The sequence below is a fragment of the Falco rusticolus genome, chromosome 6 (genome assembly GCF_015220075.1).
Source record: "Falco rusticolus isolate bFalRus1 chromosome 6, bFalRus1.pri, whole genome shotgun sequence".
In the NCBI taxonomy this organism is placed as follows: Eukaryota; Metazoa; Chordata; class Aves; order Falconiformes; family Falconidae; genus Falco; species Falco rusticolus.
The window spans coordinates 6,102,867-6,236,541 of record NC_051192.1 but is presented as its reverse complement, the minus strand read 5'-3'; the positions used below and the strand labels follow the sequence as shown (position 1 = coordinate 6,236,541).

Here is a 133,675-nt window from a genome sequence, read left to right as displayed (position 1 = left end):
CTTATTGTTCACGAGCCAAAATGATGAGTACAACAGAGTGTTTGATACAATACAACCTTGACAAAGAGCACCCTAGCTGAGTTGTATGGAAGAACAAGCAGATATCTGCACAAGAAACCAAAATCGTGATCTGTATGATTTCGACATGCAATATTATTCATTATCCTGACTGTCCTAATTTAACATTCCTCTGATTTTGTTCCATTAGCTTAACCAGTGAATAGATGTCTCACATCCTCAAGAAGCGGGACCCATGGGTCTCTTCAAGCTCCTACCCACACTGATGGCATTCTTCACCCTCTAGTTTGTACAGAGCAGGATTTGTTTTTTCTGTACTGTAAGTCAGCATTTGAGATCTTCAACAAGAAAGGAAGCAGTTAGCCTGTTAATTAAAATTAGAGAAATTCACCATTCCCTTTGTGGTCTAACTTCTTTCTTAATATGGTCAGACTAATCACTGGGTCAAGAATCCCCTATACAAATAAATGCAACACATGGGGGGCGGGGGGTGGGGAGTAGGGGGTGCGGAGAGCAGAGAGGAGAAGGAGAAAGGAGGAGAGGAGAAAAGGGTTGTGAAAAAGGCCAGTTTTGAAGCAATTAGTAATTTAGCTTACTTGTGGTATGCCTTGTCTTTGAAATAGATGCCTTCTGTGTGCTCAGACTAACAGGCACGTGCCTCAGGCTTCTGCCTACGTGGGTGTTCAGCTCTGCCACCTCCACCAAAGGACTTGCTCCTTAGTTTGTTGATGCCATGTTAGCTCAGGTCCTGACCACACAGCTGTCAGTGAGGGAGGTGCAGGAGAGGGATCGCAGGGCAGCAGGAGAGCACCTGCAGAGCAGCACAAAGGAATTCCAGCCACCCCAGCCACTGTCAGCTTCATTGGGGGCCCAACTTAAATGCCTCTATGCAAACACACATAGCGTGGGGAACAAACAAGAGGAGTTAGAGACATGCGCACACCTGCGGGGCCATGATCTTGTAGGCACCAGGAAGGCACAGTGGGACGGCTCCTGTGACTGGAGTGTTGGGATGGAAGGATACCAGCTCTTTAGGAAGGACAGGCAGGGGAGACAAGCAGGGGATGTTGCCCTCTATGTCAGTGACCAGCTGGAGCGCATGGAGCTCCATCTGGGGATGGATGAGGAGCTGACTGAGAGCTTATGTGTCAGGATTAAAGAAAGGGCAGGGACAAGTGACATTATAGTGAGGGTCTGCTACAGGCCAGCTCCCAGGAATACAAAGCGGATAAGGCCTTCTCTAGAGATAGAAACAGCCTCACATTCAGAAGCTCTGGTCCTCATGGGGGTCTTCAACCACCCTGATATTTGTAGGAGGGACAACATAGCAGGGCATAGGCAATCCAGGAGGTTCCTGGAATGCATTAACAATAACTTCCTTCTCCAAGTAATAGAGAGGCCAGCAAGGAGAGGTGCTATGCTGGACTTTATTATCACCACCAAGGAAGGACTGGTGGGAAATGTGAAGCTCAAGGGAAGCCTTGGCTGCAGTGACCGTGAAATGGTGGAGTTCAGGATCCTTAGGGCAGCATGGAAGGCGCACATCAAAATCACTGCCCTGGTCTTCAGGAGACCTGACTTTGGCCTCTTCAGGGATCTGCTTGGTAGAGTACCACGGGATAAAGCCCTGGAGGGAAGAGGGGCCCAAGAAAGCTGGTTAATATTCAAGGATCACCTCCCCCAAGCTCAGGAGCAATGCACCCCAACAAAGGCGAGGTCGGGCAAAAATACTGGGAGGCCTGCATGGATGAACAAGGAGCTCCCGGACAAGTTCAAACACAAAAAGAAAAATTACAGAGGGTGGAAGCAAGGACAAGTAACGTGGGAGGAATACAGAGAAATTGTCTGAGCAGCCAGGGATCAGGTTAGGAAGGTTAAAGCCCTGATAGAATTCAGTCTGGCCAGGGACATCGAGGGCAACAAGAAAAGCTTCTATAGGTACACTGGTGAAACAAGGAAGACTAGGGAAAATGTGGGCCCTATCTGGATGGAAACAAGAGACCTGGTTACCCGGGACATGGAGAATGCTGAGGTACTCAACGACTTTTTTGCCTTGGTCTTCACTGGCAAGTGCTCCAGTCACACCACCCAAGTCACAGAAGGCAAAGGCAGGGACTGGCAGAATGAATAACCACTTGGTGTAGGAAAAGATCAGGTTCAAAAACATCTAAGGAACCTGAAGGTGCACAAGTCCATGGGACCTGATGAGATGCATCTGCGGGTCCTGAGGGAACTGGCCGATGAAGTGGCTAAGCCACTATCCACCACATGTGAGAAGCTGTGGCAGCCCAGTAAAGCTCCCACTGACTGGAAAAGGAGAAATGTAATTCCCATTTTTAAAACTGGAGTTAAGGAAGACCCTGGAAGCTACAAGCCAGTCAGTCTCACCTCTGTGCCCAGCAAGATCATGGAGCAGATCCTCCTGGAAACTATGCTGAGGCACATGGAAAATAAGAAGGTGATTGGTGACAGCCAGCATGGCTTCACTAAGGACAAATTATGCTTGACAGATGCGATGGCCTTCTGTGACAGGGTTACATCATTGGTGGATGAGGGAAGAGCAACTGACATCATCTACCTGGACTTGTGCAAAGCATTTGACACTGTCCCGCACAACATCCTTGTCTCTAAACTGGAAAGATGTGGATTTGATGGGTGCACCACTCCGTGGATAAGGAATCAGCTGGATGGTTACACTCAAAGAGTTGCATTCAATGGCCTGATGTCCAAGTGGAGACCAGTGACAAGTAGCATTTCTCAGGGTTCTATGCTGGGACTGGCAGTGTTTTACGTCTTTGTCAGCCATATGGACATTGGGCTTGAGTGTATCCTCAGCAGGTTCGCTGATGACACCAACCTGTGTGGTGCAGTTGACACGCTGGACAGAAGGGATGCCATCCAGAGGGACATTGACAGGCTTGAGAGGTCAGCCCATGCAAACCTCATGAAGTTCAACAAGGCTAAGTGCAAGGTTCTGCACCTAGGTCAGGGCAATCCCAAGCACAAACACAGGCTGGGTGGAGAATGGGTTGAGAGCAAACCTAAGGAGAAGGACTTGGGGGTGTTGGCAGCTGAGAAGCTCAACGTGGCCTGACAATATGCACTGGCATCCCAGAAAGCCAACCATATCCTGGGCTGCATCAAAAGAAGTGTGACCAGTAGGTCGAGGGATGTGATTGTCCCCCTCTACCCCAGTTTCATGAGACCCCCACCTGGAGTACTGCATTAAGCTCTAGGGTCCCAAACATAAGAAGGACACGGACCTGTTGGAGCGAGTCCAGAGGAGGGCCACAAAGATGATCAGAGGGCTCGAGGACCTCTCCTAGGAAGACAGGCTGAGAGAGTTGGGGTGTTCGTTCTGGAGAAGGCTGCAGGAGACCTTATAGCAGCCTTCCAGTACCTACAGGGCCTGACAAGAAAGCTTGGAGAAGGACTTTTTACAAGGGCAGGTAGTGACAGGACAAGGGGGGATGGCTTTAAACTGAAAGAGGGTAGATTTAGATTAGATATTAGGAAGAAATTCTTCACTATGAGAGTGGTGAGGCACTGGGACACATTTCCCAGAGAAGCTGTGGGTGCCCCATCCCTGGAAGTGTTCATGGTTGGGCTGGATGGGGCTTGGAGCAACCCGGTCTAGTGGAAGGTGTCCCTGCCCATGGCAGGGGGGGTTGGAGCTTGAGGATCTTTACGGTCCCTTCCAAACCAAACCATTCTATGATCTCCCTCAAATGATTCTATGATATCCTAAGAGCTTTTAGGAGTTTAATGTGGTTTTGGTCTAAAGAACACATGTATGCTCTCAGAAGCAACAAGCATTTTCCAAAACATGAATTCTTATGTAAAATACCTAATATAGTACAGTAACTCAACAGATACGACTCCTTAATTAAGGCTTATGCTGTACTCCAGCAGTTTTCCTTTGCTTTCTGTGTGCATGTCTGTGTTTGTTCGTTCTGCACATACACACATATTCAGATGTACATACTCACTGATATTTACCATCCGATTTGAAACTGAGCCATACCAAAGCCTAAAGAAATTTTAATAGTATGGCTATCCAGATCAGTGCACACTAGAGTATTTTATGGACTATTCTGAGCCCTCAGCATAGAAATACTCCTTCAGTATGCTGTTAGCATCACATTTGCTAATCAAATTGAGGATTTTGTGAATGATACGCAGGTAACATGCCGCTAGAAGGTATTTAATATTATGTGGCTTCACAATTAATAAACTCTTAGTACAACCTGACTACAATATGCAGCTGATCACAATACAGCAAAAATCAAAGATTTCTGCAAAACTAGACATTTTCATCTCCTGTTGGGAATATGATTATGCCTTTTCAATATGCTAATCTGACTCACACAAAGTTAATCTTGCCAAAGGCTTTTAACAAGCTTCTTTAGTCATTTAGAAATATGCCTTTGCTAGTTCTGCTTAGGTTATGCAAAAACAACCAGTACAGGTTCATTAAAGCTTTTACTTGAAAGGTATTTGTTGCCAACTTTTTTAAACAATTTGCTAAAACTGCAACAGTATTGGAAGTATTATCTACCACCTGAAGAAAAGTTTGGGACAAAATCTTGCTTAACCTTATGCATTCCCTAACTGTTCATACCTCTGTCTGCTATTTTCTATCATAAATATGCCAATCTGTGTGAGAATTTTCACTTGAAAATCACATTGCTTCAATTTTTTTCTCATGTCCTCTATTGTGTTGATGGTCTCCTGCCATTGAATGTTCTGTTCTGTTTTTATCTCTTTCCCTGCCTTTCTGCAGCCAGTTCTCCCTTTCCCCATTATCATTTACTATTACGGATATATAGATTTGCTACGCAGCACCAGAATTAGTTATGAGGTGGGAAAAGCAGGGTTCATATGGAAGGGAAGTTGGAAGGCAGGGAGATCTGCTTTTATTGTCTCTTTTCCTTTTCTCTCCCAATTTTACTCAAAAAAAATGGTGCCAGAAAACTCCCAATAACAGATCAGTCTATTGAAAAAGAGGTTTGCCAGTCAGCCTGCACAATCATTTGTTAGTTGTCAAGATGGAAAATGCATCTTCAGAGGATCTGAGTGACGTCTTCCAGCAGTGACCCAGCACTGAAGGGAGTCTGATCCTTCTCCTTCTTTGAAATCCAGAAGTGGTATCATTAAAGTGTTTGCCATACTTTTTTTAATTTCTTTTTCTCTCATCCTCTGATTCTCTAGCTTTCACACTTGCCTTTTTCTCTGACCTCTGCTTCTCTCCTTTGATCGTTATCCTCAAACCAATCTTTCCCAAGACCCTTTCATTCTTCAGTGCCTACTGAAGCAAATTCCCTTTCTCCTTACTGCCTGCTGAAAGTAATTTTCCCACTTTCCCACTAAGCTTTGTCTATGCCAGGGCACGGTGCTGTAGATATAAAGCCCAGAGGATGTCTCTATTGGAGCAACAAGAGTCACCTGCTGAGAAACAGATTTCTTAATGGCTCTACTGGAGATGTGACCGGTCTCTCTGCAGCAAGTCTTCATGCTGGTGATGTCTCCAGGATGCACAAACAAGGCCATGGCCTTCTGTAAAACCAATAAGGAAGTTTGGGATCAGACACTCTGATTTTAAAAGGGAACCTTTTGATATTATATACAAAAAGCACGCATCCCACTGAGGAAAACATGCAGCATGCCTGCCAGTGGCAGTGAGTAGAATTCCTGGTATTGCTAGATTTTGAAGGTTACATTTGAAGTTGTGTATTGCTTTCTCTTATTTCCTGTGAATTCCAAGTGGATGTGCATTACTGTGGAGGTTAGATCTATGGGGCAACCTCCATCGAAAACAAGCAGGAACAGCAGCTTGTATATATGTCACTCTCTTACCTGGCATTACAAGGACAAGTGTTTTTAATTTTACTGTGGTTATTTAGCACAGCATAGGTTACAAAATGTTTTTTTTAATCAAAGTGCTGCTATGAAACAAGCTTTCTGTTTCTAGAGTCCAACCCAGCTTTTCTTGATGTAATTATAAAGAGCAACAGAGGTCCCAAGTTAAGCACACAGTTCCTAACAGTTGTAACATTTTAATATAACAATGAACATTTCTTTTGTGCTGCAGGTTTATGGTGCTATCACTGATATACACTTCGGGGTACATTAATCTTAATTAAAAACATTCAAAAAAACAGTTTGGCTCAATGTCTGTCATTTCCCCATAACTGTCCCAGTGTACCAAACAGCTGTGGCCTTATAGAGCACTTACCTTAAACATAAGAAGGGATCAGCTCAACCAGTTGTACCCCATAATTATGGGTATACTACATACTTTTTTTTCCTGCAAAATGGAAAATGCACACTCCAGCCTGCTTTATTTATGCAATAATGCTCAGCAAAACCTTTGAAGACTGACTGAAGCAAGCCTGAGGAGCCACGCAGGAGATGAGTTTTTCATGGGTATTAGCCTGCAACCAGCTCCCACTGTGGGTGCAGAGAGGGTGTACCCACAAGCACTGAGTTATGCTGTGCTTGCCTGTGGCACGAACCAGAGCAAGCTGCCAGCTGCCAGATCAGGGCCCTTCAACTCCTTCCATGTCTGGGAGTCCCTCCAACCACTAAAGAGAAGCAGCATGTGTTTTAGGGCCATGTGCATCAATGATTAAAGTGGCCATGCCTGCACAGCTTGGCAGGGCACTGTGGGAGCTGTGGGGGCAACTGATGCAGGATCAGGAATGCTCTGAGCCTGGGGTTGAAAACCGTGCTTCCCAGTAATAGCTTTGACATAGATTTTTCTCTCCAGCTTTAGGCAAGAGAGCTGACCTTGCTGGATCAGTATCTGTGCTGGCCTCTTTCCAAGGCGATAATGAGAGTTAGCTCACTGTAAAGAACTTGAGAGACTTACAATGCCCCGTAAGTACTATGGCCTGAATTCCTGGTTACGTTCAGGCTCTTTTTCAATGCTTCAAGGTTCCTTTATCCAGCTGATGATGTAAAGATCCTTTTTCTAAGTAACAGCTGGCCCCCATATATCTAGGACACTCTGTTGTATCCCTGACACCTGTTATTGGAAAATGTCATTGAGGATTGGGCTTTCTTCTAACAAATGCAAGTATCCCTCAGCTCTCTGGTTGGTGTGGCCCAATTACCAAAGGTGGTCTCTTCCCATTGACATCTTTTCTGTGAGAAATATAGTAGTGCAATCCATCTTCAAAGTCAAAGCCTATTAAATGAAAATGCCTCAAGCTCCCAGTCGTGAGCTTGAAAACGTTCAGCTCAGAGTGTCCATTTCAACCTCCTACTGTAAAAGCAGCATCATTTTTTTTTCCCCAGTGACTACATTTGCTGCCATGGTTACAGCTTCACGCAGAGTAGGGTCACCTTCCCTTTCAAGAAAAATCAATGAAAGATTTCATTTTCACTAGCTCCATTATTCCCCATACCAGTCACTTTTTACACCAGTTTTTATCGCCTTAATGTTCCATTCTCCAAAATGAAGAAGTAAACATGATGTCAACAAACAGTGGGATGGAGACGAGGGAAGCAGCTGTCAGGCTGACAAATAGATACGAGCACTGATTTATTAATAAGCTCTGCATATTAATGAAACCTTCAAGCAACATTTCCTATTCTCCCCTTCCTTTCCCTTGCACTTGTAAGATTGCAGCTATTATGGAGTTTAGTATTTCCAAGAGGAGGAGCTTTTTTGATAATGAAACTGGAAGTTTTTATTTTAAGACAAACCTTTCAAAATCCGTCACTGAAATCTACCTCTCATGTCCTTGACAGCTCTGTGCCTCCCACCACACTTAAATTACAGAGGACAAACGTGCAAGCCCTAAACCTCTCTATCTTTTTCTAGCTCTTTTTACTGAAACACATTTTCCTAACACACCAGGATTGCCCACAACAGTGACCATAAAATCACTTTTTGTAGAACTTCTGTCTGACTCGATGGAAAGAAGAGGGCAAAGCGTGGAGGTGACAGAGAAGCCATGCTTTAAAGTGTGTTTGCAAATGCTATTAAGCTGAGGATGGCATTAGAGACTTCCAACACCATCAAGACTATACCAGCTTTTTTTTCACCTAAGAATTCATTACTGAAGTGGCATCATTTCACTACAGGTCTCAGGTGGGTTTATGTTATCTCAGCCACACAAAATGACAAAATTAGTAAGGACCTCATTGTGATAAGCTTAGTGACTCTATTCCCAAGGTGACATTTCTGAGTAAACCTTCGTATCATCAAGGCAGTCACCAATCATTGCATAAATACTGCAGAGGAGGTTGCTACCCTGGGACAGGCTGCAAAGTATTGGACATTTTGGGAAACCTGTCTATTTTTAAGTATGTCTCACATGGAAGGTGCCACACAGGCACTAACAGGTTCTTTCTGCAACAGTGAAGAGCGAGCAGGTCCCCCACATCAGCAGCACCATTCCGGATTGAGGTAAACAGGGATGTGGAGAATGGTAGAACTGCTTGTAGGCACTAAATTGCCTGTGAACCTGGTGCGTATTTTGTCCTGCAGAAGTCCTAGAAAGCCACCAAGGGCACGTACTACTTGCTGCCAAAGGGTAACATAGGCTGGGAGGTATTGAAGGGAGCAGGGGAAGGACAGGGAAAGGAGGAGGTGAAGGAAAAGAGAGAGAACCCAAGACACATCAGTTGCTGTTGACTCACTTCCTGATACCCAGCAGTGGCAGGAGAGGTAAAATGGTCTCTCCCTGCCCTTCCCCCTATCTCTGTCCCTTCTGCCACCTTCACTTCTCATGACATGAGCAGGTGTTGCTTACAATACCTCGTGCTTCGGATTTCAAAATTTGAGTTTAGCCATGCTGCTGAACAGCACCAAGTTAGCTCAGTGAGGAAAATTCACTCTGCAGGCCTCTGCAATTTGTGACACCTCTGATGCAGCTGACAGCAAAATCCTGCCCGTGAAGCCTTTATAACTTCTCTCCACTGACAGCTGCCAGCCCATTCGTCTTGGTTTAGCTGCCACATCTGCTTGACAGACAAGAGTTGAGGGAATACCACTCTACCACAGATTAAAAGCATTAAAAAGTGGAAAAAACACAGTTTCTTAATACCATAACCTCAAGTAAGGTAGCGCTTTCTCCCCAAAGGATAATTTCACAGTTGGGAGTGAAGAAACGGGTTAAACTTCCAGATGTTTTGTCACTGAAACTGAAGTGTGTTCCCTGAACTAAATGCTGGCATCTTCATTAGTCTTTTGTAGCTGAAGATGACCCTATAGAGCACAATGCAGAGTGACTGTAGGTTGATGTTGAGATGAAAAAGAACATTACATTCCCTCAGATTTGAAGAATCAGATTTTTTGATTGATCTTCCAGCAGACATTTTTTAAACACTAAGTTCAGCACTGGTATATCTTTAAAGAATGACATCAGGTAGGAGCCTGCCCCAATTTTTACCTCTGCAAAATCTGTATTCCACTTGGAAGAATATCTTCTTATATCTAACAAGCTGAACTCCCAGCATGAGCCCAGAGGCAAATCTGGCATTAAAGACAAGATGTTTCATTTATGGCTTTTGCAGGTTAGCAAGAGGCAATCAAGATTGCAAAAAGTTGTTTAAGTTTTCTAACTGAAGACACTCCTCAGTTATTATATTCCTTTTCAGGTTAAACCTTGCTTTGTCTCTGCCCAAGGTAACTATGATTTGAGAGTAAAGTCTTTCCTGACATTTTGCAGTTTGGGAAAGAAATCCAGGACAGCATACACTACCACTACTGCCAAAGAGATAGCATTGACACAGATATAAATGCAGACGGAATGGAGGTACTGGAAAGAGCTGGGAGCATTACACCAAGAAGCTAAAAACTCAACATGCATCTTTCCTAGTGTGTTACGAAGAGCACATGCCAGGAAAGTGCTCCCATTGCCAGTCACAAGCCACACACTTTACAGTGTGTTTGCAAAGCCTCACAACTGAGGACTGTCAGGCTTGCTCTGTCTGAACTTCTCTTGACCTGCTTGCAGCCTATTTTTCACTTGGTCAACTTGGATTTTTCCAATTACCAAGTCACTGGTTAATTTGGTTTACTTTTGCTTTTCTTTGCATGTCATAACCAAAGTTTTCATATTGATAATAGTTACAAGTAAAAAAGGAACATCTTATGTAGAATAAGATATTTATGAATCTAACATAATCATAGAATCATTTAGGTTGGAAAAGACCTTTGAGATCATCAAGTGCAACCATTAACCCAGGACTGCCAAGCCCACCACTAAACCATGCCCCTAAGCACCGCATCTATGCATTTTTGCATAGTTTTGTGAGGTGATTCCACCACCTCCCTGGGCAGCCTGTTCCAATGCTTGGCCACCCTTTCTGTGAAAAAATATTTTCTAATACCCAATGTAAACCTCCCCTGGCATAAATTGAGGCTGTTTCCTCTCGTCCTGTCGCTCGTTATCCGGGAGAAGAGACCGACCCCCGCTGCCTAGGCCCCTGTCAGGTGGCTGCGGAGAGCGATCAGGCCCCCCCTGAGCCCCCTCCTCTCCAGGCCAACCCCCCCAGGTCCCTCAGCCGCCCCTCACAAGGCTGGTGCCCCAGCCCCTGCCCCAGCCCCCTGCCCGGCTCTGGACACGCTCCAGCCCCTCCACGTCCCCCTGCAGTGAGGGGCCCAAAGCTGAACACAGGGGTCCAGGGGCGGCCTCACCGGTGCCCAGCGCAGGGGGACGGGCACTGCCCTGGTCCTGCTGGCCACGCCGTGTCTGCTGCAAGCCAGGATGCTGCTGGCCGCCTTGGCCACCTGGGCACACTGCTGGCTCCTGTTCAGCTGGCTCCTGACCAGCACCCCCAGGCCCTTTCCCACCAGGCAGTTCCCAGCCCCCTGCCCCAGCCTGTAGCGCTGTGTGGGGTTGTTGTGACCCACATGCAGGATCCAGCACTGAGCCTGGTTGACCCTCATGCAGTTGGCCTCCTTTCATCAGTCCAGCCTGCCCAGATCCCTCTGCAGAGCCTTCTGTTCTCAAGCAGATCATCACTCCTGCCCGACTTGGTGGTGTCTGCAAACTTACTGGGGTGCACTTGATCCTCTTGTCTAGATTGTTGATAAAGACATTAAACAGGTCTGGCCCCAGCACTGAGCCCTGGGGAACACCACTTGTGACTGGCCATCAGCGGGATGTAACTCCATTCACCACCACTCTTCGGGTTTGGCCATCCAGACAGCTTTTTGCCCAGTGTAGAGTACACCTGCCCAAGCCATGGGCAGCCAGTTTCTCCAGGAGATGCTGTGGGAGACGGTGTCTGTGGCTTTACTAAGGTCCAACAGACAACATCCACAGCCTTTCCCTCATCCACTAGGTAGGTTATCTTGTGCTAGAAGGGGATCAGGCTTTTCAAGCAGGACCTGCCTTTCATAGCCCCATGCTGGCTGGGCCTGATCTCCCGGTTGTCCTGCACATGCCACGTGAAGGCTCAGGCTGATCTGCTCCTGGCACCGAGGTCAGGCTGACAGGCCTGCAGTTCCCCAGCTCCTCCTTCCTGCCCTTCCTGTAGATGGGCATCACATTGGCTAACATCCATTCTTCTGGGACCTCTCCAGTTTGCCAGGCCTGCCAATAAACAATGGAGTGGTTTGTCCAGCTCCCTCAGTACCCTCAGTGGATCCCATCCAGTCCCACAGACTTCTGCATGTTTAAGTGGAGCAGCAGGTCACTAACAGTTTCCTCCTGGACTGTGGGGACTCCATTCTGCTCCTCCTCGTCCCTGGCTTCCAGCTGAGGGAGCTGAGTGCCCTGAGGGTAACGGGTCTTGCTATTAAAGAATGAGGCAAAGAAAGCGTTAAAGTACCTCGGCCTTTTCCTCATCCTTTGTGGCAATGTTCCCCACCACATCCAATAAAGGATGGAGGTTATTCTTGGGCTTCTGTTTGTTTCTAACGTGTCTGTAAAAACATTTTTTGTTATCTTTTACAGCAGTGGCCAGCCTGAGTTCTAGCTGGGCTTTCACCTCTCTAATCTTCACTCTGCATAACCTCGTGACATCCTTACAGTCCTCCAGAGTTGCCTGCCCCTTCTTCCAAAGCTGGTAAGCTCTCCTTTTTCCCTGAGTTCCAGCCAAAGCTCTCTGTTCAGCCAGGCCGGTCTTCTTCCCCACCAGCTCGTCTTTCAGCACATGGGGACAGCCTGCTCTTACACCCTTTTAAGACTACCTTCTTGAAGAATGTCCAGCCTTCCTGGACCCCTTGGCCCTCCAGGACAAACTCCCAAGGGACTCTGTCAACCAGGCTCTTAAACAGGCCAATGCTGGCCCTCTGGAAGTCCAAGGTAGCACTTCTGCTGACCCCCTCCTTACTTTTTTGGGTATAGAAAACTCTTATCATCTCATGATCACTATGCCCGAGACATCCGACGACGACCACCAGTCCTTTGCTGTTTGAAAACAGCAGGTCCAGCAGGACATCTCCCCTGGCTGGCTCACCGACGAGCTGTGCCAGGGAATTATCTTCCACACACTCCAGGAACCTCCCAGACTGTTTCCTCTCTGCTGTGTTGTGTTTCCAGCGGACATCTGGTAGGTTGAAGTCCCCCAGGAGGACAAAGGCTAGCAATCTTGAGACTTCTCCCAGCTGCTTGTAGAATGTTTCATCTTCTCTTCATCCAGGTTGGGTGGTCTATAATGGACTCCCACCAGGGTATCTGCCTTGTTGGCTCTCCCCCTGATTCCTACCCATCCACACTCAACCCTACTGTCACCATCATTAAGCTCTAGGCAGTCAAAACACTCCCTGACATACAGAGGTACTCCGGCATCACCTCCTTCCTTGCCTATCCCTTCTGAAGAGTTTGTTGCCATCCATTGCAGCACTCCAGTCATGTGAGTTATCCCACCATGTTTCCATTATGGTGATTATGTCATGGTCTTCCTGCTGCATGATGGCTTCCAGCTCCTCCTGTTTGTTGCCCATGCTTCGGGCATTGGCATAGATGCACTTTAGCTGTGCTATCGATCTCACCTCCAACCCTGGAATGCCTGCTTCAGGCTCACCTCTAACAAGCTTGGTTTTATTCCCTTCCCTCTTCGAATCTAGTTTAAAGCTCTCTCAGTGAGCCTTGCTAACTCCTGACCTAGGATCCTTTTCCCCTTTGAGACAGATGAACCCCATCTGTTGCCAGCATAATGATGTAGTATAGAGAAATATAGGTCCAATATGACAGGAGAGGGCTTGAGCGATGGTAACTCCAGATGCAGTGTAGAGGAGTGCAGGCACAGGATGAGAAGAGTCAGGACACAGGCCTGGAACTGGAGACCCTGCAGCTATGAGCAACTCATCTGTCTTCACTTAAAGAAATGCAGATCTTGAACTGGCCAAAATTTTGTTTAGGGATAGCAAAGAGATCTAAGATCCTCCAGATCTCAGATGCTGCAGGCTCAACTGTGCAAACATTTTACGTTGTTCACAGGCAACTCCATGGGCCCAATATGCCTGTGCAGAAAGCTGCTGGTTTCTTGATAGGAAAACAAACAAACAAACCAACAACTCAAGCTTTTCCAGGTTCATTACTGCCTAAGGACTGTGACCAGGAAAGGAAAGGAAAGGCCCATGTGCAGAGCCAGAAGCTAACGCAGAGCACTGGTAGCTTAGCTTTTCCTTGTCAGTGAATTACACACGTGCTAAGGATGCATAGAGACCCGGACAGATGGACACCTGTTGACACTTGCAGTTTTTCTTCTGTCTCCTGTGTCATCACTCTGGCACCGATTTAGCATTTCCAAGTGAGACTGTAGCATCAGGATTAGGCCTGGGGTTGCCCTGTGACCAGATCTGCTCAGCACTAGAGGGTACAGGAAAGGGCAACCCTGCTTAATGTTAATGCAAAATGATACCAGCTGGGGCCTGAGCTTGCTGTTACAGATGGCTTTGAGGAGTTTAATCTTATTTTAATTTGTTCTACTGAGAGGGTCACAGACAGCCCACAGTATTTCACATATTCTTATTGGGTTTAACTGCTGTTGTGTTTAAATCCTTAAAATACATGTATTCCTTTTCCTGTGCTGTAGTTTTTCTGCCCTTGAATTCCAGTGTTCTTTGTGATATCCAAGCATCTTTAAGCATTAATATGAAACACACACTAACTGCTTCTCAATGCTCATGCAAACCAAAGGCAGTAGGAGAAGTGAAGCTCTGATTCAGTGGCTTGATATACCATAAGGCCCTGATTTACTTCCCAATTACCACTAACAGAAAATGGCAGTTGCTAGGAATGAAAAGCCCGTGGACCTTGACAGCATATGCACAATGCTGTTTATAGACAACAGCTACGTAATAGCTGACCTTGAGGAACTCTGCTGGGTCTGTAGCTTAGCTTCTCTCCTAATGCTTCCTGTAAACAACAGCAGCTGACAAAACCAATGCAAAGAGAGAGAGGAGGAATGGTATAACTTCGTTTTTAAAAAATCCACAGACAGTCAAGGCAGTTTAATCTGTTAAACAATTGTGGTTAACTCTGAAGAGCTCTGCCTACACCCATCTCCCACTGACTTTAATCTCTTCTGTGGTGAGCAAGCACTGCTGATATCAACCAACTGATCTCTGAGATGTATTCTCTGACTCAGCAAACTCAAATGTAACAAATAATTTTCATTCAGCCCATGTTAAATAGAGTTTCTTATTTATTTTTGGTAGAGATTTCAGGGTTTTCTGAGTGACATCTCTGGCAAATCAGCAGCTAAAGCACAGCTTCTACATATCAACAACAATGGAGCTATGCTATCAGCAGCTATCCTATTTTCAGAAGAATAGCCTGAGGAAGGAGAAGACAGCTATTTCTATGGGGATCAGATTCCTGCCGGATTCTTTAAGCTTCCTCTGCTTTCAGCTCCTGTCCAGCTCTCTGTCACTGAACTGCCTCCCCAGTCCTTGGGTAGCACTTTTATTGCTGTGTCCCTTCTGCCCCACCATAGCTATGGCTCTGATGCTTCATAATTCATTAACCAGTAGCCTTGCCTGGGCCAAAACCGTTTCTACAGCTACTAACTGATTTTGCTCTCTCATCCTGTTTTCTGAGTGTTGCTTAATCCCAGTGCTTGCACCACATTTTTTCAAGCTACACTTATTTTTCTGCTTAACTACATGCTTGCTTACCCACCCTGCTTGGGCTGAAGCACTGCTATTATTATTAAATAGCATTGCCATTGTTGGGATGTGGAGAGGCCGTTTTGCCTCTCCTGCCACTGCTGGGCGACCAGGTGAGTCAACACCACACAAGGCATTCCACAATGGATTCATGTCTATGAAGATGATATGGTATTTTATTATCTGAGGTTAGTCTTAGGCCATCTGAACAGTCTCTGTGGAGATCTGTCTTACCCATTTGAAGCTATGACTCCACATGCCAAAATTTCCTTCAGCTAGATTTCTTGCATAATGAATGAGAGTGCCAATGTTTCTATCCATTTGAGACATCGTGGTTTGTAACGTAAGCTGTTAAATACCTAGGCTCAGTATTTACCAGGATGGGCACAATATGAAAACAAAACAAAAAGTTCATCCCCGAAGAACTTACATTTGTTCTCTTGCTAATAATTTTCCAAATCTTACTGCTGTTAGGGGCGCAGTATAATACCAAGATCCAAGTGTGAGAGTGACTGTAGGGAAATCTGACAGATGATGAAGTCTGACTAAGACAACAAGCTGGGAAGGCACTCAACCCCTGTGCTCTGTTTTCAGAAAATTAAGGGAATATCTGTCTCCAAGACAGACAAAGCTAGCTTTTATCTGTTCAGCATTTTAAAAGTTTGAACTTCTGGTAATGACTTACTTTGTGCTGCACTATGGAAAAAAGATAGCCACGATGTCTACCAGTGTCCCCTGAAACTTAAATCATTAGCTGATAAAAAGAAATATCTAGCATTGCTAGTACTGCTTACAACTGTATTTGAAAGGGATTCTTATATTAACCCAGTGTTGAGCAAGCCATGGAAAAATGTCTGCTAAATCATTATGTCTTGTGATCTTCATGTTTGCTAGGATAGTAGGAGTAAAAACATATTCTAGGATATTTAATCCATATTTTAGTCATAACTGTTGCTCATTGTAGCAACAGCCACTGAAAGGCAGTGACCTGAGAAATACATAGTTTGCATTTTGTGACCTTTATTTCAACAGCTTTTTAAAATGAAGATTTAAAAAATAATTAGACATTGGAATTAAACATAACTTTCAAATGTTCTTGAATCCCAAAACAGCTGCTAAGGAAAGCAGTGTTGAAGTCTGGGATTGCACATTATTTAATGAAAGACAATTACTTTCACCATCAGAAAAATCACCCCCTGTGGTCCTCTGTGCAGGAAATGCTTTCTTCTCTTTCCTTGTTAGCAGCAGTAAATATGTCTTCTTGTCTGGCAAGAAAAGTGGTTCAAATCTCTGTCGGAGGGGTTGTCTGTTCAAGAGGAGAGCTCACAGAGCACTAGACTACAGGCAAGCATTCCTACTGCTGCTACAGACTTTCCTATAGGGCTGGTCTTCAGCTTGGTTACTTGTATGAGATATAGTACTGTCCCACTGTAGAGAAATGGGAGGATAATTTGGGAGGATCAGGTAGTGAAGGAGAAGGCATATGGAGATGCCCACTGTTTCAGGATACAAAGTAGGTTCTACTGGAGAAGTTTTATGTCGGGGTCCTTTTTGCCTTGTATCTCATGCAGTTAGTTTCCCCACAATATTAAATGCATGTAAATCCCTGCAAACTTGATTTGGCAGCATTTTGCATCTCCTTTCCACTGGTTGCCAACAAACTGATAAAAACAAGTTGAAAACTATTTTAGATTCAGAACACTGCCACAAGTATGAAGGAACAAACAGCATTGGACTTGAAAGACTCTCATGAACATAAATTTGTCAGTTGATGGTGCTTCACTCTGTGGAAAAGTCAAAATTGTCTTTTTCAGGCTAATGATCTTTTCCCAAGGAAAGCTCTTTCGGTTAGAACATAGTTCTATTACTATAGAATAATATTCTCAACAGTTTCCCTCCATCACTTCTGCTGCTTTTAAAGTAGCATTAACTATCTCCGGTTGAAGCCCATAATACTTCAGCAGCTGCTCACTTTGAAATGACAAAAAACCCTACAGACTTGGGATGGCATAAACATGTTTGAAGACTTTTTATTTATAGAAAAGACAGAAAGACCTTTGTTTGTCTCATTCTTCCCAAGCACTGCTAGCGAAAAATCTTTCAATGCAATGCTTTTCAGTCAGAAAACACTATTCCAAGGAAATTACACCGTTCAGTGGAATTGCGTTCATTAGCGTCAAACTCATATGAGAAATTAGCAGTGATCATGATACACACACAGAGTATAGTCCAGACAACAGCTTGTCTCAAACTGCCAGCCACCTGACATAATTGTAAAAAAACTGGGCCAGATCATTCATCTGGATAAAGCATTATTACATCTGACAGCCTGGATGCTAGGTGGTTAGCTGCCAGGGAACTAAGCTGTTCAGGTAAAGTTCATCGTATTATGCTCCAGATGGAAAGAGAGGGACATGAAAGACAGAAAGAAAGAGAGGAGAAGGAAACAGGAGCCCTCAACTAATTTACGAAGTGAAGTGGCAGAGTCATGTTAAAAAGCCCAGAGGGGGAAGATTCAAGCCCACATTCAAACACGCCTATTTGGACATACAAAGTTTAGATGATTAGGTATGAACTAAATGCGTAGGTTTCCATGGTAGTCAGTGAAGATTTAAGTTTCCATACTTTTGCACCCATGTAGCTGCCTATTGCCCCTTGAGATGCCCTAGGGTATTCAAGATATCTACAGCTGGCTGATAAATTTGATATAGGACTAACAGGAGACTTGCACCCTTGCGGAGCAGCAACTCAAGGCCATGCAGTTGGGATGAGCAGGCATCACCGTCAATACAGTTTTCAGTCAATACAGGCAGTGGAATCCACAAAACTTGCCATTTAATCAAACACATGTATCTGCTTCAAGATAAGCTGAGTAACCCTCTAGATTCCAAAAACCATGAAGCATCCTCCTTAAGTTTGAAAAGGTCCGTGCACACACAGAGCTATCTGTTTACTGATAGCCAAGGCGGCCTCGGTGTCTGTTTGAAGAAGCATTCCTCTTTCAGGAATTTGCCACTCCCTTCACTCAGCATTATGCATGTCAGGCTGGAGGAATGGATGCCCATTTTAGCAAGGGTCTCATGCATCTCATCTTTTTCAGCACTCACCAGGCAGTAACTTCTCTGCCATGAGGCACAAGATCTGAGCACCCAGTCACCTGGAGATGTAAAAATGTTATCCTCTTTGGAGCAACGATGTCTTTGAGATATTTTGTCAAGATAGGCTCCCAAGCTATTCTCCATTTTTACATGATCTCATAGTTATGGTTCTCAATTTTGGTGAAGGAACTGAGAACAGGTAGGTCTATTTTCATTCTCTCACTTCAAAATGTTAGGAGATCCAAAGGACCTCTATAAACTCACGTGTAACCCCGTGGACACTGCTGTCTACAAAATAATCCAGACTTGTAACCATGGAGCTCCTGCGCACCAGCGTTCAAATGCATACTTTCAGCGACACTGAAGGGTAGGAAGATGTAATGATGCCTCCTCTAGCCTTGCTTTCTGGGAGCAGTTTCATATAACAGCACAAAGACGTGCTTCTTCCAGCTTACAGCTGATGATACTTATTCCAGACAGTCCATCCCTAGGGGTCAGTCAGATGCTGGTTTTTACACTCTCTGGCCAGTGTTGCAGGACCCAACTGCACTGACTACTCACAAAAGAGCAAGCTGTCCCCTTGGCTCCTTAGCCCTACTTAGCTTCACAAGCCCAGGTCTTAGTGACTCTTTTCCTTGCAACCCGCACTGAAGTTGCTTCATCTAGCCTGACTCTCCTTTGCCAAAGACCGGAGTCTATCTCATGCCTGCTGCATCTTCTCGATGCTGTTCTGCAGTGATTGTGGAGTGCTAGTTTGGTTGGGCATTACCTAACCAGCAGGCTGGTTCCTTCCAGTCATTCCCATGGGTTTTGCCTCATTTTACTCTGTCCACATTTTAGTGCAATGTTAAAATCATGACTTTAACTTTCTCAGACAGAAAAGAGGGTGAGCATTCATTCTGCAACTTTAATTGTCTTGCAGGTGATTGACTAAGGGCAGCTATGGAATAGCTTGGTAATCTCAGTGCAAATGTATTTTACATAAATACATACATATATATATATATACACACACACACATATGCACAAACTACAAAATCAAAAAACAAGGCAGAAAATAGTAGAGACCAACCAAAAGCAGTTCATCTTATCCTGCAGTACCCTCTGGTACAATAAGAAGATAACTAAGGAGAAAAACGTAGCATGAATGTTATCTACATACATACCCATTTGTCTGGAAGAGACCAGAGAAGAGTCTAGAGATCAGTGCAATACCTACACTGATCACTGCATTTTGGACAGTCACACTACGTGTATGATACTAACCCATCTTTCTCTAGTGTGTTGCAGAATGTGCCTTTGAACCCCACCTGTGACGGCCAGGGCCTATCCTGTAGAGAGGGTGACTGATTGACTTGGCAAAAGTCATGAGTTTCAGCTACTTCAGAAACAGCTCTGAAACCGATTACCAACCACAATCAGCAGGACCCTGGCTCTCTAGTCTTTGGTCATGCTGTACCACAGCACCATGTTTGCAATGGAGGGATCAGCAGTGCATTGCACTGATATTATGGTGGATATAAACGTGGAGAGGATTAGATTTGGGGGTTTGTTTTGTTTTCAAGAATGACATTGTAGAGACAAAGTGAGCCAATACTTCTGTTTAATAATACTGCTACTTTACAAGAATACTGTGTAGAAGTTCAATAATGGAGTCTTCAGGTGGGAACTAAGCATCACCAGAGCTTTGTTCTGCTCTTGCTGCCAGCCCCCTGGCTAACAATGAATTGAGTACAATCATTGCCTGTACTGCACAGATTTGCCTGAACAACAGCGTAACATCACTCAAATCAGGCAGTGTAACAGACTGTTTCTATCAATCTAGCAGATCTGTCAGGAAAATATTGCTGTTACTTTCAGGACTTCCACACATGCAGTGGAAAGGAGCATCATTATGGGCTCATGTGGAATCCCCCAAGAAAAGAAACTTAGCTGGCATGGCCCTATCTTTTCCAAGGCCATTCAGGGTAGCAATAAGATGACTGAGCTACAAAGACATATGTGGACTAGGAAAAACTAAAGCCAAAACCTAACAGAGGAACTAGCACAGAGTTTTACAGGAGTGTGAAATTGCTGTGAAAGACTCCCATGTTTACACAGCAAATTAAAGTACGGTCCAAGGAGCATGTACTGTATTGAATCCATTAGGGGTGTGGGGGAAAAAGTACCCTGCCTTTATGAATTATTAATTTTAACTGGGACAGCAAGTGACTCAGTGGAGAAGGGGAAGCAGGAAAAGTGTGTGCTTCACTCAGTGGGAAGGGAATAGGGAGAACAGTTTGCAGCACTGATATTGCTTCCTGGCCTCCTCATCCCACTAGTATTTTCTCCTTCCCCAGCATATTTTTCAGACCTTTGATGTATATTCTTCAGCTTGAGAAAACATTTACAATCTTTGTCCTTAATTATAAGCAAGTTAGATTTGGGAAAGCATCACTGGGAAAGATGTTATAAGCTAGTAAGTCTCATTATGAATTGACCAAAATTTAGCCACATTTGAGAACTTTGGACTGAAAATATAACCTGCTAGGGAAAAACTAACAGGTTTTAAAATTAAAGCATGCTCCTCTCTCCTTTAGAAGGAAAAAATGCGATAAGGAGGTAAGTCTCCAATATTATCTAAACTGAGGTGTAGAACAGCCAGAGGAGACCTATTTCAGAAAGGATAATGGCAACTTTAGGAGGACTGGGAAAGAAGAAGGGTAAGCCAGAAAATATAGGAAAATTATTTCTAAGCAACACAAATTTACAGTTGACTAAAGCAACTGATGTTTGGACCTGGGAAAGAACAGCAGCTCTCCTTGGACTCACACTGACACCAAGGCAGACACTGTGGGTCTCTCATTACACAGGAACCCCTGCAGATCACAGATACACCCTTGCTCATAGGAGCTAAATGGCCCCAAAATAAAGGGAAAAGTGCCACAAACACTATGGAAATGGACTGCATGGTTTGGTGAAAATTACTTTTTATGTTCTTCAGAGTTGTACTGTTCTGAAATGAGTGGAGTTCCCAATCTGGTAGCACATTTACTTATGAAGAAAGTAAAATACTTACCTTAATTGAACAGGGAATATCTGACAGTAAGAGGTAGGATGTTCACTCACAATGAATATGATACTGTAGCACAGAAGAACTTTTGAAGCTCTATTTTCAATTAGGAATCTCCTAGAATAGGTCTATGTCTTCCAGTTGAGTCCACATATAATACAAATGGAACAGCTTCAGCTTCCCAAGAGAAGCTGTCAGTTTGACATAATCACAATTCAGCATGTGTCTACTGCCAAAATCTGAGACAATGCCAGACACAGTCACCTCAGTAGACTGGGAAAGAACAATGAGGAGAGCATCTTTCCAGTTTTGGGGAAGTCTAGCAACAACAGTGGGGTACAGAAACAGCAACAAATAGAATCCTTTTAAGTAAAGAACAACACTTCTCTGTACATGTGTAAGCCTTTCCCATGCAAGTAGCTCACTTCTTTCCTCAGTCACAGCAGAATGCCGCTCCCATCTGCACAGAGCACTCTATACCCACATACAACGCTTGGACAGCTTGTACCCTTGTGAGATCTGCTGCATTTTATACAAATTAAGCATTGTCCTTGGTACTCTGAAACAGGATGGACTTTTTTTCCTATCTTGTTTCGTTTGTAAAGAAAGCACTAAGCATGTAATTGTCACCTCCAGGAAGGATAAACAGTTTAAGAGATGAGTCTCAGCGAAATGTTGCAGAGCCTGAAGAAAACTAAATCTGTAAGCATTCGTGCAAGCTCACTGTCAAAGAAAAGCAAAACAAACTAACAACGAAAACTGAAAACGCAACAAACTAAGAACACACACACAAAAAAGTCGAACTCCAGCAATAAAAACACAATAGTCATGTTTGGCTTGATAACCCGACAGCTCCCTCTGCAGGGTGACACCTACTTGGATAAAAAATGGTCTTGCTGCGCAAATGATGCACGTTTCAAGCCGTTTCCAACTGAAGGTGACATATTCTTAAGACCAATTAATTCCTTATGCTCAGATATAACCGTGTATTATGTGCAAAATATATGTATGGATTTATTAGCTTTAAAGTACATGCCAATGCTGCCTCACTTGACATCATTCTTTTTAAAATTTCTGTAGGTATCAGTTCAGTCCCTTTCCCCACTGCCAAGCTGATGCTGTCTTCACTAACCTCCTTGCAATAAGGTAGAGATCACAAGTTATGTTGTGCTTCTCTTTACTCACCAGAATCCGTACATTTGAGCCTTTCTGTTAGAAAAGAACACAATCTTGAAAGAATATGATAACTAGTTGAAAACCAGGGGGAAAAAAAGGAATGTGGAAGGGTCTTCACTCAGAAAAAGCAATGCTTTGTTCATCTAAAAATTCAATTTCAAAGAAGAATAAATGCTTAAAGAAAGGAAGACAGGGTTACCAAATTTTCCTATATATGATGTTTTAGGCGTAATTTCTGTTGTTCATTATCTTTCTGAGAAATACATGTTCATTTATACTCTTCTGTAGTGTTTCAAGGACCAGTTATTAGGAGGTGATGTTCAAAAGGTAAGGCTTGAGACATACTGTTCCTGGGAAATGTTCTGTCTGCTTCAGGCAGCATCATGTCCATTTGTAATCACTGATTTCTCATTTCACCTTGGAAATTGGCAGCATATGATCTCCCACATTTCTTTTAAAAGCTGAGTGTCTTTTACCACAATACTCTGATCTGGATGTATAAAACGTAGTTAGAGAAAACTCAAAGTAAATATGATTATTATTCTATCACACAGTTTTGCAGCAATAGGTACCAATAAGCCATTTCAATAGTTACCGAAGCAAATGCTCCCCACTGTCAGTACATTTCATAACAATTCTCTGGAAACCAGATGCACTATTAACTTTACTAGAAGTATCTTCAGGGCAGGAGAGAGACAACTATAGCTAAGCTTTTACTTAAAATTTTAAATACGTCTAATATCATTGAGTCAGGCTGTTTTGTGTAGCCATAGCTATGTTACTTGAACTACTTATTTACTGAGCATCTCTAGACACTGTTACATACTCTTAAACATCCTGAGTGTGTACTAGTCATATGGCTACCATCATCTCCTCACAGTAGAAGAAACATCAGGTATTGTTGTAGTGTTTTTGAAAATAAAATAATGTCTTCCTACACCTTCTTTTTTCCTCTTTTGTCCCGCTATCCCCCATTAAGAAGATTTCAGGCAACTTAAATACTGAAAACCATACATAGTTCTGTGATTTGTAAACTTTGTTTTTTCTGATGGGTTCGAAGAAAATGCTTATTTTACAGCTATCTCTACAAAGTCATGAGTCATGGCTAATAGGAGCTGTCATGGGAAATGGAGGTGTAGACTGGTATTGTGTGATGTATGTAGATGCTGTGCTAACACTACCTACCCAAAATCTCTTTTAAGCTCAGTGCTGAAAGAGGTTTGAGAAGTGGACAAAAATCCTTTTCGGTATTTTACCTCTAGGGGAATAATTAGAATTCATGTTAACAGCCCATCAAGCATAATTTTAAGTTCCAAGTGGCATACATGTTACTAAAAGAGTGCCAAAAAACCCATGTATTTGGCATAAGGAAAGAAAATACTGTCTGATTGTATAAGTGCCTCTTTCTGAAGGCTTTAGCATGCCTTAGAAAAGAGTAATTGCAGACGAAATTTGCACAGACACTATTCAGAATATCACTTCTGGCCCATCTCATGTACTTAATAGACACCTCACACAAGCACAGCAAACCACATGAAAAATACAGTATATTGAGGGTGTATTGATGCAAGTCAATTAGATAAACTATGAAGACAATAGGATACGTGAAGATGAAGAGTATTTTCTCATTGTTTCTATGATGGATGGATTCGAGACAGCAATATCCCATTACAGCTACACCTGGAAGCTCAGTAATGTAATAGAAATTCGGTTAATGCAAATAGAGGGTGGCAGCAAGCCTATTAAATACGTTTTAACAATTCTACACTATACCCTGACCTCGGTGTCAATCATTTGTCTATAGACTGGTGAAAACTAGCATGGCTAACCGGTATGTGTACACTTCCATCTCCCTCAGAGCAGACCTCAGGCTGCTTTGAAAAGTAACAGTACCTTCAATTGGAGAAAGTTTCAGCAAGGCAAAAAAAAAAAATTTAGAAGCACTTCAGTATGCTGCTCCAACACCATGCCTACACAATCTATATAACCAGCCTCCTAATCTGGCTGCGTTCTCTAGAAACATGCAAACACATAAACTCCTCAAATTATCACTGTGGCAGGCCAGATTTTTTATTATTTACAGATATCTATTTCCCATAATTTTTCAAAGACAGAAGTATATGACTATAAACAAAATATAATATACATGAAACAGTGAATCTTCGATATGCAGGGGGAAATATTATAATGAAACCAGGTTTTTAGGAGGCTGGGCTCATTCTCCTATCAGCAGGCTGAACAAGCCACAAGATGGAGCGCAAACACTGTGGAAAATGCAACAAAACAAGAGGCAGAAGAGCCAGGACCAGGCAGTATTTGATACAAAGTCTGTTGCTAATAACCTGCATTCTAATTTGTACTGAAAATCGATTTCATTTCCTCTTAAGTTTTAACGCACTACAAGTAATTATTCAACACTAATTTGGTAAGGGGGTGGGGCAGGGGAGGGGGCGTGCAGGGAAATTCAAAACATTCAGCTTGAGCTGGATAAATGAAATGCAGAGCCAGGTCAGAGCAGCAGGCAAAGTGGCCTTGGGTGTCAGACAACTGAGACTAAAAGGCTGCAGCACTTGCCTGCAGCAGAAGAAGGGGAGATCAGCTGTGCATTCCGTGCGTTTCTTTCTCCTGTTTGTTATCCTGCTTTTGCTGTCACTGAGGCAGGGACTGGGGCACGTGCAAGTACCAGTCCAACTCAAAAGGGGCAGCTACTGCCAACCTTTAACAGCAGCAGGAACAGGCATCCCCACCCTCTGGGACTGTTCCTGCCTCACCCCCTTGCTCCTCTTTTCTTTTATGCGAAACAAAAAAATAAGGTGCCTTAACTATGGTGAAATAGACGGACAACAGAAATACCTGACAACAGATATTTTCAATCTGAGGTGTTTATACGTGGGTCAAATATGAGTTTGTGATACTTTCCACCATCATAGTCAGATTTTTCTCAGCTCTTACCTCTGAATGTTATACAGTCAAATTTCATTCTTGAGCTGAGGGTTGTTTATATAAGCCAAGGATAAATGTATTCTTAAAGGCTGTTCTTTCTAGGCAGTTTAGCACAATATAGTGCTCAGGTATGCATTTCACTCTGCTGTTGCAGTATTTTAGCAGGAAACAGCAGCAGGAGACTGCTCTTACACAAAGGATAATGTTTGTGAATACTGATCTCCTGACTGATGCAAACACTGTGATGAAAGATAATGTTTTAGCAGTATAAGACCTCACTCTTCTGCACGAAGTCAGAAGCATCCAGCATAAATCTAGTTTATTCTGGGAGCTGAAAAAGGAGGAAGGTCAGAAGGCTGTGGAGCAGATCTGCACCACACATCAGTTTCTTGCCTTCATGAGAACCACGGCAACAGCAGAAGACCTTGCACTGCAGGTCCCTGGAGACAGCTTCAGGATTCATGACTACCTCAAAAATATGTGGTGAGAGGGGATCCTGTCCTCAGCATGAAAAGGATGTGGAACCTCCCAACAGTCTTGACACATCAGCTGCTGGGAAGCAATTTAACTGAGGCTCCTGCATTTGCAGGTTACAAACGTCATTCTAGCTAAATCACTGTATGTATTTTTCCACTAACATATGAGATCAATGAAACCTCATTAAGAGAATTCATTAGCTCTGAGGCTATCACGGTACTCACCACACCTGCCACTTCCCTTTCATGACAGGATCATGAAAGTTCTTGACAATTAGTTAATTTAAAATCTATATAAATAATGTACCCTGCTCATCTCTTCTTATCTTTTTGCCCTTCACACTTTCTCCTTCTCTTTCTTAGTCTGCATTTCTGTTACTTTAGGAAAAGCTAATGGCCCAGATGTTAATGCTAACCATCTTGCTCTTCCATTCCCTATAATGGGAGAGAAAGGTCCCACATAAGTTTCTGCATCTCCACTGTAATAAACTAGCCAGTTGTGACATCCTCAGAACAAAGACAGAATTGAAATTTTTAAAAAATATAACGAATCTGTATATAATGTGGTGATACTTAAAAGACTGACCACTAAAATACTTAAATTCTGCAGCAGGATGTGAATTTTGCATCAGTGCTGCGGTTATCCCCAGAAAATAGTTAAGTTTAAAAAGACGAGCAAATAGGACTGCAGTATGCTAACACTGGATGGCCGCACTTAAAAAACTAGTGACACTTCACAAGCTATACAAACAATTTAACTCAAACAGTTCACAAAAAAATATCATTTTAGGCCACCAATTTACACAAAGTAGCCATGATAACAAATTTACAACAGTTTTCAGTGTTTAGTTGCCATATACTGTTACATAATTGTTAGTGTGCTATGTATTGTGGTAAATACGTTGCTCATCAGTTATTTAAAAAGATACCGTTATTGTTAATTTACCTTAATAAATCTGAACAGTGGATAGTTTCTCTTTACAGACCCTAGACTTGTTCTTTACAAAGGTCAAGTGGAATCCTGAAATGCTATGGTTTTCTCAGGGCCTAATGCTACCCTTCAAGCTGTATCCAACAAGTGATAATGCCAAACCATCTCCCTCCCTCTCAGCGGGGAAAGAAATATTGAACCCAGAACACATTGATATAAATAAGGTGCATTTAATCACTCATTGAAGGCTCAATATACAGAAAATACTAAAATGCCAAATGTTTTGTTAAAAGGATAGACTCATTACATGGAATGCTAATTTACATCTTTCTCCTTTTGTAAATATAAACGTGCATAGATGTAGTAGTGATCACTGGCTGAAAACTTAGTTCTTGATGTTGTAATGAACATGCTTTAGTAAGGGCAGATCATTGACATGGTAAGACAACTTACCTATGCATTTGTAGCAAAACAAAAATAAAAAATATGAAAGAAACAACAACAAGTATTGTCTGTTTTCTCTGAGATTATATGATTTAATCTAGACACCAGAGCAGACTCCAGATGCACTTTTAAACACGACACACAGCCAGTTTACCAGTGCTAAAGCTCTAGAGGTGCACGTATAAGGAATTTGCCTCTTTAAAAATACAGGCACAAGGACAAAGTCAGTCACTTGTTCTGAGATGAGGTCACTCCCTACTCCTAGGGACTAGCTCAAAGTTTCTACATTTAGACCCTGTTTCTATTTACTTTTCAATTTTTAATCTTGACTGCAGGGCCAATGGCTACAGTGGCAACAGTTACATGTTCCTTTTATACCTCACAGAAGATTTGTCCCCAGTAGTTTCTTAATTGTTTTTCTTACAGCTTTCACAAAGATGGACAATCTGCATCTAGCAGATCCACACTGCCCATTTAGCAGACTGAGGCAGAGAAGTTAACACTGGTGCAATGGATGTGGTAGAGAACTACTATCCACAATTCAAAATCAGTTCTCTAACTTACTCACCAAATGCTGACAGCAAGCCATGTCTGGGGCACAATCCTGTTGCTATTTTGTACCAGCAAGGCTTACAAAGTGTGTGTGTGTGTGTGTTGGGGGATATAAAAATCTGTATCTGTTCTGTTTACTGAGCTGGAAGTAAGACAATCATTACTCACACTACAACTCGGGCAAAAGTTACCCTGCTCTTCTCTAATCACTACGTTCACCAGTGCCAGAGAAGGTTCAGGATTGTTATAGGAAGACACTCTTCATCCATGTAAAGAATAAATGGATGCCACATAAAGATGCAGAAAGCACATATAAAAAAAGAAAAATTCTGATTCTCCCTTTTCACTGACCTTTTTTCACTGGTGCTTTGATTTGCATGATTTTCTTCACTATGTAGCTCAGGGGTCCTACCAGGTAGCACCAAGAAAATGTTTTGCTGAGTACACAGGGACAGCTTTCTGGAGGCTTCTGGTTTAACCGTAACCCCAGTCATCATTTACATCACTTTTACCAGCCCTGACCCTGCAAAGTAGCAATTCAGACCAACTAAACTGCAGCCAACTTCAAACATTCCTCCTTCCCTGATAACTCTGAGAGCTGGGAATGTTGGCAGTTCAGGGATCACAGGATAACTGAAGCTGAAAGGAACCTCAGGAAATCTCTCATCTGACTTGTTCCACTGCTTGACTGTACTCAGGGTGAAAAAGCCTCTCCTTATATCCCATCCAAATCTCTCTTGTTTCAGTTCATACTCATTGCCCGTGATCCTTTCACTATGAATTGCCCTGAAGGGCCTGGCTGCATCTCATTGACAACCTCCCCATCTCTCACTGGGGTCCCAAAACTGCATGTAGTATCTAGATGTGGTCTACTGTGTGCTGAGCTGAGGGCATAATCCCTTCAGACCACTGGCTCTGATCCTGTCAGTACAGCCTGGAATGCTGGTGCCCTTCCTTACTGCCAGGGCACACTGCAGGCTCATGTCCTGCTCACTGAGCAACAGGACTCCACATCCTTTTCCACAGAGCTGTGTCCCAGGCAGCCAGGTCCAGCCTGCTGTGCTGCAGCATCATTCTTCCTTCCCAAGAATGGGACTTTGCACTTGCCCTTGCTGAACTTTATAACATTTCTGTCAACACATTCCTCCAGCCTGATCAAGTTCTCCTGAATGACAATCCTACAATATGCTTTAAGGAAATCCAAGGTAAAGACATCCACCAGCAATTTTGGCACGGATGCAGAGATTTCAGTACTGTGACCAAAACCAAACTACCTGCAGAGCTTCAGATGCAGAATCCCTTCAGTATTTCACAGCTTAAGAATGTGGTTTCCTTTGGCAGCCCACAGACACTGCCACTAAAACCAGTCTCTAACCTAAGCAGTCTACTGGCTGAAGTCCATCTCATTCTCACGTCTCTTTAGCTCAGCCCTATAGTGGCTTGACTTGGATGACATTTACTTTTGTTCCATTGTGTTTACTGTTGTCATCTATTTCCTGAGTGTCATCGCTGGTGATAATAAAAATGATAGAGGAAGAGCTGAAAGTCACTTTCTTCTTTGGCCTGTCCCCTGCTTTCTGAGACATAACTATTGGTCGTATTGGTTTGTCATTCCCTGTTGCTGGTGTCTCTTTCACGGTCTTCTGGAATCTCATCAAGCGAAAGCACAGGAGTTGCAAAAGGCATCGTCGAAACTGCAAGAGAAAATAAATAGAATGAATTTACAGCTTCCTAAGCATGCACTTCCTAAGCGTTCACTATCATGTACAACCCAGGGAAAACAACAGTACAGTAAATGACTCAACATAACAGATTTCTGTGTATCTTCACCATTCCGTTAGTTTCAGTGCTGTAACATGGTGGCTTTTTAGTGGGTACTTTTCTCTCTGTGCCAAAGAGCTGAATAGAATCACGTAGCCAGTAGAGGGCAATGAAATGCAATTTAATATTCTACCAGCAGCAACATCTGCAATTCACAATCTGCAAAGAACAAGAAGACTGAACTGTGCTATAGGTATTGTTCCCATATTAAAAAAAAAAAATCACACATTTGATCTAGCAGGGGAAGACTATTCTCAGAAACACTCCACAAAGGATGCAGAGGGAAGGAACAAGGGGATGAAGGGGATACAAAGTGATGTTTTCGTTCTCTTAAGTAATTGCAGGTTCTGGAATTTTAACAAAAGCATTGAATGTCACAGATGTAAAATGAAATTTAAGTGATTAGTAAATAGAACTAAAATGTTGCTATTCAATATGGAAGGAACAGAAGTCTTTCAGTTAATTAGAAGCCATTTATGATACAGTAAGTCTGTCCTGCCTTGTGATTGGATAATGCAAGGTATTCAGTGAAAGCTTGCATCAGTGTATAGAACAATAAACGCAGTAGTAGCACCGTTTAAAATGTTTCAGTTATGGTCTCCTCTTCACAAAGCAAAGCATTCAGGTATGTGGGTTAGAGGATGCACCATTCAGTAGTTCCATGTCCGCACACATCTGAAGCTCAAATATGTTCCTCTAGGGAAATTCTCTGGTTTTACAAGAAATAAGTGGGCAGCTCCCTCTTTTACTAAACCATAAGAAGACATGCCTGGAATGTATGAAGAGGATTTAAAAAAAACAAAAACAAACAAACAAACAAAAAACCCCAACAAAAAACCAAAAACACAACAACAAATGAGGGGTGGGGGGTGGAGGGGAACAACCACACACTGTTCTCTGTAAAGGGAGTAGACATCTTTCTCAACAACCTTCCATTTAGCTGTATTAAGGATTATTCTGTATTATCCTGCATGGCCAGTGACTGTTTTTCCAGCTATTATGCAAGAAGCTCTCTGACATGCCACTTTGGAAAAAGGTTTTGTTATAGGAAATTAATCCTACTCTGACAGAGGGGAAGCAATAAGTCCTGTTGGGAAGGGGACCTAGAAAGTTTTAAGATCATATAGAAAGATAATATGTAAGAGAATGATCATGTGAAGGTCTCGGAGATTTCAGAGATAATGTGGCACCTCTGAGTAGCACAGTAGAGTGAAGGCACAAGCAAGTTAGAACAAGTCAGACAGATGAAGAATACTATAGAGAAGACGTGGCTTTAGGATTCCTTCTGAGGGCAAAATAAACCTGAAGATAAGCACAAATATTATCGTTTTGGTCTTATTCTGGAATTAGAGGTGAGTAAGAAGTACTCCACAAGGGGTGTCAAATAAGCACATTCAACTGATTCATTCTTATCCTGGCTATGACTTCCCTGGCACTGTGCCTGGTACCAGTTTGATTTGCTTCTGGGTATCAGAACCTAGGAAATCTTTTTCAGATAAACTACTCAGCCTGTCATCTAGGGTACAGCATCAGTGCCACTGTATTAAAAAGTCACTCTATTGTAAAATACTCTTTCTGAACACGATTGTTGTTAGCTCCCCATATCCAGGACAGCTCTGATATTGTGCAGCTGCGGGGTCTTGGACCAGCTTGCCGTGAAAACTAGCTATGGGTGAAAAGCTGCAAGACACCACATTGGGGGCCTCCTTCCCTCACTCAGGAACAGCATTTAAGCTCGCCCTCGGTCCTGGCCTGAGTGGCACCACAGCCTTTGCCTGGCTGCCCACTTGGCTGATCCAACCCACTAACTTGGCTGCCTTGTGCTTACAGACTGCTGGCTGGCCCAGGCTGCTACCTGGCAACTGCAAACCAGTGTAGGAAATCACAGAAAATTCCATATCTGTAATGAGCTAAAAGGTAATTAAAACCCTGGGAAATCCTTCTAGGAATCATTCATGTTTTTTTACCTCTTCTCAAGTGATTCTATTACACTCCAGATATATTTAGATCTATACAAACTTGGTTTCAGAAGTTTACACTGTGCATGTTACACTTCCAGTTAGCATTCTGGGTTAAAGTGAAGCTATTTTAATGTCTAAATAAATTCACCAACACTGCTTAACTGCATCCAGCAGTTATCTTCACAGTACTGATGATTTACAGAAAGATGTATAGTTCTCTAGTTTCTACATATTTGACATGCCACTGATAACTCCAAATACTTCCATTCTCTCTTTGCTCTATAAAGCACTAAAATGAGCAGTTACCACCATTAAATCAGCAGTCTACTTTTCATAATGAAGACTACAAAAGCAGACAAAAATAAAAACTTGTTTCTCATCGATAAGTATGTCTTCTTAACATTATATAATTTGTCTCCAAAAAAACATTTCACTGTCATCCACATGCGATTTCGGCTTTGAATACAATGAAGCTCTGACAAATGTTACCAGAGTAACATTGGAAATACTATGCTGAGTTGTTCAATCCTTATATAGCCATAACAGAGAAGTCAAAGGCAAGTTTTTTCTTCCTAAAAACAAGACACCAGATATTCTGAATTTTCTCTGATGGAGTTCTGTTGTGGTAAGGCAGTGATTTAGATGAGGTTTTCTAGTTGTAATCCATTTCATGGGTAAACTGCCAAAACTAGACACTTAAATTTTGACACTCCCCCTCCCTTTCATGTGAGTGCTCACGTGTGAACTGAGACATTTAAAATCCAATTTCTGATAAGGTAGTACTTTAAGCAACATCAGGGATTTTAATTCTACTAGATCTTTACCATTTATCCTAGCTGTTCAAATTTTGTTGAAAATCTAAGCTTTAGAGATTAAAATAAATCAGATCTAAACTCCACATCTGTAGTACTGGCTACTAATTATTAAACAAAAGAAAAACTTTAATGTACCTACCTTTCTACTCATGAAGATATAGATGACTGGATTATAAGCAGTGCTTGATTTGGCAAAGAATGATGGAATGACAGCTACTGTTGGAGTTACAAGGTTGCTATAGCCATATGTTACCAGGAGGGAGACCACCGCATAGGGCATCCAACAAATAAGGAACGTGGAGATCATTAAGAAACACATTTTAGCCACCTTCTTTTCATATTTGAGAAGTTTGATCACTTGAACTGTCTGGAAATCTTCCACACAGCGAAGCTGTAGAAGAAGAAGATAAAATGGCAAAGTAAAATAGCTCTGCATTTTACTTGTAACTGAATAGTTCTACATTTATTCATAAATAACTAATTCGCTAATTTAGTTTTAGGCACAGATACTACATGCCATACCTTGTGAACTACAATTCTTCTGGAAGTTTACATCATGCTTCCCAGACTTTTATTGTGTAATTAAATGTAAAGATAGAATCTGAGGAAAAGCAGAATAGCAAATCCACTGGAAAACTGCAAATCCAGTGATGTTACAAAACATGCTGCACTGATTATAAATATTTTAGAAAACTGATTTGCTCTCATCCACTGGCATAAGCAAGTTCAGTTTACATTCAATGGTCCCTAGCCTGACTTTGTTAGACAATCCTGTAGATTTATGTGATTCGCAGTCTTTAGAGAGAAGAAAATATCACAAATAGAGTTTTCTGTACTGCTCTGCCACCTTGTAACCCTAAAATTATGAAACCTCTATTTAAAGCAGAACACTAAGCAGCAGGTTCCCAGTGTTATCTAAGTCAAAAAATAAGGAGAAGATGGGTCACATAGGTGAGCGTTCTCCATAACAGTTATCAGTTGTCCAATATCATTGACCACAAACCCGAACAGGTCCAAACTAATTACACACAGAATACGAAACATTAACACTTTCTGACACTAAAGATCTGGACTGAATTAAAATGCATTGCCTTAACATGGAAAATTGTTTTAACAAGGCTTAATCTCCACTTGGAAGAGTTTTACAGCATTATCTTCTCAAGAGTAGCAAGGAGGGGGAAAGAGTTGTTTAATCAGAACTGCAAACAGTTTTCTTTTTCCATTTTTTCCAAGGGAGGATCTGCTGTGGATTAGAAATCATGAGCACTTCCCTAACCTGCTTCCCAGTGAAACTATACAACAAGTAGACATTGGTAGCTCTAGGATGGTTCTCCTCCAACCCTACATCCTTTCTAGCGGTACCTGACGTGGATGAAAATTAAACGTTCAAAAGTTTGAATTGGAAGCAAGAGTGCAAATTTAGCCTCTGATCCAAGCTTAATATAGAGCATCAACATTTTTAACTGAAAATATTACATTAAAAGAAGTCTTATTTGAATTAACTTACCATTCTTACTGCATATAGAATATGGCCATAGCAATAGGCCATGATCCCAACAGGTGCTACTAGACAGCCAAGGAAAAAAAGGAGCACAAAGGAGGTATCATTGGGGTCTTTTGATTTCCAGTCCACCGAGCAGCCTAATCCATGAATTTCCAGTGTATATCTGTTCCAGCCCAAAAGAGGTGCTCCAGTCCAGGCTAATGAGTAGAGCCAGATGTATGTGATAGCCCGCCAAGACCAAGAGAAGTCAATCACTTTTGCATGGACTACTCGAATGTAGCGTTCATAGGCAAGAACAGTGAGAGTCATAATTGAAACAATTCCTGTAAGAAAAATAAAAAAGGTCAATTAAATCACTAGCCAACATTGCAAATTGGTCTGAAGTCCTTTTGATAAGTGTTACCTTTGCTAGCAGGTTAACTCAAAATTAGCTAGCTCATATTATGAATCTAACACCAATAAGCTTTTTAGGTGATGTCCCATTGCTCACCAGCTACTAACCCAAACTTAGTATCACTAACTTCAAAACTACTCAGAGTAGGGTGCTAGCATCTGACCCATGATGCCCAATGGCCAAGAAGTAGGGCAAGGGGAAAAAAAAAAGAAAGAGACCAAGCTAATACTTGTTCCTAAGCGTTACTTCATTAAGTGAGAGATCATACTCCAAAGGGTTTTTTTCTGTTGGCAATTGTTGTGGCATTTTTGTTGTTCTTGGGGTGAGGTTTTTTTGGGGGGTGGGGTTTTTTTCTGGTTTTGGTGGGTTTTTTTGTTTGGGTGGGGGTTTTTGTGTTTTGTGTTTTGGTTGTGGTGTTTTTTTTTTTCTAAAGGAGAAGCTGCCAAATAAAACTGATATAATCAGCGACAACAAAATCTGTTAAAAACCTAGGGAATTAAGAGTAGAGACTAATATGCACCTTTAACATGAACAAAATGACTAGCAGAATTCCAACTTCTTTTCGGATTTCCTGGAAGTCTTTGCATTGCAAAGAACAACCGGGAAAGCACAGGGTTGCACTGCTGAAGAAGTCCCATCTGGAAGACATTGGATTATTTTGAGTGTCCTTTCCTATCTTGCTGCTATCATAAAAATACCAGTCTGTTTCAATTAGTTGTGCGCTCTTTTCCTTTTCTGTCCACCTCAAACCCACTACAAACTTATTAACGTGTTATGACATGAATCACAGATTAATTTTCAGCATTCAGCACTACCCTATCCATACACTTTGATAATTTAGTGACGTCAAGGCAATTCTGTCTTGCTCAGGATATAATGATTTCTGTTTCAATGGTCTGTGAAATTTGATGATCAAAACCCAAACTGCCCATCAGGCATGTGTCAGTCACCTGAAATCTGTTAAATTCAGTCATTGAGCTTATATATACAACCTCTTTAACAACAAAAGGGTGTATTTTCACAGCAGTTTGTGAGGTTAGATAAGTATCTGTGTCTCAGTTGGTGTACATATGATCTAATATGAAGCGCAAGTATTTTGTCATGCATATACACAGCAGTTAATTTCAAGGACATTCATATTTGTCATAATGTGCATTTATATAGCTGTATGAAGGTTAAACATGCAGATTTCACTGTAAAAGAATAATCATTAGATCCAGCAGAAACCTTCAAAGGTTTTCACAGATATCTGATCTCACTTTAGAAAAAGGATAAGCATTTCAGGAAGACAAATTAACAATACCACTCTAAAGCACCAGCAACATTGATTTTAGGAAGGCAACTAAGAATAACAAAATCTAGAGCAACACAGCCTCTGTGTCAAGGCATTCAACAGCAAACCCATGATATTATTAACCAAATATCTCACAGTGGGATATGCTTTAAGATTTCTAAGAAAGTTTCTTTACCCTGCAAGTATTAGAGCATCCCTTTTTACAGGTGATGAATTTAGAAAGCTTTCTTGATTAACAGGAAGGATTTCCCACTCTAAAGGAAAACATGCCACATTCTTGTCATGGCTCTCTTCGAAGTGAAACAATGAATTTTTGTTTTTATTGTTAAGTACATTTTTTGCCAGTGTTATCTTTAAACTTTCATCACAAAGAGAAGCAAATATCACTGGGCATGCAGAATGCAAGGTATACTGTTTTCACAATTAGTTTTGTGTAGTTTTTTGGGGTTTTTTCTTGTATAAGTCATCACTATAGAATTTTGTTTTCATGGCTTGCAAGAGAAATTGAACTAGAAAATGTGGACCAGAGGGTTTCCAAAAGACATAAGGTTTGGTTGGTTGGTTGTTGGTTTTTTTAAATGAAGTTGATGAGAAGTCCTTCAGGCCATTTTTCAGGACCTAACATGCTGGAAATACATTGAAGGATGTGGATCTAATCAAGACCTTAGCAGGAATTAGAAAATAATTGCAGAACTACATAGGTACTGTTCTACTTCGATTAGCTCAGGTAGATGCTTAGTACAAACAAATGCAGTCTACTTCCTGAACACAAGGTAAAGCAAGAAGTTCCCCTCCCACTTCGCTGTGTCCAAACATTAGGAGATAGAAAATTTTACCGGACAGTTACTAAAATCATCCACAGACATGTTTATGGAGGAAAATTCATGTCAATCACCTTAGGCTCAGTTTGCTTATATAGTGCACAGAGGCTTTGTCTGTGATCAGCAAGTGGAAAGTGCAGCTTTTCAGGATGGTGAATCAGGATTCCCAAATTAACCGCTTGCTCTTCAACACCTTCCTTCTCCCTACAATGATATCCAATGACTAATGTCCCTGTGTACTCTTAGTATTTCCCCATTAATTTTTATATAAGAGTTTTGAATTCTGGCCATGACATAGTAATCAAAAGCACACATGCTTGGTTGAAAGAACAGGTGTTCAGAAGCAATAATTTATTGAGTCCTTGACATTCTCAAGGAAGCCATTGGAAGCTCAACATCTCTAAAAATTGGTACTTACACAGAGACCTTTGAGCAGGTTTAGATCAAGACCCTTTCAGTCTGAAACCAGTGCTCTTTACAGGAATACTTCAGTTTTCGACCTGAACCATCAAAAGGGATGTTGGTTAGCCCATTGGGCAGCATGTGCTAAAATGCAAATCCCCATTCTGTTGGTATTCAAGAAGTGTCTGGCAGCATGCAGGCATGAGGCAAGAAATGCAGGTCACAGCATATTACAGTAAATTCCTCTTTAATGCAGTAACAAGGTCATAGCTGTAAGAGTAGAGGTTGAAGCAGTTAACCATAAAAACAGAAACTGGAAACAAAACACCCTTGCAAGATAAGATAAAATGCAGGGAATTTTGTCCAGAAAAGCCCCTCATTTACTATGGAGCCAAAGCTGCTCGTTTCTTTGTGGTAGACGGCATGCAGAAACCTAAGAAAACAGGAATACTGAGATCTGCCCTAATATATCCGAGATCCACAAGAAGAATGGTTTTCATAGAGAGCAATCAGCCATTGGAATAATCTCCCCAAGTAAGTGAGGGATTCTCCTATATTGGACACTTAAGATTCAGCTGGACAAGGTGCTGGACCATCTTGTCCAGACCGTGATTTTGCAAAGAAAGGTTGGATCAGATGATCCCAGAGGTCCCTTCCAACTTGGTGTTCTATGTTTCTATTAATATCTTTATCAGTGTACTGTATGACTTGATGCCTTTTTCAAAAAAGAAATAAAGCTTGCAAAACTCTGTACAAGATAAAACTTATTTTGATTTTACTGTGTAAAATCTGTGCAACTTGAAGGTTAAGCTTGTGATTTCAAGGTTTCAAATGTTATTACCACTATTTGTTTAAGCCCGTAAAAAACAAGCAGCTGCACAACTCTTCGTTACACCACAAGAGCTCTTGCTTTTAATAGAAATAACAACTATAATTCTTGGCAAAAGTTTTCCAGCTTGTAAAAGTTTCAACTACTTATTTTATTCCTAACTCTAAAGTATATATAAAAAAAAAAATCCTTGAGAGGTAGAATCGTCAGAACTGTCAAAAATTACATAGGATCTTATGTTCCACTAAAAGTCAGTGAAGGTCCACTTTTGCACTGGGAGGCAGGGAAGGTCTTTTTTGTTATAACATGACTTCGGTACAGGCAAGGGCAAGACTAGAACAGAAAATAATTTAATATCTGTCCCCTCCCCCCACCAGTTACGCATCTTTTCCGTTCTGCATCAATATGCAACCAAAACACATTTGGTATTTCTAACAAAAACTTTGAGAAAGCAGCACCACCGGTTAGCTTGTGTAACTATAATAGCCTCATGGATAGACCAATAAAGTATGAACTGACTTTCATATCTGTGAATGATCTGCAGCAGCAACTTGAGACCTTGTATGTTACTTGAGTTTCCCAACTGTTGGGAATTTCAGCTATTCTATGTGTGCACTTTATAACAACAAATTCCATTATGAAGCTGCAAAGCCATAAAAGCAGAAAATGCCCAAGGGTCTCATACAACTCTAAGCAGCAAAAGCTGGAATATTTCTGCCACCTCCACACATAATGATACAAACTAGTAACACTCACAGTAGCACAAATCTTTAAAAAGTCTGTTCAAACTCAATGCGCTACCGTCAACATGAAACATGCATTTTGACATTCTATAGTTTCTCTCCATATGCTAATAGCACTGTCAAGTTTCAAGCAAATTTCTACACAGGACAAAATTAAAAAAATAGTATTTAACAAGTCACTTATAGATTATTTGAGTAATTACCTATACCTCTACCACACTGATCCCAAGGATGGAAAATGTGTTCTCAAACGAGGAAATTATAATTAAATGAGAAGGGGAGAAGGAAGAATTTATACATTTTGGTAGGGGAAACTAATTCAATTGGAGATTAGCTCTGGTGACAAGGATGGTTTCAAGCAGCATTCGCGATATAGTCAACATGCTAGAGAGCACTGCTGGGACTTTACAGCTCTTGGTTATGATTAACAAATGAAAGAGTTGCATTTCCTTTTGAGGTTATTTTAAGTTCATTACTTTTTTTTTTCCCCATGGCAATCCAGGATTCTATTAAATTTGCTCTATTACCCTATTAATGCCAACAAGAAGATAGCCAACAAATATGACATCTAAAGATACAGCTACAGAGCAATTGCTAAATCTACATATAAAGTCATAGCTTTCATGAAGCAAAGCAGAGCTTTTCACAAGACTTATCTAGTTGCATAGTTCAAAGGGTTCAGTAAAATTTGCTCATTTTAAAGTCACCCACAAATGGATATAATAAGGACTCATTTCTTAAAGGGCCCGCTTCTAACACATTTCTGCCCCTAGTAGACTTATTTGCAGCGGTCTAGAAGTCAGTCTTTAATCAGACTTTCCATCTTCAAAAAAAATAGTTTTTGAATCAATAATAACTATCAAATAAGATTTTAATATACATGCTTATCAGTTTGCCCTTGAAGCCAAAGCTGTTATATCAAAATAACTTCTATAAAAGCTAATCCTCTCGATTGACATGTTCTGCAAGATAACTAACAGAAGCGTAAAAGTGGTTTCAGACACAGTTAAAGCTTGAAACAAATAAATAAAAATTTACCTTTGCATCCTAGTTTTATTAGATGTAGTGTATATTTGCTTGCAGTCCAGGTTTTTCCCAGAAAACGTCAATAAAGCTACAGAGAAGGCTGAGTGAAGTTTATTATGGTTCACTGCAGAGTTCACAAGTGAATCCTGAAGCCTTCATTCAAGCAAAATTCATATTAAATGTTAATGAAGCCACTGTACACACAGACTTCATCCATTAGTCACTTTGGATTTTAACCCAAAGCTTTCAGAATTATTTCATTCTAGAGATCTACCTTTTGTATATTAGACTTCAACATCTTTCAATCAGCTTTCCACTGTTAGCGATCTCTTCTGTCAAAACATTATTTTATCATGAAGTTTCTCTTATGTCCTAACAGGTCACTTTTTCTGGCCAGTTCACAGTGCTGTATTTTTGCCCAATATTAACACTAAATACCTATGGCAGGAAGGATGGAGGGAATAGTTAGATGATCACAGTTAAAAGGTTTAAATGCAGGATGCTGTACAAAGCATTGGTCATTTGTGGTTTGGATAAACCTATTAAATTCATCTCCATAAGACATACATCTGAAATATGATGTATTTGGTGGATCTCATGGGGTATCTATGCTGGACATTAAAGATTCTCTGCTTTTCCTGTGGTCATTAAGTCTTCCTGGCATAACCTACATTTAAAAGCAATTAGGGATAACATACACCTATAGCCACCTTGATTTTCAAACACTACGCAAGCCTCCATAAAGACCATAATTTTGTTTGGATGACATTCATGTTTAAGTTAGAGGAAAAAAAAGGGCTATGCCCTTCCTTTGTCTACTCATTGATCTTCTAGGCAAACGTGCACAGTAGCAGTACGGTATTAATTTCTCTACTTCCAGTCATACTTGCATATTCAGGTCGAAATATTGCAGAGAAACTTGAGTTTGCTTCTACTGTAAAAAAATAATTAATTCACGATGCTATCCTGAGTTAGTTAATTCAGGTTCAAACAGAAGAAAACTCAAGATTTTAATTTCTATCAGCAACTGGTTGTATCAGTAACTGGAATGCCACACTACAGACAAGTGTCGAAAACAACATACTAACAAGAGCGATAAATATAACCTTCTTGTTATGGATTTCATGGAGCAAAATATTTATTTTTATTTCACCCCAGTATAGATTAATTCTTAACATTGATTTCTCCACGTTGACTCCAGCTGTGACATCAAGCATCAAAAATATCCCAGAACTTTAACACTAAAGAACAGGTGTAAGTGTTCTTTATCAACTCATATGCCAAATAAAGCGCTGGTAAAGAGGCTGGTAAGCATGTACCTGGTGACACTGTAGTAACTATCCCTAGTATAATTGGGATCATGCTATGAAATGAAGCAATTTGTGAGATTCCATATCCTGTGAGGTTGAGGTTCTCTGAGGCAGGGGAGGAGGGGGAAGGCCGTGGTTGTGTGTTACTTTCAATATTATCTCATGATCAATGGTTGCATGTATCTGGTATTTAGCTTTATGCTGTCGAAGCCAGCAGACTTCAGGGTCCTTTCAATATGTGACACTCTAGATCATCTTGCAAGGCTAGGTCCTGCGGTATTTCATGTGATAAGCAGATGGAATATCCTTCAGGTATGTAACATGTCTGGCCTGATGCCACAATTCCCCCATAGCATTGAGCTGGCATTTTCCAAGTGGAGCCATAGGAGCTGACTCCCAAAATTTTTTATCTTATATGACAGGAATAAAAAAAGAAACCCTACACAGTGTTATATAGAGCAGACACACATATACTAAAAAAATAATCTCATGTAAGTAGAATATTTGTCAGTCTCTCAAAGATTCTCTTAAGTCTGTTTTCAGAGCTGTTCCTGTCATCTCTCCCTACTTATAAACATAATCCTTTCCCATCCTCTATATTCCACCTTCTTTGGTATTTCTTTTTCAATCCTGCTGTCTATGAACACATTCTTTCGTATCACACATTTTAGTAGGAAAGGATGGGAATACATGGCAGTAGCAAGTACAGCTACAGGGGTTTTGTCTTTGCATGCTCAGAAATCAAATTGAAAGGCAAATCTATGACCATAAAGGATCTCCAGTCACAGCTAATATTAAAGAAGTGAGAATACAGTCCCTTTGTCCAAGGATAATGAAACTTGAAGATCCAATACATATGCCGATTGAGATACCTGCCACTACTCCTACATGCCACTTTCTGATGCCAGTTCTTTCAATAAATTGGTATTACAACTCCTGTGAAGCAACCATGAATCTTTTGTTTCAAGCCATTATAAATTAGATCCTGGCAAAGATTTTCCATGAGCAAACAGATGCAAGGCTTCTTGTGCTCTCCCCACAGAAATGCAGTGCTTTGCATAATGCCATACACTTTGGTGGTAGTTCTCACCTGGAAGAACCTTGCCTTTTTTAGCCCACTGCACATTCACACCATGCATGTTCTTGTGCTGCTTCCAACTACCTCACATATGATTTATGCATGTGGATGACTCCATTTTCCGTATACAATTCAGTTTTTTGTGGCCTAGTGCAAAGCACTGATTTTTTACACACACACACACACACACACACAGAGCAACTTTTCTAGAAATTATTTAGATTTTATTCTGAGAAAGCTGCAAATTTTAATATGATGAAATATATGCTGATTTTAAAAAAAAAATTACGGAAAGCCAATATGGTTATTGTTTGGATATTAGCCCCTGAAATGGGAACCTATACTTCTCTTCAAGCAAGGGAGAGACAAATACAGGAATTCATTACTTTGAGCAAAATTATGCACTTTAAAACAATTTTTAGTTTTTACCTGAAAGATTTTTTTTTTTTAATGCTTAAAGCTTCCAGAGATACTCGAGACCTATCCATTTTGATTCAAGACTAAGGCCTAAGATTCTGAGGGTTCATTTACTCTAGCAGCAAATCAGGCTTTCTAACTCTTCCTGAAAGACTTGACTGCTCAGTGTTCACAGATAATGCTTGTCTGAGCTACAGATTTTAATCTCAGAAAATACTCCTATCAGTAGGTACTGATTACAAACATAAAGACTTTCTCTGTAGGAACTACAGATGCTAGTTTTAGCTCCGATTTAAACCGGGGCAATTACCCTACCATGAATGGGGTCATTCCCATATAAGCTGTGTAGATAAATGTAGCAAAAGAAATGTGTCTTCCTGTTCAAGCCACTAGCATTCAATTTCTATGTTGCAACTCTTCCTCTTCTCCAGTACCCAGCCACTCAGAATCAGGGAAGAATGATAAACTGTTCCTTGTTGTCTGGAGTCTTTTGAAGAAAATTCCATTTTTTTGCCATTTGATTGTGTCTCATGTGATAATTATTTCTTCTGTACTCTGGGTTTTCCAGGAGTCATATTAGTCTGGATACATCACTAAATGCTTCAAGCTGTACAGTGTAGGTCATGGAGAAGAGTGCAAAAGACGCACTGCACCTCAGACATTGTCCCATACGATGTGTGTATTCTGATTTCTATAATCCTTAATTAGAACAAAAATACTGCAATACTTTCAGAATAGAAGTGTTAGTTTCAACTAATTCTAACAACTACAATTGCTTCTGCCCTCTCCATGCAATATACAACTTACTTGCATGGTTTGCTATATTGCCTCCCCAAAACGTGGTAATTTGGACAGAGGGGGTATCAGATATGCATTCCTGAAGGCTGGGCATCTCTACAGAGCAACTGCAGCACAATGTAAAAACAAGATTCAGCTCTGAGACAGACCTTGACTTCTGTTAAAGGACATAATATTTTCTATATCAATTAATCCTTGACCTACATCCAAGTGCTGAATTACTATTTGGCATACCTAATCAGAGAGGAAAGCCATTCTTCTGCAATCCCTCCTCACCTCCTTCATGTTTGAAAAGCCAGAAAGCAGCAACTAACTAGAAGGAACTTCTTGTCCACGGCAAGACAAAGTACTATGGCGCTCTGTAGTTTTGCATTACAAAATACATTACAGACTATTTAAATTCAGCAGTTAGGTGTTACAGTATGTCTTAGACAACAGTTATGTATCAGTTCTGATTTTTCAACAAACTTTAGCATCCACAGTCAGATCTAGGTAAATGAAAATCACTGCTTCTAGACATAACGCACTTCAAGTATATTTTATATACAACTCATCTATAAAACTATAGGGAAATTAATGACCTCTCCCATGTTCAATCCTGCAAGTGATTAAATCACTTCAAAAAAACAACTGCTAAAGCTGAAAGCATGCCGATTGAGTCCCCAGCTGTCTGTAACACAAGATCCTAAAACTGTCTGCCGAGTAACCACAGAAAACGCTTTTAGTGAGATTAAATCAGTGCATATAACATACATTGGTAATGCAAAAGGGTGGCAGAGGGCACCATTCTTTCAGTGTGCAGAGCCTTAGATGCAGTAGCTAACAATTATATACAGATGGTTTTGCTTTGTTTTAAAATAGGCTGGAACTGAAGCCAGGTCCACAGGACAATCTCTGGCAATTAATCCTTACTTCATTATTGTGTGTGTGTGAGAAGGGGGAGGAGGGAAATCAGCTTGCCTTAAAACAAATTTATAAAATAGCCTAAGATGTACACTCTGCAGCTTTTCACAGGAAAGTGCAGTTTGTAAAACTGCTTACAAATTTTCCCATCCTCCTGTTCACATTACTGGATGGGAATATACAGATGGATTTCAGCGTTTACTTGGTAGCTCACCAAGATCTAGTGGTTCTATACCAATGGTAACTTGTCCAAAAGGGTCATAATACTTTCAATGGCTTTGACATTAAAAGCTGGCAATGTTTATTTACCCTCACAAGAGCAGCTTACAGTTAGGAAAGAGAGAGGTCTCTAATCACACTTCAGTAACACTAGCCTTTCAATCACAAACAATTAAGGTTTAATAATTGAAAGCCTACCCCAGAGTATACCCTTACTATGCCATCTTCTGTCAAGAGACTGCCTCAGATTTTGGTTCCTGTTCCTCAAGACATTCCTATTATCCACCATTTTTTTCACTCCTCTCTTCCCTCGCTCAGTTAAATGCATCAGAAATTGTTAGAAGAACAATTAGAAGAAGAAACCAAAGTGGCAGATGGTTTAGTTTCCATTACTTGTAGCTGAAGTGATTTATGTTCAAGAGGTACGTATGTATGCTCCACGTGATCAGACTAGCTAACTTCTAAACCCTCAAAGCTTATTCCTATGCACAGGAGGCATTAAAGCAGACACCTACTGCCTGTGGATGGGCAGGATACAGATTTCTCTTCACACATTCAGTTCTGCAACAACCACTGTTATTTTAAAAATTCTTGTCTGTTTGTGAAAAAACAGTAGATGCACATAAAGATTATTATGCCCTGAGCCTGTATTCCACAATTCAACAAATTCTTGCTTCGGGTAAGAGGGTGCCCATATCTGTTATCAAAGACATTTGGGTATGTTTAGCTGTCCTCTCCACCAATTATAACCAAAAACCTACGCTCTCAGTGACAGACAGCAAACCTCTCAGGTATGAACTGTATTACTAAATCAGATAAAGAGATTACACAGATCTCTACTACTTGTGTCTTGGTTAACTACAGATAGGGAAAGAGGGAAAGAGTTACAAGCTTTTAAGTAAGGAGAGTGTGGTAGACTCAGTGGGACCAGCAGAGTTGACTGCACACCACCATGGAAAGAGATGGCCCTCATGGTTTAAATGCATCACTTAATTGAAGTAGCTACCATATTCCATCAGGATACATCACCTGTTCAAAAATAGATACTGGAATTCAATATAACTAAATTAAATGGGGATTACTGTCTAGGACAGACAACCACGTCATTGAAGCTTAGACTAAGAGTTGTCTGTTAGTCATCTGATCTATGTTGTTTTCCCCACACTAGTACATGGGGCACTAAGAATGGCTTTGTAATATCAAAAGGCTCTTTTCATGGCCTCTGTTGTGAAGACATATGTGCCTTAACTGTATCTTGACTTTAGAATCTAACTGTAAAAGAAAATTGGGATTGTTACTTGTGTGACAAGGACAGAGGTTCAGTAGTCAAAATGATCAGTTTTGCTCTGTAGCAAACAGATCTCTGCATGCTCTAAAGGTGCAATGAAAAGCTTTCAAAAAATAGAAATTTTCCCAGAAAAAAAATATCTAGCAGGAGAGTGAACAGCAGGTTCTAAGTTGTTCAATGCAACACAAGCAGCATATAATAATACTACATGGGCTTGCCTAATGATAAAGTTACAATAATGCAGAAGCAGACAATTGCAAAGAACGCAAAAATTAGCCATTTACTCCTAGACAATCTGTAGTTCTGTTGACACTTTCTCAACTGAAAAGCTTCAGAACATGGACATGTGCTTACAGTGTCTTAAGTTCTGGATCTCATGTGCCTCCAAACTGCTAGACTGGCTGGTAAAATTGGTAAAATGAGAAGCCCTTTTGCAAAGGAGATTTTCAGATTCTCCAATCCAAAATTCTTTGGAGAAGTGTAGGGAGGGCCTCCTTGTTGTGTGTGTTGGGGGAAGTTGTTGTTGCCATTATGTAACAAATATTTCTGAAAATTTGGATACTACCAGTTTATTTTAAGCACACATTTCACCTACGAATATCAGTATAATTAAATACATAGAGGAACACAGAAATATCTTGGTCTTGGTTTTCAAAACAGTATGAGCAAAAACCTCGTAACAACTGTCATGGTTTAACTCTGGCCAGCAACTCAGCATCACACAGCTACTTGCTCATTCTCCCCGAAGAGTAAAAGTAAGAAAATGTATGGGTTGAGATAAAGACCATTTAGTAGGGAAAGCAAAAGCCGCACATACAAACAAAGCAGAACAAGGAATTCTTTCACCCCTTCCCACTGGCAGGCAGGTATTCAGCCAGCTCTAGGAAAGCAGGGCTTTATCACACATAAGGATTACTTGAGAAGACAAACGCCATTGCTTTGACCATCCCCCCCTTCCTTCTTCTTCCCCCCTGCTTTATATGCTGAGCATGACATCATATAGTATGGGCTACCCCTTGGGTCAGTTGTCCTGGCAGCATCCCCCCCCAGCTTCTTGTGCTCGCTGGTGGGGTGGGGCGGGAAGCAGAAAAGCCCTCGGCTCTGTGTAAGCCCTGCTCAGCAATAATGAAAACATCCCTGCATTATCAACACTGTTTCCAGCACAAATTCAAAACACAGACCCATACTAGCTACAATGAAGAAAATTAACTCTATCCCTGCCAAAACCAGCACATAACATGTGACAATTTAAAATAAAGCTGCATAGTGATGATTTTCAAAGTGATTCCTGATTATCAACTACAATAATTGGAAAGAATCTGATTTTTAAAACTTGTTGAGAATTAACTCTGAATTCAAAGTGAGAATCGTATTTATTTTTTTCTAAAGCAGCTTTAATCATGTGTCCCAAACTTGTTTACTGTCAGGGGAACATCTCATTTATAGGTCAACAAATGCAGAAGACAACTTAACACCAAGTATTTGGGCTTAGGGGCTGTTCTTCCAAGGAAAAAAAAAAAAACCTACATAAGGATTTTCTTATTTGAACTGAAGATTGAACAGCCTTTGGACCTGAAGGGCTGGTACAGAAAGCTCACTTAGCAATGTCCGCGTTCATACTCAAGAATGTGATCACATATCTGTAAATAAACAGGTTTTGGTCACCTAACGTAAAATGAGCTGGACTAGGTCCAGTCCCAGGACAGATCCACAGCAGTAAAGTAACCTCACAGTATCTGTTACTATTTAATAGACTCTATATCCACGATATCACAGCTACCACCACTTTATTCTAGAAACATCATTATTGGGCCACTCCAGTTTACTGAGCAATTGAAAACTGCAAAGCTGTAACTACTCTGCTTAGTTAATGAGAACTTTACTTTTAACAGCTGCCAGTTGTGTGTGTCTTCTGATCAATGAATGTACTTTTCATTCCCAAATGTTCCTGGGGGGAGGGGTTGGGGGGAGTGTTATGCCTTACAAAGCACTGCTGTATTACCCAGCAGTAACACACATACAAGACTTCCATTACAATACCTTCCCCCTCCACCACCACCCCAAGATAACAGCTGAATTGGGCTTTTATGTACAAGAGAAGTGTTACTGTTCTCTTCTTAGACATATTACAAAATGAAAATAGAAGCTGTGGTGGCGATAGTCCAGATGGCAAACACAGTGTGATGCTACCTGCAGGGCATGAGTTCGTTTGGGATTTTTTTGCCTCAGTATTGACATGCCCTTGCTATCCTACTCAGGTGGGGAGCACTTATCTCAAAAAACAGAAAAGAATAACCTTTCTATTTCCAGGTGATAATATAAATTATAATATATATATTTCCAGGTGAGAATATGAAAACAATAATATGTACAAAAGGAAAGCTTAAGATTAAACATAACTTTATTAGGTTAGCATCAAATTATAATAGCCAAGATAAATATTTTCTAAGCTTTACGTGACAGCTGAACCAAGTAAATTCAGGGATCACACACTCCTGAACATCCAAGTTATGCATTTATTCTGCACTCCAGTACGACAAACTACACACAGACACACGCTTTTCTAATACATCATAAAAGAAATAAATTCTTCCCATTGAAACACACTATGGAAGAGGAAAACGTAACCAAACACAGGAAGATGTAATTTTGCAAACCAGTGATGCTAGTTTGACTACCCTGTAGATAGGGCCCATGAATTTGCCTGCATTTTTTTTTTTTTTGGAACAAATAAATTACATAAAGGGATACAGGAAAGCATCAACACGGAATACATTTATGATGACAAATCATGTAGCACACCACAAAATAGACAGAAATTAAAAATCATGAATGATCAAGCAATTTACTTGCCAATTTATACCTCATTGTTTCTATTTGTCCTATCTGGAAGATGGTAAGATATTATTATAGTCTGGTTTTTTATCATTACCCCTACTATGCATCTTATTTTTTGACCCTATATGGAAAATGCCTTCATCAAAAATAGTAAGTATAATATATGAGGGACAATGATAGGAACAGAACCATACTTCACTTCTCCGGTGTAAGCTTAATGTTCAGCTGCCTGGCAGAATCTGGTTGGCAGACACTTGAGTTCCTCAAGCCTTTGAACCAGCTGAGTGATGTAGACAGCCTTATGCTAGCTAGGTTCTCTAGTACGTTCCCTGATAACACCAGCAAACAAGTGTCTGAGAGCTGTGCACCATAGAAATCACCCAATACCAAACCTTGCACATGTGGCTAACTACATCCTGCATCTACCACAGCTTCTAAGATTTTTGCTGCACTACGCAGCAGCAGTCAAATCAATCATCAGCAACCATGCACCTTCGTCCCAGCAGCCCAAAGGCAGACTAAATGCCATGTAAAACAAGGATTATGCAGGAAAGCTACAAAGCTTACTAAAGACTTTAATTTGCCTTATTACAGTCAATTTTCAGTGCACACATGTCGCATGGGTGCACTATGATCCACCTCTAACTTATACAGCTCTGCCAGAAAAAAAGGATCTGGCATGAGCTTCAGATTTGGTTATTGACAAGCCAAACACTTTCACCCTTAGAAACACAACCTGTTCTTTTACCAGTAAAAACAAAGCTATATTCCTTTTAACAGGTATGTAGCCGGATTGCAACCTATTCTGCAGACTTCTCTGAAGGGTATGTATGAATTTCAGGGATGAAAGAGATGACAGGTTTGGAAAACGGGGTTTTTAGCACTTCCACTATATCCATTTCACAGGAATCAGTGGTTTCCCAAAACCCAGCTGTGACACCGTTATGACTGAAGGGTAGCACCTGAATTCCACAGATGGATAAAGAAACCGGAGGAGGCATTGCCAAACGCTGGGGAGCCTCACACCCTGTTGGGACCTCACCTGCCCCACCGAGGCGGGACGCTGCTGGCCCCACAGCCGGCCTCCTGCCTCCTCCTTACGCAGCGTTCCCTCACAAAAAATACAGTATTCTATGCGCATGAGTCTGCGCAACACTCGGCCAACTCGAAGACCCCTTTAACCACGCTGCTGTCTATCCCCCTAAGTCTTCCCGTCACACCAGCAAGGGCGGGAGGTCGAGGAACAGGCTCCCGGTGAACGTACCGTTCGCTCCGGCTCGTTTTACCTCAGCGCTACCGACTCGCGTAACGAAACTCCGCCGGGAGCGGGGCGCCCACCCCCGGCCCGGCTGCCCCGGCACGGAACGGCCCCCCCGGCCCCAGGCCGGCCAAAGGAAGAAACGTCCCGCAGCGAGGGACGCGGCCAGGCGACCTGGGGACAGCTGGGGACGGGGCGCCCGGAAAGCGGGCACGGACAGCGAGGGCAGCCGCGGGTGGGGGGGACAGGGAGAGACACGAGGCGACCGCGGGCCCCGCCACCCACCGAAAAGGCTGTTGCTGAAGCCGTCCCAGACGCAGCCGGCGGCATCCCAGACCCAGCGGCTCCTCAGGCAGGACATGAAGGTAAGGCTGACGCCGAAGACGGACACCAGCAGGTCGCTGAGGCTGATGTTGACGAGGAAGAGGTTGGTGGGCGTGCGGAGCCGCTTGAACTTGTAGTAAAGCACCAGCACCAGCAAGTTGTTGCACAAGCCCAGCATGCCGATGGTGGCGACGAGCAGCGCCAGCAGCTCGTAAGTGCCGGCGCTGAAGAGGGGCCGCTCGCCCGGCACCTCCTGCTCCGCCGCGGCGGGCTCGGGCCGGCTGGTCGTGCCCGTGCTGTTCCCCGAGTGCATAGCTCACGGCTCGCCGCTCATAGCCCGTCCGGCGCGGGGCTAAGCCTCCCTGTCCGCCCCCGGCCCCACCGCGCTCCGCGGCTGAGGCGGGGGCAGGAGGAGGGGCCCCCGCCGCCTTCCCGCCCACGGAGGGCGCGCCCTCGGGTGGCCTCGCCCTCGCCTGCCCTCGGGTGGGCCGCGGCCTGCCCCCGCGCTCCGCGGCAGATGCCTCACCTCGCCCTGTCGCGGGTGGCGACAGCCGGGTCGTGGCGGGGATGTGGCCGCCTCCTCCTCTCCCTCCAAGCCGCTGGCCGTCCTGGCTCGGCGGGGCTGCCAGCAGCAGCGCTGCCCTCTGGGGAGCCGCACTTGGGTAGGCCTCCTCTGTGCCCCCCTCCGGGAAGGGGCAGAAACTGCTGAGCTGGAATTTAGACTTCTTTCCCTGATAATCTGCCAGTGACAGCTCCTACGATGGCGGTATTTTCTTCTGAGGTGCTCCACCACAGTGCTCTAGTTGCATCCTCCCAAGGCCACCAGCAGCGTCTTGGCCCGGGCAAACTTGTGGTGCAAGCCACCACCTTTTTGTCAGCCACGGAGCAAGTAAGGTACCAAAACTGCTATCAAGTCACCTCATTTCATACCTTTGTCTCCAGCATGTGTTGTGTGAAAATGATACAGGAATGCACAAGCTGCCTGTGCACAGCTCTAGCTGTTTTTAGGCAGGGTGCTGTCCCAAATCCCAGCTATGCTGTCTCCAAAGGAACCTGTCCCTGAGTGTATCACAGGGATTTTTGCTCAGCACAGCTTTAGGCCTAAAACACCTCGTGAAGCCAAACATCAGGCTCACAGGATGACCTCTAGCTTGCTTTGCTAGCTGACCCACGTCTGATGTGTGACAGCCTTCACAAAGGCCCAGAAGAAACTTTCAGTTTAGGTCTATTCTTAGTTTAGTTGAAGAAAAAAAGATGTCTGCTATGGAAGCAACAGAATTTTCAGGGAAATGTGTCTTGGCAAACAGTACCTGGTTGGTTTGGGTTTTTTTCTTCTCTTAAATACATAGTGGTGTTAAAAGGGCTAGACTGAGGCTGTAATTCCTTGCGGACTGAAACTGAAAACACAGATAGCTGAGGTAGGTTTGATGTCTTTCAAAACACATATCTATATACAAATTATGGGTATGTCATGGCAATTTTATATGACAAATTGCTGCTGTAACCCAAGGATAGGAATTGAGAAAGTCATGGGTCAGAAAAATAAAACACTGATTAAAGTAGCTATTCTAAGCAATGTTATCTTTATTTACAATCTGTGTTTTCAAATCCATCAAATAGGATTTAATCGATAACTGAAACCTAGTTAGAAAAGATGCTTCAGTCTGTTTCTTCATCACTGGTCTGGGTTTTTTCTCATTACAAAGACAGCGGGAGCAAGCGCTGCCTGTCTCAAATCAATTATATTTTGTCCCCCAAAAAGCTCAACATATAGAACACATGACCTTCCAAAATTTCCAGTAACAGACCACTAACACTTCAGCATGGGCTTTAGGGAAGACATAATTATTTATTTTTACTTGTCCATAAAAGAGATTTACCTGTGCATGACAGACTGTGTTCAAAAATACTATGTCCATACACAGTCACGGGTTGGTTTAGGACCAGTTGCTGCGTGGTAAGAGTCTAATGATGAGACATAGCTTGGCCAAATCAATGATACACTTTGTTGAGAGGAAGACATCTCTGTCTTCTGCCTTTAAAAAGGAAAATCTTGAATTGTGTACCTTTTTTATCGCTGCAAAATGAAAGGAGAAAAAAGCTGGTAAGGAAGAACAGGGGAGAAATGTAATTTAGCAAGTAGTATATGTTAGAGAACATACTGTCCATTGGCAGATTCCATTATATACTCAGGATTTCTAAGTAGTTTTTCACTACAGCACCTGTGAAAAATACTCCCTCTAGATATCTTTTGGATTTTAGAAAACAAGAGAAAGAGAACCCATAAATTACATTTTACAAAGATTTTACCTCAGAATTCCTGGTTTGGGATTTTTCATAGCAAAATTAAATATATCCATAAATATGGAGTCTCTTCAGTGCTTGATTTGACAGTGGTCATACGATTAATACTGTAAAATTGCTAACATTATTCAAGTGATCTTGAATGCTTCATAAGCAGACTTCCATTTGTCTTCCATGCAGTGTCACTATTCATATGAGGCACAACAAAAAGAAATGCTGTGTTATTCTATCATCAGGTCAAAGGCAAAGCTAGAAACAGAACCTTGACTCCTAATTCTAGTCCAGCACCTGTTTTACCTAACACTGTCTAGATCCAATGCAGCTATGGTTTTAATAATGTAAATAATGCATTAGCCAATCCTTTTCTAAATTTTCATGCAATTAAAAAGCTGAAATATTCTAAGAAACACAGGCATCTGCTTTGCAGTGTTTCATGTTTACACTATTTTATATTTGGACCAGACTGTTCATCAAACATGCATGCATATTAATGGCAATGCTGCAAAAAGGATTTTACCTTTACTTTTACAGTTGCATGAAAGGAGAAACCACAATCCAGTATCTGCATTTCTGGAAGTGTATGTGTGTGGTTTACTGGAGGTGTGTCTCAGCTCAAAGTACTAAATATATATGTAGCTGAGCTCATGGGATTAAAGCAGTACAAGAAGAAGCTAGAATAGAAGGTCCCCAGTCCTGTACTGTACAAACAGTCCTTGAAACTCCCAAGGACTTCCTAGATCACTTTGGCAACGGTCCTTTTAATATGTTATCTGTTAACGCACAATTTACATGGGATGGGAGAATGCATTGGCTGTAAATTTGCAGATGGGCTATATGTATGTGTGTGGAGATATATGCTTACACATGTATAAGAAAAAAACTTAAAAGCCAGCTGTGGAAATAATCATTCAAAACTGGGAAGTCTACCAATGTCTGGGACTGTCTTCAAAAGTTCCCTGCCTTTGCTGTATTTAGCAATTTGAAATGTTTCAGGACGTCAGAGCAGTGAGTGTCACCCACATGTTAGAGCTGAAGAATCTGAAGCGGAATAAATAAAGTGCCAAGGTTGCTGCCACACTCCAACCTTGTGTAGAAATACAAACCACAAACCATGACTCCCAGTTCTAACTATACCCTCAAAAATGTCAGGGCTTTTGCAGTGAGAACATTGTTGAGTGGAAAAAGTGTGTTTTAAGGCATTCAAGAGACCTATTTCATTTCCTGTTTGTTCATTCATTTGTATGTTGCTTTCACTCATTTTCTGTCTTTATCTTCTGCTAGCATACTTTCAAGTGGCAGGCTCTTCCCTGACAAGCAGAAAGTGAGCAGAAAAGAGAAGGGTTTTTTTCCATACTCAGTGTTTCAGGAATCAGATGATGCTGGGGTTTTGCTGTCTGTTTTGAACTTTGTAAAGCTTATTATTTCAAAGGGCATGGTAGACAGCCAGACTGCAGTCCTCTGAAAGGAAACAAAACACCACCACCACCACCCCCCTCCCCCAAACCCTGCCTACCTGGCTTCTGCTTTTTAATTTGGATTTTAAAGCCTTCTCCTGGCATTTGTTTCCTTGCACGTTCTCTTTGCTATTCTTTAGCCTTAAAGATTAGCCAAAAAAAAAAAAATCATTTAGCCAAGTTATTATTCGCTGTATCTATATATAGCTGCAGTGTATATCTATAGAGCAAGGGTGAGTTTTTAGACAGAAGAAACCTTTCATCTGTTCCTAAGCACTTGGCATTAAAACAATGTTATTAATATAGATCTACATCTGTTGATAGTGAAATATGTAAGAAAAAAATGCACAAGCCTAATGACAAAAGTTCAGAATTAGGGCTTGATTCTACAGAATTTGTAATCCTAGCTATACAATCTAGTCCATGTTGGGATGTGAATTTTAAATCAAAAAGCAAGCAAAGTGGAAAAGTTGCAAGAATCTGAGAACAGTCTGGACTGAGTAAAGTGTTTGGCTCAAACATGGTTCACTGAAGCAAGCACAAGTGTTTGCAGCAGGGAGGAGACCCAAATGGGCAATCCCAGGAGGTGAGGAGATGCTGTCAGAACATCTGTGCTACAGCTGGAAATTACACTGGTATACCTGGCATGTGTACAAATAGCTGTACTAGCTGCAGGTGTGGTTCATCTCACCTACAGAATGTACTGAAAAGTTAAGCACCCAAGACCAGGTGCTTAAGGTGCTCTCTGAAGGTGTTTTATTTTTATTGACTGGCATATACAGTGGCTTCAATAATTAACTTCTAGATGCTTAAATTAGGTGAGATGAACTTCATCTTGTCTATACAAACCTGTGTGGAACTGTGGTGGCAGATGCATATTGATGCTTCTGTGGCACCTGTTTCTTGCTAAGTAGATTAAAACAAGTGGTGATACATACTTGTATCTGCTGACGTCATACCTGCCTTGGTTGTATAGACACAGCTCATAGGGCAGCTTGAACCCTAAACACTAACGTTGTAAAGACCAGTTACACTAGGTTTGGCAACAGTAATCCTGTGAATTTCAGCTGTGATATAAACGGTTTATTTTAAAGGAATAGCCTTCCATAGGAGTTCATCCCTATGCTGCAGCTTCTTGTTACTGTGACAGACATGAAGTGAAAATAATTGCAAACTCACTGGCCTGTTGTCATTTTCCAGAGTCCAACATACAAATCAATAAATATTGCATAGGAAATAATGATTTTTAAAGTTATTACCTGGTCATTTCAACTGTTGTTAGTGACACGGAATGCAAATGCACTTCATAGCAAGGAACGTGGTGCTGCTCATGGGGCAATAATATGGCAAAAGCAAAGTGAAGAATGAAGTCAGTAGAAAAGATAGTGAGCTCATGTAAATGTGAACTTGATAGCACCACTTCGATCCAGTTTCAAGGGAAAACTTTAATTTTTACATTGCTAAAATTAATGAAGAGTTGACTGCCCAACCCCATACTACTCGGAGAAGAGTTTAGCTGCTCTGAACTCAAGCAACGAAAATCAGAGTCAGAACCAAAGTCTCTTATGTGCCAGAGCCTCTTTAAGAACAACTAAGGCCATTTTAGATCTACTGTGTTTTCTTTGGGCTATTCTGAGCCATCATTTTACTTGGGGACAATTTGTCTTTGAATGAGACTACCAGAAAGAGTGACTGGCAACCTGGTAGAGGCAGGAAAGGAGATATATCACCTTTTGCTGGCTTGTCTTCTGCAGTAGCTTTGGGTTATTTGTTATGTGCTGTCAAATGACATGGTCAGAATTTTAAAACTTGCACAGAATTTCATAGACTCATAACAGTTTCTTGAGATAAAGACTGAAAACGATTTTTCAAACGAGCTGCTAATCTTGCAATGGGCTTGCTGTAGCTGTTCTTTGCACCCATTACAGACATACATATCATCAACTTTGTACTGGTCTGAGAATTTCCAATAGTGGAGACTAAGAGGATTACATGGTAAGAAGAGGAGAGTTGGGAGTTTTGAATTCTGAGTAAACATTACCATATTCCATATCCAGCGCTTTCCACAGTATCTGTAAAGGAGAGAGGAAGGAAAATGCTTTTCATTCAGTTAATGCTCCTGTAGACTTACATGTAGACTTAATGCAAGGAATTCCTGTTACTCATCAATTTAATATTGACTTACCTTTTTAGACTTTGCTTATCTTCTAATGCAGTTCCTGTGTCAGTCCACTTAGTCATCACATCTTATTTTGTACTGTACATTTTTTTTGAGTCTAAACATCAAAGACAACAGAATCAGCTGGTACTGAAAGCAATGGTTCCTTACTTGGGGGTTCCATGTATTTTCATTATGCTATATAACATGAGGTTTCTTCATGGATGATTGGAAGACAACAAAACATAGCTTTCTGTTCTTTACTGTTCTGTTCCAAGGGTGGATGTTTAATACCTTTCATAAACCTTAAACTGCTGCTATTAATTTGGAAATGAGAATGCAGCCTAATGTCGAACAAGCTTAGATGACACAGACTGGAGAAATTAATAAGCAGGAAACACTGCATAACCAGGATTCAGCTGGAAGCAATATACCAAATACACCATAACTCTGACCAAGATACAGTATCCGGACCAACCACTGAGTGCTTTGACACACCAGGGGAACATTTTCCTGGAGAATTACTTTTGGAACTAGCAAAAATGCATCCTCAAGCTACTTCTCCGTTTTCCAGAAATCAGTGCTGCTTTTCTCTGCCAAACTGTTTTCCTTATTCTAATTGAAAGACATACTCATTGCTGTTGAGCAGTAGTACCCAGAGACTTTTGTTCTCTTCCCAGTGGAAATAATAGAACTTCATGCAGTTGGATTGCTCATGTTAGGTAGCATATCTTGAAACACCACTTTCCCTGAAGGACTATTTCATACAGACACTTCCCTGCATTATTTTTAGTAATATTGTTTGATACCAAGTTGCTGTCTTCCCTATGTTTCAAAAATGTTGTTCATCTGATTTTCTCATGTGTGTGTGACGAATATGGTCTTTATCTGTTTTTTCAAATAAGCAATTTTGATAGTCTTAAACCATGTATAATTAATATCAATCCTTTAGATAGCCACAAATAGATGTAAAATATAATTCCTCCTTTCCTTTCAACTACAGAATATCCACAATGCAAAGACTCCATGCACAGCAATTCAGGAAAGCCTTGACCAAGAGCTTGTCGTCAGCCTTCAGTGAACTAATAGAAAAGCTGATCTGGAGATCAATAGCTAAAGAAGAATACAAAGAGATTGATCTGTGTGGTCTAGTGAAAAGTGATTTTAACAAATAGACTGAAACTCACTATTTGACCAGAGTACCAATTTTCATATTATGGTATAGCACAGCAACATGGCATCAGCATTCTTTAAAAACACTGAAAAGCTGAAAAATGTGAAAAAGAATCACAAACGTTATTTTGAGGCCTGAAGGAGAGTGTTGCAGTGGGAAGCAGAGAGTTCAGTCTTCTTTAATTAACAAGAGGGAAAAAAGGTGGAGAAGTAATTCAGGTACAAAGGGCCCTAGTAAGAGAATATAACAACTATTACTCTAAATCAGTGAAGACATTCTAACAACTGCTGAACGGAAACTGAAGTCACACAATTTCAATCAGGAGGCTTAAATTTTAGCAATGTGAGCAGTTAACCTTTGGAACAAATATGATGGATTCTCTCTATCTCTTAGCATCTGCAGATTAAACCTTGATACCTTCCCGCAAGTTATGCTTTAGAACAGAGTTGTGTTTGGCTCATTATAGTGATAAATGGCTGATAGTTAATGATCTGTAACATAGAAGAGGTGAAAGTAGAAGATGTCAAGGTCTCTTCTGGATTTAAACTTTATGAATTCATGAAGCCTTTGTTAAATTTGGGAGCAAGGACACTAATTAGGGTCAAAGGGGATGTTTTGGCCTGCCTGTTCTAGTCAGATTTTCTCATCTAAGACTTAATCATCTGCTTAATAGAGCACTAACGTCTGCACTGGTATAAAAATGAAAATCATGTAGGATTATGTAAGTTACTTTGGTGAGGTGAATAAAAAGAGGGACAACTTTCCTTGTGATTTCTTCATAAGCTCCATTTTTTATGAATGGCAGAAGACACCAGCGCTTACTCGTTATCACTGATGTGCTTCTCTGAAGTACTTAATTTTGTTGATCACAAAAATATGTGATTGTGTTAATGAGTTTGAATTAATGACTTCACAAACTGGAAGATCAGAGAACAAATGTAAATGCATGTTTGCTTAAGCATAGCTAACACCATGAACAATTTTGTTCACATTCAGTTACAGTTCAGTTATATTTATTATGCTAATAATATTTATGTAAATGTGCAGTGGACATGGGAGTAGTGTGATAAGCAGAAAGGTGCCAGAATTTTATGTCAGCATAGTGTAGTGATACAAAGGGAACGACGGATACCACACACATAAAAGGTGGGCATTAACTTACAAGGATTAATAATACTTTAAAGGAACTAATTCAAGGTTGGGATGTTGTTCCTGGTTTATAGGTAGATTTTAGCAACCTAATAAGGTTACTGAGAAAGAAAAAAATGGCAGAGCCAAGACAAGAACACAGTTCTGACTTCACGGTAGAACACACTGCCTCACATGGCAGTGTCAAGAAATGGTAAACCTTTACAACTTGCAAAATGTTTTCAAGCGTAAGGGATCAGATTCAGTAAGTGGTTGTGGGAACTGAAAGTGGTTCATCTGAGGTGCAGCACAGAATCCAGAACCCTGAGAAAGATAACTAGCTTCCACATGCAGAGAATCTTGATCATAGCATGATCCAAATTAACTAACATATTAATTACCAATACATATAGCTTTTTTTTTAAACTGTGACTGCTACTCAATAGAAGACTACTGTTGGTCACAGGTGCAAACTGTAAAATTCCTTTTTCAAACACCTGGTTTTTCATGAAAATGTTTCCTCCTTAAATTCACTGCACTGAACCTTTCTTTGAGGGCAGCTTTTTACATCATTCCTTTCTAATTAAATATGAAACTTGATTCTTTAGCTCTTTCTTCAGTAGCCACTATATTACACATGCAGAGGATAGTTTTATATTTAATTCTCTTTCAGCTAGAGGAAAAATAAATTCACTTTTCCACCACTCCAGTAGGATACCCTAGGGTTCTTCTGTTCAGTAAAGAATTTAAGATCCGGTAGGATGGAAAGATAACGCAGATATAACAGAGAGACTGGTGCTCTCGCAGGGCAAAAATTATGTCTGATCTCAAGACATCGGGTAGCATTTCGAACAATTTTGGTTAGTTAGTGGATGTTCTGAGCTGCCACTTTCAAAAGAAAGCGGTAGCTGCAGGTTTGCTTTCTGAATAGCCCTATCCTGCTTTTTTTTAAAGTATGTCTCAAGAACAAAAACCAGAATGGTCCTTGGGGTACCTTGGTATAGGAATAGTCTGACTTTAAGATCCTGGCTGAACTTCAGTGCGAGTTAAATGCAGACCCTTTTCAAAACAGTAACCATTTAAGACATACAGCTGAGCCTTGGCCCAGCACACATATACGTTAAGAGCCAGTGCTTAATCTCCGAGTTTATTAGTTGTATGTTAGGGAAAAAGAAAGAAACAGTAACTTGACTGGAAATTAAGTAAGGCAAGTAAAGGGAGTTTGAATGGCTGTGAGAGTTTAAGGGAGAGGCAGCTGAACAGTTCAAAATAACTAAAACTCCACCACTCCATCACTGGATTTTCTGCAGTCTTAATCATAATGATTTATGCAATTAAAAAAATATTTCTGCAGGCTAATTGGGTTTCTAGGACAGAAGTTCTAGTTCAAAGACTAGGGATTTTGAATAAAATAAAGAGGATGACAAGGTATATATATATTGAATATATTTATTCAAGAAATAGAGAGAGATTTAGTAAGGAAGCAAACATTCCGTGTTACTTCCAAAAACTGTCACAAGTGCCTTTCTAGTTCTTTTGGGATTGAATTGTATGTCTTTGGCCTCTTTGTACTATGTGAACAATGATTCATAATTTAACATCCCTGGTAAAATGCTCTTATTGCTACTGTAAAACCAGGTATCCCCACCCAGACTGAGATCCCTGGTCGAGCCTTGCAGGGTTAGCACATGGTAGAATATCATCATGCTGGTCTCAGTTCTCCTGTCACAAAGCTAATCTAGATGGAGAACTGGCTCTGTTGTTCTTTACCAAATAATGTGTGCATCCAAGGGAATCCACAATTCAGCTGTTCCTAACTGTGTTAGTTGGTGTGCAGCCTCTGGCAGAAAACTTGAAAATAATCCAAAGCATAAGAAGACAATACGAAATTTAGAGATGACTGATATAATCACCTCACTCCATACAAAAGTCTGAAAGATATAATAAACTTGCAACAGCTAGTCTCAAAGGTGTATTCTTACTGGAGAATGTGATCTCATATTGCTAAAGCAGTGCCAGCTGTAGCAGAATTGAACCCTGACGAAATCCTTGTCTGGCTCTGGAACTGAGAAAGTTCATGTCTGTTCAACCACCAGCGGCACGGGATACCATGAAATAATCTCACATGCCAGGTTGTTAGTGATCCTCATTCATGACCTAGGGCTGCTCAGCAAGTAGCATTCTGTGATGTAATAGGGTTGTGACATCAACAGTTTACTACCTATGCTTGCCAGCTTGAGATGCTAAGCCAGTGTCACCTCTTCTTTGTTATGTAGTGCTTGGTATACCTATCATGCAGCTGCATCTCGTATGAATTTATGTGGGAATTCAAGATTTAAGGAGCGAAACAGGGCTTGGACCAGGCTATAAGGAAGAGCTCTTCCTTTTCACTTGTCCTCTGTCAATAAAGGATGTCTGAAAAGAAGGGTTGTGATAAGGATAGTTACTCTGCTCTTGAATTGCTGGATTTCAAGAATGCTTTGAAGCAGTTCCAGAAACTAGTTGAAGAAATAGTAATCCAGACAACAAAGGAGAGATTAGGCTTGTGTATGAAAGATGATGTTAAGAGTTACTCTTTCTGATGGGAAGGTGTAATTATTCATATGGAGAGAAGGTTTCAGAGAGACAAGACTATTAAAAAAATCAAATTAATGTTCAGACTGTAACTTCTTAATTTGTACAGGAAATAGGCAGATTGCACTATAAGAGTGTTTTTCTCCTCCTGGTAGGACTTCTGGTCAAATTACAACGCTGACAAACAGAATTGGTGGGGTTGCCACATATACAAGTTAGCATAAGCACAAACTCAATGATTTATATAAATCCAGTTGCTTACTTGTAAATAATGAGGGCAGAGGTTTGCTTTTCTCAGTGCAAGTGGCTACTGTTGCATGACAGGATAACCTTTATATCAGACTGATATCAGATTCATATCCAACAAACCAGAATGGTGGTATGAAAGTAGGGGAAGAAAGAAGAGGTGAGAATTTTTCACCTGTTCTTTTACCTGTTTCCTGTTATGCATTGCAAATCAGCTAGTTTTGAAAAGACTAAACATGAAGATACAACTTTTTTTTTTTTTTTTTTAAATGCTTTGGTGTGAGAAGCTAGAACTTGCATGCTATTGATATTGAAGAAATAAAACAGGAAATAGTGGGGATAAGAAAGGAAGCTGTAGCTTGCCAGGTTTTAATTCTGGATGGTTTTCCTCCCATAGAGATGAGATAGACTATGGTAAGTTCTGTAAAACCACAGACACTTTTTGGTCCAGAAGTCAAGGATCATAATATTAAGGCCTTTTCAGGAAGATTAGCAGCAATCCTGATGGCAGGCCAGAGTAGTGTAAGGTAAGGATTTCTAAAACTTGTATTAAATATAAATAACTAATTAAAATCTTTAAAAGTAACAGTATTTAGCTGTTGATTGTGTGTTGTTCATGAGTCTGTTGTTCATGAGCTCTGTAGCATAATGAGGCACTCTCATGTGGTTATTTATCCTGCCATTCATTTCCTAAAAAAAAAAAAAAATCATAATAAAAAAATTTGCAAAACCATTATGCCTTTGAAGCTAGAAAATTAAATAAAATTTCTTTTTTTCATTGATCTAGACAAAGCTAGATTGAAAACTGGCTTACAGTAACCGACTTGTTGCTGTTATCCTATTCAGGAAGTGATGTTTAATCCTAACAAGCTGAGAAAGGAGTTCCATACTTAGTTTGATAGTAAACAATTTAGAAACTTGCATGTCTTCGTTTGTTGATTAAATGCAAGTTTCCAGGGAAGACATTTGAAGATAAGAGGGTAAAATCTGTCTTTGGTATTTCTCTTGTAGAATTTGAGTGGTGACAGACATTCTGGTATGTGTCTTGAGAGCTGAAGGAGTTTGTAATATTATAAAAGTTTAGCTCTTTCTAGCTTGTGTTATTCTGTGCCTTATGCTATTATAATTTTAGTTTAAGTAAGAAAAATCCTATGCTCCTAGTGTTAAAACCTGGAATGTGAAGCTTAAGCGTCAGAAGATCAGTAGTCAGTGTAAATTGTAAATATGAAAATAATCCCTAGAGGCATGCCTAACGTATTTCACTAGACTGAAGACTAGCTCTTTCAGGCTGTCGTGTCTGTGAAAGATTAAGCATGGAAGACCTTTGCTAAGCCCTGCCTTTTCCCCCTTTTTTCACATGAGTGAACAGGGCGGTATTTTGCAAATGACAGCATTGTCTCTACAAGATTTTTGCTAAGAAATTCCCTGTATAGGATTTTCTGCTGACTATCTCTGGCTAATTTCAGACTTCTAAATATATCATACAAAACGGCTTAACACATGAGAGAATCCATACTGCTAATTCTAGCAGATTCTTAAGAGCAAGATTTGCTTATACTGTGCTGGCGACAAAATGAGTCCAGTAATGCCGCGATTGAGAGACGGAGACCCGGTCAGGTGGAATCAGATCAGATCTGCTTTATTGTTCTTAACATGCTTCTTTTATAAGGCTGCATACATAGTCTAAGATTATCGTGCACAAAGCTCATTGGTTACATATTGCAAAAGTGATTACATATTGCAAAAGCTAAATTCCTTATTCGCTGTTCCTCTTCACTCTGCTTATTTCGTTTCCTAGGGTTACAAGTTCTGCTTCGGTACTTTCCATTGTATGCCTCAATCTTATGCTTGCTGACAGTTTCGGTTATAACCGGACCTACATCCTGTTTTGTATAACCACAGGCCCCAAGGTCGCAATGCCCTTGCGGCCTAAACCTCCACTAGTCGTATTGCATTATGTTCTTTCTCCTGTGGTCCGTTCTTCATGAGTTCCCACAGGCCTCCTTCAATTAGGTGAGTTTCACTGGGGGTCCTTTCAGGATTAAACAAATCATTCCCTTCACAGTAATTTCAGCAAGCAGGACTATTTTTTATTCCAAATATGTATAATTTTCCTTATTCAACTCTTTCCAACCCTGAGAGGTATCCATCCTTATAAAGTCACGCCACTGGAGGTCTGAGAAGAAAGATTAATTAGAATGAATTAAATAAAGCCTAGGTAGGTTACATTTTTATTTGTAGGTGAACTGCTTTTCTTTCCTGCCCCTACATGTTTGGCACACCAGCTGAATTTGCAAATCAAAATTCTTATTAAACATTAATTATGCTCTACTGGTTTACCTGAGTTGAGGAAGTTGGTCCCTGTTCTCTCTGAACCAAGATCCTGGAGCCCATTATGCAGATGCACAAGAATACATGGTAAAGTATGACCTAACTAAATAAAAACATTTTTTCTGCTTCTTTTGTGAAAGAGCAGTGATGTCTACCAGAACTGCTTATCATCAAACAAAGTTTGATATACTAGATTCCTGACAAGGCAGTAGGATCTGGAGCGTGGAGCCTGAGTATGTCCAGATCTTCTTCGGAACTACTTCAGTGGTATGCGTTGGCCTCAGGCTTCTTGACAAAACGCAAAATTCTTATGACTACAGCATGCAATTTTTGCTCTGAGGAGAAGTCTATCTTTAGCTAAGCCATCAAAAATGCTTCTTCTCCTTCCTCTCCTTCCTCTTCCCCTTTTCACAGGGATAAATCTGGCCTTTACTTAAATGTGAAGCATTAGAGCTATGGCAGTATTTTAGCAGAGAGGTTTTTTACCCAGAGGATTCTGTATCTATTTTTTGAGTCTGTAGATGGGTGAGAACCATTTTTCTGTCTCTACTGGTGGTAAATAGCAAATCTTTGGAAAAAGTGTGTAAGAATGAAGTAACTATGAAATAGTAGATCTGGTTTACCCCTCCTAGCTTCTGACTGCACATTGCTTAAGGATTTCCTGTGCCAGAGTTGCAGCTGCGCTCCACGTTTAGTATCTCTTGATGGACTTTTAATCTATATATTTGTAAATTACTTCTGAAACCACCAAAAAAGGATACTCACATAGCATCCACAGCTTTCCAGGTTTTGTGAAAAAGTACTTTGTCTTGTTTCTTTTAAACACGGTGCTCTTTTTGCATGTGTTATAAGAAATGAACATTTGCTTTAGGAAAGCGTCTTTTATTAAGGTGTTTCTCATGGACAGTGTTTCAAGCAACTGTTCTGTAAGACTGACTGGTTTTTACATTGTTTGAGCCAATCTGTATTAGAAGCATCTGTCATCATATGCTACTACAAAATTTTGTTTGTTTTTTACCTGAAGGCAGAATTGGGCCGAGGGGACATAACTTCCAGCACACAATAACTTTCCTATCGATAGCATTGGTGGAATTGCATATATGGCAAGCCCTTGCTGGGCTTAAAGCCACAAGGCAAGGCATGAACTATAAATTCAGTAGCCTAGTTCCAGTTTAGATTACACTGGAACACCACTTTGTTTGAACCTTGAAGATACCCAACACCTGTTTTTTACATGTTATTGACAATTGCCACCAAGTAATTTCCTAATACTATTCTAGAAACAGTTTGTTCGGTCCTTTCAATTTAATAAGGTTCTGTATGAGAACCTTTCTGGTTAATACCTCTCTTAACATTGTTTTTACTTACAATGTCACATTACTCACAAACTTTGCTTAAGTCAGGCATTAAAGATTTTCTTCAAGGAAGGCCTGGGGGAAATAGCTGTAGAGAACATCAAACATTATATAACTGCCTTCTAGTGAATGTGCCTTACAAGCCCTCTTTAACAGATAGAACTTTAGACCACATCCAGTTCCTCTGTTATTAAGTTCACCTTGCGAGAGGTAAATTTGAAATCTTTTATCTTTGCATGTCTCCTACTTGCACGTCATCCCTTCTTCCTTCCCTCCTTTTTTCAACACGAAAGAATGCATAAAGGTGAAGCCCTGGCTTTGCTCAGCATTTCTTTGAATCTGTCTAAAAATAGGGGCAGGGATGGGGGGAAGATTTCTGGTTCTGCTGGCACACGATACACAAGCTAAGCTCTTGAAATGGCCAGCTGCCATCAGACATGCTGAAGTACTGCGTGATTACAACACCAGTTAAACCCTTGTGCTAGTCAAATTTTTCTAGTTCTTCTCAAACTTCTTACTGCTTTCTGTGTGGGATTGGAGAGAGGTGACATAACCTCTTGTATAGATGTGGCAAGCTAGACCCAGATCCTAGATAGAGTCATGCACTAGGGGTATGATGCAGGGACCAATTCATGGTGACTGTCAGAATGACAGTCCTTTGTTTAGGGAAGCAGAGTAGTAGCAAACTATGTTCAGGCTCACTAGTTTATAAAAGAACTGAAGGAAGCTCTGTTTGTTTACTGGAGTATCTTTTACTCCAAAACCTTACTTGAGTTTCCAGTGCAATCAGACTAGTTACCTGGGCTATATAATTACACAAACAAGTACAGTATGGGGGTCAAATAAAAGAGGTGAAGCCCCTTTAGTTTCCTTATGAAATGTGTGGGATTTGCCTGAGAAAAAATTCCCCAGAACCCTTTCTATGATCATCCCTCAAATTTTCCAAGTGTGAGCTGACTAATGACAGCTTTTTAAAATGTCCTGTGAATAAACTTTCTTGAAAAAAGAGGAGTGTGGTGTTCAATGAATCTTCAGTATCTCACAGCATAAATTTCATGTAGGATGGATATCAATGAGACTGTACAAGCGCCACAGGTAGTGAAATGGAAATACTTGTTATTTCTCTGTTCAAAAGAGTCTTGATTAAAGTGTTAATGTGGTTTTTTATTTATTTTCTCTTGTGGGGAGAAATATTTAACATAAGTAACTGGCAATCCATCTATGATGGAAGTAATAATTCAGTTATGAAATAGAAAAAGATCAGACTGTTTGAATCAGCTTCAATCTGACACTGATTTCTTCACCTTGACATGGCCTTATCCAGCACAGTTTGAAATATAATATGGCATAAAAAAAGCTGCAGTGAATTTTTTGCCTTTTTTTCCCTTTCTGTTTAGCGGGAAGTCTAATGGTGATATGCATTAAAGCTATCTACATTTAGGAACATAAAGCTTAACTCAGGAAAAAAGGGATAAGATTTGTTTTATATTTTTGGCATAGAGTAAGAAATGAAATCTGAATTAAGAAAATTGCTGACTCCTGATCTAGCTTACAGTGAAACAGAATAATCATTGCATTGATCATTTGATTGTTGTCTAAGCCCAATTTACATCAACCATAACTTCAGCATCAGCTTTTGATCTACTGTAATTATGTTAACATCCTGTCTGTGATGATTAGATCAAAGCAGTAATTTCCAGGCTTATTTGAATGAGTTCTAATAAAATAAAATGGGATTGGTTTGTATCCTACATATCACATGGTGGTGGCCTTTTTAAATTTTGTTTCTCTGACAAACTACAGTTTCAAAATGGTTCAGGTAGTCCTGGAGAGTTACTAATGTCAGGACTGAACCCAGTGTTCTTTGTTCTTCTAACTGCCACAGGCTTATAAATGTTCTAAAGTCTCCTCATCTCTTTTTCACCTCTTGACATTCAGAGATGTACACATTTACTTACTGGTGAGGATCATAGACCATTTGTTTTTTTTCCTTCCACCCATATCTGCAGCTCTTTCTCTTTTTTTATTTTTTTTTAAGTTGATTCTATTTAACACTTGACCAGTCTAAGTCCCACTTGCTTTTCTCATCCTCCTTAGCCTATTCATTCCTTCTAAGGGCAACTTTTCTTGTTCTGAAACAAACAACAAAAAAGCAAATCTGCTTCTTTACATGCTTGAAAACTCTATTGAAATGGTTGGCCTTTTAAGACTGGGGAGTATTCTGTGTATTCTAGTTGAGACCAGCTGTTGTTTGAGAGAATGGTGAAAGGGACAGATATGCCTCCCTTACCTGATAATTTGTTCTTATAATGTTCATTAACCTACTAGTTACGTTAGACAAATTACATTTATAAACTGCAGCTTGGACATCCCATTAATTACTCCATGTGAGCAATGTAAGTAGTCTTGATCTTGCTTCAGCTTCCTTTTTATCACTTAATTTTTCAAAAGTTTCATTGCTAACAGATACTTTCTGTAACATCCTGAATAGCTATTATGGTTTCTGCTGCTCCAGAGTTTTAATGATTTTTTTTCTTTCTAAAGGGACTGTATTTCATCCCTGTTCTTCTGAGTTCCCCTGCTGCTTTTGGCACTGCTGAGCATGCCCTCAATCTTGAAAGTCAAAGAAGAGGGATACACTTCCTTTGTTCCTTTGATATTTCTCTTTTATGACCTCTGTCTCACCCACCTTTCCCAGAACTCTATCCCTGACCCTTTGTTCCTCTCTTCCTACTCTCACAGATCTAGTTTTCAATTTTACCTCTCCATATCTGGCTTCTCTTCAGCTTGACAAAATCATCCAAATATATTTCCATGACCTAAAAGATCATGGCCTTGTATAAGTGTTCCTATTTCTTTATCTTCCTGATGTTTCTCTTTATCAAGTATCTCCCTGTTCAAGGGTTTCCTGTTTCCAGCAGTCTGCACCATAGTATACCCCTACTCAGAGGACACTTCTTTATTAAAAAGACACTACAGTAATTTTAAATCTTTTTAGTTAGATTAGAATCCCCCCTTAGTTATTCACTGGCTTGAAGATTTAAAAGACTTATCCTGGACAGTCTAACAGCTATCATTTATCAATGACTGAGGAAACTGACCTCTGCATCTCTTTCCCAAGTGCAGTTGGCACTTTGAAAGCTCTATTTTTTTTAGTGACAACCATCTGAAAGATGTATAAATTGCATTGTGCTTCATCTTTTATTGTCTTTGTCAACCTCTGGTAGACGTCATGGGGTTATGGGGCTTGTTAGGATCCCCTGTCTCCATGTTAAGAGTCAGCAGAAGTAGTTTATGCAGCTGTAAGGGATTTCTAAGATGCCCTTTCTTTGGGCAGTGTTCTTTAGTAAGGTTTTTAACATTATCCCCCATAACATACTCATATACATGGTGACAATGTATGGGTTAAATAAGTTGGCAGTGAGGTGGAAAGAATACTGGCTGAACCCGTAAGTGATAAAAATCCAGCTGGAGGCAAGTCACTAGTGGCATATACCAGGGGTTGATTCTGAAGCCAATATGTAACATCTTCATTAATGACCTAGACAATGAGAGAGAGTGTACCCTCAGCAATTTGCAAATACAAAACTGGGAGCAGTGGATGATACACCCAGAGGGTTGTGCTGCTGCCATTCAGAGGGACCTCAACAGGCTGGGGAAACGGGCTGACGGGAACCTTATGACATTCAACAAGGGAAGTGCAAAGCTCTGCACCTGGGGAGGAACAAGCTCATGCACCAGTATACACTGGTGACAGACCAGCTGAGAAGCAGCCCTGCACGAAAGACCTTTGGTCCTTTGAACATGAGCCAGTAATATGCTCTTATAGCAAAGCAGGCCAACAGCATCCTAGGCTGGTTTAGGAAGAGGATTGCCAGCAGGTCAGATGCGGTCATCCTCTCTATTCAGGACTTGAGACCATACCTGGGGTACTGTGTCCAGATCTGGGTTCCCCAGTGCAAGAGAGATATGGAGCTACTAGAGTGAAGGGCTATGAAGATGATTAAGGGGCTGGAGCACCTCTCATATGAGGAAAAGCTGAGAGAGCTGAGACTGTTCAGTCTGGAGAAGACTATTAACATTGTCTGTAAATACCTAATAGGTGGGGAATGAAGAAGAGAGAGACAGACTCTTCTGCATAGTGCCCACAGACCTGACAGGTTGGACAGGGCTCTGAGCAACCTGATCTAGTTGAAGATGTCCGGGCTCATTGCTGAGGGATTGGACTAGATGACCTTTAAAGGTCCCTTCCAACCCAAAGTATTCTGTGATTCTGTTCTGTTCTACGATTCTAGGACAAGAGGCGATGGACAAAATTCAAAGTGGAATTCAATTTGAACACAAGAAAACACTTTTTTTACCATGAGGGTGATCAAACACTGGAACAATTTGTGGAGTCTTCATCCTTAGAGACACTCAAAACCCAACTTGACATGGTTCTGAGCAACTTCGTGTCACTGACCTCATTGGACAGGGGAGTTGGACTAAATGATCCCAAGAAGTCCCTTTCAACCTCATGACTTTGTGATTTTGTGATTCTATAACACTGTTTTTATACGTATTAGAGGTGGAAACCTGCTGTAAGAATATTAATTGATGATAGCAGAAAGCGTACATCCTTGATTTTTTGGAGAAAACATTCCATTATAATGGTCTAGCTATACCAATTCTTTCAGAACCTTTCTATTTAATATTAAACAATTGGGGTATTTAGGTGGAACTTAAAACAGTGAGAATCAACTGTGAAAATGCTGTGACATGAAAACCAACCATATGTATTTATTAGTAGTATCGCCCACTTTTTGATTCACACTGGGTATCATGAAGATTATGTTATTATGACTTTGTTGAAGGAGCGTGGACCTGGAATTTGGCATAGTAAATCCTGTATCCTGTTTGAATGAAGGATGGAAAGACAAGGTTATATGACAAGAAACTAGAAAGAGGAATGTAAGGGGCTATAATAGACAGATGATGTATTGACTGATGATGTATGATTAATAACTGTGTGCATTGTAAGGAGGGAGCTGTAAAGTGAAAGATGAAGAGTAATGTGTAAGAATATTTTTTTTGAAAGATGTACACCTGAATCTCTCAAAGTAGAAAAATGGGAGTTATGTTGTATAACATGAAAAGTACTAAACTAGAAAAAAGTGCAAAGTTTTGTATTGCATCCAAAGGGGCATTGCTTTTAGAATTCATGGAAGTGAGTATATATAACATTCATAATATGAGAAAAGAGTTTAAAAAATCTGTACTGCGGAATGGGGCTGAACTAATTTCCTGAGGAAATTACTAACCTGCGCTTGGGTACAGAGCTTGAGGTTTGGAAAGCATTTCAGCTAAGTATCATCACAACCTGGAACAGAAATGAGCTACTTACCTGCATATCCTGTATAGGGATCTCCATCACGACCAATACAAACGGAACAATGCCAGGCTTAGGGAGGTGGCTGAAAAATAGTTTTAAAAATGAACTTTATATTCAGTGCTTTTCAGGCAAATGGGAATCTACATATCTTTATGGAAAAGCTCTTCTTCTGTGTAGGCTAAACCACTATGCTACTTTAAACCTCTCCATTTATAAATACAGATAATTCTGTTTTGTCTGCCTTTTACTGTTTTTTCTTCTAGCTGAGGAAGCACAAGTATGTAAAACTGGAAAAAGGAAATTGAAGATGATTGTTTACAAAAAAATTATTACAAGGCAAAACTGTACTAAGAGCTTTATCAATTAGATGGCTTTCATTCCTAGAAGCCCTGTGCATGCTGGCTTCTTTCCAAACACTGAAGAAAGATTGTGCCTGAGTAGCAGGTCTCAGCAATTTAAAGTCATATTGACAGTGGGTGGTTAAGGCAAGTAACACTAGGAAACTTACTCAAAGTATATTAAATGATAAATATGTGAGATAAATATTGGACTTTATACATACAAACATATATTCCAAAATCAGTTCTGTTATAAATTGCTTGTTTGATTCACTTTTGTTTTGCTTAGATTTTTGGCTGTTTCATAGGAGAAAGTGATGCCATGTCTTCCCAGCTGAAAGAAAACATGGGTTTCCTTGTATCCAAAAAACCACAGATTACTCATGCAGGTGACATAGTTCATCCTAATTTTTTTTAATGCTGTCTGTTACACACTTTATTGAAAGGACAGTAATAAGATCGCATGTCTGTCTGTGCTTATTATTCATGATGCCTCTTCTTCTTATGTGTTCCAGAATATATGTTTTTTCACTAAACTCTTTGCATCCGAATACTCCACTGCTGCCTTTTCTCCATTTTCCTAAATTATTCTGAAATTATGAATTCTTCTGACTCAGACTGTTTATTTATGCAGTTATTCTTTGCCTTTCTGTATTTTTAAATAATGTAGGAATAACTAGCACATCCATAATGCATTAATGACATTTAAAAATGCAACATGATTATTTAAATCAAGTATAGGATGATCCATGATATAATGCATTACTGCCTTGGAGTTGGTAGCAGTATGCATTTCAGGAAGAGAAAATTTTCTTGATATTATGGTTCTATTTGTTTAGATTTTCTGTGTCTGTAAGATGAAGAGTAATGTTTACTCATTGAAAGGTGCCCCATCTGGATTTCACAGTACTGTCCTCTTGGAAACGGGTGCTAACTGTTTTTAACAACCAGCTAATTCTGACTCAAACTTTTTCATTACTCCATTAGGCAGTATACATGGGAACTGAGTGAACTGTGATCCAGCATGTAAACTTACCCGTAAAAAAAAGCTAGATTTTTTTTTTATCAAAGTTAAATTTGTCTGTATTTTTAAAGTACAGTAGGAAATACTAATTGTTGTTTTCAACTATAAATCTACTGAACCATCAATAGAAATTGACAGAAAATAGAGATGGCTAATAGAAGACCTTCTTAACAGAAGTTAGTTTAATAGAAAATAATATGCATTTCTTTTTAGAAAACGTTTCCCTTAATACAAAATATGCTATTGGAATTATATATATATATCGCATATATAGTGAAAACCAGATAATTATCTATTTGCTACGGCTACTGAGAATATGTAGAATGGGCAGAAACATTTTTTGGTTCTTTGCAAAGAATTATTAAATACAGCAAGATCTAGAAGCTTGAAAGTCTTGAATTTTCTGACAGTCTGCATGACACAGCTTCACAGTTACTCCCTTCATCAGCAAACTCTAAGGAGACCTGTACCATTTTAAGTAGAAGTTCAGGCTCAAGATGCTGTTAAAGTAGAATTTGTAAATGGCTCTCCCAGATGATTATGTTACTATTTCAAGGTATGCACTTCTAGATGCTGTGAGATACATCACACACCTATGCTCATTGGCGCTTTACATTGGTACAATTTTAATACAACCAGTTTATTAAAAATTGTTTCAAACGATGCAGTAAAGCTTTATAGCAGCACTAATGCTTTCTAGGGGTTTTAGCTAATTAGTGTGTAATGTTTATGACAGGAGTGTGCAAAGCAAGAAGTGATTCCTGTGGATGATTAAACAACAAAGCAGTGCTGCAGTTTTCATAAATGCTGAAATAATTTATTTGAAAGCCTAGTATTTTGTCCTCCAGAGCATTATCCCTCTTACGTACCTACAAAAAATAATTTCACAAAGTATAATGTTAAAAATAGCTCTCTTCCCCACCCCCAACCTCCCCATGCTGTTTTCAAGTTGAATTGCTGCCTTCTCATAGACTGGACAGACGTCACTCTGACATCAGTGACTGCAGTGTAAATGATTGTACACCCAGCTGCTTAATGCAGTGAATTAGAGACCTCAAATCCCACTTATAAAACTGTATGTTCTGAAAACTACTAAGGCATTACGACAGCAGTCATTTACTGATGCTATGATCTCTGATCTCAGTTGATCTAAGCAAATGACTTTTGACTTCATTAGAATTGTTCTGATATATGTTGATGCAAGCAAGGGAAAACTAGTTCTTCAGCATTGCTATCATTTGAGTCCTGTTGCTAGATTATGACTTCACATCACAAAGGCAAATATGGAGTTAGCAACTTTTGCATCATTCTTCTTCTCTCAAAGACTAAGGATTTAAAGAGTCCTGGCTTTAAAATCTCAGCTAGTGAGCTGTTTTGCCTAATTTGGCTTTGCAGCATATTGGTAAAGGGAGTATGTAGAAGCTTGCCCTGAAGGTGCTGCTTGGTGGATCTTGTGCTCTGAATGGAAGGGCCAAAATATAGATTCATGAGCAGTGCATTGACAAATAGACAGGGAAGCTATTTTCATATTATGGTTGCATTTTTAAGATTATTAAAATGTATGGTGTTCTTGGATGCACATATATGCCACAGAACTCAGTGTGTTCCATGTAAATGAATGAATAATACTTGAGCAGACATAATTAGTGAATCTGATATTATAGAGATTTTAACTGTGCCACTCCTGGGGCATTTGAAAAAAAATATACATGTGGAGGAAGAGACAAGGCCATATTCTGTTCATTTACCCTGGTGTAAACTGACGTCCAGTGCAACCAAGTTTTCCACAACATCAGCTTAGTATTATTCTCATTGCTTTTTGGAAAGCAACTGTAACTTGACAATCTCTTTAACGGTTATGTTATATTCTTGGAGTCAGCTGACAATCTAGACAAGAAGTTTTTATTTGATACTGGGTAGAGAATTTCTGCCATAAAAAGTGTGACAGGAGGATATGTTTGACATAATGGTATCTCTCACTATTATGGTGCAATACCATAATTGTTAGGATTATGATTCCAAAGAAGTACAATACAAAACCTGGTAGCTTTAGTGTCGACAGATAACTCCATTTAGTATCTGTGAGCACCCACCTCTGTTCAGCTCTGCACCTGATCTGTGTGCCCCTGTCTTGTGCCACTTTCCCGTCCTTTCCCAGCTGTTCCCACTTTTCCAGCCTTCCCTAGGGAAAGAAAGAAGTAGGTTAGAAATACTTTGGATTCCTCCCCTTTAGGATGGAGGATCATTACTGCTGGGGATCACTGGTCAGTTGGGATCATTACTGCTGAGCATGTCAGTCTCTACCATAGGGTGTAGAGGGTTTCAGGGGAAAATCTTTGGCTTCCCCAGGACATTTATTTGTCTGGGGAGCTGATGGTTAGTGAAAAGAGAAGAGAAACCCATGCCCACAACTCCATGAAAGCATTCTGGATCAGAAAAAATTAATGGTATTTGATGATGTCATGTTACTTCTGTTGTTGTCATTATAGTCACTCTTTTGGTACCAGAATTGTGACTTTTTCAGGTGCTTTAGTTACAAGTGACCCTCTTCTGCTTCGTGCTCTACCTAGTCTTAGGGAATAGTTGATTGTATATAACATTCTTATTTAAGTGTTTGCACTGAATGGCCCTGGCTTTGGCCAATTCACTTTCTTCTCATCCTTCCTCTAACTACTGCACTGGAAATAGAATTAAAGTGGCTGTTACTGGGCTTGACATTCCTGAACTTTCTGATGGTTGTTAAAGATTTTCATGCTTTCAGAACACAATATTTTAAGCTATTTTGTTTGTAAAATTGATATTCTATATCCTTATCCCAAAATGCAATGAAATCAAATTCTGGATTTTTTTAAAGACAGTAAATCCCAATTTCAAGACAGTTTAAATGTATGTTGCTATTAAATTTATTAACTTGGGGATTTTGGGGGAGACATAACTCTAGAACTGGGTCACAGTTTTTCTATTATAAAGCATGGTTATTAAAACTGAAGGTTTGCATTTTAATAGCTTTTATCTAAAAATTGTAAAAAATAAAAGGACAATATCTTATGTGAGTGTAAATCATCACCTAGTATTTATCTATTAAAGGTATGGTGAATTATACTAGTTGAAGACCTCAGCACCAAATGGTTATAATGCACAACTATGAATAATACCTTATGATTAATTTCTGAATAGCTGAAGAGAGAAAGCTGCGTTTACCTTGCATAGCTTACATTTCTCCTTTTCATATCTGCAGAAATAACAGTCGATTCTTTTTTCACCACAGTTGTTATGCCATTTTCATCTGTTTTAACATCATCATCAATACTGGCAGTAGCTAACTGATCAGCTAGATATTTGTATGCATCTTGTGCAAATGAAGTAAGGTCCTGAATTCAGAGATGAGTTATCAGACTTAAAACCTTCCAACCCACCGATAAACCAATGATGAACAGAGGGTGGCTGACAAACTGCAGAACAGTCCCTAGGTTCCTCTACCTTCTTCCATTCAGTGTTCTCATTCTTAAGATTTCAGAGCAGAGGCTTATTCAACCACAGTAACAGAGGTCTTGACCCTGAAGATATTGAGCCAGGAAGGCTGTGAAACTAGTAGTTCTAGAAATAAAATCCAGTGGTGACCAGCCATCAGAACTTTCCCACATCATGATGGTATAAATGGAAAATGAACTATGAGTACAGATCATTTACTGTTTTTTTTCCAGGGATGTTATGAGAAAAGGTCACTTCAAGAAAACCTGATTTCATTTCTTGGATGAGGTATGTGCCTAAGTGAAAATAATAGACATAAATATAATGCACTTAAAACTCTGTAAAGTATTCCACTTAGTACCATATGACTTTCTGTTTTAAAATATGATCACTGAAAAAACCTCTAGAGTGCATGGATTAAAAATTGTTCAGCCGACAGGTCCCAAAAACAGCAGTCAGCCTAGAATCATCATTGAATGATGTTGGCAATACTGGCAGTGAACAAGTCACTTCTCTTGAAGAATGGAAGTGAAATGTCTTTTAAGTGTAGTATTAGAAAAACATCAACAGACCCAGTGGATGAGCCAGACAAGCTGAAACAGAAACTACTGGAAATGAGGTAGTGACGACAGAGCCCTTGAATGAGGGGATGGAACAAGGATGTAATGAAAACGTTTATCTAGTGCAACTGCCTCATTTGTCAAGTACGGCAGTGCCAAGATAAATTCTTATAGCCCCTGCTCCAAAGCTGGAACTAGGCAGCATGTTTTGCTTATAGTCTCTGGCAAACTGTTCTCTTCTATCAGCCACTTCTCAGTATATCAAATTAATTACTAATTTGTGAATTGCTCTCTTGAGGACTTCCATACTAGCAGTTTCTAACTAGTCTCAAGCTCCATGCTAGGAGGCTGTTTGGGTCAAGAACTTTCATTTTGGATCTTAAGGATAGAGCACCATGCTCTGCTGTTCACACACACAGCCGGTTCACTCCACAGGCTGAGGCCCCTGAACAAGAACTGGCCTGGAAGGCGCTGCTGGCTAACTTGAATGATCTCTGTCTCTGTTGGGCTCTAAACTTCTCAGTGGACATTCTCTGGAGCATGCTATGCAGGAAGCCAAACTGTTCTTATAGAAGTCTCTCCAGGCCTATATAACCACTGATCTTTGGTGTAATTAGTGTAATTTAAGTAACTTCACTGGAATTATTAAAGGCAAGTTTAGTGCAATTTGTTTTAAGATGAGAATGATGCAGTTACATACATGAAAACAGTTCTATTGCTGCCTATTTCAGGAAACCTGAATTCTTCTACACTGGATCTTTCCCTGACTGGCAGCATCTATTAAACTGGTGCAACAAATGCATTTTTTTCTACTTTTTCTGTTATATTATCAAATATGACTGCGCCTGTAAATGTAAAATGAAAGAAGAGGATAAATCTGGAGTTTGTTTTACTGATTCTTGCTTTTTGCTGGCATATACAAAATGCACATCATGTGTTGAAACCTGATTGTTTTCAGACACTTTTTTAGACTGCCAATCACTAATTAGAAGTATTTATCTTCTATAGAGAGGAGAATCTTACAAGATAAACTCTGTATTGGGGAACCTTTTCCTCCTGTTGGAGTGTTCATTGCTTCTCTACCTATGTCTTTCTGCTTTCACTCAAAGTTCCTTGCACTTAGAATGCTGTAAGGAAAATCTGATTGTGTAAACCATATGGGGTTTTTTGTACGTTTATTAGACATAAGTTGATGTATGCAGCCTTTGTATAAATCTTGTAAAAAAAACCAACTTCATATGAACATGCATTCTTATTCACTCTTCAAACCAAAAGTGTTTTTAATGCTTCTTAGGTTGTAATTTCTGTTAGTTTTTCTCTACTTTTTAGTGAAATAGTAACTTAATGATAATCATGTCTCTAAGCCAGGGGATGCTACAATACAATGGCTAGGATGCTTCACTTTAAAAGAAAAGTCAAGCTCAATTTTACTTGGCTGGGTTTAAAATGTTTACTTAACTGCAAGCAGGCCTTGCCCTCGATGAATTAGAGGATAGAGTTGTTCCTATCTGGAGTAAAACCAGTCAGATCAGAAGGCATATATTATTCCAACATCTGTTTCCCTTTCACTGCTAATTCTTTAGGGGAGTAATAGCCCTCAACCCTATTGTGGAGTGAAGCATTTTTCCTGAGAACATGTTAAGCCTTAAGGTAGCTTTACATAGCAGTGCATAGGTGCGCGTTCCTTGTTTCATTTGCGTAGGGACTAACTGTTGCCAAATTCTTGTTTGACTGTCTGATTTTCCAGTCACAAATATTGTGACAAGAGAGAGACGCTGAAGCCCGTGCTCATACTCCGTTTGGTGGTTCAGCATCATTAGCTACATGGAGAGAATAGTGAGGGAGAAACTGATGTCCAGAATTGCCTAATAAGACTGGAACCAAAGACTGGTAGGAAGTAGAGAGCACTAAAGCCCTGTAGAGTGTAAGTATATAACTAACTCTGACGCCAACGTAATTAAGAAACTAACTACATTTTTTAAAGTTTAGTGGCTTAGTTGTGGAAAGTTAAATGTTTCTCACTTTTCCTGGGCGTGGAAGGTTCAACCTTATTTATCTGTGCATATGAAGAGCTAAAATAAATTGACTCCAGTGGCTATATCAGTTTTTCAAAGGGGCAAAGGGTCCCTGGCATCTATCATCAGTGTGAAAGGCTCTGGCTTTTTCTCTTCCGTTACTCTATCGTGTGGAAAGGGCTCTGACCTCAGCTGCAGGAAAAACTTGAAAGTCTGTGTCAAGTGCCAGCACCCAGTAAACACCAAGTGCATTTTTACCTGCAGGTAGACATGGGGTAAGAGGAAAAAGATAAGACTTCACAGAATGTGGAGGAGGTGACCTATAGGTGCTTTAGAAGGAAGCTTCAGGAAAGTAGACTTTGACAGTTGGCCTTGAGGCAGAGGTTAAAGGAAAACATTTGCTCTTTGAGACATTTAAAGAAACACATCTGGATGGAAACTGTGTCTCACTGCTGGACATATGAACATAATTGTTCTAATATTTTGCTTAATTCCTTTGTTAGAATTAGTAAATTGTGCCCCGAGAGGAGAATATCCCCTGCCAGCCCAAATGACAACAGCTGTTTTCACTCTGTTCTAGGTTCTCGCAGCATTTGAATTTGACCTTCAGTAAAGGAAAACAGAATAGCAGCCTTGAGCTAACATGCCTAAAATATTTAAGTATGATGAAGATGTTTCCCTTGAATTGCCAAGCTAATCTTTAGCGTTTCCCACTCATTCTTCCTTAACTGTTATCAGATACCTGGCTTTCTTCTGTCTTCCAAGATTATCCTCACAGGTTAACTGGGTTGTTTCTCCCAAATAGGTGAGAAATACTTTGTGTTCAGCTGGGATAAGTCCCCTCTCAAGGCATGTACTGACTGACTTGGAAAGATTCAGCTACCAGCACAGCATATATGAGGGACAGACCTTGTCATGGAAAGAGGGCACTTGATCTGTAAATAAGGACTAGTCATGCTTTCTCAGATCACTGCCCTGTAGTGTGGTTTGTTTTGTTTAATTGTTTCAAAATAATATTAGAGGTTCTGGGCTGTATATCTAGGCAAGTATATGAAATAAAGTTTTTGGTATCAATGTTTTAAGTCCTTTCATCAGGGCTTGTTTTATTGCCTAAAATTCAACTAGAGCACAGAAAGAAAGCAAAGGGACATCTGTCCTTTAGACGTCTCTTTAAGCAGTTAAGTGCAAAGATTCTCCTTGGTGCTTGGTTTTGATCCTCCTTTTGCCTCTGTACCATGTCACTACATGTGATAGCCTGCAAAACCTTTCCAAGATGCAGCTTTGTTACTTTGGCTACATCATCAAGAGCCAGCACTACAAAGCAGTGGCTTAATCACCAATGTAAAATGAACTGGGTTTACACCAGCTACTCGTTGTTATCTGACACTATTGTAAGGACCAAAAAACCCCATAGTTAACAAAGTCTTCCATAAAAATTACCAAGCAATCCATAAGGCCTCTGCAGGACTGCTATTTTCCATGTGTTTATCGTAGAAAACAACACAAGGAATCCTTGCATATGTAATACCACTTGCCCACAGGCCATTAGGAAGGAAAGAAGCTTTCTCCCACAATAGAGTGTTGACATCACTCTGGCAGGATTTTGGACCCTGTACACTAACAGCAAAATCAATATGGTGTATGACAACGGAAATAAAAGCAGAAGCACCAGCAGCTGCCTTCGGTTCGCTGTGGGTTTCATATTGTGCTTTTTGCTTCCTAACTCACTTTGTGGATATAAACTGTTTCTTTAGCAACACAGGTCCCTGTTTTAGCTGTTTTTCAAGTACTTCCACTGGAACTAGTTTTTTAGAGGTTACAGGTAGGTACAGCTTACTTTAGGAACTGCAATAACAGCCTTGTTTAAGTCTGTGTCAAATGCTTCTGTGTCATATTAATCTACAAAAGAAAGCTGCTTCAGTCAGTGTTATTTTATAGATGTTCTGAATTATTTTAAAGTAATAGATGATTGTGCCATTGCAGACATAACAAATGGAGCAATTCCATTTCAAACCTCTGGTTTAGGAAGGCACATTACATTTTTGGGGAAAAAATCAAACGGCTATTAATGTTTCAACAAAAACCAAAATTCTGGCCGTGTGGTAGTGAGTTTGAGTCTCTAATCTTACACTTTGCAAGAGAAATTATTTTACATTAAGACCTGTATAATTGGAGGTATACATGAAAGATGGCTTAATATGGGCAGATGTATATCTTTGTAAATATTTGATCTACCTATTGGGAGAATTAAAATTATTTAACACAAATGACTTATTTTTACAAACACTCATTTCAGTAGGGCTTGTGCTATTATAGCTGAAATTTCGTCTGCCTTTAACTTTCTTTTCTTTTGAACTAAACTGTATCCAAGTACAAATTTGATCTGCTTTACTGTGAATGTTTTAGCTGAAGTTTCCTCTGCTCAGAGTGTTTTATTCAGGGTGTAATTACAGTTCAACTAACAGTATATATGTATTGCATCCTCTCATGTGCAACATCTGTGCATCTGAGGCAAGTCCCTGATAACAGAGGCTGGCCGTGACACCTCTACAACTTCATGTATGAGCTAGTCCTGGAGTTAGAAGTCTCAGTGCTGTTAGCTGGGGCTGGACCTAGCAGCTGCTAGTGCAGTGTGTATGGGATTTTTATGAAGATGGTTTAAAATATTTACTTAAATGACAGACATTTATATATTTACAGAGGCAATCCTTCTTTAGCTACCCTTTTTATTTTCATCAGGATACTGCTCAGATCAATGGGTGTGATTTCCTACTTCAGCCGAAATGTGTCATGGCCATAACTGAAAAGACAGTCATCATCTGGGACTATAAATCAAAAGGGAGTCAGGTATTTTGTTGGATCAGGCAATGCTAAAGCAGAAGCCTGAAAAAGATTAATCTTTGTTTTCCATATACATTCACATTCCTTTGATCTAACAGAATGAAGGCATTAACTTTTGTCTTTGCAAGAACTCAGTAAAACAGTGGAATTTAGACTAAAGAAGGAATAACCTTTCCACACCAAATGGGTTTATTAGTGTGTTTTAAAAACTTGGAAGAAAGAGGAAAATTTTGTACTATGTTGCAAACAAACCCCCAAAGAATTGATTTTCTAAGTATATCAAATGCATATGTGTGCACGTGTATATCTAATCGTGTGTGCATGTGGATATGTATAATTTGGAAGCGATTAAGAATTAAGGGACAGGTTTACTGGGGAATTTAACATAGACCCCTTTGAGGTAACTTCTTGACTTAAAATATTTCTGCATATCCTGTACTTTGTTCTGGTCTTTTCGAGAGCCAAAGCATCTTGACGTTGCCAGTGTATGTTCAAACTGTTAAAGTTTTCTTGAATGCCTTATTACAAAATACAATTTATGTAAGGATTTCTGACCCATACCTGAACTTTTTCCTCCTGTTCCTGGGGCTCTTCTCAGCAACCGAATTGACTGAGAAGATGAGAAGCAGCAAAGTAAATATTTTTAGGATAAGATCAAGTCTTAGGATTTTGTTGTTGTTGATATTAAAATTCCACTCCCCAAGTTCAGGCTGATCAATGGAACAATTTCTGTCAATTCAATTGGACTTCTGGGAAGGAAGGCTCAAAATTTTATTCTCCACTCATTATTCCCCAGGTTTCCTCCAGTCAGTGAGAGCTGAAAGTATCCTGTGACTAAATAGGAGCAGTTCTCTTTTAAGACCACAGAAATAATACAGAGACAGTTCTATATCTGGTGTTGTGTCTCTTTAACGTTTCTGTGCTACATGGAAAACATTGAAGCAGTTAATTCCTATGGCATGTGAACAGTTGCCAGTTTAGGTTGGCAAGGATGCTTTAATCAAATAACAGATGGAGTCAGGCAGTAGAACCAATAAGCAGCACAATGGAAATGACCCCAAATCTCATTCACAGGCCTTCTCAGTCTAGCAAAATACCACAATGGCTTGCAGCTGTATTCATTCCCCCTATCTCAATTCCTGAAAATTGAAATACCTGTCCCTATAAGTACACTTGGTACTCCCAGGCTGTATTAATAATTAGGACCGTGATATAATTTCCCTCTGTGTGTTACTGCTGCATTTTGAGGTTTGAATAAGGCTTTAATTTGTCTATTTCCTATTTTCTCCTAGACAGCATCTTATTTTTCAACAGGAAACCGCATACAGTCTTAGGAAATATACCATCCCACTTAGCACAGTGAAATCCTTCCTAAAATTTGTAATTCACATTTCCTCACTGAAATGGAAAAGGCTACCTATGAAATAAAGCCTCACTGAAACCCTTACAGTTTGCATGAACTTCATTTGATGATGTTCTTCCATGTATTTCTAATACCAGGAAAAGGCTGTCACAGGGGGAGCTTGAAAAAACAAAGAATTTATTGCAGATATAAGTAGATAAGCATGATATGTTCAGGCAACTTAAGGGCTTGTGTGCTATATCTAATAATCTACCATATTTCACAGAATAATTGCTTTATCATCAAGCCAATGGGAAATGGTCTGCTCTGTGTTTGCTCAGATCACCTGGCTGAGGATGGGAGATGGTAAGGGTTATGTTCACCTGCTTACTGTGACCAGTGATCACCTTGGCTTGAAACAATGTGAAGGCAAAAAAGAATCACAACCGCAGGTCTTGGACTCCAAAACTTTTAACATGTAAGTTGCTTATGGTAAAATGTCATCAGTCAAGCAATTATCTTTTTAATTTGGGTTTTCTCTGGACTAAATGGAGGACTAGCTTTTGTGTATAAATTAACCCCCCTTTTTCCAAACTGGAGTCAAGTATGATTTGCTTGTTGTTTTGTGAAGGAAATGCCATCATTTCCAGTAGGAGATCTTACAACAGAGAGGCTGCAGAGTGAAATTCCAGGGAAGATTTCACAATTGCTGTTAATACAGTTTGACATAGAAACGGCTTTATTTTTCCCAATTAGATGGAAGCACATTTGCAACTGCAGAAGTGCATGATTCACTTTTTACCTATGCTTGCTTCTGAGCTGGAAGAGTAGTTCTGTATCTGCCCTGGATATTAAATGTTAGCGTTGGTTGTGTATTATCTCACTGACAAAACCCCCGTCAACCTATGGGCATATTACAGTAGATGCTAATATCAATAAATCTCAATTTACACCCCTAGTCTTAAACACAAGCTACATGATGACTGTGTTATGAAAGTTAAGTATATTTCTGACCTAAATTGTTTTGGATCCTGCTCCTCAGACAGCATTCATTTATTTGTTTTGGGTGACAAAGCAACTAGAGGAAAACTTGTAAGTATATGACATCTGAAAAAAACAGACCTTCTGCTTTATAACTCTGCCATAAGATCAGTGCCTTGCAAGATGCCATCCTGTTGTATCGAAGCTGTCTTTTCAATAAGCATTGCTAATACCAACAAAAATACAATTAAATACTTGAACATTTTTGTTAGCTTTTGATGTAGATAGGACTGTCCATGTATGTTCAATTACTCACAACCCTTAAAAATAAGATATGTTGGCAGTGTCATCTGCTCCAGCTTCTCAGCAGGCAAATTTTACTTGGAAAATCAATTGCTTCTTTAAATGTATATCAGGTATCCATTTATTTTAAATTTACGTCCACACAAAAATATATTCAACTAGGTTTCATTTACAGTTTCAGTTTCACGAGCTTAAACCAAAAAAACCAAATTATTCTGAGGTCTGCAAAATGGATTTACTGTGCAGTAGGAAAGAGCCTATGGGCCATCAGTACTATAGCTGATTCCAAGCCTTACTAGACTGTGATTTTGGAAGAGTTTATAGCCCAATTAAAAAATAATACAATAAATTTGATGTAAAAGGAACTATAAATAAAATAGAGCTAGAACTTTTCATTCAAATATCTCAAAGCATTGTAAACATTAGATCAACTTCACAGTTCCTCTGTAAGATACTTCCAGAGATTAATAGATTTTTAAAGCTAGTAGCAACAATTATGATAATCTGTTTTGTCTCTTGTATAGCACAGGCCATAAATATTCACATACTAATTCTTGCATCAATCCAATAACTTTAGGTTTTATGAGTATACATGTGTGTTGTGGGGGAAAGTGAAATATGAAATAATTACAGCTTGTCCAAGGTCACATACTATGTCAGAAGAAAAGCTGAGAAATCCTGTTTAATTTTGTTGGAAGTTTAGGAAAAATAGAATCAATTTAAGGAGAAAGAAAACAAAGACTGCAGAGCCAAAAGTATATTCAAAAGAGTATATGCTACCACCATACACTGTTTGTAATTCAGAACGTTAACTGCAAATATCTTGTTAGGTCTTTTTCATTTAACACTGACTAGAATTGTGTCTCTAATTGCAATAAATACATTTCTCTAAGCGATCTCATGCACTAGCTAAATGAAATTATATTCAGACAACTGAAAAATTACACAGCTGTTAAAATGAAATTAATAGCCCTAAAATAGCTATGGACCAAATCACTTCAAAATGCCCATTCCATAAATAATTATGGTTGAAACATGTGATTTATTCATGCTAATAAAATAAATTTCCCCAATTAACTTTGCAGCAAGCAATTGTTACTGTGCTTGATAAGGGATGCAATGTATCTTGTCTCCTACGTGACTGTTAATTTTCTTTGTTGAATGAAAATTGTTGATGAGCAAGCAGTTACAATCTTTTATTGTAAAGTATCTAAAAAAAGAGGGAGGTGCGCATGGGATCACAGGGTGCTTCTGCTGCAAGGCCATGATATGAGCAGGACTTCACACTGCTGGAACCTTATTCACACTGATGTCAGAAGAGTACCAAAACCATTAAAGAGCCATTAGACAGTTGTAGAGAAGTATTAAATTTAAGAATTAAAGGAAAAAAGACGAAAAATCCTGAGGAAATCTGTCAGTCACATTTGAATCAATTAGTTGCTGTTTTATACCATCAAGAGAATGAAGTCTCCTCTATTAGAGCTCTGGAAAGAAAGCTTTGCTCCCTCTAAGTAACAGGGAGCAAACAGCCTTTTATTTACACCTGCCTAAAAAGAACAAGCTCTTTCAACATTCCCCAAAGTTTCTGGAATCCTTTGTCAAATTTACTGTCATCCCCAGTTATCATTTTCAACATTAATGGCTACTTTTTAGCCTGGAATAAATGAACTACCTACTTGTTTGGATTTCAAAGAAAAAAATTTAGGTGTGTACTTATTTAATTCTGTAGAGTTTATTTACACTGACATGGCTTCCTGGGAGAGACAGGTGTTAGCCATGCTATTGCCAAATCACAAAATTAAGAAAATATTCACTTATTAGTAGCAATGTATGAAACATGGAGGGACAAGCAGAAGTTGCTCGAAGGATGGGTTTAGAAGGGTCACCAAGTCAGTTTCACTCTGTGAAATTCCTGTGCTTTAGCAATGAATACAATAGAAAAATTCAGTTGAATTTCAGAAACTTTCAGTCTCTTCATGTTGTTATACAATACAAAATAGTTAAAATAGAGACTATGCTTTCTACAATGTATTATATGTAAGCAGCAGAAAAGTAACTGCATTTTCTTTATGCAAAAAAAAATTATAAGCTGCAATAGACCTCCATGTCCAACATCGGCAAAGGCATTTGGTTTGATACTTTTCCTCAGTGATTAACTGCTTTAAGCACACAGACATGTGTTAAGGCTTATTTTTGGCAACAGCTACAATTTTAGGATTGTCTTTGGAGTATGACTGAAAGGGTTCAGGTATTCAAATCAGAGATTTATTACTTTAATGGAAAGTGCACCCTGTTCCTTTTTTATTGATGCTAGTGTCACTGTAAGTCTATGTAACTATACGTCACTGTTATAAATCAATTTGCTTATAACAAGAGATTGTAGCCATTATGCAAAGAGCTATTCTATATACTACAAAAAAGTAAAGTGGGATGACTGTAGACTGTATTTCCCCTGTGTTTCTTACCCGATTAACTGTTTTATTAACGTTTACAGACCTGTAAAGGAGTTTTTTGTCCCTAGAAGAGTCAATGCCTTCACATACTGTGGGAAAGCAAAAGCTATTGTCACCAGGGGTAAGTACCAGGGGTTCTTCCAAGAGAGTGTTCTGTTGTGAATTTTCTCCCCCCCTTAAATAAGACCAAACAAAACTGAGTTAGTATCTTAAGCATATAGGTAATGAATTCTGTCCTAAATGAGAGGAATCAGAGGTTTTGCTTTTAATTGCTGGGAACCTTACTCTTAAAAGGTGTATTTCTTGACAGGAACCTATCAAGGGCTTAGACTGGGTTTGATTCAAGTAGTATCATGTTTATATAATAAAACAGTTCAAACAGTATGTTAAACTACTCTAAGGCACCTTTCCAAGTCACAGTGGTGACTGTCTTGGCGAGGTGGTACACTACTCCTTGCAGTATCAGCAAGGCTTCTATCCCTTCCTATTACTCTTTGGCCATCCTTTTCCACCTTAAGCAATCTCATTGGCCCATCTTAATACCTTCTGTTGCTCTTCTCTCTGATCACATTTCCTCAAAGCTTTACTGTTCATTCTTTCTCCCAAAGCAGACTGCAGAAATAGCACTCTGACATCCATTTTTTCCCCTGTTATCCAATAATTTTATGAGCCTTTCTATTGCAGTGGTCATATTTCATGCTGCAGAAATGTGGCTGGAATATTGCAGCAGTCTTGTTTGTATATTCTGACAGGGTGGTGCCCTGGGAGTGACATTGATGCTGCCAATCTCCAAGTCTTCAGTATGAGAGTCTCACTTAAAACTTTATTAAAAATTGCAATAGCAAACATAGCAATTTTTATGTCTATATTTAACAAGAAAAAAATGGCCAAGGATCTGCTGTCCAGTCTTGATAATATACAAGCCAGTAAAATAAATTGGGGCAGCAGGGAGACCTAGATGTGGGAAATAGTGCAATTCAAGCTGACTTGTAGCAGTTTACCAAAGGGAAAACTGCGACAGATATCAATATAAATATCAGACAGTTTATTGATTTTCTAGACACAAGATTTAACTTTCTATAGCCCTATTGCTTTCCCTTTATCAGCGAAAATTCTGAATTTCAGCCTTGGAGGAGATCTTATTTACATTGATTACCTTGTCACAAAAAGTAGTCCGGATAGATTTACTGATGACAAAGCAGGAAGGCCCCATAAAACAGTGTGGTTAGTATTTCCTACAGGTAGAACTGGAGGATTTTACTGTAGTAATAAAACCAGAGTGAAGTGTCTGAATAGGACAGAAGGTCAATTACACATGAACTATAAAAGTTTCTCTTACACACCGAAAATTCTTCTTACAGAAATAATAGAGGAAGAGAAAAAAATGGATAAACTTCCTAAGAAATAATAGCTACGGTAGGGCAGACCAAAGCTCTGCTTAACCCACCGTCCCCTCATTGACACTGACCAGCAATAAATACTTATGGCAGAGTATAGAAGTAGGGCAATTATGCAGCAATACTTGCCCCAGGTACCTGTGTTCATTGAAATATCTGTTCTGCGGGTAACAAAGCATTAACTGCCCTGAATTTAACACTGCTAAAACCTCATGTTGCACTGGAATCTGATCTATAGTTGATGAGCCATGTTTGAGAAAGATCAGCTGAATATGGAAAAGAGGTGGGGGAAACCTACCACATAGTCACTAAATCTATCAGAGAGTCTAAAAAGTGTATTTTCTATAGCTTAGCATAGTGTCAATTAACAAGATATATCAGTGCTCTCCATAAAAATATCAGGAGAACAAAATTAGAGCAGTGATGTTCTGGAAGAGTCTTCTGAATAGTGGCAATTGCAGAAAGAAATACCCTCCTCAGTTTAAAACAGAGCTTGAATTTTTTGAAAATGTTAGATTGCATATTTGTCTGTGATGGCTGGAGGCTAGACTTGAAATGCAGGACCTCCTATCCCATCTAAACAACTGCATAATCAGAATATGTTAGGAGATTAACTTTCTCAATACTGCATTTTAGTTTCTCTTGACTTTCACTGCACAAAAGTACAGAAAGTATGGGCAACATGACAAAAATTGAATAATATTGTATTCAAGGATGCTGTAATTATGATTTTGAAAAAGTGTAAGAACTGTAATTACTTCTAACAATCTTCCAATGTATTCCTGGATCATAAAATTTACATGCCCTTGAGCTGGAATCCCGTCTCGCTTGCTCACCCACCAGCCTTCATCTTGATGTTAACAAGCATCCTCCTGCCTCTCATCCTCATTCTCAGTCCTGCCGATTCCCTTGAATACAAAAGGAAATTATTCCTGACCTGGATTACTAACAGTCACGGGAGTAAGCAGGGATGCAAGGCCAAAGAAAGTCAGGGTGGGATCATCTCTTTCAATTTCACTGTGAAGTTTAGATCGGCCAGGGGCTACTATGATGCTGCACCCAGAATTAAGAGAACTGCTGCAGCACTTGAGAGCTCCATCTATTAAAGTCTTCAAACTTTGAACTCTGTCATTCAGTACTCTATTAATAAAACACAGTGCTCACAATGGCACAGCAGTCAGACTAGAACACACTGTATTTGCCTCGATCTTGAAACCCATCTGTCTCTTGTCTGCCTGAGAACCGTGTGTTGATGATCCAGTTAGTGAAAGAATTAAACTGTTTAAAATGAAGATAGGCTGGTCTTCTTGATTAGGAAGCCTGCCATTTTACCTGTAATATACCCTGAAAATCAAAGGCCAGAACAGGGGAAAAAAAAAAAATCAGGAATCATAATACATAGATTTCTTGGTGACATGCAAATATTTGCAAAAGCTATGTTTATATGTCATATTCATTAATTAAAAGAAATATTCAGCCTTTGATAACAGGATAACTTCTAAAGTATTCAGTGGGGATAAACATGCTATCCACTTTACTAAGACCTAACCTATTGTTATTTAGCTGGGTATTTACAGCACAAATGGTATGCTAAATACTACACTGGGAAGTGGACAAATTAAAAGAAGTCATGTTTTAACACCTTTAGTCTTCCATCATTTATTTAGTTGTACCACCATATATCTAGTCGTATTTGAACATGCTCAGTCAGTTTTCCAGTACTGTGATGCAACCTAATTTTGCCTTCCAGATATTTGATATTGGATTAATGGATTAAAAAATAAAAAACCTGGTACAAAGTTCATTTTTCATGCTAAAAGCTAGACTTTCAACCACTAAATGATAAGAGCTTCATAGTGGCCTAAGATATGGAGCCCACAGTAGTTTAGAATAACTTTTCTGTTTAGCATTTTACATTATTATGTTGAGTTGTAAAGCAATAGGGTTTTCTTCTTATTCTGTATCCATTTCAATTCCAACTATGTCTTAATCAGCAACTTGGGGAACAGCTACAATTAAGATCAAGTTATGTATGTGTATAAAAGCTGGAGATTATCAGTTTTAAATGATATATCTACTTCTAACCCCATTAGTTCTTCAAATCCAGAATATTGTTCTCCTGTGAGCAATAAGTAGAAGAAAACTATTACTGATTTCTAAATCCAGCAGTAGCAGCTTAAGACTGATAAAAGCCCTCTGTGCTTGCTCAGTATCCTTTATGTATTCCTGGCATCAGCAAACATGGCAACATGTTGTATCTTTCTTTTACTGGCACTATACATTGCTATTGAAATTTTCAGGCATTCCCAGGAATCCTAGTTATTAGAAATCGCATCCCAGGACTCCCTAATATTAGCCCTCAGAAGCACAGCAGAATCTTTTCTATGACGCAGTCTAATTTAAGAAGAACACATGAAGACAGACAAGGCAGCACAAAGTAAAAAAGAGACATTGGTCAATATGATGAACAGATGAACTTGTATTAGTTTGCCAGATGTCTAACTGTTCTGAAGCAGTTTTGCAGACATTTTAATCCAAGATTATTTAAAAGGCAGGCTTAAAGGAATGATAAACTGCTTTAGAGAATAAGGGCACCTCAGCACTCTCAAAACTAACCAGCTGCAACAAGACTTTCACCATCCAATATGAGGTTGACTTCAATAAGCAGCTCCCACACCTTGCCCTGGCACAGCCACCAATCCCCCACAAAGTTTCACAGGTTCATCTACTGTCTGTGCTGTTTCTTCATCTTCAGACCAGTCCACCCCTGCTCTTGCCTCTGCTGCATCCAAAGTCTCCCTTCTCCAGTCAACCTCTCCTCATCCAGGCTCCCTCCTTCTCCTGGGGCCCGCTCCTACCTCTGGAGTGCTCTCTCTGTTTCTTCTAGATGTCTCCTCATCCAGTCCATCTCTCCCCTACCCCTTAGGGCTATTTAACTACTTAGCAGGACCCAGCCACAGCTGCACCTTATCCACATCAGCCCACCCACCGCCCCTGAAGCCAGCCCACCGCTGTATATTATCAATGTTAATTAACCTGCCCTCATTCCTCTATAATTCCTCTACATAAGCGATCCTTCTGTGTGAGAGGAGCAATATAGAAACCAGGGGTTATGGTTTTTTGTTTCTAGTTTATCAAAGAATGCTAAGCTAAGCCTAGCATTTTTCCATTCAAAATGCTGTTGTGCTCAAGGAGTTTCAACACCACTGAAATGCAGGCATCTCAGCAGGTTTGTAATATCACACAAACTGCAAAACTGTGTAAGCAGGGGAGGCACTTTAACAAGCATCACATGTTTCAAAGATGGTATTGGAATCCATACATCCTAGCTAGAATAAAGCTGTGGTCATAGAATCTGCCTCTTAAAAAGAACCCTAAACATGCTTTCAGAATTATTTGTCTTGGTAGAGAGAACATGGAATTGAGCCCATTATTATTCAAACCATTGATTTCACAGACTCTTAAAAATTTTCTCTCAAATTTCTGGACAGATAATTCATCTTATTCAAGCTTGTCTTGCATGTGCTTAGTACCCCTGCCTTCTGTGTCAGGATTCTGAATCCCAGAGGCATATTTGGAGCACAGAGAGAATAAATGTTCCAGCCAATGTTCCAGTGAAGCAGTAAATGTTAGAGCCAATCTGGTGTTAGTCCAGAAAGAGCAAGCATGTCTTCTATAACCAAATCCACCGTTATCTCCACATCAGTAAAAGGATTGAAACTAATTCACTATTTCTCATGGGAAGCAAACAGTATTTTTAATATAGGGAAAGGTTTTCTTTCCTAATGACATTTGTTCCTCCTGTTAATATCTTAAGTAAATAACATGAATTAGTGATTCTATTCTTAAAAGAAACTCTCTGTGCCACAATTGAAGGGCACTATCCTCCTCTTCATTTGTCTGCCATCACCTCAGGAATATAAAGAACAGGGCAATTAGAAAGAGTAAGAAAGAACCTGTTCCTCAAAAGTGCAGCAAGTAGGTCGGATGAGTTGGGCAGATACTGCCAACAACTTCTACCTAGTTCACCATTGTTTTAAGACATGACATTTTCCATTTGGTGCTGCTAAGGGGCATGTTGTTGAAGCAGTGTCTATTCCCTCTGACATTATAACTGATCTCACCAGTCTTACTGGAGTCTTCTGTCTGCCATTTTTTGTGTCCTTCTGTCAACCTCATGGAAGGTCTGCAAGCTGAGTTTTACTCCCATGGTCTTATTTTTCAGTAACATATACTGGCCTGATGACAAGGTTTCTGCTAACCTGCCAGGCACGTCTGTGATGGCCTAAGGCAACATCTGAGGAAGTGAGCACGGGCCCGCTGTGTTCTGCTCCCCAATTCAAAGAGGCTTTGCAAACCACTTGTGCAATTACAGCCCTTGTAAGATACCTCCTGCCACGGTTACAGCACAGACAGCTCATCTCTAGGGCAGTTTTGCCTGAAAGTCACTGAATAACTGAAGTTACTGCCAGTCAGCTACTTATCCATGGCTCCCCTTTTCTGTGCAAAAGTTATCCCTCCACTCTGCCAGTATAACTGTTTGCATGGTTGCATTCTCAATCACACTTGTGAAATGAGTAAGACATAAACCAAAATTACTTTCTGTTGTAGCTGTTTTAAGAGCAGATCCTTCCTCCAGCGAGCCTCTCTCATTTAGAGAGAAGCTACATAAACAGTGGAACCAATTTAACTGAGAGGGCAATAACGTTTAATGGAGGAAAAGGGAGATGGGGTGCTCCTAGATGAATCACATATTGCTGTATTAAGAAGGAAAGGACTAGATTTCTGGAGACAGAGAGAGAGAGGGAAGGAGGGACTGACCAATGACCATCAGCTGAACAACCTTAGGGAAGATCCCTGGAGAGCAGACAGTTTTCTTTGCTAACAAAACTGAACTGAACATTGTAGCCTTGAGGTTGAGTGAATGTCCTCCTGAGGCATGTACTTCCCAGTCGCTGTTTTTTTGGCTTTATGCACTTCACTTTAAGCTGAGAGAAAACTAAAATTCAAACTGAAGTCTAGGTGTAATGGGCTGTTTCGTATATTGTGTGTCAAAATAGTGTTCAGCTAACTGCATACTATTCATACAATTGCACTGTTTGCCAGGAATTGAAAGCTAACATATAAGTCAATTAATGTCAAATTTAAACTGGGCTCATGTTCTCTTAAACTCCTGTGAAAAATATGAAATATTTCAGTGCATTAGGTACAGCTGTGTTTACATCAGTATGTAAACCCAGTTTGCTAATACATTCTTAACATCTTTCTGTTTTGAAATATTTATGGAAACTATTACAAAAATTGTCCCCAAAAAATCACCTGTAATGCAGTCAAGGATTATTTCCTAAATTGTAGGTACACTTAATGTTTGAAAATACAAATAAATATGAAAGGCCTAATTCTAATTTACTTCAAGACACAAAATCACTCAACAGCACTTACTGTTTCTTAACTGCCCTCAACTTTCCTGCCTGTTCCCCTTCCTGTTCTGCATGCCCACCCTCTTCCACAGAGACAGTCATCCCTTCATTTCCTGGCTAAGTGGACCCAAAAATTGTTTTGACATTTTTCTAGATTAGGTCTTTGAAACAAAAAAAACCCCGAGCCCCAGCTCTATTTCTAATAAAGTGATCTGCTCCTATGGGACTAGCACAGGTAGTCACATCCAGTGTCCTTGACATTGCCCAAGCAAAATAAAAAGACTTCAAAAGGCGAATCAGTTATGTACTTTTAATACAAGTTAGGGGATAAGCGATGAAAACATAAGCTGGAATCCAGCCCTTGGAATAAAAAATTCACATCCTTATGTGGGAGTTGCCTATATGCAGAAAGCAGAGACTTATCAACACTAAGCTTTCCATTAGGAAGCTTATTTGTAATACCAGTGACTATTCAGTCGTTCTGACTACTGGTTTTTTTCCTTTTGCTTTCAGGTCATGACAAACTCCTTCATTTGTGACATCCTGCTATAAATAGTAGGCCTACAGAGGAGCTATCAGGACACCAATATAGTGTTGTGGACATTGTGACAAATAGAAAAGATCAACATGTTACGAGTCTCTCCTCTGCAAAAGTAAAACACTTTTCTAACTACATGGAAATCAGTGCTTTAAATGCAAGTAGGAATCCGGTTTTGAGTGAGTACCTCTGATAGTGTCTAGTCCTAATCTTATTGCTTCTCAGTTTGTTTATTTTAATAAAAAGGTGGAGTTTATCTTAAAATTTCCAAATTATTTTACATTGAGAAGCAAGAATAGAATGGAACTATTTGACATACTTTCTCTCTAAATGTGACAAAAGAATACTTACAATAGTAGATATTAACATTCCAGTAATTTCCATATTACTTTGGCAACTGCCAGAATTATAACATTACCTGTACCTGAATGCTTCATTCAGTAGCGATCACCTGCAAAAACTTCCTACAGCTTCATTTATCCTTCTCTCTGCCTGTCTGCCTACTAAATCCATAGGTGGAATTTTTCTTAAACTAGTGACTTTATATATCATGTTCAAATATTGACCTATTTCTGAATAATGTCTTTTACAAAGCTTACTGATCCAAAACTTTGTCCATGAACAGGATACTATCAAAATCAATACTAAAACTTCTTCAACCAAATACTGCAAGATTCTGCTGGAAATGGATGGGTTTCTTTTAAGTTATTGGTGGAATCATGGCATAAGTGGTTTATCTCATTTGTAAAAATGACACTGTTCAGGAGGGAATAAAAACTAAAAATATGTGCAAAAGTAAATGAGAAGGCCCTGAAGGAGTATTATGAATGGCTGTGGAGCTCTTTCAAGAGTGTTCTTATGCAATATTTTCAATATTCAGCAGTATCCAATATTTCATTAAAATTTACAATGATGGAATAGAGAGCATGCATACTAAATTAGCTAGTTGCCCCAAACTGGTTAAGGCTGCAGGCCCTGCGCAGAAATATTAGAGCTCAGAATGGTCATTAAAATTGAAGGTATGTTCTGTGAAAAATACCTCCTATAAAGCAATAAGGACTTAATATAGTTAGTGTACTAAGATACCCATTTTTCTCAAAGGTTTCCACCTTTTTGTTGTGTTATGTAGGAAAGAGTATTGAGCTATTTATTCTGTCCATGCTGCTCCTCTGCCATAACTGTTTACCACTGCTCATTGAGGTGCCAGGAAAATGACACGTTTTCATGTCATTAACCCTATTCTTAAAATAACCCACACCCTTCTAAAAGTACTACTAGCTGAAAATAAGTCATCAGAAATCTCCCATCTTCACATAATCCTGGAGCCATAACCATTCCCCCTTCCTCACTTCTATAAATCTATACATGTGTGTTCTATAGACAGCTCTGTACGTTGCTACAGGCATACCATTACTGCTGAATTAAGGAGGGGTTTGACAGATAGCCTGCAAGCTATACATGTAGGAAAAATGGAATAAAACATAAGACATGTCTTAAGGGGAATGAGTGTACACAAATATATTTATAGAAAAGCAACTAAGTATGAAGTCCCTAGGGCAGTTAATGACCAGAAGATCTCTTTAGGTCCCTTCTGGATCTTTCTGTGATTCAATACAATGACTCAGAGGGAAGCAAAATCTGCTTTACAAGTCTCCAAGTATGTGGACACCTGATCTTAACTAGAAGTAGCCAATGACATCAGTAAGATCACTCATGCCTGAAAATGAATACGTTTTAATTAAAAGCTCTATGTCTTTAAACAGCAATGTGAGTTATATAACAGAAATTACACTTAAAAAAAAAAAAAAAAGATAGATAAATTCCTAGACTTTCAAAAGTCAGGTAAGTCTTGCAGTATTAGCTGAAAACTGTGTCAAAAAAAAAAAAGGGGGATCCCTCACAGAGAAATCTAAAGGACTTTACAAATAAAGTGACGATCACTCTGTGCCTCAGAGAATCTACAATCTGTAGCTGATATGTGATATACACAATAGCAGAGGAAGCTCAGCTGTAAGAGGATTGCTTCCAACACAGTTAAAGCACATTTGTGTTTGTATATACAAGAACCAGGTATTATACAAAAGTGTGCAACTTCCCAGGGAAATTTTAATGTTATGTCAAACACATAATTTGTTTCCACCTAAAAAACAAAGACCAATTTGCTTTCCAATCTGCCTAGCATAAGAAAAACCAAAATAGTTTTCTCTGTTTTCATCTTTTAGTGACTGTGATATAGGAGGTTGCTAAAGCAAAACAAGGAGAGCCTATATATCTTCACTGAAAAGAAGTTAGAGATAGCAATGATCTCACGGAAGCGTTGCAACCAAGGGAAACAAAATGTCTTTATATTCAACAGATTTTGCATTAGCTATTTGACAGAATAGCAGAACCAGGGAAAAGCTTAGCAAAATCAAATTAATACTTTTTCTGGTCATTCCTAAAATTAAATTTAACGTAAAACATGTCAGATATTCATATTAAAATAAAAACTTTGTTATCATGCCATTTGTCAGCTAAAAATACAGAACAAGGTGAAAAGTGGAGACTACTCTTTTTTTAAAATAAGATTTGTAATTGTTATATTACCACATTTGAAGGCTCCGACTGACTTTATACTTTACACCCATATTTCTTGAACATTTCTTTAAACTTTTCTTAACATACTGTAAAGACATTTTAATGCTATATACGTTGTAAAGCTTCAAAACAGCATCGTAAAGGTAAACCTAGGTCTAATGCACTAGGGAAATGTTGTCCTCTGATGACAGAAACTGAAAGAATGTTGTAGTATTTCTCCTGTCCCTGTTGGGTTAAACACTATGTTTCTTAATTCTCACCAGGCATAGATGGTCCTTATTTTCTGATGTAAGTGGCTGTAGTGAGAAAGTTATAGTTTCACATGGTGGACCATCGTAACTTCTGTCAGAGAACCAGAGGAAGTTAAAGAAAGATGGGAAATTTTTATACATCATAGAAGAAGAACACAAAAAACTTTATGTGTCACAGTAGATAAACTTCTCACTACTTTTAGCTGTTCTTTAAAGGGCTTAAGAAGCAGGTGGTAGACAGATGATTTACTGAACTTTCACTACATTTGCTCTGTACTCACGAGACCTGGCCTTGGCATGAGCCATTGCTGTATTTTGTGGAATAATATGCATGTCAGAATTAAGAAACTATGTTGTATCTGTCCTTCTCTACTTCCAACACTTCTCTTCTAAGCAGACACGTGCTGATGATGTTCAGTTCTGTGGGCTCGTGGGCATCCCACATCTTTTCTGCTGCAAGCAGAGACTTTAATTGCTACAGAGATAGATTATGTCTGTCTGTTAAAATAAATTCTTAAAATGTTTTAAGATTAGGGTGATATGTTAACTGTCTTTGCCTTTGTTACTGGCGCAAGGATCAGACAATGGGAAGGGCTTGACAGTGGGAATAGGGGATATTCCTGTGAAATATATTTAGGAACTTTTTAGAGAAAAAAAATTTCCCAAACCGTTTTCTTGTTTAAGTTAGATTGCATATATTGCACTTCTGGCTTTCGCTCCCTAGAATTGTAACATGTAATTTCCTATGATCTGTTACATATTACTTTATGAAGAACAAGAGTTAGTGTTGGACAGATGGCTTTTAAGATATTATGTGAGCTACATTTGTGAGGACTAATACCCATGGAGGTAGAAAGCTAGAAAGTATATTCTTCCTGACTGTGTTTAAGAAAATCAAGTTGTCAATCTTTTGATACATTTTGTACATAATATTAACTTTCTGTATTAACAAAATGTAAAAATGTTTTAAAACAAGCATTCAAATAAAGAATTTTACTACCTTGCTTTGTGCTCACTTGACTCCAAAGGACTTTTAAGACTGAAAAGACATACACAGTTGTACTCACAAGAATATCACCACAGCCTATATACAATTTATTTATGCTGCAGAATTCAAAAGTAAAGGATCACATTGCCTTTTGGTTTCAGATCTGTGCTGCAGCAAAGGTTTGCAGCCTGAAGAAGTAACAGCTGAGTTAGGGCATTCCAAAACTCTGGTGAATGGTTTTAAAGGTACCACAAATGTTACACATCTTTTACAAAAGTACTAGGGGATTCAGTTGATGGTATTAACCTTAATCCCATGATATAAAGCATTAATGTATGCTTTAGTTTATACAGAAATCTAAAAATGAACGAAACCTACACCATGGTTTCACAGCACTAGTGCAAAAAATTAGAAATCACGGGGGATTTGTATTACAGTGGAAGATGATATACAAGATTATTAGCTCTAACAGTTTTAGCATCCAGAGCATGGAAAACAAAGAGTAGAGCCCAGGCGAAGGGGAGGGAGGTCAGAGTGTTAAGGAAGTATCAAAAGAAACATCTCGTGTGACACAATGGCCAAGGTCCAAAACAGATGTCTGTATGAAGAGAACAGCATGGTCACGCAGACCCGAAATCAAAAACTAAACCTCCATGAAGGAAAAGGTTTCTCTTTGTTTCTGAAGTGCAAGTGTTCCTCAGAACGAGTAAATTACTTGTAACTGCATGCTAGATTAAAGGCAATATTGCAGTTACGCAAGAAATGTAGGAAAGTATACATACATAAAAACTGTTTTGTATTGTGCCCATTTTTAAGACCTTCTCTTTAACCGTACGTCAAAAATTGTAAATAGAAATAAGTGAAAGATTTTTAAGAAAGGGTCAGTTTTAGGCACTGAAGGAGATTGTCCCAGTGCCGTGACTCAAATGAAGCAGTGCGTTGTTGCCTCCTTCTTTTAAGGCCTTCTAGCATATGTTCTATCTGCACTGTGTGCAAACAAGTGGTTTGATCATTGCCAATACTTCAGGTGTCTTCTGTGGCTGCATTTTTGCTTCTGAAATCTTCTTTTAATTTCATTTCCATGAGTTAGTCTTCTTCTTATGAAATAGAACTACGCAACTGTTTAAGCTTTTTGATCTGTGATGACTCGCAACAGTAAAAAAAAAAAGAAAGAAGGAAAGAAAAAAATATCTGATTGTCTGGAAGTCCAGTTCTGGAATACGCCAAGGATCAAGCAGACCTACAGAATACTTGTTTTATTCAGGTTATTTTTGAGATGCATGTGCTTTATTTTTGAGGACTGTTCTGCTTGCGTTTCATGTGTTGCTGGATGGTCTGACTGGATTTTGGTTGACCTCTTCTGACGCTGCCCAAGTCTGTTCACGTGACTTCACCTTGTGAGTTAGGCGTTTCCAAAATTACAGAATACTCAGCAGGTCACTTGTGTCTACAGAGAAGTCCCATGTGTGTGTGGTAGGGGGAGGATGGAGGGAGGGACAGAGAGAGCGAGGAGAAAGGTGGAGCAGAGCTGTGAAAGGGCTGGGTCTGATGGGTTTGGGCAGGCCTTGGAAAATGCAGATCTCCAGCATAAAGAGGCTTACCATCTCAGACAATCTACTTTAAAAACCCACTTTTCTAAGTAGAAGACTAATCTCTATGTGCACTGAACCCATGCTCAGTCCCACTGAAAGTTACACAAGCTGAAAGCCCCTGATTCTGTAAATTAGTAACCACATAAACAAAGATTGAAAATACCGCAGAAACTGCATGAGGCACATTCATTCAGCAGAGTACAGTTTAACCTTTATTTACTATGCTAAATGTGCAACCCACCTCCTGAACGAACAGGAGAATTTGACTGACAATTGTTTTAACATAGGCCTTGCTACAGTGTGTGTTGCCATTAAATTGCTGAAAAGGAAATGTGAGGAGTATGTGGATTATTCTCTTTAAATTAGATTTTTATGCACTGCAGTCTTTATTATGATAGCTCATAACTTCAGGCTGTCTAACCTGCGAATTTCAAGAACTCTGTCCAGCTCTCTCATTCTGGTGCAAAACCTGGCTGCATCCCTGCTTGGTGTTAGTGTAAGGACCAATGTGCACACCATTCTCTTGCACCTTAAATCCCAGCATGTAATCTCCACTGAAATGGACCCAGGCATGAACAAAACAGCGATTCACAGCACTGTTGGTCCAGGTTGCCATCCAGATTATCAGGGAGCAAGGACTCTGGAATGAACTGCATCACACCATTGCTTCGGAGTACTATACAGTTGGAATATAATGGTAAAATCTACAGGTACCATTGGGGCACTTGATCTGAGTACTCTGGTCAAGGTTAGTTCTAGGGATTGTGCTCTCAGCACTGCCTGCTGTAAAACAAAAATAATCGGACACTCACATATTTGAAATCAATTAATCTTGTTTCTGCCGGTCCCCCTGTATATAAGGTAATCTTAAAGGAGATCATTGTTTGTCTAATGCTGTAAACTAAGTATAAAAGTCAGAATTACAGCTGTACTATTATAAAATTAATCTGGATGATATTGGTATAGCTATTCTTCAGGAAACAAACAACAAGATCACTTTGGCCATCCTTCATTCTTAACCAGTCAAAATGGTGTTACGCAATCTAATGCATAGGCAGCTGGAGGTAGGTCTGGATCTTTCTACAGTCTCTTCTAAAAGGAGAGCTGCTGGCAAAATCTGGTATGTATATGCGTGGCTTCTTGGTTTGCAAGGAGGAAAATAGTCACTGCCAGTGCTGAATTAGACACCAGCTCTCAAACCTTTCTAGAATCATGAGTTGATGATGTAAAATGATCATCAGTCAAACACATCCAGGGAAAGAAAAATAGGATCAAGGGTTTGGCTTATTCTTCCCTAGATCGGTTCTTCTTGTCAGCATGGGAAACATCTGCTGCCTGAGCAGTGCTGTCTTCTTGCAGCACTTTGGGGTTTTTTGTGGTAGACCTCAATAGATCTGCAGAGGGAGTGCACTCACCTGGGTGTTCAAAATCCGTACCATATTTGGTGGCAGACAAGCCCAGGACATATTGCACCAAAACTTGGAACTTGTGTGAATTGTTTTGAGCAGACTTCTTTGTTTACACTGGGGCATCTGGGACAGTTTGCAATGCAGTTTTCTGGAAAACACTGAAGAAATCTTCTCCGATATTTATTTTAAGTGAAAACAGATTGCCCTGAGCCAGTAATAGCAAAACAAATATTATTATGGCAACAATTGAGAAACTATTTTGGAATTTGAATTCAAATGATAGTTCCATTTAAGAAAATTAAGATTCCTTAAACTAGTCTAGCACATAAGCACTTTGTTTGCGCCAATACTATAAAGACTTTTTGGTGGAACAAATTATTAGCAGGCTGCTGTCAGGCAGCTATTTTAAAATGATGTATATATTGAATCCTTTTATCACAGAAGTTAAACTTGCTTTCTTGGTTTTATAATGTAAGAATATCTACAAATTAGGCACAAATTAGGCAAAGTCGTAGATTTGTAAATGGTTTCTATATGTCCTTTCGTCATTTGAATTAGTATTTCCATAGCAGTGACACTGAAGAAGAGGTGAGGGCCAAGGCAGGGATTGTCATAATCCCATGCGCTGGACTTGCTTCAGAATATATTATTCCTGGAAATTAATTTGTTCCTGATCTTCCAGGTTGTGAAGACCTTAAAGGTGACAGTGTGCATAGGTGCAATTACAGTTGTAGTCCACAGCTGTGTCTTTTTCTTCCGCTGTTCAGTTAAGTGACTTTACTAGAAGATCTGAAATACTGTTGTGTCCTATTTGTTCCTCATCATAGGAACATGTTTCAAATCGTGTGTTGAGATTTCCCACAAACACAAACTATTCTGTGTTAAATTATATGCCACAGACCAACAGGAACCACATTCATCACAACTACACTTACAGTGTGTCTGTCCTGACTTACGTTTTGGTGGAAAATATTTCCTGAAAGGAAATACCGTTAAATTTGTTTGAAAGTATTAACTTGTCCTGTGTGTCATTGCACTAAAATACAGACTCAGGTGTTCACACAGTACGTGGATTCTTTGATAAAGGGTCAGCATGTTGCAGTTATAAATTAGGTTATTGGCATGGAAGTGAAAGTGTATGTATTTAACTGTAAATACAAATGTATGTAACTCTTTGATGGGAATTATTCTGCAGACACCAGTGACCCAGTTTTCAGGAAACATTTTTTCCAAACTGGCCGCAACAGCCTATTCCCTTGTTTTATGGCTGTAATTTCATTAATACATATAATTTGGGAGTTATAAAAAGAGGAATGAGTGATGCATTTCCCACTGTTACTGTTTTACACCTTTTCCGTAGGTCTGAGGGAGTGCAAAGTAAAATAATATCGCTTATTCTAGCACTGAAGCAATATCTTTTTTATTGACAAGAAATGCTTGTAGAATATGTAAGTCCTTTAAAAAGTGATATCCTTGGACTTGGAATTACAGCTAAGCAGCATCCTTGGATGTTTCAGGATACACTAGATAGACAGTGACCCATGACACGAGTTGGATGTTTAAAGCCAGGCAAGGCAAGAGTGCTCTGTATAAAGGCACTTGATCTGGCTGGTTACTACGTTGGCACTACAGCATTTTTCTACAAATACCAATAAGGTAATTTAATAGAAATTGCTAGCCTTTTTGTAAAACGGGCCCAATCAGCTGAAGAATTACTTCTATGGAATGTATGGTACTATGAAAGCGATCTGTGGGGTAGAGAAATAATGGAAAACTGACCTGACACTCCAGCCTAGATAGAAGCCTGCTGCATAGGATATCTCCCTGGGTTTATTTTTTCCCTCTCCTTCATGTCACTCATCCCTTCATCGCCCTTTCCTCTCTATAGTTAGTTTGTCCATTCTTATTCTTGTCCTGCAGCCTGAAGCATTTATTGCTTCATTTTTTCCATGTGACAGAACTCTTTGAATGCATTCAGGAAACATCAAGGAAAAAAAAAACCAACCCACCCACTCTTGGTGACAGAGGCTATTAAACCTGGAGCTGTGGCAGGAAGCAGGTCATTATCTGAAAGATGATCTCACACTCATAGCACTCCGTGGAAACCAGATTAAGGCCAGTGGCAGAAACCAGAGCAGCCTGCGTAGCCCTTGTACCGAAAGGCTGTGAAGCAGTGACAGCTGCTCGCTCTGCCTTCGTGCCTGGTGGGAATTCACAGCTGGAACAGTGGAGGCTACAACTTCATGTCTTGCCTGTTGGAGTTGTCAATGGAAGTCAGTAAGCCAAAATTTGCAACACCGGTCGTTCCATTGATGTTACCAGAACACTTCCAGTGGTGGGGTTGGTTGAATTAGACCACTTAAGTGAGTCAAGTGAGCAAGGTATGAGCCTGTAGGCTTCAATGCATAAAAACAGCCTCAGCTTTGTTTGATGATCAGGAGGGCTAGGGTAAGGAGTATATTCCCAGCCTTTATACCGCTGCACAGTATCATTTGTAAAAGCACAAACCCTTTAATTTCAACCAGTGAAGGGAATGTTCTTTGGTCTTTTTCTCTTTAAAAGTAATTTCTTTTTTTGGCAGCTAATACCAAAAGAGCAATGCACACATTTACACGTGGCAGGAGAGTAGTGCAATGACCTGGGTGATTTCTCACACCTCCATTCTGGGGCATGCCCGAGTTTCATTCCATTCATAATTTCTTCAAAATCTGATGCAGCCAATTTGATGCAAACATATAAAAACCTCCTTCCTGAAATCTGTCCATACTAAACTTTGTTATATGTATGTTAGTTTTATTCCTACAGAACCCAAGCGCAGATTTTTAGTGTTTCAGGGAGAATAAAGGGAGGTAAGGTACGTTATTATTCTGACTTTTGCAAATGTACTCAGACCTTAATGTTATCAGTCTCCGGTCCTCTCTCTCCAGATCTACTTAAAGGCAAACTGGCTATGCGATATTCCAGTGGGAAGTCATAAATATCTTTTGCCTGTCTGGAACTGAGCAGGTGATTGTATCAATGCCTGTGTAGGTTGGTGTGGATGTTTATCAGACCTATTTTGAAAGCACAAGACATTGCTTTGAGGACATGTTTGTAATACGGTCATTTGTCTTCCCAAAAAATGAGAGCAGCTGCTCTGGAAGCTCAATGTTTAATTTATGTCAAACCATTGCTAATCACGGCTGTTACTGGAATGTATTGTATATCAACAATATTAAATTTAATCTAGATAATTTGAAAAAGAAGCATTTGGGAAATCTACTCCAGTCATCCGTCACAGAAATTATGTGGCCATGTCTGTATCAGATACATTTTTATTATGCTGCTTTGAAAGTCAAAGTTAATCCTTCCCTTGCTGCTGTGCTTTTATTCTCTTTGTTTTATTTGCTAGTCCCAGATATGAAAAATTTTATTCTCCTCTTATACTACATAATTCTTCAAGAACATTGAATAACCTTCTTCAGGCTTTTCATGTAACAACCAATTTTCTGTATTTCCTGTCCCATTTCCCATTATTCAAATTACTTTGTGTCTCAGGTAGTTCACAAAAAAACTCCTACAAAATTAGCCTACAGAAGAGAAGACTCAAGGGAGAGCTCATCAATGTATATAAATACCAGAAGGGAGGGTATAAAGAACATAGTGCCAGGCTCTTTTCAGTGGTGCCCAGTGACAGGACCAGAGCGATGAAAACTGAAACAGTGGAGGTTCTGTCAGGAAAACTTCTTTTACTGTGAGGGAGACCCAGCACTAGCACAGGCTGCCCAGAGAGGCTGTGGAATCTCCATCTTTGGAGATACTCCAAATCCATCTGGACATGGTCCTGGGCAACCTGCTTTAGGTGGCACTACTTGAACAGTGGGGTTAGACAGATGCTCTCCAGACAACCCTTCCAACCTCAGCTGCTCTGTAATTCTGTGATTCTGTGGAAAAGTAAAATTACTTCAAATGCGAGGTCTAAGGTGAGAGCATCATTCGAAGATTGGTTGAAGATTGACAGGAGGAACCTCACTTTTTTTTGAGCTCTTCTGATGCAGGTGTTCATGGGCAGTCACTTCTGTCCTACACCTCTACCTTCCTGTTCCTGACCCACACACCATCTCAGTGTCCACTGAAACTGTTCTCCAGAGGTGTTGAGGGGTTATTTTATCATTGCATAGGAGGTCAAGTAGGTCTCTTGTCAGCATACCCAGCACACCATGCAGAGACAGATATACGCTCTCCGTCATTGCACAGCACCCAGTAAATACCCCTCAGGCTCACTGCTATATAATTAGACTCACTATCCGTTTGATTTCTTTCCAGCATTCCTCCATGTCTGGAAAAAGGAAAGTAACCTTATATATTACCAGGTTAATAGTACTGTCTGAGGAAGTGATTTGAAATGTTCATAATTTTGAACTTCGCCGAATTACTCTCTCAATAAGGCACTAGTTATAGTACCATCTGCTGCACCACGTTGCATTAATATGCTTAGAGTTAAATCCTCCTTGCCTTAGCCTCACAAGTAATCCCATTGACATCAATTTGTTCCTAAGTCTTCTAATAACTACAGGGAGTTGTACTTTGCAGGATCACCTTCAGGGATCACAAGACACACAACGGCACTCTCTGCAGATAACTTTATTAAATAACGCAGCAAGCAGAACTGCAGTTTGACCTCTACTTCATGCCTGGGGATTTTTGTCTTTGAGGGCTAGAATGTTCTGTATGAATTTGTAAATTTTTTCACTTAGACCGTAGAGCCTTCAGTGACCCCCTGAAAAAAATTGAGCAGCGTAGCAAATAAGGGCAGATAAACTAAACACTTCAACAGAAAATCAGCTTTAATTGTTGCTTACTCTTCCTGTCTATGCCTACAGCAAATGCTGTGGCTAGTGCGACTTCTCTCTGCTCCAAGAGTGGTTGGATTTTGGATATCCCTGCATGAGTATCTTCTCATAAATTGTTTTAAAGACTTGCAGCATCACAATTTTGTGAAACTGAGGAAAGTTGTGTGTCCTTTTTAAAAAAACAAATTTTCCTTAGCTTACAAAAAGTATCAGGAGTGTGTGAGAGTCTGGAAGTGCTAAAAGGAAGCTACTGTTTTCTCTTGAGAGTTCTTCAGATATTTTCTTTAGAGCAGTGTTTTAAGGTCACTTTCTTATTCTCAACTAGGGATAATTTAATGGAATTATCCTTTGCCGGGGGCAGGAAGGTATCAGCAAATCCTAGACTTCTTTAGTCCTTTTCTATCCCAGTTAATTACAGACAGAAAGGGGCAGAAGAGGATTCGCTTCATCCAAAGTCAAAACATGTTTCCACAGTGGCCTCCTCATAACAACCTAGCAGGAGAGAACTGTTCCCAAATCTGAACTTTACTGCACTGAGAGCATGTAAAAGATTTATTTATCAGTTTTGTCTTGCCCTATTTCCCATCTTTGTTCTGTCTCCCTCTGCTGCTCCCATTTTAGTTGGTAAGGTGAATCTTTTGCTCTTTGTCTGTCTCTGTGTGTGAATTAAGAAAAATACAACAGAAGGGTGTTGCTGGTTTTACATGTTCATTAAACATTGGGTTTAGACCAGATGGCAAATATAGTTCAGGCTTTTTTTTGTGTTCTGAGTTTTAGGGCTTGAAGGTGCTTGAGAGAAGTGTTTAAGTATGCAAATATGCACATTTAAATTTTTTAAGGGATCTCAGAAGGCTTTAGCAAGAACTCCCACTGAATTCTGAGGGATTTGGTTCCCAGTTTTGCTTACTGTCTGTGGAAATCCCATCTGTAACTATGTGGTTTTGCCATTGGGTTGAAAAATAAAAGACACAAGGAAGAGCACCCCGGAACAGAGGGAACTGATGCAGGTTGAGGTCCCGGAGGGGATAACAGGGTAGTTTGCTGAAGCTGTTGCAGCCGAGGTAGGGAAGAGAGGCAGCGTGCATTCCTCCAGTGCCCCTCTGTCCCTCTTCCCAGCTATGTGGAGGAGGCTGGCCACCATGTGGGAGCACAGGCAAGAATCCCTGCCCTGCTAACTCTTTAAAAAGGCATATCTGTGGGCTAAGGCCAAGTCTGCTAGCACCCAAACTGAATCAACAAGTCCTTCAAGAATAATGTAAGCCGGTGTGGTAGATACAATGTTGCTGTAAGTATAGCTCATCTTCTGCAAGGTGGAAATACCCGGAAGGAAAGAATTTGTTTCCAAAAGCACTTGAAGCTCCTTCTCTCCGCACTCAGCCTCCTCCATAATACATTGTTTTTGCTTGTGTATAGTCTGTGTTCCGTGAGCTCGGAATACGCGGTCTAGAAGCATTTTGCCATAAAGAACGCTTTCAGAGGGCTTTAGGGTTTCCTGCCATTTGCCAGGCTGCTGTGGGAAGTTCTTCAATAAATAAGTAGAACAATAAAGTTACTGTGAACAAAACATTCCCCAGGCAACTCCCCCTGATCTGCAAATGAGCACGCCTTCTGTTGCCGCTCCTCGCGCATGAATTCACGCACAGCCATGTGTGCTGATGCAGATGAACAGCGGTGACATCCTATCTCGCGGCCACGCTGGTGATGTCTTGTGGGGGGGTTACTCAGGCGGAACAGTGGTTTATGTCGTGTCCCCATCCCTGCCCACAGGCTGGGCAAGGAAGAAGGCCAGGAGGAAGGGAAGGGAGCTATGAATGCTGTGACATCTCCGGGGTTTTGCTGTCGCTTTAAGCACCTGCATTTTCTTTAATGTGGTACTGGCGTTAATAGCTAAACAAGCAGCAAGAAGTAGTGCAAGAGGCTCTTACTTATATTCACTTGTGCTGTAAACCCATCTCCTTATTGTTTTGAAAAAATGTCAGATTTATGTTTCAGTTGTTGACCAATTTCACTTGAATAGCCCATGAGATAATTAGAATTGTCCGGTTTCAGTTTTGTTTTGTACAATTTCACTAACTTTATAACAGATCTGGGTGTTGTTTATGAAAGCATCATTATACCTCTGTTCACTGACTTACTTTTTTCACCTGACCAGAGTATCTCCATAGGTACCTATCCCTGATTAACCTGCAGCTCTTACAGCTGTCTGTACACGCTAATTGTGCCTGTGCCAGAGCTGAGCTGCAACATCGCCCTAACTTTCTCACCTTTCATCACCAATTCTTTCTATTTTTGCTGGTCTACTGTCAGCTGGATGAAGCTTTCATCATTTCTTCTATCCAACCGGATTTCCTTTTTCAAGCCTTCTCACTGCCTATTTCTTTCTTTGTATGCTTTAGAAATTGCATGTCTGAGTAAACTCCTGAAACGTAATCAGAAGGCTATCACAGGAACATGACAGAACGGTTCCTCTGACTCCGCACTGGCTCAGAGAAGAAGCTCTTTAGAGCCTTTTCCTTTTGAATTTTCCTGAAGATAAGTATTCAGGAGACATTTTCTTCTACTTAAAATTCTGAAACAGTCATATTAACTTCTCTTTGGTGCCAGAGGTGGTCTGTTTAAACACTGGTTGATGCATCTGTTTCTTCCCGTCCTTTTCAGAATTTTGCTGGATCCCCTGTAACTTCCTTTAAAATCAGGTTCATGAAGGAAATTTCAATAATCTCAAAACCTGTGTATCTCCCTGAATAATTTCCACCCATTAATGTCTCCCTTATTTTTATTCTGCAGACAGTAAACAATCTTCTATTTGTTGGAGGCTTTTTTTGGACAACAATGTTTTTTCTAAGCTGAGATCTTCTTTTAAGTGGAAAAAAGAGAGAGACTTCCACATTTTATAACATCCAGAGTCACAAACGTTCATTCTCAATTGTACACTGTGTGTCTTTGGAGGAAATAATTCCTGGCAATTGCAATCAACTTGTCATAACATGAACATATGCACAAGTGAAGTCTTGCTCGTTATCAAAAGCATTTTTAAGGACATGACATACTGCCTATGAATTCTGATGGGCACACGCTCTATTCAATGGAAAAACACATACATTTTATAATGAAGGGAACAGGCTATGATGAGGAAAGTTGAAATAGTCAAAACCAGTTCGTTATGTTTCAGACTATGATTTGCTGTGTGTCATTTGGGAAACAACTTGCTTTCTCTGTTTATAGGTGTGAAATAATTTTTTTGCCCTGAAATAGTTATATTTTAAAAAAAGAAAAAGTTTGAGTTTTACATGATCAAGTGGACAAGACACAAGTGGCACTCTGCAGATGTAAAATTATCTAATCCCAGACTTGCAGAGACAGTTATTTCTCAGGGATGTTCTAGGTTTTCAAAGATATTTTTTTTTATTAAAGGTGAGTAACATTATGGAACTGAATTTTCCGAGTTTTCAGCAGTGAATTTGATTGTAGCTGGTTTTTTTATGAGGCTGACAGATTGTTCCTGTTCTTTCCTCAGAGTTCTTCCCGTCAGATTTCTAGCTTGGCGTTAGGCAAGATGTGCTAAAAGCAAATCAAGTGTCTTTAACAATAATATAATCCATCTCTATTCTACCAGTCACCAGCATTTCTAGGTCAGTAGCACCCTGACTGTGCTGAATTTGAGTTACGCATCAGACAGTAGTTTCTAGCATTTCTGATATAAGACTGGCTGTAAAGTAATTTCCTGAGGCATAACTTGTTAATGGCCTTATAAGTAGCTCATGCCGTTAAAAATGTTATTAAATCCTATGACAGTGTCCGAGAGAGCTCTACAGTCTTTGTTCTGGCTAATCTCTTTTAAGTTTTTCTAAGGTGCTGCTATCTAATGTATCGGTCAGAAATGAAAACCAGGTAATTTTTTTTCAGAGATTTCAGAAACTTCCAGTCTTGCTCTTCCAATTCTACATGCTTTTTTCTGTCGCAATGGTCATCAGTTATGAACAGATGCTCATGCCGGTTTCAAGAGGCTTACTGGATGGTCTTTCCACAACGGGCAAGTGAATGTACCAACACAGCCGCTTTTACCTGTGGGCAAATTAAGTAGGTCTTCAGGAATATAATGGAAGAATCTGCCCCGAGTCTGTCAGCTGCAGACCTCTCTGGACTTGGACCTGCCTTTACCGTAACGTTTGTCATCGCACAAGAGATCCTGGGATGAATCAGAGAAATGGCAGTGGATTTCCCGAGGATTTCCCCCGCCACCTCCCCTCTTCAGATCTCCCAAAATTATCGCTCTTTCAGAGAAACAGCAGCCCATCCCCAGTCAGGGCGGGCTGGCTGCCTCATGCTTCCTGGACAAGGCTGTGATCCTGCGTCAGGATCACCTAAGAAAAGCCACTGAGATCTCAGCTGAGTGACAAATTAAGAAAAAAAACTGGGAGAGGAAGACCTCCAGGGACGAGCACAAGAAGCAGAATTATTCATGTGAAATTTGTCTGAGACACAGCTCGGTTATCCAATCCAGCTGAATATTTCACAGGGTTGTCCTGACATGTTTTATGGACTTACATTATATGGAGCATTTCATCCAAAGATTCAATGGTTTTTGTCAATGCCCACAACACTCCTGGTACTGATGGCAGCATTGTACTGACAAGCATCTTTGTGTCAAAAAGCCTAATTAAAAATCCAGCCCCACCTTTTAATAACACAGCTGAATGGATACAAATAACTTGCACAATTGCCTATATAAAATTCACCACGGTTTTGGCAGCTGAATAAAAATTGCAGGCAGATGCAATGAGAGAATAACTTTTGAGAGCACAGTAAGATTATCTTCCAGAAAAATACACTGCACTAAAAGCCATGGGACCTGAGAAATTAAGTCATGATTTCTTGCAGGATTAAGAGCAGTTTGCATCGGATAGCAGTAAGTTCAACACAGCTTTTGATCAGGCAGGACACGTAAGTGTTGCTAACATATATTTATTGATGAGTAATTCTAGAGTTTAAAGCACGTGCTGTATTTTCCATTGAAACTGAAAGTAAGAGCAAATATATCTAATATATCTAGTGCTCCTTACAAGATAGTACCTCAGCTGTGGTCAGCAAGATTTGCTTTTGGAGAGTACAAGAACCATATATGCATAAAAGTGATTTTCTGCAGTGTCCTGATCCTGATTTGCTCCAACATCTGCTGTCAGTCAAAGATTTCAGGAATTCCTTTATCCAGAACCCTCTGGAATTTATCTTTGTCCTGTTGCACACCATTTGATAGTCTAGTTCAAATGCAAACTTTTAGACTATTATGTGACTGAAAAGTATGACACAATGGAGTCATCTTTTCATTACGGAGTAGAACCAGTTCCCAGTAGATCTTGTTCCGCTGTAGACTTGTCAGGTCAAGCTTACAAAACTCAGACCTTCTTGTGCTTTTTCTTCTTAGTAAAATGGGGATAAAGATACCTTTGATATTTGTCTTGCTTATTTTGGGGTGTACAATGTATAACAACGTGATTGTCCTTGGAGGCTATAATATTACTGTCAGAGAAACAAAAAGTAGTTGAAAATCCAATCACAACACCACAGTACTAGATTTTCTCCCCTCTCTCTCCTTCTAGATTTTTAGAGTGTGGATATACAGCCCCTTTCACTGCTGCAGGTATTCCGTGACAATCAAGGGAGTCCTGGAGACCTTTGCCGTGGTATTTGACAGTGCTCGTGGCACACTTATCACTGGCATGTTATTGCAGTTGGTGTCTGACAGCATGCCCCATCTCCTAGAATGCGATTTCCTTTATGATTACATATGGCTGAAGTTGAGTACAGGAATAATGTATATGAGATGTACAGAATACTGGAAGGTAAGGGTATTTGCACATTAAGACCATTTTAAAACGGGTCTTCTTATATATGGTGCTAATTTCAATGTATGCTGCATGGGAGTTAACAGCAGGAACCAGGGGAAATGGGAAAGGCTTCTCTGAAGGCAAGTGGAGCTTTCCTTAGAAAAATTAAACTACAGATATTGTTCTGTAGCCTTGTCATTTCTTGAAAGCTACTAAGCTGCTGATCTTCCCCTAACTATTCCTCTAGCACCCTCCTCCCATTTGGGGGGCAAAGCAGCGAAGCATAGCCTCTGTGGAGCCCTCGCGAGTGTATTCAAACCCCTTATTTAACTCAGTAGCTGCAGAGAGCCCCACAAACTGTGGTGACAACAGACACGCTGCCCAATTGATCAGGAACAAAATATGGTGGGAACTCATCCCGAGGTTTCTAGGCTCCTTTTCCTGACTGGCAGCTGGGACCCTGGAACCTCTGAGGGACAAGAGCTTTGCAGGTGTCACTGAGGACATTAACCTTCTGTATCTAAGGCAGAGACTGGAAATCGGCAGGGTTTGTCTGCCCCAGAGACATAGTGACTGAAAAAAATGAGCTTTGAACCTGTTCTGGGGCTACAGAGGCCTGAGAAATACCAGGCAAATAAGGTCTTTGGAGACAGCTTTTTCTGTCCTTGGATTAGGAACAAGAAACAAAGCTTGTCACATTTGAGAAGATGAATGTGAAACATTTTGTTTTCAGTGACCTGGTAGTTTCTGCCGAATCTTTGTGCCAACAAACTTATGCTAGAAGCCTAAATATATACACTGGACTGGAGTCCACAAATCATTATATGTATTTAGGCATTTGGTAAGCGCTGCAAAGCTTAAGAAACTTCAGCTTCTAGGTCTTACTTAAAAAATGCCAAGAATATTAACCAGTCTAGTTTTTAAAGATTTTTAATCACTAAAGGATACAGATACAATCTTCAGTTCAAATTTAAGTCAGTGAGATTTTTAAGGCTTAGTAATATAGGGATTTTACACGGATAAATCCTTGACAAAATGAGGTAACTTTGCCCTTATAAACAATGATTGGAGCAGCGCCTAAATATCTGTAAAAATCTGGTCCTGGACCCTGTTAATGATTCCATTAAAAGGCTAAGTGAGTGTCTTCTTGCCCCTGAAAAGGGCAACAGACTGTGGCTATATGTAGGCAAATTCATTCTCATTGCTATGTACCCGGCTTTACAGAGGAGATTTTCAGTTATTAGTTCACTAACATCCTATAAATCACGGCTCACCTTCATGCTTCATTTGAATATTGCCGTAGCTTTCCTTCCGTGCCTTTTTCCAAGCTGCTGCTGGCCTCTGTGCCTGGACTTACGCCAAGTGTTAGGCAATTTCATCCTTAGCTGCAGACTCACTGCTGGCTGCCGCTCCTCTGCTGGTAGAGCTGTAGTAATATTGGAGCCGCAGTAGGAGGCCGCGTGTGTAGTCTGGCTGGTGAGCCGGCGTTGTGCAAACCCTGTCCTCTCTTTTGCCTTGTCGCCCCCATCTCCCTTTCCATCTTTGCAACCCTTCCGATCCGAGAGCCCTGGAAGGTGCCTGGAAAACACCATCCAAACCTGCAGTGCTGTATGAAGGAAAGTACTGGAAAGACATCATCATTGCCTGCAACTGGAATTGCTTTCTCTCTAAGAAAGCAGATAGGAGATTTTATTTCAGTGATATATATGACAATTAGAGTTTTATTTGTTTGGGTTCATTCCAGTCCATGCTAACCCACTCTGGGACTGGGGGATTTGGATTTGGAGTCAGGGTACCAAGCCCGAAAAGGTGGGCAGGTGGTTGTTTAAGGCAGGTAAATACTTAGCTGTTGTTTAACTAATGCCTTATGAGGAGCATGTATGAATGTTTTCTGGCTTAGGGAACAGATATTCTCCAAAACCAGACAGTATTGCTTATCTTCTTCAGAAGAACTCAAATGAACCCTATGGTTTACATAAAATCTTCTTATATCCAGGGAAATTAACCGGTACTATACACAAAATGTATATATTCTCACTCCTCTCACCCTGTGCAGGTTCAGCTGTTATTGGTATTTATTCCCCAAGTCATGTGATACAAGACATGAGACAAGTGCCATAGACACGTGAGCAAAGCGTCAATGTTCTGGCTTACAACAGGGATTTTCACCAGATTCTCACTCTCCGCTCTGGTTCAATACTGAAGGTGACTCTAAGTTGCTACCATAAGAAAAGTTTCCTTTTTTTATTACAAATAAGTTACTGGGTAAGTAGATAAGTGATTAGTGTTTATTATTCAAAGTGTTGCTTTTGTGGCTATATCTGTGCTCATATTCTCCAGGGAAGCGATAACCATGATGAATTAACTATTTGGGTTCAGGAGGATTACTTCTCTTAGGTAACTACTTGCCTGATCTGCACTGACATAATTGCACTGCGAGCACCAGGCAGATCGAGCCAGGCTTTGGAGGTACTGCATTTAGCTGTAATTTTATTTCCTTTGGCCGAACAGGTACACTTCAGCTGTTCCTGCAATGGATTCTTGCAAGTATAGCAATAGTAGTGAAAGTCCATTGGCTATCTACTAGGAAACGCGTTAACTGCCATGATGTCAGGCTCTGCATCCAATCAATCATTTGTGCAAGCACTATTATATATTATTTTTCAATTCAGAAGGCATACCTGATAAGCTTCTCTTTAAAGTTTAGGAAGTGCTGGAGTCCCGGTCAACTTATTAGAATATAAATGTGTACTTTAGACATTCCATGGATTGGTATAAAACACAGAAAAAGTCACTTTGTAAAAACAGAACTGTGTAAAAGATGCTGCTTTTAGATAAAAAAGATTCCTTCACTAACACTGAGAAGTTTCATTGGCACATACAGCGTGCCTAAACCATAAACCCTGACTTTTTATCCTCCTGTTTCGCTTCTTATTCTTTTGTCTAATCTGCTTCTCTTTGGCTAGCAGTTCTGGAGCCAATTAGCTGACCTCCTGCAGATCCTTTCCTCTTCCCAGTAATTTCCCAGAACATGTTGTTCTGAGTCTTAAGGATTTCAGGTCATACCGTGAGGGAGTAGGGTTGCATGTAATAGCCAATTAACAAGAAAAATGAAGTGATGGAGATCACTTTTCTGTCACTTTATCGCAGCTCTGTTCATGTTGAAACATTAATGAAAAGATTAAACCTGCCTATTAACTTTTCCATTTGCATTTGAACCACTAAAAAGTAGCTGCCATGCGAGTGTCAGAAAACCCACAGATGAATAAAATGAATTACTGGTGTAATTAACAGTGTGACAATGATCATCAGAGGCACTGAGGACCTGCAGTTTTCATCAGCCGTTGATGGGGTTGAATGGCAAGATCTGTAGGGAGAGACAGCACCTCTTACCGGGCCAGATGGTGATGCGTGCCGTTCCGGCGGAGAAAGGGTGGTTTGTGTAAAGGTTTATTCATTTTATACACTCGGTAAAGGTGTCATTTCTCACTGTAAAAGGTGTAATACTCACCCTGCCTTCCTTAGATCACAGTGGCTACAACACCATTACGGTTTCAAGATAGTTTTGGGCGCTTGGTGCTGCAGAAAGTCAGATCCAGACAGTGCACGTGACAGGAGTGGATACTTCGTAAATCCAGCTGAATCTCAGCTGCCCCATCACAGAGACCAAACTTTGTGCTGGTACATCATTATAAGGCATTGCTTAAATTCCCAAAAGGATTAGGTAATGATTGGATAAGGTTGTTCCTGTGATTTTGGACTAAATTTCTGTGAAAAGCCGCATTTTGATATTCAGCATAGAAATTATAGCTCAAACCATTTTGTCTAGTTGGATTTCTTTGCTTTTTTCACTGTAGAAACTCATTATATTTAACAACAGTCTCTCCAACTTAACAAGGGTCTTTCTCATAGCATACTAAATAGAGCCTCCCCTTGCCAGAACGGCTTCTCTGGGGAGAGGGACATTCTCAGGGAAATTACACTAGGATTTCATTAAAAGAACATGGTAGAGTGCTATTTTAACAGAGAACCTATTTCACGGGATGTGAAAATTTGCTTTTGGAGATATCAGTGTTTCTCCGATTACACTGGAACACATTGTGTGATGAGTTTTAGGGGATGTAGTATGAATAATTGTCATCTTATTTTTTTCAGGTCCGGGACCTAGAAACGGGATATCCAATATATCAGATTGAAGATGTCAATGGGCTGAAGACTGGAGTGACCTGTGCAGCCACTGAAATAAATGGGGTTTGTCTTCTACTGGGGCACGTGATGGTAAAGCAGTTAAATAATTGCCTCATTTTTATTATATTTATTTAAGATGACATATTACATGAGCAGACAGAACTCTTTGCCTTGACTGTCTCAGTGACAGAAGAATGAATTTTGGCTTTCTTCCACAGGGGGGGGAAGTATGCACAGCTGTCAGTCTGAAGGAAAGGGGGGACGTATCTCAGCTGGGTTTTATTTGATAGGTGTTCATAGAAAGGTGAATTTTGCCTGCTTGGGCTCTGGTAATTTGCTAGGTATTGCTCTCTGGAAGACTATCTTCAAAGCTTTTGGTCTGAAAAGGCATTTCCTTATAGGATTTAGGACCTAGATCTGTAACTAAATAGCTGCAGATGGAGAATGGTAGGTTTTCAGTTTTGTATCTAAGTATCTAAGCTGAATTTTATAGTGTCGACAGGCTGTGCACACTATGTGTGTGTGTGTGTATATATATATATATATATATATATATGCATGTTTCCTGATTTTTTCACGTGTTATTTTCGGTGCATCAGTTTTAGGTAATGTGACAAGACCTCTTCAATACACAAGTGCTACACTGAATTCTGCAACAAATTTTAATATTTTTGTAATTTGTTAACGTAACGGAATAATTCTTCTCACATTCAGATGTTCAAGAGTGTACACCTCTGAAGTGTTAAAATATATAAAATATGTGAAAGCTACCTCACGTAAAAAGGAGATGGCCCTTTCCACGCAGCATACTGGCTAATGTTTCTTGTTTGTACGTGGGAGCAGAGACCACACCCTTTATAGATCTTAAGAGGATGACAGGTGAATCAAGTCCTACAAATTGAAGTCATATGTAATAACTGCTTCACTTCAGATAATGCTGTAGCTCCTTCCCTCCACTAGTTGCGTGGACAAGTCCAGCCACCAGGTCCCTCTGCCCCTTGCTGTAGCTCAGCACCTGAAGTCTCCTGTCTGACAGCTCCCACTCATCTTGCTCTCCGACTCCTTTAAAGTAAAAGATTTAAAATATTGTTGTTGTTATTGACGGTGTTTACCCTGTTTAAAGAGTCCAGAAACAGAAGATGGGTAGTGGTCTATTGTCCTGGGCTGCAGCATAAAATAGACATGGAAAAAAGATGGAAAAATGGTGGGGCTAATGGTGAAGATGTTTTCTGCTAAGTTCTGTGCCCCTAAGGGTGCTGTTACAGCTTTTGAAAGACCAGTGACCTAGCTCTGAACCTTCAACTGGATTTTCTTTTTTCTCCATTCCCTATTTGATCCAGTTCAAGTTTCTGACTCTGAAGCACAGGTTACTGCTGAAAGTTCATTCCCTTTTGTTTATCTTTCTCATTTGTGTGTAGGAACAGTGAAAATCTGGAAGTTTGAAAGTGAGCAGGACTTTAAAGCCTTGCCTTTGGCCCAGCACAGCAAAAATGAGTGTCATCTGCTGAAGACAGTTTCCCTGAAGGCTAATGAGAGCCGACATGCACTTCTGGTTTTGGAGCAGAGTGGGAAGATGAAAATCATTCAGGTTTTTCAAATATACTTTATTTTTTTTTCTGATTTCATTTGGTAGCTCCTAATTTTTTGTGGCAAAATAGGACTTTTTCATTAATTAGTAGATAAACGAGAAACTGTCAAGGAGCAATCCACTTTCTGCATGTCATCAAATCAGCTTTCTGCCTTTCCATCTATGTGCCAGTATGTTCATTAGTCCATTGCTGGTTTTCAGCATTCTGATCATTTCTTTCCTTGCATTTGCTTTTCTGTTTGTGATGTTCCAGTAGTTACAGATCCTTTAAAGTAAAAGCTTTAAAATATTGTTGTTATAGGGAGTGTTTACCCTGTTTAAAGAGTTTCTAGTTCACCAGCAGCTGAGACTGGTTAGAACTATTCCTACAAATCCTGTTGATGTATTTAGTGCCTGCGCACTGGTTAGAGCCCTGCTTGGTAACAGCACGCGGGTCTAGGGCCGTGTTCTCCTGAGGCAGCTGTACCTTCTGCTCCTTCACCACTGCTTTGCAGCCGTAGCACGCTCCTCGGGCAGTGGCAGGCACAGCATCACCTTCCCAGGTTCCGGACACTGTCCTTCGCTGCAATCACTGCCCCAGCCCAGCAGCTGAGCCCTCGCTCGGGAATTGCTGACCCGGGTGTCCCGTCACTCGCATGCCATAGAGGATGCACGGAACATTCACTAGCAGGAGGCTCCCATGGTTCAGAATTCAGTTTCACAAACCTCAGAGGCCTCAGACTTACACAAGTCTGTTATTCTGAAGGTTTTTGACTGCAGCCTAATATCCCTCTTGGTATATTTTCCTTCTGTGGAGGGTAGGTGACTATGGTATTGTCCTGCAAAAACCCTTCAGTATGGGAGAATTTTTTGGCTGAAGGATTTTATTTTTTTTCCCCAAAAAATACTAATTAAGACCGTGGCTGCTTAAGAACTGATACAAAGAAACAAGACAGTAATAAATCAGATTTATTTGCACGGCTTGATTTTTAGAGTCTACTCTCTGTTCCCTTCAGCTAAAATTAACAGGATGCATTTGGAATTCACAATAATTATGGTTTCATTTCTCAGACAAACTGTGTTTCTGAAGCATTTTCTTCCTCAAATTGGAATGTTCTACTTGGGACAAAATTCTCCTTCTGAAACTTTAAATTCACTATGTGCAAGGGACAAAGGTTGTGGGGGGAAGTATTAAGTTTAACTAGACAGATGATACCTCTAAGAGAAAAAAACACACAAGCTCTCATCTTGGTAAATAATTTATTACCTTTGAGCATCCTGCTCATAAAAAGCTTTTTTATACAGGGTTTGCTTTTGATATTTAGATTTTTCTGAAATGCTAGTCACACCAATTGCCCCCCATGTTATTACTGAAATTGTTAGATCATTCACTCAGTGTAAATATATCCCTTGCCAAACAGGTTGGTGAGGAGTTGAATCTCCTCCAAGTCTCTCTGAAACTAAGTATATCAATACTGTTTCATGTAGTTGCAGAACTACTTTTTTATACAGATGTTTCAGTGATGGTGAGAAATGCAGGTAGTTGTTGTTATTATTATTTTTAGCTTTTTTAAGAGGCTCTGGATATAGTAGCTAGCAAGGTGAACTTGAGTAGCACCCCAAAACCGGTTCATCCTTTGCAGGAATCTACTACAGATCTCTCAATTTTTAGTCCTTCCTCCGAGGTATTTCTTGTTTGATACACTTAACATCGTAAGATTTACTAAAATCTTAATCATTGCTTCATTCTGGAGTTCAAGACATCTATGAAAACAGTAGAAAACCTCAGGAGCTGATTTCAGTAACACTTCCCAAAATGGACAGAAATACCAAAGTTAAAGCAGAAACTAAATACTGAAGTGAATTTCTTTCAGTCGGGAAAACAATGAAGGTAACTCCTGGTAGCCTCTAGGCACATGGAATCAGTTCTAGGGGAGGAATCAATGACTCAAGGCCACGGCTGAACTGTGGCGGCTTCTTCTCACGCAGTTGGAACAGGCACCAGTTTTGCTGGTATGTTAGGTATGAACTGGGGGCGAGCAACGTTAATAAAACAAGCAGCTATAACTAAAGAGACAACTTACTTTAAGGGGGTAGTTAGAGGGAATGAAGCCAAGAGCTCACTCTGAACTCCTCAGCTGGACAGCTTCTAATATCACGGTAGGTAATTTAAAGTGAGCTGCAGGATCTCTGGCTGGCTCTTCAGTTTGCAGGGTAGGCATATGCTAGGTGATACCTGCAACAGTTTTTGTGGTTTGGCACAGAAAACAAGCTTTTGACACACACACTTGCAGATAATTTCCTTATTAATAGAGAAATCCTTTCCTCTTTCATTAAGTCAATTATTTTAACAGAGTAACCCAGTCCAGACCTATCTATATGTCACATGGGTGCTTCCTGAGGCACTGTCGTTTCCATGAAGGAATCCAGTTGTGTCTCTGTCACTGAAGCCTGACACCTTATAAACACATGATTTTTTTTCTGAATATTCAGCTGCTGTCTGACACCAGTTCTCTGGAGAGTGACACAGAGAAGCACTTCAAAATTCCACATCTTTTGCAGAAGATTAGAAAGTAAAATGTTTACTGCGCCCTCAATGATTTCATCTTTTAGCCACAGGATAGGAACCAATTAAGTATTCCAAACTTTTCTGTACATTGAAGGTCTAAGATAAGTCATGCCAGAAAGTGATAGTTTCTAAGGGCTGTATCTACTTATTATTCTGTTTCACGGTTGTTGCCATGATTAAGCAGCTGCTGTGAACACACACTTCACATTCCTGCACAAAACAGTAAGTTGATGTTCTTGTATAAAGCCTGGAAATGAAATGTCATTCGCCGCTACAGCTGGAGTGACCTTCCGTGGTGGTGGCACACAGACATCAAGCTGGCTGTTACAGTGATTCCATTTTCTCTTCTAACTGCTTTGGTAAAATACAATGTTAAATTTCTCTTTCAGTGTTGACCAATTTAACTTGAATATTCCATGAGACCTGGGTGGTGTTTCGTATAATTTACCTAGATCTGTAACAGATCTGGGTGATGCTTCTGGAAGGCCATTCTCTCTCTGTTCAGCAACTTATTCCTTTAACCTGATTCCAGCATCTCCACTGATACCTGCTCCTGATTAATCTTCAGTTCTTGCAGCTGTTTTTACATGCTCTAATTGCAACTGTGCTGTAGGGAGCAGGTCAGGATGGCAGGTGGAGGGCCCTGTCCCGGGCAGCAGGGAGTCTCCCGGTACTATCCATCACTCCCTGCTTCCTTCTGGTGCTTCCGTGAAGAGCAAATACAACAGTATCAGTTGTTGTAGACACTGTTAATTTAGGCATTTTGTTAAATCAACAGTTCAAATATTTCACACTGTAGTGTCCACAGTGTTCCTACTCTTTTTTTTTTTTTTTAATGTTTTTTTGTAGATTTTTGTACCATCTGTGAGGATGAAGCATTTTGATGTTTTAAAAGTAGAAGGATGCAGTTTGATAGCTACAGGAAGTGCAAATGGTGCAATAATTTTGTGGGATTTTGCATCCGCCTCTGTGAGATGCCTATAAATATTGCTTTCATGGGGGCGTTTTGATCTCCAGTATTCATACAAACTTTTCAAATGGCACAGCAGAAATCCTGAGATACCTGGCTATAAAGGGTGATGGATGGACAAACAGGATTTAAAGTAGCAGTTTATGTGCCCCCCACTCCCTCCCATTTCAGATGGCTTTGCTGCCTCGTCCTGACATTGCAGGTAGAAGCGATCATTTGGGGAAGGGATGATGCAATTAAGAATAATGTGTTAGCATAACTCAGCACTGCCACTCTCACTATGTAAGTCACCCTGTCACTGACTAGAGGCTGCTACTGAGCTGTAGGCACATCCTTATTTTGGATGTTTCATGTTTGGGAGGACACCTGGAAATAACGCTACTTCAGATGATAACGGCAGATGAGTGTCGGTATCAGTGGCTGTACCCACAAGACTACAAGCCACATTCAGCAAGGAGAAATCTCAAGTGATGTTGGAGGTTTGGGAGTAAAAATCTTTCACAGAAAGAAACAAGAAGTGAGCATAGGACGGTTCCAGATATTCTCATGCGGATTAGGCTGCTACACCAGGGAACTGAACAATGACATGTCTGGTTAGACCGAGTGGAGCAGCACGGCAGTATTTCTGTGTTGGTGATGGAACACATGCCTCTGAAGTGTCCTACCCCATAGTCTCACAGCATCCTTCATGTGTAAAATTGGCATGTTTGTGAGAAAGTGAGCTGAGTTTTTCTGTACCAAGGGAAATAATCAAAACTGAAATGCAGTTCTGGCTGTGACGACTCCTTTGCTTTTGTCTCCCCATATATGAGGGAGGTAATTCACGTGGAGGCATGGAGGACAGGAAAGTCAGTGCTTTGTAAGTAGACACTTAAGGTTTGTAAGAACCAGGGTTCACACGACTGGTTTGAATGCCAGAAGCAAGGCACTTTTCTAACATTAACTTAGCTAGGTAACTTCAACAGAAGTTACTTTACTTTTCTCTTAAATGCTAATTCTTAAGAAAATACTTGGCTGAATGAAATGTTCATCATTCCATGAGGCTTCTGTATTTCCTGGTACAGGCACGTTCTGTACCTACTCCTCACTGGCATTTATCCACTAGAACTGATTAACTGATTCTGAAAAACTGTGTCTAAAACTTTCAGGTGACATGCATTCTGGGAAATGAAATGTTTAAATTTTTAGATCACAAATAAAGTCTGCAATTTTGGGGGGGAATAATACGCAACCCATCTGACACATCCTGTACAAACATCTTTCTTTTCAGGTGTCAAATTAATGAAGACAGCCAGGCTTTGGTTCTTCAAGCACCTGGAGTCAATGCCGTGTTATTCCTTGTACATGGTGCTTTGTCTTTGAGGTAACTGTGCATTTTATCTTCCCTCATGACAGGCACAGTGATTTGGAATTCTGTTGTAGTAAACTGATGTAATCTTTGTCCAAGATACCTGATATAATTGAGATGTTCTTTGTATTTCATCAAGTCAAGTTCAAACAGTTAATTGGCTTTCCCATCCTTAAACTTTTGTAATGCTTATCAATCCATATATGCTCTTTTTTTACCACTCCACTGAGTTAACCTTTTATCCTCTGAATGACCTCATAAGTCGCAATTTTGTTGAAGAATTCACCTTTTGTCAGGTATCAGTTTTCCTGTGTACTGTACCTTCTCTTCTTTGATTCTTATCTCTGTGAGATAACTGTGGCAGCATGCATTTTTTTTGTTTCAAACCTGATCCAATCCTCAAGCTATTAATACTCTCAGCAAAGAAAGAGAGGCAAGCTCACTGAAGTGTGCAGCCTCAAGTCATCTTAAAGCAAACTAGAAGCTGGCATAGGTTGGTAGTGTTGGGTGGAGAACAGAATTCTGGACAAATTGCTCATTTTGAGAGAAAGTCATTGCACCTGTAACATAAGTTACAGAAGTTACATGTAGCATAAGTTAAGAAGTGCCTCTCTTCCAATGGATATGCAAAGGCAATGGCAGCCAAAAGGACTCAGTATGGCTTAAATACTTACGCGGATTTAAAGTCTTAAGCAATTAGGCAGGTTTTTTGCTCTCCTGAATCGTAAGAATGGTTAATGGTCTTACGTTGCTTTAAAACCTTCAAGTAGCTTATGCATTTACCGCACTCCTACACGTAGCAGTGCCATTTAATTGAACATAAATTTACTTTTTGATGTTATAGTTTAATGATTAGTTTAAGAAATCCTAGATAAATTAAAAATGTGGTGGTTCCAATTAAAAAATAGAATTTTTAATAAATCAAGAAAAGTTCTGATTATGCTCAAGCAGGAGGATCCTACAATGACTTCGAATCATATAATGTTAGAAAGTTTTGGATGTACTGGTAAGGCACCTGAATGAATTTGACTGTGATCATATATACACACACAGTGTCCAAGAACGCTAACAAGTTTTTCAAATCAAACACTGAAAAATTATGAAGTCATGGCCACCTGTCCAAATTTAAGTGGGTTACTCCAGCTGCATACTTTCTATATGGGTTCTACGTTATCCCAGTTATTCAGATACTCTTACCCAAAACAGAGCAGCTGTGACCTTGGTGTAAGTTATGTGGCAAGACCCTCTCACGAGCACAGTCAGAACTCTCCTTGACTCAGAAACACAAACATTGAAGACCACATCCAAATAATTTTCCTGAGTTTCTTCCACAGAATCCCATTTCTGAGAATTTTCTTAACAGATTGAAAATGAGTTTCTATAATTAACTGAAAACTACTTGCAGAGCAAAATGCTGTGTAAAGTGAAATGGAATAAGCCACTGGCGTGTACTGAAATCTTCCCCTTCATTTCCTGAGGGTGAACACCAGTGTTAATTTTGATTGACTATGGATTTAATTTGCTCAAAACTCCTAACAGGAGAGGTTGGCTGTGTAATATGCAAATACCTCCTAGTTACTTGGATAAATTTCTAAAACACTAGAAGTCTAAAAGTCTGACCACTACAGGCACTATTTTATTATGCTTTATTACACTGGATGATGTTGATTTCCAGATAGCAAACAGTATCTTCAAGAATGTCAGTGATCTCCAACAATTTCTTTCACACAGGAAAATTAGTTCCCTGCCCTCTACTACTGCAAGGAGCGATGGCAGTGCCATCCCAGAGCACGAGGGCAGTTCTTTGAACCTACATAAGGTGGGTACAGTGGCTTCATGGATTCAGTAGCATTCAAAACAAATTTCTGTTTTCCTTTTGGTTTCGGTTTTAAAATCCCGTAGCTTACTAAAATCCCTTCGTAAAGCCATGCACAAAATTAAATAGCAAGAGTTACAGAGAAATGAACTTCGTTCACCTAAGCTGAATGAGGCGGGGAATTAAGAATACATTCTGTCAGTCAGCTGGCTCTGGATACATGGAATAGCTGACTATCGAAGTGTTCGTCGGGTGCTTATGACTAGCAATTCTGACTTTGAAATGGGGTATAGAAGAACTCAAAAGGGAAGGTAAAATAGATAAATCATGAAGTACTTGAAGAAAAGTGGAACCACATCTACCTTGCAGCCACACTTGCTTAGATACATCTCTCAAATGACAATGATAATATTTTTTTTTTTTTAATTTACCATCAAGATGCTAGTGTCTCTGTGTATTTTTACTAAGGATAGCATTATGATTTTTATGACACTTTTTCCCCTTTTATGCCAGAGGAACATGCTGTATTTGCAGAGTAACAAATCGCAAGTAGGCAAAAAGAGGAAAATCCTGCTACCTCTCAAATTCTTTCCGTCATGTTGTTTCAGCAGAGCATGGCACTTCCATAGATTCCCAAGTAGACACAGGCCTGTCATCCACAAAATAAATTATATAATACCTTGTGCTATGCAGTTGTCAGAATAACAAAATGGATAGGCATCTGCAGCTCAAAAAGATCCCTAGAAGCCCAACACATCACACCTTGTACAAATCAATAGATAGGATAGATTGAAGTGGCTTGTCCTCTTCTAAGATACCTCAGACACTCGTGGCTGCATAGTTTTTCCTGCCTTAATTGACTTGGCAATTTTTGAGTCCAGTATACTGATTGCTGTCAGCCTCGAGGATCCTCACAAGCCTATATAGCAAGGCACATATGAAGGACTGTGACAATTCTCATGCTGAAGATGCAGATGGGAGTAACTGCTGTTGCTATTTATGCGTTTTGTCCGTCTTTGATCAAGGCAGTCACAAGACTCAGTTCTGAGTTAAACTGAGATCTAGGTTACATTCACGTGGCTGTAAGTGATCACTTTGCTTCTTCTAATAAATCAGTGCCATTCAGCCAAATTTGCCTTTAGCATGCTCCTAAATTCCAATTAATTTCATTTGTGATTTGTTCATCTGTGATTTTGATTCTCTCCAGATGAAATATTTCTTGTTTTCACTCAGTGCTTCCAAAACTGAATGGAAATTGGGGCAATATTTAAATCCTTCAACTAAAACCAATTAAGTTCTTAAAATAATTTCAACTAGAGAACTGTTCTGTACTTAGACCCAAGTTCAGTTTTCTAATTCTGTTACATTTTATTCCTTGCTTTTAGGAAGATTTAGAAAGTGAGGAAATTAATACTCAGATAAAAAAAGGTATGGAAGGATGTTTTTCATTCTCTTTCTTGTTGATCCACGAGTTCTGCCCAGATTACTATAGAAACTGAGTTTGTCAGTTTGTCTTGCAAACTGTCTTTTGAATAATTGGGATACCATTGGTATGTGGATAACACACCTAAACATCTGCACCCTCCTGATCTGCAGTTATATCCCAAAAGCCAGGCCAGGATGCAGGATATGCAAGGGCTTCATTGCTGGTTTTCCTAAATAGACACGACACTGAAAAAATGAAAACCTTGAAGGATGCGGGAATGACAACTTTACACACTTTCCCTAAATATTTGAACAATGGATTATTAAAATGGTATAGCAAGAGCCAACTTGAGATAAGTATGAGTGAATGGCCTCACAGGCATAATCTTCAAACGCAGGTGAAATTTTAGAAGGAAAAATCTTCCCTATAGTACAAAAACAACAGAACAAGAGAGCGCCAAGTGCTTAAGAGTTAAAGCTGTGCAAATGGAGTCAGTGAATTTGCAAGAAGCCAATTCTCTAGAGTCTTTTGAACCCTTTAGACATCCTCTGCTGGAAAGCAGACTTTTTCAATAACAAGAAATTTGATTATCTGAAACGTGGATTTAAGCTGAATTTCTTTGGCAAAGAAAAAATGCCCCAAAACCAGAATATCCCTAAGCCTTGTAGCTGCCCAATGAAACAGACACCCATGTTAGATCCTGCATCCACTGAATGCCTATTTCACCGAGGACCTTCATGGGACCCCCCAGCATCTCCGACTCTGGGGAAGCCACAGCAGGAATTCAAACAAAGGTTCTCTGTGACCACCACCTTGTGTTTAACAAAAGTTTTGAAGTAAGTATACAAATCTCTGATCCCAGAATTATTAAGTGTCATTCAATTACTAAACCTCACCTTATTGCTGAATTTATAGTAATCTCCAGAAGCCTCCTGCAGAGACTGCAGAACTGCCTCTCAGCCACCCTGGTGACCATTGCCTTGCACTCCTCCACTCTCACTGGTGCTTGCTGTTTCGGTAAAATCTGTTGCTCTGCTCTAAACAACGTTCCCCCACACCATGGAGCAATAGTTCAGGCTGGTTTAGATAAGATCATGAAGATTGTTCTGATTTCTTTTCAGCTGTCTCTTATCCATATCTGTAATGTTTTCAGAGTAATGCCATCTCAATGAAGGAGTTTATTTTCAAATTTAATTTTTTTCCTAGTGTTATGCGATTTCTGTGCATTCAAAAGCAATACTAAAAATTGTTGAGAAAACGTATGATCATTTGTGTTCCAAAGCAGAAGGCACAACTAGGTCTAAGAACATCCAGTACTTGAAGGTGAATGTACAGTTATCCAAAGCTGTAGCAGGACACTCACCAGTACTGGCTTCTGCTCATGAACATGGTTGTATCTGCCTAGGGAATATTTGGGTAGCTATTTGAATGTCTTTGGGATGGGGTAGGACCATTAAGAAGATAATTCTACTAGTCTTCAGAAACATGCTTTTTAACTAGCAATTGCAGCAGCAGATATTTTATTGCATTTTTGGGTTAATAGGTTCTTCCATGGATGTAAATTAGTTCTGCTTTAATAACTGTAGCAGGGAGTAATGACAAGTGGAAAAATGGAAGAATCATGATTTGAAAAAATGATAACGAAAATTCACTATAAATTTACGTTAAAGTCTAGAACTTAATTTTTCACACACAACATTTACCTTCTAAGAAAGGATGATGATAAGCAAGTGTCCTACTCTCAGAAGAGGAAGAATATGTCTGGAACATTGCACAAGCCAGCTAGCACTAGTAGGGTAACAAATCAGGAGAGAATAATATCCTAACACACAGTGTCTACAGCTGTAATCAGCTTGTAAAGCCAGGCATGCAACAGAATGCTGATGACTTAGTTGTCCTATCACCTCAGATCTGTAAGGCTCTATTCCAGAAAACTTTACTCTAACCAAGAGATACAGAGTAAATACAGCAAGAAGGGGGAGTACTGTGATATGGCTGGGTAATGTTGGTCCTTGTGGCAGGCAGTGCCCACAACACATCAGCCATGTAAGGCTTTAACAGGAATCCCAGCAGAAGCAAGTCATAGGGAGAATTTTTCAGAAAGGTGGTGATGCAGCTTTGATGTTTTATGCAAAAATAGAACACGATGGTGAATGTCCCCAGGCGCAGTAGGTGTGGGCTTTGCTGGGTTTTGTTGTCTTTACAGTTGATGTATTAGTGTGCTTAGATTCCTGTAAGGACCTCCAAATTCAGCTGACGGTGATGTCAACGTGGGCATGATTGGCATGCATTACATGGATGACACAGTCAAGAATCTCCTCATCACTCTCCCTTACTTCCTCCCAGACCTAAAGAGGCAGTAAGGCAGAGTCTACTGGTGCTTACTTGAAAAATAGAAGTTGGTGAAGGAGACTTCATGGGCCCATTTGCAGCAAGAAACAACATCTCAGTAGCAAATGAGATGCATACTGGTGATATTCCACAGCAAATGAGAGGTAAATGGTGAAGCAGGGATAGGTACAGCTAGACTGAATTGCCTGGAAAGTGAAACAGCTTGTTCTTTTGATGCAGGAGAGAGAGCAGTCCAGAAGAATACACCCCAGCTACCTTGGTCATTCAGTCATTTAGCAGCTTTCTGAATACATGAGCCGAGTAATATTGAATAGATCAAATAGATCAAGTGGCACTCAGCTTCTGATGCATCGATTATTTTTTTTTATGTTATTATAAAGAGAAATATGTGTTTATTTATTTGTTTGTTTATTTTATGGAAACAGTGAAAGGACTTGTGCCATATTCAAAATATCCTTCCGTTCCTCTGACAGCACTATGTACAGGCATCTCCACTAAAATGCTTTTGGCAGGCAGTAAGAGTGAGTAACGTGTTAAGTCATTCTGTTCAGGACAGTCTGTAGGGCCACAAAATATCATGCTGTAAATGTGCCAGAAATATGGAAATGAAGGTCCAAATGCTGCCAAACTTTCTGCATTAAAGCTATAACTAAATAATTGAAAAAGGTATTTTCTAATATGAAAGGATGGTAGATTAAAGCTTCGTGTTAATAGCATTATCAGTAGAATTCTTTTCATAAAAGACATTACAATTTTCTTCACTCACAAGCCTTGCATATACTTTCCATCTGAATTACTGTATTAATACCAAGGGCAAAGATTACTGCTAAGAACAAGCAAAAATTTCATATCTGATGTAAAAAAACTAAAAAAAAAACCCTGCAGCTTCCACTGGACCATGATTCAGACCCTGATATGGAGTGTGCAGTAATGGCTTCAGCAGTTTGCTGCTATATAAGGGAGGAAAGCACATGTGGTCTCTGCAAGCAGTTCGTTGTTAGACTTTTAAATTCACACCAAATCTGACTTTCAATTGGCAGAAAGTCCAAGAGTTTATCTGCTGTCTAATTCTTCTCCAAACCTTTAGAATCAGCCTGGCAATTTTCCTCTTCTGCATCTCTCATATGAGATTGCTGTCTGTTACTGTGTCACTTTGCTTCTAAAATACCTGTTAGAACTCTTTCCTGCCACCTGCCTGCTCTTATGCGGTCAGACGCTGGATGGAGTAAGTTGGGGGGTTTCCCCCATTTACTTCAAAACTGAGCTGTAGCTTGACGTTGATGCTGAAAATGAGGAGGAATTTCCACTCCCCACTGACTCAAAGCAGTAAATGGGTCCAGGAAGGCAGCATGCACTGAACAGGACTTTAATTAGTTGTGGAAAAGTATCTACCCTATTACCAATCATCTGATACTCTCCCTTTGTCCTTTCGTGCCTGTGCCGCTGTGTATTTGCTTTTCATGTTTTCCTCACTCTTCTCTTTTATCTGCAGTGCTACTGCCAATTCCGTGTTCCCGTTACAGATTTTTCCTTGTTACGAAAAGGTCAACTTCTCTGTCAGCCTCCTTGCTGGCTTGCAAATGTACAGCCCAAGAAGCCAGTGACCACTATAGAAGGTGGGATTACACAAAAGATTCCTCTGTCTAGTAGTGGAAACGAGAGATAAGAGGCAACTTCATCAGGAAAGAGGAAGCCTAGGCGGGAAACTGAGCAGTTGTGGGTCACAAGGAAAATGGCTCTTCGGTTCTAGCGTCACGTGAATGCACTAAAAGGTTGTAAAACATTAAGCTTTCACTATGTATGAAATTAATCCAACTTTGTTTTACCAGGACTGAAAACCAGTTTAACCCCCGGGAAGCTCTCATACCTACTTCGTGCATCTTGACAGGATGACTCTTAGTTTTCACTCATGTCATTTAAGAAAAAACTGTTTTTTCCATTTCAAACCTATCCAGGCAACATCACATTGTCCACAAAGAGTATATATATATTTCTTTGCATATTAATGAATTGTCCATTATATTCTACTCTGTGCTTGACAATGAGATACTGACATTCACCTTAAAGTAACTTTCACTGACTTGTAATCTTTGCTTCATCCTGCCCAGTGCCTACCAAGAGCATGTCGTAGCAATGACTGCAATGGTTTAATTGTGAATGTGTACCATTAATGAAATATATTGATGTTTTTGCTTTTTTCTTTCTTAACCAGAGGGACATATTATGATATCATGCACTAGAGCATTGCCTCATTCTTAGAGGATCAACAAAACAGTAAAAATGTAAAGAAAAATCTGACATATTTTCTTTACTTGAACAGTGTACCAAGATAAGACAAACAGAGAAAAATGGATTCAGAGCTCTACAGGGACTAAAAGTGTTTCCTGCACATAAAGGTCATGTCTTCAGCTTGAAATAATAACTTGATGCTGTGAAAAATGAGACAAACAGAAGTAAAATATTGTTAGCATTATTCCCTTGTGTTCAAAGAGGCTACATTAAGAATTAATTTATCCATGTCCCCTGAGTGGTGTTTCTGCCACATACCATTTGCAGGCTGTTTTGTGGCGGGATTGCTTTCACACTTCTTTTAATTTTCTAAAAGCCATGCTGATAAATCCAGTAAACTAACAACCATGGTGGCACACAGAACTGCCCGAAACGTGGCTGTGTTGCTTTTTGCCTCAGAAAATAAAGGAGGAGCTATACTGGAGGGCACACGCTACTAAGTGGTTGACTTATTCCATGAAGAGGAGAAAAATGTGGTAGTGACAGCACATATTGATGGTCCAGTCAGGTACAAAGATGACTAATATTTCTTACAGCTATGGTAAATCAGTTGAACTGCCTCCAAAGTCCCTCTTCTTGCTGGACTTGTATATAGGCTAGAGCAAATAAAACACAACATTGGGTGTATTTTCTGTTCTAATTTTTCAATGCAACACTTCCAGGTTTTTCAGGAAGTCAGACTGTTGCAGACTGTCATTTTCTTTCAGCAAGGTGATCTTGAATGCATAGGTAACAGCCCCATCATTTAAGAAATGACCTCCTGTTCTAATCCTGTCTCAGCTTTCAATACTTGTTAAATTGACACGGGTCCTAAGCATTGCATCTACTCAATGCTTATGCAATTAAACCATTGCAGTCTGAAGATGCTTTGTAGACAACTGTAATTCTCTCTTGGCTAACAAGTACATTTGAAGGGGTTTCTTTTGGTTTTTTGGGAGAATCAATGAGCAAATTTTGTGTAAATCCTGCTCTGGTGGCAGCACCTTACTGTTAAGAGCAATTCAGAATAATGGTGCTTTTACTCCTCAGTTTTGTAATTATAAAGATGAACTGTTTGTTTTCTGATTTTTATGACATCCTTCTAATATTTTTTACTCTCAACTTCAATCTCATGGATTTTTGTCTGACAACTAGCATACTGAACTCTGGAACAGTGCTGCAGAAGTTGGTAACGTAGACAGATATTCTCCCACTTTCGTACCCCTTCTATAAGTATCAGTTTTTCCTTTCTGTCCTTTGGCGCTGCTTCTACTGTGTCTGTAGGCTCTGGCTTGCCACAAATAGATACTATCTTCGTTACTTTGGACAACCCAGGAAGTCTGAATTATCAGATACCAGTTGGTTGATTTTACCTTGTGATGTTAATAACTTTCCTACTATAATTAAAGAGAAAGGGAATCCCATGGAAAAGAAGTCTGAATATTCTGTCATGCTGGACAGGGACAAGTAAGATCTCATACTTGTACATACATGGATGACAGGGGGAGCTGTTCTAAAAACATTTTAAAAGTACCTTTCACCTGAAGGTCAGAAAAAATATTAGTATTTCCTATGAGTTATTTAGAAAAATCCTTTTTAAAAAATGTTTTTACACAGCATGAATAAATCTCTTCTTTGTTATGACTAGGTGACAGGATTAGGTGATACTCGGGATTTGAATCTGATGACTAGATAACTGTCTCAGATTTTAGCCTAATTAGGGTCTGTATGTGATGTACACTGTTCAGGTTAGCAGCCTATTCCCCTTCCAGTTCCACAAGCTGATATACTTCTGGGATGCCAAAAAAAATATTGAAAAAAGTTTCATGTGAATAGTTTCAACCAAAACCCAAATCCTTCTGTAAGAATAAACCCAATTTAATCTTTCAGTTTTAAAAATGGTCTTTTTAAATTTGCTGGGATGTTATGGATATATTCACCTACCTCTGACCATGACGTTCTGTCACTGGCATAACTGTTGTGTGTTCAATAGCAGTACTGGACCCCTCTCCTCCTGGACAGAGTTCTCAAGTGATGTGGGCTAGTTACAAATCACGCCAGAGAGCCTTGGCCCTCTACCTTAAGTCATATTTTCAGTCCTGGAGCTCCCTGGTTCATCAGTTAGCGGGTTGACCAAATGAACATAAATACTGCAGCAGGAATCTTCAGAGGCAACATACATGGTGTTTTTAGTAATAAAGCAGTCCAAATCTGGGAAAAATTACTTTGGGGCTTAAAAAGTCATGCATGCTTTAGTGGTAAGATCTCATATACCATGTACATTCTTAGGTTGCCTTTTCACCAAAGCATTTTGGGACAATGGGAAATCTCTAAAGTGCTCTACTGTTACCCCATTTAGGTTGGTATCCTGCTAACACTTATTATTCCATAGAGTTCTTACTAATGTGAGTAGTCCCACTGAAGTTGAAACAGTAACTCATTAATATAGAGAAGTGCTTGGCTGTGTTTCAAGGACTAACCCTTGTAGTCCATTTGAACAGCAGCTAGTTTGAAAACTCTGAAATCAAAGATACTATGAGTAATCCAGCTGACCTTAAAGACACTTTCCACAAATTACGTGTCTGTGTCAAACTGTGACTGCTTTTTGAGGACTTCAAATATTTCAGTAAAAGAGAATGGCTATCATACATTTACAACATTAATTAAACAGACTGGAAGCAAACGAGAAGCCTGCTTAACTGTGCAGAGAACTGGTGGCCACACTCTGCACAATAGTCTTACCATTCTATATACTCTGTGTGCTGTCACCTCCAGAGTAACTTGATTCCTCTGGATTTATTGTACCAAATAGTGTAATGGATAGCTAGCCAAGCATCCTCCAAAAGGCTGTGTTACTTATGGATGCTAGGCTCTGTTCTTTACAGGATACAGCAGCTTCTCTTGGGTCAAGTCAGTCATCTTCATGATGCTACTACAGTTCACTTAGTGGATAACCGTCATATAAGTCCCTAAGATAAGATCTTAGAACTTTAATTAACAAATCAAGTTATAAGTGCTATTAACAGATGTTCCCCAAACGTGCATATACCTGAAAAGTCCTTCATGCAGAGAAAAAATTATAACGAAGCCAGTGTATGATTATAACAAGATACCGAAAAGCCCACCTCCCTCCACTTTTTGATGGTTAAGAAGGAAAAGCACCTTACTGTGATTAACTGCTAAAAGATTCAGAGCCATAACATTCTTCTTTTGCTAGGCATACTGACTTCTCTGAAGAACAATAAATGTTATTCCAGAGGTACTGCTCTAACCTTTCTCTCATGTTTCAGGAGCTTTGGTGTCCTTGGATAAGCAAAGAGTTGGTGGTGTGTTCCACAGGTAGCACATATATGCCACAGTATCCTAGTCAAATGTCTTCTTCCAGAAAGATTTAGATTTCCCTGTTAATCAGCTGGAGAGAAGACAGAAGGAAGATTGAGAACTAGCTTCAAATAGTGAGAAACACCCTTTTTTAAAGGTACCTGGATTTAGGTCACAGCAGCACGGAACATGCTATCTGTAACTTTAAAGTTAACACTATTTTCAGCTGAGCTAACTTTATACTAATTAAACACAGTTACAGAAACAGAAAAAGCAAAAACCAAGCAAAGCTCCTTGCAATTGTTTTGTTAATGCTATGCAGACAAGTCTTCAGAATTATCTTTCTAATACTTTTAGTGCCAATATTTTTGTTTGACCAGAACGATTAACAGAATGAAATGCCCATATTACCCCCAAAATCCATTTTTAACAGCACAGATTACTTCTGGTTTATGCTACTTGTTTTAGAAATACAGTAGCATGTCACAGTAGGGAAAAACTGTTTAGATAAGATATTTTTAAATTAGGTTTTCTGATCAATTTACTGCCTGTCAGTTCAGGTTTATGGGCAAAATCCTGATTTCTTGTTGCACCAATTTAAATCTTAGCTATGGAGGTTTAAAACAGTAAAAAGCACTGTAGGTCAACTCAATTGACCCCAATTATTTTCATAATTTTTATTATACAGTACAAACCAAGCCCAGGGCGTGGTAGATATGTTTAAAGGAAGGTCTATGCGTATGAATCAGGGTGTAATGAAGGTGAAAATATAAAAGTATTATTTTATCATTATTGTGATTCAGTATGAACTCCTTACACTGAACAGTTGCAAAAAAGACCAAAATTTGTAAAAGATATTCAGCATAACTTAGGGTGATCAGAAATCATACTCCTTTTCAGCAGTTTCCAGTGGCTGTTTACTTAATGATGGGGTTAGTAACAACGTTGTTCTGGTGGATTTTGTGTTAATTGAAAGTCTCAAACTGTTCTGCCCCAGGATGTGCTAAAATCCACTTAACATCTTCCCTATTTTTATGAATGGACCCTGAACCCTTACTCTAAATCTGAACTTTTGGATAGCACTGAAAGAGAACTGGCAAATGTTGGAAACTGATCTCCTCACCAACATTTAAGAAACCAATACATAGTTTTGTCCCTTCTTCCATAGCACAGCAACTAAACTTCAGTCTTCTTATGCTTTATTCTCTATTTTCATCTAAATAGGAAATCCAAATCTTTAACTAGCACAGTTAATAATAGCATCATAGTGAACAGCACCTATCATCCCATGCTGCATAATGAGCCACCCTTCTGCTTGGGAAAGCACATGGCAAAAGGGGAAGGGATCTTGGCTTTATGTAAAATCGTTCCTTCAGGACCCAGCCGGGGTTGGGGAGCAGTGTGTTACACTAACTGGTCTGAACTAAGAATCCCTGGCAGCTCCAATAGGCTCTGCACAGGTCTGGCTCCACATCCCTGCAGGTGCTCCCCAGGGCCTCTGGTTCTGTTCCCCCCAAAAGCCCCTATGAAACAGAAACTCAGGTGAGTGTGATACAGAGGAATTACACCCCGCGCTCTGTGAGCTGTTTTGATGGCAGAAGCAAAACACAAACAGTGTTCTCCCTTACCCAGGTTCTATGAGCCTCCCAATTACTCTTGGTAGCAAAGTTAACTGTAATAGGAGCTTTGTGAGTCTCTCACTGCAAGGCAGAGTTCTGTAGCCTTTTTATCTCTTGCCATCACAGTGGTTATTTTTACTTTAAGTGTTTGCCTCAGAACTCCATTT

General features: G+C 39.9%; 2 protein-coding genes across 2 annotated transcripts; one reads left to right on the top strand and one right to left on the bottom strand.

Annotated features, from left to right (window-relative positions):
• Positions 1 to 26,983: 26,983 nt before the first annotated feature.
• On the bottom strand, positions 26,984 to 50,239 carry OPN3 (opsin 3). Its single transcript, XM_037392914.1, has 4 exons — positions 49,771 to 50,239; positions 33,871 to 34,190; positions 32,503 to 32,754; positions 26,984 to 29,460 (listed from the first exon to the last, which is right to left on the bottom strand). The coding sequence occupies exons 1-4, from the start codon at positions 50,120 to 50,122 to the stop codon at positions 29,197 to 29,199; spliced, it is 1,188 nt and encodes a 395-aa protein (XP_037248811.1). The 5' UTR covers positions 50,123 to 50,239; the 3' UTR covers positions 26,984 to 29,196.
• A 7,925-nt stretch (positions 50,240 to 58,164) lies between these two features.
• Positions 58,165 to 130,039, top strand: WDR64 (WD repeat domain 64). The gene is given in 33 exon segments (XM_037391719.1): positions 58,165 to 58,241; positions 60,438 to 60,595; positions 61,247 to 61,280; positions 61,282 to 61,319; positions 61,322 to 61,374; positions 70,532 to 70,627; positions 80,052 to 80,159; positions 81,782 to 81,852; positions 81,854 to 81,973; positions 82,455 to 82,565; positions 82,567 to 82,587; positions 85,274 to 85,353; positions 92,563 to 92,702; positions 109,837 to 109,849; positions 109,852 to 109,903; positions 109,905 to 109,954; positions 112,121 to 112,269; positions 114,220 to 114,332; positions 115,660 to 115,840; positions 118,174 to 118,305; positions 118,307 to 118,353; positions 119,240 to 119,369; positions 122,310 to 122,525; positions 123,908 to 123,950; positions 124,490 to 124,749; positions 125,155 to 125,364; positions 126,681 to 126,690; positions 126,726 to 126,821; positions 127,476 to 127,525; positions 128,541 to 128,582; positions 128,989 to 129,025; positions 129,028 to 129,097; positions 129,853 to 130,039. Coding segments are annotated over 33 exon segments (3,195 nt in total).
• Positions 130,040 to 133,675: the final 3,636 nt, after the last annotated feature.

Excerpts from the sequence above, each read along its gene's own strand:
- OPN3 (XM_037392914.1), bottom strand. The coding sequence starts at position 50,122 with ATGCACTCGGGGAACAGCACGGGCACGACCAGCCGGCCCGAGCCCGCC. Across the intron at positions 34,191-49,770 it reads CTTCAGCAACAGCCTTTTCG|GAATTGTTTCAATTATGACT; the intron begins GTGGGTGGCGGG and ends TTTTTCTTACAG. Across the intron at positions 32,755-33,870 it reads TTCTATATGCAGTAAGAATG|CTTCGCTGTGTGGAAGATTT; the intron begins GTAAGTTAATTC and ends CTTCTTCTACAG.